This window comes from Calliopsis andreniformis, chromosome 8 (assembly GCF_051401765.1).
Source record: "Calliopsis andreniformis isolate RMS-2024a chromosome 8, iyCalAndr_principal, whole genome shotgun sequence".
Taxonomy (NCBI): Eukaryota; Metazoa; Arthropoda; class Insecta; order Hymenoptera; family Andrenidae; genus Calliopsis; species Calliopsis andreniformis.
This window is the reverse complement of record NC_135069.1, coordinates 10,880,525-11,024,703: the sequence shown is the minus strand read 5'-3', so window position 1 is coordinate 11,024,703 and position 144,179 is coordinate 10,880,525. Positions and strand designations below refer to the sequence as shown.

Below are 144,179 nucleotides of genomic sequence, written 5' to 3'. Positions count from 1 at the left end.
CATTAGTACCATTTTTTCCCGCTAGGTTAAATATTCAAAATATTTTACACCTACAATAAAAAATGTCATGTCACGTTCCCTTTGCATTCTCTAAGACTGTAAACATTTCAAATTCCCATAAATGCGTAAAAATCCTCAGTCCAGTTATGACCGCTCATTGTTCCGAGGGCGACCCAAATTGCGGGATAATAACTCGGTGTCCAGCCCCCTGATGTACAGCAGTGAAAGCTAGGTGTGGAATAAGCGGCGTGACAAATCGCGGAATTAGGTCGATCAATGTACGAGCCTCATAAGTGCGTCCACCACAGCCTCGAAATTGTAGTGTCGCGGAACACGGGCCTAGTGTTGTGTCTCCCGTGTCTTGTATCTCGTCCATCTACCCGTAGCCCCGTGTGTAGGTGTTGGAGAGCGTGTCCGTGCCCTGTTCGTACACCGGCGTGCTGCCGTCGGTGATTAATCCCTGTACGCACGCCCATAATTCGCCCCTGAATTGCCTCGTAAACGGGCCGACTGGGCGGATTAAATAAGAGCTTTTCAATATAGCTCCTGGTCTTATCTGGCTGAATCCGTGTTATTAGCCCTGACATAAATTGATGTTTTCGCGTCCTCGACTGGTTTCTGCGATCACACTTTTTGCATTGGATTTCCCTTTTTTTTTTGTCCTGCTGGTTGTTGTGGTTTCTTTTGTTGCGATAGGAGGAACTGACTGGCGAGAACGTAACAGACTTTTACCAATGTATTTCATTTTAGTACATTGCGTTCTGAGTACGATTTTGGGAAGGTGGCTTTGCAGGCGCGATGTGTTAATTCATGACAGGTGTGGTGTCAGTGGTATGAAATGATATATGGTGGGATTACTGCGATTATGTTACATGAAACGATTAATGGTGTAGTAATTCTTCAATGTTATGTTGTAAATCCTAAATGATTGGAGAGTAATTGATGTCCCTGTGTCGTTAAGATGTAAACGTGGATAGAATTTATTTGGGTATACTATATACTGTGTAGATTGACATTTTATTGTCTTAGAAGATTGAGCGTTGTTTAATACATGTAAATCAAATTTAATATAATTTTCTCTCAGAAGGTGATTCAACCTTGAGATTCATGATGACTATACATATATTGATCCAAAGATCTGACCACATTTTGGGACAACTCTATATGTGTCAGAAATCGATGGGTAATTCTACATGTCAAAATAAAAAGAAAATGGAGGATGATGAAATCACTGACTGACTTAGTTGTGTCTCACCCGACTTATTCCACTGACTTTGTTGTGTTTGACCTGATTATTGGACACTAGCAGTAGAATAGGTTTCAAATCAGACACATTTCACGCGAATTTTAAGTTTATTTGTAACAATTAATAACTCGAAAACAGACTCTCAAAGGTAATTTTGTCATTCTAAATTTTCATCCTATTTTTATATCTCGAGTCACTTCTTAAAATTTCTGACACCTGTTGTTGAACACCTTTATAGCTGCTCTGCATTCTATATGTACCTAGTTCTGTTAGGAAATCTGCCATCACAGTATCAAACCTCATATAGGCTGGGATAAATCTTTGGAAATAAGTAGGAAATATTTTATTTTTTTTTTATCTAATGTTATAGAAAAAGAAAAATGTTGTCGTCACCTGCGATTGTATTTCAGTTTATTTTAGCCTTCAGGATTCAATCCTTTAGTTCTGATTAAAATCGTCTGTTATTTTTTGTTACTGTTTTAATAATATAATTTTGAAATTAGTGGATAGTCTGCGCAGCGCCTTTAGGCTAATTGCCTTCCTTTTTGTTTCATTAGTATATGAGGAAGGAAATATGTAATCACTGCTTCGATGCTACGTGTATTTAATCATATTACAAACGTTATTGATCTTGCATTTAAATATGTACAACATAAATTATTAAACTACCTGAACTAAAATCTGACAAAGAATAAAAGACCAAAAAATTACTGTTATAAATTCACATTTAATTACTTGCAGAAATTCACATGAAAGACTCCTAACTTTTTAATCAATAAACTTCTGCAATTTGTCTATATGTACATATTTTTCATACCAAATATTAAAATTAAATAATACTCATGTATAGTATAAATACTGCAAGTACACCAAATCACTTAACTACAAGTTAATTTTATAAGAGCAATTTCAATAATATCTGAAAATTATCGGTGACCTATACAAAAAGTACAAAATACTGTATCGTATCATCGATTGCCATATGCTTCAATAAGAAGTAGCTCGTGCACGTACCTACATTTGTCAAGCTAGGCGCCTTTAGGAACGCGACTTTACCCTGAAAATGTGTTCCAACCGCAACCCTGCGATGGCCTGCACGAGTGGCGCATTGTGTTGCACATCATAGACAAAGCCGGATTATTTTTCATGGTTAGAAAGGAAGCGTGCAGTGATATTGTGCTGGTAGCTGGTAACAGGAACTAGTAACAATGGTTGTACTTTTTACCTTCGTTCTTCGTGTTACACTGGTTTGACTAGACTTCCAGAAGAGCACCCAGCGCGCAAGATGAAGAATGGCCATGGACAGTGCCGACTGTCAGATTAAACAAATTTGCATAACTTTGTCGCTCGTTGCTTATATCTTTTTTACGAGATAGAACAAACGAGCTCGTTTTTATTACTACAGTCTTGGAGTGTTATGTGGTAAAATTGATTAATACAAACTTTTTAAATAAGTGGAATGAGTTATTAGGATACCAGACACTTCAAATGAAAATCATTTTGTATTTTAAATAGTTAATTTACTGTTAATAATAGTACTTTATAAATCATGAATTATTAAACCTTTGTCTGCAACCTAGGACATTGACAACCCAAACCATTTTTGTTCCTAAAATTTGTGTTCTTTAAAAAAGATTAAGGTAACATACAGCAATTAGAAATGTTGGATGATATTCTAGAAACCTAAAGGAACATTAAAGAATTTTTGTCAATTTTTTAGAACACAAGGACATAGAAAAATCTGCATGAACCCAGTTTGCAAACAACATCAGCAAAGAATTAAGATTGCAGATGAAGAGTTAAAAATATGTTAAGGCCACAAAAGAAATTTATTAAAATCCTTAAACAATATACTGTGCGTCTATATTAACTTGTACGCTGTTATTTCTGTTCTCACAAATCCTGACGATGCAGGAAGCTCTTATAAAATAGGTGGAGGCGTGATGGGCAAATTAGATGCCTTGAAATTGTGGGTGGTGACCTTGAGTTATCACTACTGCCGCCCACCTTAATAAGAGTAGGGTGAGGCAGCTACTGAGGACACCATGGGGTGACAGATCCCAAGGGTAGCACGAACAGCTAACCCCAAGTACAAGTTCCCAGGTTTATGATGACTCTATCGCTATTGAGTCGAGACCCTAGAAATGCATATGTTCGTAATAATCGTAAAACACTGAAGTGATTTCTATTGTCCCTAATATTGACGTGAAACTAATTAGCATTCTGAATTATGTGTCCTCAAAAATAGCAAGTTTTGTTCGTCCATATCGTAAACCTGGTCTTGCCAGATGTCTTTACATAATACGTAAATAAAATTGTAACCAAAATCCATTAAAGAAAAATATAGATGAAGTTCATATTTTATTTGAATAATAATATTTAATTTAACTATCATATTTTGTTGTTATTTTTACTGTTCAAAGTCATAAGTTTTTTTGTAGCACTGAGATTTGCTGCAAGACTTGACAAAAGAGAATGATGACGTCCATGACGAATGCTTGTTGCTGTGCATCGGTGTATGTAAAAAGATGCATCCAGATTGCACCTGTTGCGACGTTATTAATTCATTCGTGACGCCAGTCGTGACGAACACCATAATCTACTGCTGGTGAACCGCCTCATTGCCATTAAGCGACGCTAACAAGACCCTCGAGCGACCATGAAATAGTATTTAACTTCATCCCTTAAATTTTTCATACGTGATTAAGTGAAAATAATTTTAAGTTTAATTTATCTGATTAATGGGCGTTACTTTTCAGTGTCAAAACATATTTTATGTCTCATATTGTATTCCTTTATTAGAGTATCAATATCATCTTCTATTGATTCGACTGTTCCTGTTTAGAAAAATTACAAAGAATTACAAATATTAAGTTTAATTGATCAGACTTTAAACATTGCATTTCGAAAAGCAGTTTAAAATTTGTTTAAAAATTTTGAAGAACGTTAAACTTAGTTGAGTATTAATGTCTAAATAGCCCTTTTTTAATTTGAGCTGGTACAACAAATTAAGTTGTACTTAGAATTCAGTAGAAATATTGATAAATGAGAACCAATTTAATCAATTTCGTTTCGTGGGGGAACAAGGATTTCTACATCTAGGATATCACACCTGCTTTCGATTCACCATGAAGCGAGCAAAAAATCCAGTGACTCAGCTCTGCAAAGAGAAATCAAGCGACAAATCGATCGACGGTCTTGATTCTACAAGTTCGTACACCTGCTTCTGCAAGAAGAATAGCTATTTTCTATTCTGTAAACTGTTGAATTTACAAACATTTTTCGATCAGTTTACTATACAAATTAAGAAACAATAAATATTTTCGTTATAATTTACAGTAACAATCTTCCTAAAATTGTAATTAGTTAAAATTTAAAAATAACAATTTCAATAAAGGTAAGAGTGGTGTTTAGGATTACAGAAATTTAAAGATAAGCAACTTTGTATGTAACTAATTCTAGGAAATTGAATATTGGTATAACAGATGTTCGATAAAGAGATAAATGTAAATACGTAATTACTTCTTTGCACAGAAATGTAACAACTTGGGTGGCTAAAAGCAAAACAAATTTATAAATTCTACGGTGTGTTTTTTCCAATAGATGATCCAGGACTTTTTATATCGATTAGACAGGACCATGCCGAATTTCGTCTTCCTGCCTGACCACGTTAAATTAACTCGGTAAAATTCCTGATACCCCTACGACATTACGCGTTTTAATGCTTTCCTTTCACTTCTAAATCTCTCTATATTGTTATATAATATATTATGTAATCCGTTATCCAACGTCTACAAGTTATGAATGTTAATCATCGATGGCTCATTTGCGGAATTAAATTATGCACCAAAATGATCCTGTAATTATACGTGTAAGATGAATAGCAAAATTACACCTCATTTTTACGAGGCATCGTTACTTCATTTAAGAAACATAATTCTTTTTGAAAGTTTGAAATACACGAGGTTTATATTATATTTAGTGTAAATTATTTTATGGTATATCGAAATAGAATTCTATGCAGCATTCTATGTATATCATTAGGAAAATACAAGTATAGAAAGTCAATAAATCCTAAACAGATGAAATATAAGAGAAATTAATTCAATACTATGACATTTTGACTAAATGACTCAGTGTGACCACCAAGGGTTAAAGTGAATGGAAAAATAGATTATTATATAGCTGCTTTTAAAAGTAAAATCACCGTAACTAACATTGGAAGAACATAGCATAGCAACCTAAGCATTAAAAGATCTACATTCTTACAAATTGAATTATCTACATCCAGAATTAAATTTAAATTTTTACTGCCCTAGGCTATCATATTTTTACTGTCCTATAATAAAGGAAGAACTGATAATACTAAAGAAAATACTAGATTCCTAAATATTCGTTATAAGCATTTATCATTTCTTATTTAAAATTTTGTAATATCTTTTATTTATTATTTTAATTTTTCTTCCACTTAAATTTCGCGAAAGTACTTATTAAATAATTAAAATGAATATAACCTAAAACTTCGTATTCTATATTTATATATATTCTATAGTCGTGCCAACACATTTAATCTCTCTTGACTTATTTTTGTACATATATAATTTTTTATATACTGTGAAATTGAAAATAACCTTTCGAAGTTTTCCCCAAAATTCTCCGTCCCCTAAAAGCTGCGCTATAGAATGCAATCTATGTAGCTTATATTTAAAACCGCCTCTGTCAACATTCTAATACAACTTTCTTATACCTAAAGTACTTTTCCACAGTAGGACAAAAGCGTAATCGAAGAGCGGTCCGTTAATTAAATCAATTAAACACTATCATATCTTAATCTCCATAGAACATAATCAGCAACACGCATCTAAGAAAAATGAAACTCAAGAGCAAAAGGCTACCGAGTTAAGGCGTTCCTCAAGATCTATTTCCGGGGCCACGTTTATAGTACCTACGTCGTGGTCAAGAAACTCACCGTACGGAACAGACGAAAAAAGAAGAGAACCGAGAAGGAAGAAAGGAGGAAGAAAAGAAAGGAAAAAAGATGGGCACAAAATCGGCGCACGGGTACGTCGATAGACAGGGTCAACCTGGCCGAGAAAAAGAATGGCAGTATTTAAAGGGAGCTTAAAGTCATCGCGGACGTAATCAGCCCTGTCGATCTTCGGTGGCCCTCTCCAGTGCCATAATCCCGAGCGGAGAACACGTTCCTCCATTCAGCAGGTCCTCCAGCCGGTTGGCATTGATCATTGTATCTCACACGATCGGCTCATAATGGGCCATGTCGTTTCCATCGTTCCCTGTTCCTGATACGAGAATAAAGAGTCGATCAAACTCGACTTCATTCTCGTCCCTTTGCTTCCTCCTCGCTCCCTTTCGCTTTGTGCCCTGCCTGGCGATCGTGGATCGCCGCCAGTGTGCGAACGTGGAACGCGACGACTCTCCAAAGCGCGTTTACTCGTCATCTCGTACTTGTGACGTGGATCGGGGGTGTCTGATAAGATCGTGATCGATGGTACGCGGGGTCGATATTTTGTCTGTCTTCTGTCGATGGATTCGTTCGGTGAAATAACCAGCTTGTGCCTTTGAGGCATCACGCCATCTTTGGAGACTGAGTTTGACAAAAGACAATGTTCTTGATGGGATTGGTGCTGTGGGTACTCGAGCTTCTATGGGTATTGCGAATCTCTAGAGGTGGGAATAATTTCGGAGGAAAGGAATTTTGGAGAAAGTTAGTAGAGTGGCTGGTTATAGTTTAATTGTGTAACCAAAATACTTAAGATGATGTTACCCAAATAGCATATGATGTCTTGAAGACGTCCATTTTATATTCGTTTCATGTCTGAATATTTTACGACATAGTTTGGTACGTCTTAAAAACATCCAATAGCATACGTCTTAAAGACTTCCGAAATTTAGACCCATAAGACATCTTGAAGACACACTACATGGATATCTTAATGACTTACGCATTTAGACGCCTTAAAGACGTTTATTTTTTGTCTGAATACCTTATAGGAGTAGTTTGAACATCTTTAAGATGTTTTATACATGTCTTTTAAGACGATCTAAAGACATACTGATTTGTAATTTCAGATGTTTCAAAGACGTCTTTTGGACATTTTTAGGACTTTACTTTAGGACTTTAGGACTTTACTTTAAGACAGTTTTAAGACGCCTGAGTGCTATACAGGGTAATCAGTTTATCTGGAAACCCTCCGAGTATTGGCAGCATTTATTTTAAATGTTGTTAGCATTGTAAATACTGTCAACATCCATTAGAGGGTTTCCAGTTAAACTGATTACCTTGTATGGGATAAGAAAATCCCATGAAGTAAAATTTAGATATTAACCCGTTCGATGGTAATTTTTATTTCAATCCAAGTATCCTTATTTTTATAACGACATGTATACTAACATGTGACATTTTTAAAAAAGTTGAAAATTAAAGACCTTTTTTGTTTAAAATTGACACTTTTTAAAAATCGTTCGAAAATTTAAATAAGCAGTGTAAGGGTTAAATTTGGTACAGATTTATATTTATAAAGCCTATATTGAAAGAGATCTCATCACTATTCATATAAATTCTTAGAATTCAGACCTTTATCATTAGATACTATTCTTCTTGCCATTTGATATGTACATGTAAGGTAAATGATCGACTAGCTGACCATACCAAAGTACCTGGACACTATCCCTAATTTTATTTAATATTAAGCTTAAATTCTAATTTACCTAATAAAAAATAATAAAAAACAAAAAATAGGTAGTATAATAAGGTGGTATATTCAGCTATAATAAATAGTATAATAAAACAGTATCTTCAGTTATAATAAGTAGTACAATAAAATAATATATTCAGTATATTCAGGAATGCAATTTAGGTATCAGCAGATGTATGTTTAAATTGTCCACTTATTGGATCATGTGATGTCTTGAACGTCCAGGTATTGGATCAGTTAACTTACCTACATTTATTTAAATCTGTAAATCGAATTTCCTTTAAAAAAATAGCAATAATGAAACGTTTCTTTTACAAATAATTCGCCAATTCTGTTCACCGTGTGCTTATCATTAGCGTATATACTGCCCAACTATGGAGAAAAGCAGTATCCACAAAAATATTTTACTACTATTTTGCACAAAAACAAATCGCAAAATGTTTTAAATTATCCAAAAATGCAAGATATTTAATTTTATATTTTCTGTAGTTACTGTCTTTTTTCATAGTTGGGTAGTATAGTAGTCAACACAAAAATGTACGTAGAATTTCGTAACAAATAATTTCCCTATATTTCCTGAAACCCTCTTATCAAGACCTGTATCTTTCATTTATTCCAACACTGATACCCTTCCCTTTACAACACATTATTTAAAAATTGCTTAATTCCATACGCTCTTCTTTCCCTCATAATGCAACATCAGTTATCGCCCATGCATCGCCAGCAACAAATCAAGATTTTATAATATACAAACTCTCGAAGCTAAAACAACGCGAGAACGAGTATTGTGCGATTATCTTCCGCGATAAAATTACCAAAGATTTCACCACGGGTGATTTCAGCCTGTTCACAACAAACTGTTGGTTTGCACAACATCTCCGCGAAGGACTCTCGGAGTCCAGGTCTGGGAAAACGGAAAATGCAGGGTGCGCACCGTCCGATTAACGTCACTGTCGCAATCGGACGGGGGCTGAATCTAGGAAAAGCTGCACGCAAAAGAAGACGCCGCAGGATGTCAGGATAATACACATTATAGGCCCGCCATTATTACGCAGAAGCTCTGCCTCCTTCTACGTGCGCAACGTGAGCCGGAAGGCCGATTCCTGTGTGTCTGCTTTTCCTGCATGAATGAAATGTAATTTAAGCTTACTCAAGTACCCATGTTTCCATTCATCCCACATTAACGTGCACGAGACTCCTACGTACGTCTGATCGCACCAAGGAGTCGCCATAGGGGACACATTGACGGGAAGCTATACACGTAAGCGATTCACAATGATTTTTCTTTGTTACTACCTACGGAGGGACTTGAACTCTCTTGTGCACTATAATGATTCATCTTAGGTGAAGATAGAGTTCAAACTACTGGTATAATGGATTGAACTTGACCGATTTGGCGAGCAGAGGCAAGGTGCTGAAGAAAGGTGTAAGTATAAGTCTGTGGTTGTAAGGTAAGACGATCTATGTCATACTGTTTTTGTTTTCGAGGTACTGGCGTTTAAAGTTTCAGTTTCAAGCTTCAGTGCTGTCTTATGTACTTGTGTCTTCTTGAATCTTGATTTTTGATAGGAAATTTCTTTTAATACTCCTGAGGCGAATAATACAAACTGACTCCAACTAATTCAGCTCTCAATTATTTTATTGTCACACTCATGTGAAATATACAGGAATCTGTAGACGTGCCTACTCGGTTGCTCCGGACTAAGTGCCCCGCGCTTCGAAAATTCCGCCCTTAAATCCTACACGAAAATAAAGATAGTGATAGTAGAAAGAACGAAGAAAGAAAACGGAAAGGAGAGAAAACCGGAGAGAAAGTTGAAAGAAAAGAAACAGTCCTTAAGGTCGCCCTGGTCTGGTCACCAAATGTGCTTGATGATGACCAGGCCAGGACGAACCCTTGAGAGCGAAGAAATCGAAAGAATAGACAGGAAATCGTAAACACGTCAGGAAAAGTAGAAAAGAGAAAGCTACGAAGACTAAAGACAAAAATACACACTAACAATGAATTCATCACAGCAAGGGCGAGTTGGCCGTTACACACGCCACACTCCTTTTTCTTTTTGGAAATATAAATTCTATATTTTAGATGCCAAGTAAGGCCTTAATTTGAATTTTTTGAAATTATGACATAGGTTGCTTTGCCTTACAATGACAAAAATAGGAAAGGTAGGTGATCTCAATGTCGCCAGTGCTCTTAACTTCTTCCTCTCAATTCATTTTGGATAAAATGTAGATAAAGACAATAGTTACACTTTTCACTGTGAATGAATCATCCATGATGATTATCCAGCGTGAAAAGTCTAAATTCGTCTTAAACATTTTCTACCTTTCTACATAGTTCTAGGCTAAATTTAGTGCTTTAATATGTGTAATTCATGTAATAGTATAGGTGAACATGTGTTTGACTTTGCTAACATTAGTACCAGTGTTCATGTACCAGACTCAATGATATCGACTGATGAGACAAGTCTCGAGCCTGAAGCTCGAGAAGACTCGTATTTGGAGCTATCAAGTTACTGTCGTTCACAATCATGTAAAAATTGTCACCCAGGTAAAATGAAAGATAGTTTTGAAGACCTAATTCTGAGGATTCCATAGTTAATCTGATTTTGATATTCCTATTTATTTAAAATAAAAACGTAGAAATTATTAATTTACATAAATGCTTCTATTTTTAAAAGCAGAAATAAAAAATACAAAAAACGAAGCAAATATCGATTGTATGTTCTTGTAAAATTTTTACAATAAGTATTACAATAAGACTTAGTATATGCAATTGTAAAACAAAACGACATAAGTCGTTAATGTGACTTTTATTGTTTTCTTTTTTAGTCACAGCTGTAAGAATATAAAATGTTTCATAGTACACTCTCTAAAGAGACTTATATATAGCTTTTCTGTATACAATACTTAAATTAAATTCATGGTTTGGTGTAAAACCATGTTTAACACGTTCACTGATTAGACCTCTAGCGTAGAGCGTGGCACAATAGATACGAACATACATACACACAAGGTAATAAGATAGCAACATTGCAAAACGCCTAGCTCTATTATTTGCACGAATGTCAGTGAAATTCTTTAGAAATGTGTTTTTAAGACCTCAAACTATAGAAAAATGATTTTGAAATGTAATTTTTTGAAGTTTTACATTACTCTTAAAACTTTAAGCCACATATAATATATTCAAACAAGTAGATATAAAGTCTGTAGTTCACAGTATTCAAAGATGCATCTACTTATTTGTTTATTTATTGACCTCCATTCAATGTACAGGAACTATAACAATTGAAAAACATTTAAGAAAACTGAACACAAACGAATTCATTCCTATTTAGACAATTCTTTAGGAACTGAATAATTTAAAAAGAAATAATTTCCACGTTTGTAGAAAATAATTTTTCGAAAAAAAATTCGAGAATTTAAATATGTATAGCTTTTATAAATATTACGATACTTTAGCCACTTATATTTATACTTTTTCAATCATAAAAGAAAAGTGTTTCCAGTAGAAATTTCTGCTTTGTATAATATAATATTAGAAAAAAATGGCCGAAACTTTTTAAAATTATAGTATCCATTAAATATGAAAATAAAAAATATTTGCAACATATATAGATTCACTAATTAACTCCTTCTAGCAAGTGAACAACACTTCTTTTATTATACAATATGAAGTTATCAGAAATTACAGCAGAACCTGGATTAACTGACTTAACACTGGATTCAATTTTAAATTCTGAATTCAATTTTTTCTAGGGACTAATTTATTACTTTCTACAGATCATTATTAAACCATGATTTGAATTTCAGTCACGATTCTACTACACATTCATCATTTACATATCGAAGAACTGAGGACCTAAATATCAAAGATCGTCGGTAATTATGACTCGTTTAACCAAGGTCCTATTCTACTCAAAACAATTTTATCATATTATTACTCTAGTTTATAAGAATTAGTGTACAGGTATATCACTATTCCAGTTCAATACATATTCATTATATTATGCTTTATAAAAAAGCGTTAATATTAATCAACAGCATTAATATTTCTCACGTACTTCACAATACTATACACTGTTACACATTAAATATACAGCAGGCGAAGCAGGTTTGTGCATGGTTTGCATTTTACTCTACCCCACTCATTTTTATTCATGCAATACACCTGTCAAGTAAACTTGTCCTTGGACGTCCTTTAGACTAATATACATTACTGGTCGAAAGTTTGGAATCACTTTTTAAATTAAGAAATCAAAAGCTCTGATACTAAACACATCATTCAAGTAACAATAAATAGTCGTATGAATTTTTCCCATTGTACTGAGATCAAGAATATTGTAAACCATTACTAAAAACATTAACTTCATTTCAAAAATACTTTACTATGTACCGTAATTTTAATCAGAATTTGTAAGTGATTCCAGACTTTGACTTGTCCTATTTCCCAAATAATACTTCAAAATCTGAAGCAAATAATTTGAACATTAGAAAAAGTGTTTTAATTCAGAAGTGAAGAATAATTTTGTCTACTCGAAAAGGAGACACTGTCCATTGCCAGAGGAAAAGTACATTGGATCAAAGAGATGTCTCAAAGCTTCACTGTAAACTGTATCGTCGGTGAAAGTGGGCGTCCTTTGCGAAATACGAATTCTGGAAACCTCTGCCAGGCTTTAATCGTGAGCCATCGGGCCGACGTTTCAATGGGGGAGTATGATTCAGGGGGCAGGAAGGGGGTAAAAATCGGTGAAGAGGAATCATGGCTGGATGCACTCCCTCCCTATGTTCACGCACTTTTACCATCGGCCAGCATCGGCACTGCTTCTACATTTTTCGAGGGGAAACCAACGACCTGTTGAGCCCATTGTCCCATCGGGAAGAATCGCGTGAATCACTCACGGAGCTACATATTTCGAAATATTTTGGATGCACGACTGTTCAGGAACATTTACGTGCAACCTTTCAAAGGTCTAAACGAGTGTCCAATCCATCAGTATTTATTACCCATGCTTTAAAGTTTTTAGTATTAATAAGTGTGAGAAGGTCAAGTGATAGATGTTAAACTGATTGGAAAATAGATTGAAATTGAAGAAATTAGACTGGTTGAATATTTTTATGTAGAATAAAATAAATTGTATAATCTTTATGGAAGATGAATAATTACTTAACCCAGACCTCGATTATTCAAAGTAAGTATCAGGAAATTTAATCCTGAAGCTAGCCTTATTTTCTTCAACAAACCACTATTATTTCTCTGTTTAAATCTTAATTGAAGTTCTACTATACTTTTATTGTTATTACAATCAATATACGCAACACTGAATAACAGAAATTTTATTATAGGTATTCGAAATTCAGTTAATTAAGGTTCAGTTGTACACAATACTAAAAAAATAAAGTATAGAACAATACATAGGTGATTTGTTTATATAATTTACGTATAATAAGGATTATATAATGAATAAGATCGGAAATGGAGAAGCTTTTTACGTATTTAGTAGCAAGGAAAACACAATGAAATATTTACATAATAGTAATGTAAATATTTATAGCGATCACCTGCACATTTTACAAGCTCATAACAATGATAGTTCATTTAAGTCTAACTTATATAGTATCTACACTAAAATCCAAATTAGATCCTGTATCTAATGAATTATACGTATTATAAGTACTAAAACAACTTTTGAAATGCTGCAGAAAAGCCTTCAAGTTTTCATTTTTTCCCTAAATTACATTTAAAAAGTATTTTATCTCTCAACGTTCAATACTCTAAGTAGAAAAAATAATTCATGTTTCCAAAGATATCTATGCTTAGTAAAAATATTTACCGATAAAATCTACCTATTTCTTCTTTAAAAAGTTAATGAAAAATCTATTCTACGGACACAAAAGATGAAATATAGATCTAATTTCAATTTTCCAGTATAAAATATTCAATATCTTCTAAAATCCAATTCTAAACGTAAATTACAACTGCAATCTCCTCGCATAAAAATTCCAATATGCACGAAAATCTATTTTAAAACGTAGGTGGTTGCATCCGCGCTTTCACATCGTTCTAATTTTCCCTAACAGAAAGGCTCCTTCCACAGTGTCTGTAGAGAAGAACGTGAAAATCAAAGTAACCCGCGGAACAATATACTTTCTTGCGGTGCGTCACGCTGCTCCACTTTCCCTTCTGTCTTTTCCTTTTAATGACAGCCATCAGATTCATTCGTAATAATCGGTGCTGGCCGTACGACAAATTACACTTTACATAATGTCTCTATTGAATGACAGTCAAGGGAGTAGTAGCCATCGTATAAAAAGACAAAATCGAATGATAGGCGACCGCCAGTTTCACCCGATGGGCTGTCCAAGGATGGCAAAACTCACAACGATCGCGATCGTCCTTCTAGCTTGCAGTACCTCGCGCTCTGAGGAGATCTACCGCAAGAATGATCCATGGAGATCGATCGAGAGGAAGGCTCGAGCGGCAGGTGAATGAAACATTACTAGAAAAACGATAGATACAATTCTTGGTAACACGTAATATTCGTATTTCTTAATATTTTCTACTTGAAAATACCTTGAAATATAATTGTCTTTTGTATTAAAAACCGGAACTGTGATACGATAAGTAACATCAGTTATTATACAATTATAACTGTGCGTTGTATGCAGGTATTAATAGTTCTGTTTTATTTGTTAAATAGGACAACAGGATGTAGTAGTATGTTATTAAATAAATTTAATACACAGAGGTATTTATTAAAAATGAAGTTCAGTATACTACTAGGTAAAATGAAAGCATAATTTAATTCTTACAGTTTGTTATTTAGCTAATAAGATATATGATATAGGTAAATAATATTTTAGAACTTTATTGTAGTCTAACAATCAATTTCTTATAATCTGCAAATGGTACAGAGAATAAAAAACAATCTACTATGAAAAAGTGTGACTAAAAATGAAACTTGTTTAATACTTATGTGAAATTAACCAGTTTCAAATTACCATAACTGCGCTTTTATTCAGATAACTGAAATAAACTTGAGCACGAACTAGAGAAACGAAGAGTATACTCTAATATTTACTTTTTTAACTGAAGAGTGAATTTTACTGAAAATTCAATTTCAATTATTTATTTTCGATCGATTCCAAAAATTGTTATAAAACATTAAGACAAAGACAAATCACTGTAGCGATAATTTTGAAACAATCATTTATTGTCTTAGGTGTAGCAGACGAGGCCATCAGAAAAATTTTTCGTGTTATCGCAAATGGGACGTCGAGCGAAGAAGACGACGAGAAGTTGGTGAATCTCATTAAACAGGAAATTGTGAGAACAGCGCAAAGTATCAAAACACCAACTGGTTCACTCGAGGCTGCTGCTAGAAGAGCTCAAAGGCTAGTCACCGAATTAACAGCTGCCTACACGACTGCTATTTACAAATCAGAGACCAGCCAGGAAGCCAAGCTGAACTTCGCACGCTTCCAGCACACTGTGCAAGAGATTGTAGATTTTATTAAAAATGGTCGGGCTCTGATTTAAATATCGATTGTGTTAAAAATAAAAGTGAATTTTCAAAGAATTTAAAAATATGTTCATTTTTCTGCGTTATGGATAAAATATTATTCAAAAATTTAAATGAAATTTGTATGCTAAAAACAAAGGAGTATAATAAAATGAAATAGTTATTTTACATGAACATTATTTGGAATTATTCAGTGAGATTCAAATAAATTTAGGATATACCTAAGTAAAACATAAATCTCATTTTAAAACAGTATATAATGATAGATTTCTTCTTAATTGTCCGAATGAATAAGAAAATATAAATACATATGTAAATCTGCTAATAAAATACATACTTCCTAATGTTGATTTTCACATATTTTGACAAAGTATATAAATATTAAGAACAGAAGTAAAAATGAAGAAAATTGAGTATAATTTAGCTAACGACTTGTGGATCTCTGATATAACAGTTTTTCAGTAAATTTAACTAAACAGATTACGCCCTTTTCATGTATTACACTATACAGTATTGTCTTTTCTTTGAAGCCTCAAATGATTTGGTATATTAAGGTTTATTATCATCATCATTATTTTCGCGTTTAATTTCGTTATGTGAAGAATATACAATAATATCTCTATCTCAAATAATATCTCTAATCATAATAAAAGTTAATATCTCTAACCTCATTATTAGGTAAATAATTTTGTGTCATTGAACTGAAATTAATTTTTATATCAACCTCATCATAATTCAACTAATTAGAATCTTGATTAACCAGTTTACAACAAGATTCACGCCAGAAGCAGCCTTCTAATGCTCAATTTTATTATTTTTAGGAGAGACTAACATTAAATCGTAGCTAAAATTTCAAATACTATTCTATTGTGCTTTTATTATTCTATTATACCAAATAACAGCAACCCTGAATAAAAGAGGCTAGGAATAATTGACAGCTAGTTAACCGAGGTTTTACTATAATTACTAGATTGCAGATTTTAATGCATTTACACAAAATTTTAATATGCAAAAGGTACAGAATCCATATAATTTGCAAAAATGTACAAGATATGGAAAGTTGCATACAGTACAATGTCTAGAGAAAATTAGCCAGTTTGAAATGATCTCATAACTATATTTGGACTCCAGAGCCAAAGTACATTAACATTAACAAAATTACACAGAAAACAAGTAGACTTAGTACACTCTGGCTCTAGAGTCCAAATAATTCGAAATGTGCTTTTTGGACTTGCACTGTTCTTCAAGTCATCAATTCAATTAGCTTTTATTTTCCTAACTGTGTTTATAAAAATAGGAATTTGCAAAAACGTCCACAGTCTAGTAATTACTACATACAAATTTCATCATTCAAGTTCCATACAAAATACTTTTTGCATCACCACAATTAGGATCATCCTGTATAGGAGATACCTCGATTCAGTTAGTAGTTATAATTATTTTGGCCAATAATACTTTACAGTCAAAAGTGTGTGTGAAATTAGGCGATTCTACTACTGTAACCATGTGAATTCACATTTTTTTGGATGCAACTTTACCAGCTCTGTACAGTACATGCATGCCACTGTGTGTCACGAGTCAGAATAAGAATCTTTGACCCTATGATCAACCAGAAACAATCGATGATCAGCGCCGATACACTCGTTGAGCATTTATATAGTCACGTGTTCCATTGGGAGTAAAAACTGACAAAGAAACAGAATATCCAAAATCCCAAAAGGGAGACAACCGTTCCCAAAAAAATTTGTAGAAACGTGGAAGTAATCATGGGAATCGACATAACTGTGTTATAAACTTGTACACTACTGTGGATAAGTATTTGGACACTGACATTATTTCAAACGCATGAAATACCTACATTTTTTTATTTATACTAACTGATATCACATGTTATTTCCATCAATATTTGTAAACCTTATATAATCATATAAAATGAGATTTCTAACCAAAACTAAACTATAGAATTTTAATTGGTGTATTTCCACATTTCAATAACGTGAAAGTATCCAAATACTTATACACTACCGTGTATATCACAAGTTGAACGAATTAGAATTTTACAAGATCATCTTTTCTAATTGTTACATTCGTGACGAGTCATGGTGTCACGAATCAAATAAAAAGAAATTCGCTACAAGAGAGATTCGAAAACCCCAGCTAATCCTCAAAAAATATGTAAATCACTAACCCATGAAAGATAGCAATCAAATGCCGAACACGTGCCAAGGTTTGTCGCCCTAGAGGATCGTAGGATGTGTTTTTTCCCCGATAACGAGTGTAGCAACAGAATTATTCCCGCTGACGTTTGAGCCAGGCAGACGATCCATTGTAAATGCGGCATGGGCTCATAATCTGGCGATGTAGGATCTCCAGGCCGAGCTGACCGGAACTGCGCCTATGCTCTCTCGCCGGAAGTGCCGCTGCCACATGTAGTAATATAAATTATAATGCCCTTACGGTTTTTCCTTTCGCAAATTTGCATTTAAAACGCCGGAATAGCATTGTCGTTAAAATCGGCGTGCACGATTTTCATGGAAATAAGAAAACCGCTGGGCGAACGCGACTTCTGCCCCCTCCCTGCTCCTCGCTGGCCACAGCGGATAAAACCCAGGGGAGAACGCGCGCTGATTTCCATCGAATCGTGCCAAGGCTAATCGGAGATCAAATCTGGAAACAGCTCGCTTTCACCAACTCGGACAATGGACTCCAGAGCTTTTCTAATTCTTCTTTTTCTTATTTTTTATTCGTCTCTGCTGAAGATCGTGCACGGTGAGGATGCGTGAGATATGCTGGAGTTTCCTTAATCAGCAGATATGTTAATTGCGACAATGCAGACGTACAAAAGAGTAATTAAAAATCTGTAGTCTATAAAACTTGGTGAGAATCTCTGCGTAGTTTCTTCTCTAATATCTAGATGAAGTTTTTCTCTCCTTCGAAGTTTGAAAGGTTGTAGATGGGCGGTGGTAGCGAGGACATCTTCAGAATGCATTGATTGTTCCTCCAGTGTTGCAATATGAGTGTTTTCTTTTATTTTAATAAATTTTTGAAAGAGATTTTGTATAGGAGCCAGGTCTTCACGATACCAAAAATATTTTTAAAAAATATCGTGTTGTTTTTTAAGCTATGTCGAAGTGGAAGATGTTATTTGTATCTATTCATTGTCTAGAAATGCTAATTGTTCGTTTCTACACATCTGTATTCTACGACAATTTCAGTCAATGATTTTTCAATTGAAGGTTATAAAAAAGGAATGAAGAGTGTGATTTCAAAACTACCTAGACAGGATGTTTCAGAAATACATGTCTGTACTTTGGAAGCTAAATATATACGCTAAAACAAGTAAGAAATGTTATATGAACATATGTCCTACGTATCTTACTTTTCGAGTTATGGATGATTAAAGAAAATATTCGAAAGTGTCCTTCACTCACTCGATTTTTACCTTTGGATCCATTTAAGATTTATTAAGTATTCAACGTAAGTGAGTAATGTGTACGAATTGCAACAAAGGATATAAAATAGATTTGAGACTGCTAGAAGAACATCTGATATTTTCGAGTCAGTGTGAAACTCGATGCTAATTGTGAGACGTGCAGTAGCCAGTGTTAAAGTAGGAGTGTTCTTTTAATTATCCATAACTCGAGTAGTAAGGTATGTAGAGCATACGTTCAAATGACATTTTTTGCTTATTTTAGTACCCAGATTTAGCTTCTGAAATATTGACATTTATTTCTGAAACACTCTGTAGACATCCAAAACAATTTTGAGATATTTATGGATTTTTCAATAATTCTGATTATTCCTACGGATAATTCCAGTTTTCAATCTATATTTTCGACAGCTTTAAGTGATGTTGCAGAATAATCCTTGAAACAAACAAGAAACAAAACAAATTGCAATAAATATCTCAATATTTTAAAAAAAATGGACTTACCACTATACTTCTCAAATATAACAAATCAATAATTATTGTTTTTTTACAGAAGAGGAAGTTTAAAGTTTAAAATGTCCTTAGCAATCCCATATTACCAGAACTGTAGTTTTATTCGCTATGAGGATGAAATATGCATTTTTGCTTCCTGCATAAGAATTTTAAAGAGATTAATTGCCATTATAATAATTATACTCTTGTTTTTCTACAACAATCTCCGAATTTATCACTTTCTTCTGTGTTAATAATTTTCTTTAAGTAATCAATTGCGTTTAACACGTTTAGAGCCATATACCGTTTTTGTTCTTTCTAGACTTTCTCGTTTATAAGTATAGCCATACATTATAAGAAATATATTTCGCAATTCGATGCTACACTCATTTTAGATGATTTCTAATGCTACGATTGCTGCAAAAAGTTGAAGTTTAATTGTACTAAATATTCTAAAAAAAAATATTGCAAGTGGAAAGTGATTGCCATCGATGACCACTATGTCAATGAACATATTAAATAGTTATTTAACGTTTTTCATTATTTATAAAAACCTTTCTAATGAGTAACTCTATTTTGTATATGATTTAGTTGTTTAATTGACTCAACTAAAAAATTTCAATTACAATACTCAATGCATGTTATTAAACTAAACAGCACAATATTCAGTACATAATTTTGAGCATTTTGAGAAATTATTGTTTCATTATGTACCTATATATTCTTAAAAGGTTTAAGTCTTGAAATCTAATAGGTTCTTCTTCTTTTGAATATATATATAATATTAACGAATTTTAGATAGCAAATACCATAAAAATCAAAAATAATTATTTACATTAGAGATGACCACACCGATTTCGATAATCTTAAAATATGTTGTCAAGGTCAACATTTTAAACAACTTTTAGGCTTTAGTTTTTGAGTTAGACATAAAAATATTTGCAATACTATGTATTTGTTTTATGATGCTTTAAGTAAGGTTTCGAATCAGAAAATGTGATTGAACCAAAAGATGTGATTCCACATATGGAGTAGATCCAGAAGCTTAAATACCTAAAAATTGCTTTATTTTTGTAAAAACTTGAAGTCAATTGAATCCATTCCATTATTATGGAAAGGGGTGGCAGCCTTTCCTCGCTAAAAAGATCTAGCCCAGACTATCTCCAATCACCTTTTTTAATTCGAAAGCTAACTTAAAACATTATGAAGCAAATGTTCAATATGAATTGTAATTATCCTATTATTTAATACCTAACCTAAACCAGATGTAACCTAGATCAAAACTACTGTATAAAGTTTAGGTTGGACTACATAACGTGTGCGTCTGTTATCAGGCTGCCTACGCCAGAATGAAGTACAATCGCAACATAACTTTAACTGAATTAGAAAACCGAGGGTTTTGTATAATTCCCTTACTGTGTCGTAAATATGTGGGGTAAAGTTTCACAGAGATGTGAATCAATCTTCCAGGTCTCACCCTTTGCTGACAGAGGAGAAAAAAGTGTAACATAATTTTTTTTTATTACGTTAAAACCCCTTACGCGGTTATTAGCAAAGATTTACATAAATTTAGATAAGCATATTAGACATACATGAAATTTGAAGTATACATATAAAGATATCGTACATAGAACAGGTGCCAAACTTAGTAGTTACTTATTGTACGATAGATACAACGAGATTACAAATAGAGATTGCGTTTTTTCAGGAATTTAAATATAATCATCACAGGTGATATAAGTGATTGAAAAAGGAAAGCATGAATTTTGTAAGAAGGGCAATAAACTTTGAAGAATACTTGATTAATCATGTTGAGTCTGCAAGGATCATATAAAAAACATTGATACATAATATGATTGAGATCCTGCTCTGAATAATTACATTGATATCTTGCGTCTGGTGCAAGGTTACTTCTAAAAAGTATATAACATGATTTATAATTAAACATAGTGGGACTAATATATTACACAAGATAGAGTCAGACCTTGATAACTCGAAAACCTCTGTAAGACTGCTCTGCTGTGAAAACTTCTATCAATCGAAATAAAACTTATTCTACCTCAAATTATTTACCAGATATTTAAACACATTCTTCACCCCTATAACTCCAATATAGAATAACCAGACCTCTCCAAGTCGAAGTTTACCTCTATAAGTCAGACTTTTATCGTCGCTACGTCTATAACTCGAACTTATAACCATGTGTCCTAATTTGTGAAACAAATGAACTCTGAAAAACATAAGATAATACATGCCGTGTCTATGTACCTCCAGCTATGCATATCCATGCAAGCTCATCGCTTGTCATAAATCGAACGCATAATTCCCATGATCGTCTTAAATTATTGCCTTCGCGTTTACGTTGAGTGAAATTCTGAGTAAAATGAATTCCAAGAGAAAACCTAAAACAGTAACATTTCCTAAGTTGAAACTGAATTTTTCTCTATCTAAGTTATTACAATCAGCAAATTATTATGTAATACTACACATGGCAATTAATTTTCGATCACGCGATTAAATTACTTAAAAATATTTTAGTTTTTGAAAATATAAATTACTACCGTACCAAAACCTATCTAATAGTCTCATATATTTTATATCCACACAATAATATTTTACATTTCAAAAACTACAGTATTTTTTAGTAACTCCATACTGTTACGTTTCTTTTTTAAAATCTTTTTGCTAGGAGTAGTACAAACCCTCTGGAAGTCGAACTTTCTTTTATTCGAAAATTTCAATAAGTCGAAGCCTCTATAACTCAAGGACTTTAGCTCTTGACATTCGAGTTATCGATGTTCGACTATATTAAATAGACAAATAGGCAAGAACACGCGATTCCTAAATTCTGAAATATATTTTCCTGAAATAGTTTCCCCGAGGCTGCAGGAACTGTAGGCTACTAAGGACATCCTTGAGCAGCAACGTCGTGCCTCCTCTGAAGTTACGACGGAATAGCGGCGTCCATGGATTTTATATGGGAAACTGATTCGACCACGAAGCGGAGGAGAATATAACACCGGGGCATTTTGTTTTGTTGCGCAAGAAGATAATAAACATCGTTCGGGCCTGCTACCGTACCGACTAGATAGCTACGACGATGAAACAATGCGGCATTGTCCCGGCAGCCTCAGCCGCCAAAGCACAGCCGAACCCAAGCACCGTGTTAAGTCATGAACGGCATTACACACGGGCTTAGAAATGTCGAGCTGCGCTGGATAACCGAGATCTGACCCACGAAAATATGGCTTACTCGGAAAAGGTTCATTCAGTGAACCTGTAAACTTCCCCGCTGAGTCCTACGTACATGCTCGTATTTTTAAGAAATGAAAAGCTGCTTTTACGTCTGTGGTTGATACTTGAGCTACTTTTCATGAAACAGGTGAGGATCTTTGAAATTTTGTTTCTCTGAAATGGAATGCGAATTTAAAGAATTTTTAAATATGTGCTTAGGGTGCGAACATGTCACTGTCACGTCACATATTATAGCAAATTTGTTTCATGTTATAGCAAAATAGGTCTGAAACAATGGAAAAATCTTGGATTAAACTATGTATTTACTGTAGTATGTAACGTGATAATACTGTGTTTGTATCCTTAGTCAAAAAAGTCTGTAAACATACGATATAGGTATTATAAAGAAGTTTACTTAAGTTTGTATAATAGATTATGGTATATGACAGCCACAGTTTCTTAAATCCAATATCATTTTAAGGAGATAAAAACAATACTTAAAGTTCCAGTGTTCTTTTCTTCTTTCTTTAAATATAACTTTATAATTCTGCAAGATACAGCAAACCTTTTTTTTTATAAAAATACATCTAATTTTTTGTGCTCATGAATAAAAGAAAACATGAAAAAATCTTGAAACTTTGAGGGTTGATTTCACCCTCTAAATAAGGTTTTATTAACAAAAAAAATCTTCCATAACGTATTTTACTCTATATGCACACGAATTTTCATCAAAATCAGAATTTTCAAGTTAGGTAAGCTTCATTGTAATATATGTTGTCTATGTAGACTTTTGTGACTGACGTTTCAAGTAGATCTACTACGATATGATTATTCTATGAGAAAAAATTGAATGATGATTAAATGTAAGCATTCTGCAATAAGATAGGATACATAGTTAATTTCCTGTTCTTAATATTGTAACTGAAGCATTAACAACTTTCTAAACTATTGTTCAAGCCTGCATTTGGCAAAACCATTAAGTATACAAAACAAAAATGTTTATATTCATTGCAAATGTAAAAGGTTAAGCATCATTTAAATGCTTTGACAAAAAATTTTAAACAATTCAAAACGTTAAGATAATCACTTTAGCCTATAAATGCAGGCATAGCCTATAATCCAGGACTATTGTCTTACAGTAAAAACTGGAAATTTTATATTTCTAAACTTAAATTCACTATTTTCTGTATTTAGGAGAATTATCATAATCGAATAATATACTTTACATGTGTCTAGTCAGTAATGATCGAAAGCTAAGCCTTTATATAAAATTCGAGCTACATATAAGTTTCTTCGGACGATGCATATCCTATTCTACTTCTACAATTATTTTTAAATAGATAATAATTAAAAATGCAAAATTTAACAAATCATAGTCGAAAGATAAGCCTACAAATAAAATTCAATTACAAATAATATAAAGCTGTCCCTATAATACATGTCCTATTCTACTTCTACTGTTTCTTACGAATAGACAATAATTCAGATTGCAAAGTTCGCGTGATTTATCAAGCAACAGTCGAAAGCTAAGTCCACAGATAAAACCCGATCTACACATAAAGTTGTCTGTAGAATACACATCCTATTCTACTTCTACTGTTCTTTTCGAATAAGTAGCAATTCAAATGGCGGCCGATTAAGGGCACAGAGGGAGGCGAAGCTAAGCACAGCAAGCGGTGAAACTGCGTTTAGCTGCGACACCAAAAGAAGCAGGAGCAGCAACATTCCGCAGGGCATAACTTAAGCGAGCCCTGAGCTCACGAAGAGAAGAGACGGGTCACGACGCCATGTGTGCGGCCTACCAACCACACCCACCACCTATTTATTTATGTCTACCTCACGGCTTTTTGTTCGTACCATCGAGCTTTCATTGCGCTGTTCTACCGTGAACAATCGGGGAGCCGGCTGCCCTCCAGGAAAAATCTCTTCTCGAAGGAATCGTCCTTCGAGCCTCTCTGTTTCGAATTATTTCTAAGAGGACTTTCACTTGTCGAAGAAACAGGTGAACGTGCCTCGTGCACATGGAATAATGAAATATCGACGCGGTCTTCCTCATTAACCCTGTGTTACCTTCGTTGAGCACAAGATATAGTGGTACAATTAACTAATTGAAGAAAATACTAGGTAGGATGTTGCAAAATATTACATATTCATTCGTTAAAGCTTTATATGCTTCTTTTCTGTTTCTATTTCTATTCACCTATTTTTTTCACTCTTCTATTTGAATTGAATAATGAGAACAGTGGACTACCTTGCTATCAATAGAAACATAGTCTTTCATTTTTATTTATTCAATGTACAAGGGGTAAACCTTTAATGTACAAAAAAATATAGTCTCGTAGTAAACTGTACAAAAAGGAAAGAACAAAAGAAAAAGGGTACTACATAAAAAAATACACATAATATATAAAACTAATCTGGCGGCGATACTTGAAGTGTTGGACGCTTGAAAATATAAAATGAGAAGAAAATGGCTAATGATTTATAATAATTATTAACCGTTGTAAATAATCTCTTGAGTTCTTTTTTCTCCATAAAGAGTGACATGGTATTCCCGCTGTAAGATAAGACGATGCCTGATGGCTGCAGAGGATGTGTTTAGATGGAATAAAGTCAACAATTCAGGACATAGATCGTTTTTAAGACTTCATATGCACTATTGTTCAGAATATTTGTCAGAACATTATTGTCGATCATATTTTTTTATTCTTATCTTTGACTTATTTTTTAATTGAACATCAGCTGTTTTGGCTTTTAAAAGACAACAATGAACTGCACTGACATTTACATGAGTTCCTTCAAATGTTGAATGTATACATGTTTTTAGCAATTTGTACGGTATCTTTTTCAAGTTTAAACTCAGAAAAAAATTCGCTCAATACCTTCATTATTTATGATGGTAATTGTACACACAATTTGGGGCAAAGTTAAATCTGACAATATTAACAGGATACATTGTTAATTACAATCAATATAGCAAGTTTAATTAGTTAGTACTATCTTATAGCAAGATTAAATTCATAAGCATAAATAAAAGTATTGCAATGATCATCTTCTGCAAATTAGTCAATTTAACTCTATATAACACCGTGTGACTTTGAAGTCACATATCGATATATAGATCTTCCTTTTTTGTAAAATTAAATTGTATATGCATAGCTATATATGTATACATGTATTATCCCGCTGCAAAGCTATAAACTTTGTTTTTTATAATAAAAAATTTAAATTTTACAAATTGATTCATATCTGGAAGTCAATATTAGCTAATTTCATATAAAATAAGTTTTGTTTACTGATTAGAAAAAATTCTAATGAGTAAGAATTATAGAGGATTAATCGCGGATAATCATTTTGAATATTTACTAAAGTACAAAAAAAAAACACAATTATGTTAAATTATTAATACATTTATTTCAATCACCTTTTAAACATTTCCCTGCAAGTTTGACCTTGAATGACCTTCTGTAGATAGTTTTCAAATTCATCTTAAAGTAAGCTACAATACTAGCAAAAAATAAAAATATGCTTCCATTTGAAAAAATGCTCGTGACCTTCACCTCACCTTTGCTCGTCCACCGAGAAAAATAAGTCCCACCACATGATATTTCCCTCGGTGTTGAACAACTTTCACCTTAATGATTTTTGCGTATAATCAATATCTTGGAGATACTCGTCTGTAACGCTTTATAAATTCCACCCTGTACAATATTGTCATTAATATGTCTTCTAATAAGAATATTACGGACACCTAACAACACTTCTTGAATTATGCTGATAGAAACTTATAATTAAAGAAGCTGTAAGTAAAAATAATTCAAATAGGACACTACTTTGCTCAATTTTTTAAATATAATTATATATTTTCAGAATTATGGAGTGATTAAGGCTTCTTCAGATGATGAGAACATCATGTTCCTTCCGAAAGTAACGAATCTATAAAAATGCACCACACGCATCTGTTGCAGTCGTGAGGACGATGTCGGTAAGATAAGCTTTGAACGAAACGCAGACTAGCTTTATAAACACAAACGCGGAAGTTGCAGACACAAGGCATCTGTACTGATACCATTCGTTGATGATCTGAATCCCTTTTGTCCTCTGGACCCCAACCTCTTCGCTGGACTTATCTTCGTGGGAATTGTTTGGTATCCTCCGCCCTCAAAGTGAAACAGTAGTCTCTTCCAAGGATCTCAATTGAAAATAACGTTCACGGTAATTTGAGTAGAATGAACTGCTGCTAAATTTTTTCTTTACGCTCTCCACAAAATTTTTATTTATTGTCACGTAATTTTACCTATTTAGCACGCAGAAGTTCCAAAAACGTCTTAAAAATATCCAGTAAAGCCTTAAAAATGTCCAACAGACGTCTTTGAAACATCTGAAGTTAAGAAATCTGTAGGACTTCCTAAACAACATTCTTAAGACGTCTTACAGACGTCCACATTGTGCCTATAATCATATCAGATTTGTTGTTACGAGTGTAATACTGAGTTTAAAGTTATAAAACATAGTTAGGTACAATAGTGTAAAAAATGAAAAAACCAAAAATTGTATACGAAAATTAAAAATACTTCTTGAAGAATAAAAATCTCCACAGAAGACCACAATCATTCACAAAAAAGAAAAACTAACTTACTACCGTCACTGATCAAGTCTGTCAACGTATTCATGAGAGTAGTCAATGGTTGCATTTCCTGAATTTTCCTTCTCACTTTTTCCATCTGCTTTGTTAAGTTTGTAATAAAAGTAAATTAGAAACATATATATATATAATAGTTATATGACTTACTTCATAGTCATGGAACACTTAATTAGTAGTGAATTACTTCTCTTTCAACTACGAAGTCTGACCCTAGGATACCCTAATCACCTCACACCTAAACAGGCAACTTCAACAATTGGACACTGTAAGTTTTTGCAAAATTAAGAAAATGAAGCATATCTGATGTTCCACAGTTTCATCATAGTAATCTCTACAATATAATTACAAACACGTTTCAAAACACACGATTTCTACGTGTGAGTTTAATTATATATTTGAAGGAAGTATACACAAAATATAAAACCACTAAAATTCATCACAACGGTTCAAGAAGCATCCGTTATATTATAAATTACAGTTGAATAGAAGACGCGCTTCGTAAACTGTCTGAATAATTTATACGATGGTGCCAACATTGCTGTTTTTGTGCAACTAGGCAGAAAGATATGCCACGAAAATTTTACAGTACATCAAGTACCGATCCAAATTTTAATTGCAAGGATGGTTAAGAAGTTTTTCCACCGGTTAATAGGTGAGAAATATATGAGCGTTCTTAGTCGAATACATTACATTTTGCAATTAATGATTTCCGTTTGAGAAGGAAAATCATCCAAAGACTATCTTAATTACATAAAATAGTTATTAATACTAAAGAGAATATAGACAGTTGTATTGAATTTCATGCTCACTATGTTCGCGTGCAAGAAAGAAATACGAGAAAGAGAAAATATAACTAAACTTGTTGCACTGATCATTTTTATGGTATATGCCTTACAATTGACAGTAACCAGTAATATTGTACGAAGTGTCTGAAATTTTCAATATTCGCTACATTGTAACATCGTATCTCTAAACAGACTAGAAAATCAAGTATTACGCCTGGAATTTTTTTCATTTATAAATACAATAACTTTTAAGTATTGGCGTAACAAATGATTTTCCTCTGAAACAAAAAAAAAAGGGAATTACACTTGTGTATTTAATTTAACTCAGAAATATAATTTACACTTAAAATATTAATACTGAAAGAGTGTTTAATTGATAAACAGTAAAATTGAATAGTTTATTTATCTTAGTAGTTTACAAGATGCTGAAATTTTCGCAGTTGATATCGCATACACTGATTGATACCCTTTATTTTATATGTAATGGCAAAGAAAGTACTATTTACTATTGTATAGTATTCTAAAATTTAATAAAATTCGCATTTATCACTTACTAATATTTAAAAATCTTATTTAATAAATACGGAAATACGAAAAGTTGTATGACAAATAAAATGATTTTTAATAGATATATTGTAACAGTGCTTTAAGTAAATAAATAAGTTCTGCTTTCAAGAGTAGTATATGGACACGATAGAAAATGTCATAACAAATATATAACACTGTCTTTCAGACTTTGCATTCTAAAACCTGACTTTCTTGAAAGACTAAACCACTTTAGTTGCTCTTAATACTGCTTGAAACTCTTTGAGTTATTAACCAAATTGCACGTTACAAAAATTGTATGCTTCTTTTTAAACACAAATGTGCTAAAGTAAATATTGAAATATTTACTGCTTTTTATCTTCCTGGGTTGACCTGGGAATAAATACTCGCATACAAAGTCAAAATTGTAACTCCAATCTTTCTTTCTATCATTAACGATGATTACTACTGTACATTGTTAAACAAAACATACTTTTATGATTATCTTGAGTCATACAAATAACATTTTTTATATTAATTAAGATATGAATTAAATTTTTTAGACTCATTTTTTATCTCGTCCAAAATATGTACGTTGTTTAATGTCTTGAATTCCTTAAAACTTGAAAGTACAATAATTTCAAAGTCAATAGCTTTAAGCTCAATACTTACTTGTACAGAAGAACACGTAATATATTAAATAATGTATTTAGAAGAATAAAATACGATATAAAAGAACAATTGCAATTAGATTTTTTAGAGTTTAGATGCATCAATGCATACAAATGCATAAAATTAATATCAACACATGTTCTTCTAAACCATTTAACTTTGTTTTATGATACCTTTTTCTGATTACAATAGTGTTAAAGATACAGCTAGCCTTCATTACGTGTATATGGATACATCCTATGTATATAAAAAGTTCGGTGACACATGTCAGAAATTTTAGGGGGCAATTTTACACGCTAAAATAAAACGAAAATCAGAAGTAACGAAAGGCTTCATCTCTGAGTTGTTAATTGTTGAGAAAACGCTTAAAATTCACATGAAACGTGTTTGACTTGGAACTTACTCTACTGCCGACATGCACTAGCCAGATCAGGTACAGTGAAATCAGTGGAATAAATCCTTAGTCAGACACATATTGCACAAATTTTAAGCATTTTCTTAACAATTAGTAACTCTGAAACGAAGACTTAAACACAATTTTGTCATTCTCGATTTTCATCCTATTTTGGCATGTAGAAGTACCTCTTAAAAATTCTGACACCTGTCGTCAGACACTCTGTATACAATAAGACAGAGAGTAAACCTCAAACTCAAGCTGACAATCTACCGAAATTCAGAAAATCGAGCATCAAAAGGACAGTTCATTATCGACTTCGATCTTAAACCGATTAATCAAGATCCTCTTCCACGCGATTCTGTTCGACGTACCTCCTCCATCCACAGCGAAATCCCTCAACCCCCTAATCTCCCTCAATTTATCTGCGCGTTTAATTCCTCAATTACGGGAAACTTCCATTGCATATGATAATTACGATCCCGCTTGTTAATTAAACCCCATTAATCTCTTATTACGAAGCTGCTGCTGAATCATCCCCGTATTACGGTAAAAAAGAAAAAAAAAATCAAATTAATAAAGGAATCACGTCCTTATCTCGAGTGTCCAACAGCGAGAGCCGACCGCCGCGCCGCCGTATTCGTTTGAAACCTCTAAAGCGGAACAATGGCCTGCCGGATAATGAAAAAGAGAAGAAGACGGGAAAAGGATGATGGCTCAGGGGGAAAAGGGAGGGAAAAAGGAAAGACTCGGTGAAACTGCCTATGGTAACGCGACAGAGTTACGATCGTACAACGAAGGCGCACGACCAGGCGAACAATCTTCCTTTTTCTACCTTCTTTTTTTCCCTCTCGTTTCTTCCCTTCTATCCTGCGCCGCGATTAATTCGCGTTGGCGTGCGCGCGCGTCCTTATATCGCGACTCGATCGCCGCGGAGGAGGCGGCAGCGCTTTTTAAATAACTATAATGAGGGCAATTATCGTGTGCGCCGGCAAGCAGAGTGTGACGAGTCGTTGTTACACATTGCGGCACGGTGGATGATCGCTCGAGCTAGATGAAGGAATAGCACGGAGAACGAGGTGTTGGGGAAGGGTGATCGCTGCGGAAAGTAGGAGACCTAGAGGCAGAGGGGAGGACCTAAAGGGGACGGAGAGGAAAAGCGTTTCTGAGTGGATGAAAATTGGCTGTGGAAGGGAAATAGAGGTCTGGAAGAGGCGTCCATGGTGGAAAAAGGCTCCAGTAATTACGACATCGATGATTGATAATCACGAAACAGAAGGAAGCGATTCATAAGAATGGGTGATAAGAAATGGGTGAGATTAGGTCAGCCACGCACTGGCGATCCCATTTGTGTAACTATTTAGCTAGGTGCTTTAAAATACGTGGTTTCTAATGGAAGAGTAACTTCTTGGAGAATCTAATATGTAGTTACCTAGAGCTGCCATTGCTCTATCTAAGCTTCTTATAGTTTAGTAGCGCAGAATGGTCATAAAGGTACGTAATTCTATTGTGTTTACACTTTAGCATCCGCTTGAATTACGCTCGACGTTTAGAGCACTCTCCAGTGCTTCTCTGCGTTATCTTCAGTTTAGGTGATACATAATTACACGCTGTATTGTCGCAGCGTTACTAGCACGTATCCTGGTTATACTAAATACGTGATGCAGCTTGGCGTGAGGAAAATTTAGCAATTTTATCGTTCAATCATCATCGTTGTTAATGTGTCTGTTGGTGTTGTTTAAGAGTCAAAGAGAAATGTTCATAAAAATGTTTTATTGTTAATGGCTTTGGATTTTCCTTGCACAGTCCTAAATATAAAACTTTGCATTGTATTCTCTGTATTTATGTAAGAAAACTTATTAAAATTTTTATGAATTTTGCTTCATATCTGGAAATATAATAAATAATTATAAGTGGACTGTATTATTATTAAATATGATCAAATTGTTAGCATCAAATGACAGAAAATAAAACTAAAAGTAAGTAACATGACACGATAATAATTTCATTGCAGTACTGTTGGAGTCTTTATAGAAGACATATTCTAAACTGAAGGAATATTGGCAACATGGAATAATACTGGCAGTTATAAGTTCATACATTTTTTGAGACTAATATGTATAATTTTTGAAGATTTTAATATTAGAAACTTCGAAAACTTAAACATTTGAAGCTTTAATGATACAATTTCAGTGTTTAATGTGTCTTTATTGGGGTTGTAGAACTTATGCATTAGGGAGCGATCACGCTCAACCATCACCACCGATCGTCACCTACCGACCAAATTTCAAATATAGAAATAACAGATGCAATATAGTACGATAATTACAATAATTACAATTAATTAACATTTCATTTTTTGTATTAGATATATAGAAAAATGTTACTAAAAGTTACAAATGTTCCCCCAATTTAAGGTATACTCGCGAACACAATAATAAATCCTCAAATATTACGTCCTCACAAAAATCGTCTTTAACAAACATGCAACCGAAATCGCTCGTTTTCTCCTACACCTTCCTCCATTAACTCAATACTTCACGCGGTACCGTATATTTTTCGTTCTCCCCGAAAAAAGACGATCATTAAACGAAAGTGGCTATCAAGAAGCAGAGCCATCGCAGGATAAAGTATCAGTGGAGAACCTATTGTAATGGACGCGAGAGCGAGAAAAATGCTGAATTGAATAACCAGAGAAAAAGAATATTAGAAAGAATGGAAGAGCGTGGGGAGGCGAGAGGAGGAAGCGTCGGTGGCGGAGAGGCAGGAGGTGAATCAGAGGAGAGAGGAGAGACAGGCAGCGCGTGGCAAGCCTCTCCCCCTTCCGACCCTCTCCTCCTCCAACAACTAATGCCTTCATCCGTGCAACCACCTCCGCCAGCCGAGGCCTTAACTACTTTCTTATTCGCTCGTTTCAGGCCGGCCTTACGGGCCCCGGGCATAATGCCCCAGCGCTCCTTACGCATGCTGAACGCCAAACACACCCCTTCCTCCGCTTCGCCCCTCGCACCATCTTCCTCCTCCTCCGCGTCTGGCTCCCCGGAAGACTGTACCGCAAGAGGAACTGCGGGTCAGAGACTGCGAGGCATATTCGACGCAGACTCGTGGCTCGTGCCTAGATCCATTGGCGTCCAACTCAAACAAAAATTTTCAAGACAGAAATATACCTGCTCACTTGCGAGAGAGAATACTTCGCCCTCCTCTGCGTATAGATTTCACTTATTGTTAGGTTTTTGATCAAGGGAAAGAGGTTTCAGGAGATATAACCATGTTGAATTTTCCTGAAAAAAAGAATATTCTTCTTTTCTATGCTTTGGAGTCTTTGTTTTTGGTAGTACCCATAGGATAGAATTCAAAGATTATTTCATGAGAGATGCTCCAGCGAGTGTATTTTTTGAAAAAGGTTAGGCAAAGTTCTTGTTTAAGTTCTATAGAGTACTTTTAGAGATGGTATTGTTATTGCTTAGCTTTGTGCTTTGGCTTAGACAATAATTTCAGAATCTCTTCAACGTTAGATGTGTAAGAAAAATTGTAAATGAGGAAATACTATATGTCCAGTTTTCCATTTTACAAATAACTAATCCTATGCGAATTTTTACCATTTTTGAAAGTCTTTCATTGAATCTACTTTATTATTTTCATTTTTAAAAAATGGATATACTACCGAGGTTTGAGAATCCACTGAAGATGAGCGAAAAGCGATTCCCCGTCTTTATTCGGGCGACGCCGATGCGCTAATATAATAAGAAACGTGGTGGCTATTGCGCCGAGCGTACGGGAGCGAAGTAGCCTCGCTTATGGTCCGGTGGTGCCCGAGGAGCATAACAACTCGCGGAGCATAACGCCACGAGCCATCATATCCTCCTTCCAGAAACCCTCCCCTGTCCTCCATCGTCCTAGCTCGAGCTCCCCCCGTCGTCGCGAGAGAGTACGAGTCTTTCTGATTGTGAGTGTACGCGTCACGCGTGTCCATAGCACACGACTACGTGGGGGTATTTGAATACGCGCGCCTCTTCGTTGCACTTGCTCCGGGAGGTGGAAATGCGCGTGTAAACAATGGCGGGACGAAATTTTTTAAATAAATTCACGACGATGGAACTGCACGAGCAGTTTTGAAACCTTGGTTATGTTATTTGGAAATACTGTATAGGGTGTTCGAAGAAGAGGGTGAGAAGTTTTAAGGGGCGATTGTAGACGCTAGAATAAAACGAAAATGTGTTTGAGACTCCATTTCAGAATTCACAAGCTCAAATATCATACTGATTCAAGTTCATGAAACAAAAAATAGAGGATAGTGACGGTTTGATAAATAATGTATTTTGCAATTAAATTTAGCTTAAAATAGATAAAGGAATTTACTATAGCGAATTGGTTATGAGATAAATGATTTTGTATTTGAAATATTGAATTTTTATGAAAGAACTTAAAATTCAGCAAAATGGTTTCAGAAGTATGTTAAATATTATTTATCATAGATAGTTTTATTATTTTATGATAGTAGATGTAACTATACAGGTAAATTCTTTCAATTTTTGAAAAGTTGACTATTTGTCATGACTCTTGGTGATAAAAATACAATTTTTACAAAAAATGAACTTGCTCAGTTTGGTAGCTGAAACGTCTAGAATTCACATAAAATGTGTCTGACGTGAGACTTATTCTACTTCCCTCAAGTACTAGTCAGATCAGACACAGCAAAATCACTGGAATAAGCCGTAAATCAGACACGTTTCAGGTGTATTCTAGGTTTTCTCATAACTAATTTTAGTATACAATAAAACAATAATTAATGAGACTAGTCATAGTCACTTACAAAAATGATTAGAAACAGTAGTTGAAGAACACACAAAACCACAAGACAGTAAGTTTTTTGAAAACTCCAAACGCCATTATCTCGAAAACAAACACATGTGACTTAGCACATGTTGCTTTACAACCACAGAACCTAGAACTTCATCAACCATTCTGTCTTTCAGTGAAATATGCACAAGTTCCAAACTTCTTGCAAAATCAAACCATCTTAAAAGAATATTTTAAATAACCTTAACTTTCAATCCTCAAGCGTCGTATAGACTCTTCATTTCGACATTTAGCGATTGAAAAATCGAACACTAACAGCAAAATGAAGCTTGAAATAGCAGAGTAATTCGATCGAGGGGAACACTATGTCCTGATAGCAGAGTCGAAGAGGAGAGAACGAGCAGGAACGAATTGCAAGCACACGTACAGGATGCTTATGGTCGAGGGTGTATGCGTGTTGGCGAACGCCGAGCGCGTGCACGTACGTTTATGCACAGGTATTGCTGGCTTCCGCGAACTAGATCGGCCGAACAGATATTAGGAGCGCGTCTGCCATTGCGGCAAGTGCTGGTCATTGTCCACCAGCGGGCACAGGAAGTCCACGGCGATCGGCGAGGGGGCGGAAAAAGAAAGACAGAGATTTTCGGTAGGATAATCCAGGAGACATTACGAACTATAGATTGTCGTGTTGATCTTGGTGACAGTGCGCGACGAAAGATCTCGGGTCATGAACATTTAATCTCGTTTAATGTCGTTAAGAGCGACTTACTAGATAAAATGAAGATAATATTGTGGAAATTTTAAGTATCGACAAAAAATCATTTAAATAAAAATTACTGGGGATTTTATGAACTGACTGGCAACGAGAAGCTTTATAAAAGTTACTTAGCCATAAGCCTCGTTTAAATTAGTCAAGTTACTTAAATTCAAGCCACATGTATTCAAGTAGCTTAATGTTAAGTTTACGTTCAGACAGTTTGGATTCAAACGTAACTTGAATTCAAGCTGTTATACAGCAGTAATAAAAATAATGTCGGAAGAGGTGGTGCAGGCTGGTTACTTGATTAGGTATGCACTTCTGACAGCTTCCTTGACGTTCACATGGTTGTTGATTTGCTTGAAATTTGCTCTGTATTGTATAGTACCATTCAAACTTCATTTGAAGCTTGAAAAGATGTTTCAAGTCAAGTGAAATAACACGTTCACGTGGGTCAAATTGCCTCAAACCACTTAAATTCAGCTAACTTAATTAATTTGAATGTGCCTCGACGAAATAGAAACTTCAAAAGATACTTCAAGCCAAATAAAATGACATGACCACATTTGTCAAATTGCCTCAAATCACTTACATTTAAGCAGCTTGAATTCCAGTAACTAGACTAATCTGAACACAGCTACAGGGACTGCAAATCTGAGATATAGCTGCCAAGTCAGATATGAAGAAAATAGAAAATTGTCAGTCTATTGTTACAAGATCTGTTTTGAATAAGTTATGGTACATTGGAAATATATAAGAAAAATACAACGAAAGGAATTACTAATTTTTTCGAATATAATTTCCTTCATCAATAAGATATTCTAAAGCACACTAAAATAGAACAAAGAATCACGCAAGTAAACTCTCTTACTAAAAATTACAACTCATTGTTAAGCCTCCCTAGAAGACTCAAAAATAAAAGACATTATAGACATTTCTTCATACTTAATCATTAATATCACAATTACTAGTATTACGAAGAACTCTAGCAATTTCCGCCACTGATTGTCAATGACTGTGTAGAAATTTGCACAGTACTCCAATTAATCTTCGTAAAAGAATTTAATCAATTATACCTAACAATTGTAAGAAGTAGTTTATTCATTAAAACATATGTCCTCAAGGTACCTATTATTAAGCCTCGACATTCTTCTCAAAGAAATAACGAATGTCTTCAATAAAAAGATTCATTGTTATAGTTTTCCTTATTTTTCTTTACAGTATGTAAAGTACTAAACAATAATGTTACGACTATCTGTGGGTGAAAGAACCTTAACTTCGAAGAAAAGTGATATTATAATCGAACTACTTCCATCGCCGTATTCGAGTGACATAAATCACAACATATAACCACCAACGTGGAAAGCTACAGCCACCTTTCCTGTTACTTTTTTCTTCTTCTACAGAATTTACGGTATAGTTGCGACAAATAATCGCTGTCCGCCGCAGACAGGAAGTTGACGAGGAGATTGGCTACCAAGAGATTTTCGGTACGATAATCGTAGGGAAACTCCGGACGCCTATTATGACAATGGCCTCCCGAGGCAGCGTGATAATTACACTGGTAATAACATGGTAAATAGAAAAAAAGCGCTTTCTATCTTCATCCTGACGTTAACTATCAAATGTTCCTTTGCTGACCGCTAAAATTAATTCACTTCCGGCTGTCAACCACCTTTTATTGCCTAAATATATAGAATCTGTTTAAACGTATTAAATCCAATTCACACTTTCACTGAATCTGCAGAGTTATGTAAAGGCTTATTATATAAAATAAAAATCTCAGAGACAGGACATTGGTTGATTGTACTAATAATTCTGTGGTTATAAATTAAAATGACCTAAGTTTTTGCTTTCAAGATACTAGCACTTGAAATTTCAACGTCAGTACTATCTTATGGACTTGTGTCTTATTGAACTCTTCTTTTGAAGTGAAAAAAACTCTTCTAATGTTCTTTTCCCTTCCTGAAAATATAAATTCCATTTTTCAGATCTAATTTCAGACTTAACCTCAAATTTTTTTTAAATATGACCCACGTCATTTTGCCTTACAGCCACAGAGACACAAAAGTATTTTAAGTTACAAATCTAAAAAAAATTGATAAATTCAACGTTTTACATTTTTTACTTTTAGACCATTTTCATAATTAAGCAAAATTGTATTTCATGGTCTTGGTTTAAAAGGGGTGAATATTCTGTTTCCCCCTATTTTTTTCTCTTTATTGCCGGACATAGAGGACGTCCCGAGAGTAACAGATAAAGGGGAGGGAAATGCAAGGAGGGTAAAAATAAGTGAATGAGTAAATCCAAATGAAAGTTGGAAGGAGAAGGATCGTCAGGGCAACACCTGACCGGAAAGCGTTACAGTCAACGCATTCAGCCTCGTTCCTTCCTTTCCCTCCTCCTTGGACATCGCCAACCTTCTCCACCGGCTCCTGCAACGAAGGGTTGTTCCGTGCCCTTCTAGCTGACAGCCTGACAGTGTCGGTTCTCCTATGTAGACGAAATAAGAATTTTCAAATACCCTTGAGTCACGTTTAAGAGTTTTATACATGTGTATAGTCAACATTTAATACGTTTTTGAGAATGCAATTGCGTAAGGATAAATGTTTATTAAGAGATGGAGTAAGCTAGAAAGCAAAGAGAGATGTGAAAGCAATTTTATTTTGCAATAAGGAAATAAAATTTATTTTTCAGCCTCATTGGCTTAGAAAAAGCAACATGGCTGTACAGAAATTTTTCTACTTTAGCTTCCACTGTCTCATCCACACCCTCTCATAAAAACGATAACTTTCTATTTTTCTATTATTCTATTTTTATCTTATATTGTATTTTATATTTATGTATACGTATATTCTATTCTAGTCTATTATATAAAAAACTACTATACTATATTATAGTTTATTATATAATATATTCTAAATCTTAAAAACCTTTTTTCTTGATACAATTCCTATTGTTTTTATTCTGACTACTTCATCCTTTTTTTGCTTCTCTTTCCACTTTTCTTAACCATTTTATTATCTTCTCACTACTTTTCTCTTCTAGTACCCTTCCTATCCCATATTCCACTCTTTCAATCTTTGTGCAATTTTCTCTTAAATGTTTTAGACTTAGCCCCACCTCACATAGACTACATCTTTCTTCTTCTTCTGAAAGGCATTTCACACATCTCGATGCCTTTCCCTAAATGTTCCAACTGCATTAAACATTTATTTCTACTGAAATAATCTAATATCACGAATTTGTATAACACTCTCGAGCATCAAGATGCATTGTTGCTTCTTCCTGCGTTACAAGAAAAACTAACGATCAAAATAAAGTAATTACACTTACGCTAATTAGAGTAATTAGGTTAATTAATCGTTGTTTTTCACCCGCATTTGAATTTCATATAAGAAAAAAAGCAATTCATCGTTATGCGTCTAAGGCACGTACAAATTCGAACACGTAACGAACGTTAATTTATAAAAGTACAATGACGATCGTCAGTTGCTCTATGAAGAGATGAAGTGAAGAAGAAGAGAGGGGAGGAGGGAGGAGAAAAAAGGATGGAACGGGTAGGTAAGGACACATAATAGCAGGATGTTACAACGCCCGTGTCCGGTACATAAGTATCTGGTTTCATAAATGAAAGTGTCTTCATTCATAGATACATATTTCCATACAATTGCCGCTATTGGTTCGTATCTTATGATATCGCCATTATGTGTGGGCTGGCACATTACATATGTACATAGCACTATTATATACAAATTCTTAGTAATGCGGCGCTACTGCTGCATTAATGATAAAGTTGTTTCGATATTGTGATATTACGAGAACATCTGCGTTTTGTTACATGGAAAGCAGCGAAAAGTATCGATGCCGTCATGTAAAGTAGCAATCGCCTTGTTATGTGTATATACTATGCACCTACAAGTAAGAACAAAAGTTATATGCTAAAAGCGACACAACTCAGAAAACGTGAATTTCGAATTGTAGCTATAAATGAGTTTGGTAACTGTACTTCTATTTATTATGAAAAATATACTAGTTAAAGATCAAAATTAAAGAATTTATTTAAAGAACTCTTCAAATGGAAATTATAAATTATATAAATAATAACAATAAAATTATTTAATACTAGTAACATAAGTATTTTTTAGACTGGTTATTCGAATAAGATAACTTTCATTAAGTAAAACGACTCTTTATGTCAATATTACGTATTTAATACATTATTTTCTCCTAAACTCATACATAATCCTTTGCTTCACCTGAAAAACATACTCTTTTGTTTTGCGTTTTTTAAATATCAAATGATTATCAAATTTTATAAATATAAAATACTCAGTCTGACAAAATATCGAATTTTACTGAAACGAAAGACAGAAAAAGATTTATTCTTCTTGAGTTTTTGCCACTATTCTGTGTTCTCTTTTTCTTCGTCGATGATAAACCATCCAAATTTTTAGATTTTAAGAACTTTAAAGAATTTATAAAATTTTATGGAATTGAGGGTTGCAAATCTGTTATATTTGTATTTAAAAGAACCATTAGTTAGCTGATTTTACTTTGCAGTATCATACGTTAGATAAAAAAATTATACTATACATTTCAGACTTGAGACATTTCACATTTCTTCATGTCTTTTTAGTCACTATTTCTTCTAGTAAGTTTTCATTACTGTAATCTGTTTCTTCATGTTTCTGTTCTGAAAAGGAATCCCAAAGACTAAGTTAATATTGTTATCGTTACTATTTCTCCACTAGAGAAATATTTATACCACTAGAACGCTAGTCTTTTCTAAGTCACAGACATTTTTTGTGAATCTTTTCATTTAGCGGGCACTCACATAAAATCTGTTCTTATAAAATATTTTTTTGGTACCTTAATGAGTTAAGTATTAGGTCATCCCATAAATAACTCAGCTCCCTGTTCTATATTTCGATTAAAAAAAATTAAGAATCTCTCAAAGAAGAGACTAAAAAAGTATCCAATAGGTAGAAAATGGTAGTAAAATATAATATTCGACGGTACTCTGTCTAAAAATAACAATAAGCGTTCGTTTCTTTACAAGCAAAATGATTTTCTGGCGCATTATTTATGAGATGACCTAATAAATCAAAAATAATCCAAAATTATCATGTAGATGTGGTTTGAAGGGTCCATAGAACGCAGGATTCTTGTTATGTATTTCCTTGTTATATCGAATAAATCTAGCTCGATGACGCCACCGCGCACGATGGACGCGCCCTGTGCGCTAGGTAGGAAGTCATCCTTCCTAGCATCCAGAGTCCACACAGGAAATCTCAGACGCACCCACCGAAACAACCCGCCCTCTCCGTCGGAGTCGATTTAATGTTTCGTTTCCTCTGTGACGATAAGGGGCTACCATTTTATAGAACCAGCCGCCCTGCGCGCCAACTTCACGAAAATAAAAGGAAGGCTGTGCGTACGGTTCACAATTAGACCCTCCTCAATTATCTACTCCCGGCGGATGCAGATAGACAGCCCTTTGAAAAGCTGGACAGTCGAATTTTGTCTGAATAACGGTGACAGCGCTAGAAATGTGAACAAATGCCCGGAAAAACTCTTTTGTTTTTTATTTATTAAGCTGTTAACCCTGTACAGGACTATAAGCAATACACATCAAGCATATTAGAATTAGAATTACATTGAGGTTATGAGCAAATTAATGAGTAACAGTACACCTAGCTCAAACGAATCTTGCCGTGTCGATATTCTCTATTTCTTTTTTAAAAGGGAGCCATTGAGTAAGAGAAAGAGAAATAAAAAATGTCAATTCGGTCAGAATTGTTGGAGTTGACCGTACAAGTAAAAATTAGTAAGAATAGTACATAATACAAAAAAATGTATGCAATAGTTATAACTGCAAATTATGCTTCTTAAGAAACTTAAAAATAATTATTAACGGTGATATTTACGGTTTAGAAAGAAATACATCTATCGTATACGATGGAGAGAAACTACATGAACACAGGTTCTTAATCATATCGCTTCTGCCAAATTTAAATAATGGGCAGTGCCAAATAATGTGGTTCAGCTCCTGTATCGGATAATGACATTGACATTTTGGATGAGAAACAAGACTGATTTTGAAAAGAAAGAAGGCTAGCTGAATATTGTTAGCACGCATTCTATTAATTGAGGTCAAGAATCTTGTAGGCAGACGTTTGCAAAAAAATCATGAGGTATGGATAAAATTGTAGAACGTACTCGAATAGTTTTCTTTTAGTTTCTTTTTTAGCAAATTCCCGAAAACTCTGAGTGAAATCAGTGTAAGGAACCAGAATAACTTTGGTAAGTTATTACTACCCTGCATAAGTATTTAAACACTTTCACAATATTGCAATATGTAAAATACAACATTGTGTATTTTATTTACGTTTTAATATGAAATAATAAAATATTAGAATGTCTTAACTGAAACAATATACGACAATATTAGAATGTCTTGAAAATAGAATCCGAAATCTTTCAAGATTTCGAAACTCTTCAGACTATTTTATTTCAAAAACTGGTATCAACAAAATGTTTGCATAAATTCTTATTGACTCTAGTTAAACCAACCACAGACAAAACTATGATAATATACGAAACTATCTAATCTAAAGATCCTCGTTTAAGAAAACTAATTATCCGAACTCTTCCTGGATCTAATTTACTTCTTCCTTTAATTGGTTATACATCCGAATGTGCTGGAGAGTCTTCCAGAAAATATCTTTGACGGTTGCGTGGTTATAATATATTTCTTTGATATTTTTTAAAAATTTCAATACATTTTTCTTCTGGGATGTAAGAATTTTAAAATTGTCTTTTAAAGATTTGGAAGTCTCAACATTTTCTTGAGTTTCAAGTTTCAAGCGATTTCGAGGTTTCGACTACATTTTGAGAAACCCATCATTAGACTTGACAGTGTTATCTGTTGATGAAGCATGAAGTCACCTATGTTATTCATTTGTTTCTAAATTAATAGCAGGAATATTACAACACTGTAAATACGTTAGCACATGTCTGTAAAAAAATATTGAAGGAAACTCAAAATTGCAAGAAATGAAAAATATTCAATATTAGTTGCAGCCTCATGAGAAAACTATCACACGTTGAAAGAAATTCGTGAAAAGAGGGAAAACAAAATGTCTATTTATAAAATTGCAATTAATTGCTTAATTACAGCATTATGAAACATATCTTAGCTAATATTTTAGTATTAAAAAAATCTATTCTTTGAAATTGGAAATTATCGCAAATCTGTACATTAGAAAATACTGCACGCGATTAAACGAAGAATGAAAATTTATATAAAACCCATTTAGTCACACAATAAAAACCAAACTATTTAATTACCATTTCTTGTTTCGAAATGAATTTTATGAATACAGGATGTATAAAACTAAATAAATGAAAGAGAAAGTTGGTAAGAAGAAAGGAAATTCCAAAGCCTTCTACTCTTCTAGAAACAAAAAAGGGAAACCCCCCTAACCAAAGTCTTCCAGTCGCGTCAATTCGTGGAGTGGAAATGCATCTGTCGCGATTTCTTGCTAACGTGAATACTCCTCTCGGTGAGCCCAGCTAGGAATGGAGGACAGAAAAGCACATAATACCTAACCACGATAGTAAATTTTATAAAATAATACCTTCTCCGGGACTGCATATTCATTTTTCCGGAGGGTCCCTACAGTTCCCGCTGTCCGGGGCGAGTTGCCTACATATGTATGAGCTTCTGGTGGACTCGGTGGTCATGCCTCGGCGAATCGAGCTTTCTGCCCTTTATTTTTGCTGCCAGCCTTACCCCCTTTCCATAGAGTTAAATAAACAAGAGGACTGACCCGAAAAAAAGGGTGGGTAAACCGGATGATTAGCACTCCTCACCTTCCTTCCTTTCTCCCTTCTTTCTCTGTACAACCTGCATAACGATGTTAGAATTTTTATTATTTTATGTCTTTGTTTACTAAATATCTCCCGATGAAAATGCTTACGTAAATTATTGTGTAGACTTATGTAAAATAAATATGCTTACAAATAATTTCTTGTATAACTGTAATATGATCTTCAAAAATTATTGGAGTTTTAATGATCAATTTATTATAACAAGTAACATTTAAATTCTCTTCACTACAAATTAAATTTTTGTAAATCACCTTCGGAAACATGTACATTGAATCACCATCTTTCAGTACTTCGGGATATATATATTGAACTAGTTACAAGAATTGTACATACGAAGTATAAACTAATAAAAAATATTGTAAGAAGCCATTATGAAATTTAATCGATAAAAAATTGTATTTAATAATAACGAAAATTCTTCTTATATCACACGAAATACTAGTACTTTATCTGTCAAATTTAATAATTGAGGAGATTAATAGAAGAGAAGCACAAGCCACAATTTTATGAATCTAGAAGACAGCAAACTAAAGAAAAACATTATCTTCCTAAAAAATACACAATATAATAATAATTATTTTAAATGAATTAGACGATAAATAAAAACTACTATTAAATTTTAACTACGAAATTCATTTTATTGCGACGCTTTTTATTATAGTTTATATTATTTATATTATAAATATTTATAGATATTTTGAAACAGAATAACATATTATATTCGTAAATATAAATAAATTCTATAATAATGATCGATATAACAAGTTTTTATTGAATCTAAATTTTCGTTGACATAGTCAAATACTTGTTCTTCTTCACTTTAATTACGACTTAATGTGTAAAATGAAACAAATGAAAATATAAACTGTATGAGACTGGATGTTCCTAAATTTAGGATTTTATGTATTTTGCAAATAACATGGTTCCCTTTTCCATTGCGAATTTGACTGTCCTCAATGTGAAGGAGTTTAAACACGATTCTGTTTAGTAGAATCTACTAGAAGATAATGGAATAGACACTAAATTGTAGGAATTAATTAATGGTACAGAAAATAGAAATATCTAGACATATGGCACGTGTGGTTTCCACTGGGCCTCTCAATTATTCAAATTTTACCTTTAGGTATGAAATAATAAAAACATAATTTACCAGTATTATTAGAATTGAAAAATGGAAATCTAACAACTGAAGCACTCTCAGCAATAAGGACCCTAGCCACAGTTTAAGAAAAATCGAGACACCTAAACAAAAACATTCTCCAAGATGATCACAAATCACTAAACAAGAATTGTTAGAAAACAATGAAAATTAACAACACTGTACTTAAAAATCCTTATTTTCCAATTAAAGTATTTACATCTTTTTGAGTCAACGAAGTCGAAAGCCATACACAATTTAACATAACAGATAAGCAAGAATCTTACCTTACACAAAAGCGATATAAAAATGTATCACATAACACAACTTTAACAAATTTCTATCTGATTTCAGGATTTAATAAAAACTTAAAAAATAGAATTCAATTTCCTCAATGCATATCAGCCAAATATAGCTTGTGTTCTCGCTGCTTTCAACGTTCCAACTGATCAAAGTCTAGGCCTAGATCCATGCTCGAAATTCGAAATAAATTTCAAAAATGTCATAAATCCCACGCGTTCCGTTTCTTTCATCGTCCACGGCGATAGCCAGTTTTCTTCATCGTCTAAGGAAAACAACGCGCTCGCTCGCTTACATTAAAGAGCAATTAGCCGCGGCTCGCGAGCACGCTGATGCCCGGAAGCGATAGAAGCAGACCGCGCGTGCCACCCTTACCTTTTCTTCATCTACTACGAGCACATACGCGTGCCTATTCATATTCCCATACATCCACGCGCCTCACTGATGCATCTTACCTCGAGACTCGCCTCGAAAGTACCACAGCTTATGCTCCCTCGTCTAGCTCTTAGAGTTATTCTACAATATATTGCCTCGCGTATGCGAGAAAAGAAGGAACACTTTCTATGGGACAATTCTACTGATTTTAGTTAAGAGTAACGCTCAGAAAAGTGCATTAACAGTCATATTTATAACATTACCTCGTTATAGACTCATGCTTCAGTGACGATAGGTTTATAACGGGTGACACGTATCTAAGGTCGATTCGTAGGATGCCAGATCACTTTTGTGTTCTCAGAAATGAAGGTGACAGGGTAGGAAAATAAAATTCATTTGCTCGAAGATGTTCTAAGATCTTGTACTAAACCTGATAATAAATTTTTAACCAAACACGTCAATGTGAAGTTATTTAACCCTTGGAAGGCGAATAGTTAAACGTATGTGGGAGGCCAATGGAGGGTCATTTTGATTCATAATAGAATTTCTATTCTAAACTAATTTTGGGAAGGAGTTATAAAAAAACTCATTTTGAACAACCTTACTTCTTTTTAGTTTTCTGTACACCTGATACATGAAACAAATGTATGTTTTGTATAATTCTTAAGGTGCGGCTCCACTGAGGCAACAACGAGCAGCATGTTCTTGTCTTTTCGTGTTTGTTGAAAAATAATTTTTTCATGTTTCTGTTATTGATGTCGCCGCTTGTTGCATGTTTCCATACGAAACTATTCGAAACTACAAATTAGTATTTCTTTAGCCTGTAGGCAACAAATGTAGCCTACAAAATGCAAATGTTCCTTGGATTTTGTTGGTCCAGTGTGGATACAAAGATACTTTAAGTCACAGTTGACTAGAAGCCTTTTGAAACGCGCAACAACAAGAGGCGACAAAATGTTGCTCGTTGTTGCTTCAATGGAACCGCACATTTACAAATAAATTTATTATACTTTTGACATCTTGTACTGTACTTAGGGTCAAATACGAAGGTTAAAAATATTATACTTTCAAAAATGTAAACTGCTATCGTATGAATATAAAACATATGGGAAAATTAGATGGCTTTGGTATAGTAGTATTTTATATTCTGAAAAACTACAATATTTTTAAATAACTTCATATTCTTGCAATTGGCCGAGAACTTTTTGCTAGGGGTAGTCGATACAATGAACTTCACAAGTAGTCACAATCACAGTCATCACAAGCAGTGATGGCAACTGAAATACTTCGACTCACTTGGAATTTGTATACAAGGTGTAACGAATATAGCCTTCGATATTTTAAGGGGTGATAAAAGATTCAAATTGAAACACAAAATATCCTGTGACATAGGGTCTGATTTGTTTTCATTTTACAATACTAATGCTTTAAAATTAATATACCTATATTCTAAACTACTAATCAGAGAATTCTGTAATTTTGCAGGTACATTCAGGGGCAGAAATAGAGCAAAAAAGTCTTAACATATTTTGTTGTATTTCTCACGACTTATTTTTTAAAAAGCTTTAAAAATCTCTTCCTTCGTAATTTTTCAAGCATTTCTTTGTAATCATGAAATAATTCAGAAAAGAACGAATTAAGATAAAATATTCACAATTTATCGCAGTCAGACAACTGTTTTCAAACACTATTCTCTTGATTTCATGAAATTATCTATCATCTTCCTTCTCTTTCACCTTTGATAAGAGAAAGACGAGTCGTCAACTCTCTTAAACTGCTCTCAAGCAGTCACCTTTTATTCTTTATAATCTATAACCTTGTTGCCTTTACCTATTTAGTTACAAGCTCACATTAAATGAACATATACACGATCTTGTATTTTCTGGAGCCAAAATGTCTTTCTACTAAAGATAAAGCAGGAATCTTGAAATCCGAGTAAAATCTTATAAATTTGTTCCACACTGTCACTACCAAAATATGAAGCAGCGTTCATTCTTTTTTATTCTTCGCCTTCTCTTTCTCCACATTATACTTTACACGATGGCGTAACAACTTGCTCAATTACTGTCGCAGATAATCATTATCGCGGAAACTGTATCGCCAGGCCTCATTGCCCCAATCCTTAATTAACCAGCGGCCAGACGGTAATTGGTATGAGTCGGTGTACGACACTCGATCCGTTGACGAGGATGAAGGGCACGTGGTGAATAACATGTGTGTCTAGATACAAGCCCGAGTCTACTAACTTCTTGTACATTTTTCCTATTAACAACTGTAATGACGCAATTTTGAGTAACTCGATGGCATAATATGAAACCGATGATTCACTTTTGTATTATATATGCTGTATTATATTGCATTATGCGGTACTGTATTTGTATAATAATGTGTAATCAAAGTGACGCTTTCTAGGAATCAATTTTTATTCTACGAAGTTGAGGATGAATGTAAAACTGTTAATTTTTCTATAAACAGGTATAATATTTTATTAGGGAAATTATTTTGGAAATAATATTTATATTATTTTATAGCTTAAAATTCTTTAAAAGTTTTCTTAATATGTAGAGCTACATATCCTTAACTCATATAGCACACAGACATCTTAAAAACGTCTTAAAGATATCAAGTCCTAAAAATGTCCAGAAAACGTCTTCGAGACTTCCAAAGTTACAAATAATTAGAACGTCTTATAGTCGTAAATTTTGGAAGTCTTTTAATCGTATGGTATTGGATATTTTTAAGACGTTCAAATTATGTCGTAAGACATTTGGCATAAAATGGACATAAAATAGACGTCTTCAAAACGTTGTGTGCTATCAGAGAACACTAGAACTACCAAAGAAGTCCGAATGACCTATAGCATTTTATTTTATAAGGACACTGTACTTTTTTTTCATTAATGTTCATCATGTTAATTTTCATTAATGTAAAACCAAAGACGTATACAGGGTGTTTGACGAAAAGTGTCAGAAATTTAAAGAGGTAATTCTATGTAGGTACTACAATAAGATAAAAATGACGATAGACGAAATTGCGTTTCAGGCTTCGTTTCTGAATAACTAACTGTTGAGATTATACTTAAAATATACTTGAAACGTGTCTGACTTGGGATTAATTCTACTGACTTCGCCTTACCTGGCCTGGTTAGTGTACATGGGCAGTAGAATAAGTCTCAAGTCAGTGAATTTCAAACGTTTTTGCAGAAATTAATAATCCTGAAGCCTCAAATGCAATTTTGTCGTTCATAACTTTCATCGTATCTTGATATCCCTTAAATTTTCTAGCACCTGCTATCGAACACCCTGTATAACTGTAAATTGCTCCTGTGAATTATGTATTTTGTCAGACCTATAATTTTGACACTGCCATAGAATTATATCTACATATCGCACAGCCGCGAGAAAAGTGACGTAACTAAAAAAAAAAGCTTTTCAGGAGAAAAGAAAAACCATTTATGAGCATCAAACAAAATTAAATACTAGACAAAATTATTTAAAAAATTAAATTTTAGGAAAGAATGATTAAATTCGTTATCAATATTTTTTATTTATCCCCTTTGACAATCGTTCCTTGTTAGTATTGGACGATTTTTAACATTTTTTAATGCACGTAAAACAAAATGCTTTCAATTTTTTGTTGTTGTTTCCGAAGATCAGATACTAAAATTCTTAGAAATATGTTCAGCAAACCTCTTCGGGATTTTAGCTCAAAAATAGAATTTTTTAAGTTGTGTTAATTTCCTCGTGGATGTGCCAGATATATTAACTTTGGTAGTTTTAATGTTAATATTGAATGCTCAGAATAATATTCTTATTTTATTTAAAGAATCTACATATTTTTCAATATATATATAATTCTTTGCACACGCTCTTCAAATGACTAACACTAAATAACTTCAGCTTCCTCGAAAGAAATCCAATAAATCAGTCTAATTATCGAAAACTTTAAAGCTCAATAATAGCAGCACAATTTTCAATACTGACTTCGTTTTTATTAGAACATCAATTCCGTAAATTGCATCTTTTAAGCTTTCCTTTTACAAAAGTTCCGCGTTACTGGAGGCTTTATAATATGCAAATAGCAACGTAATGATCGCTAGACAACATAATTATTAGGCTGTAAATATCATCAAATATAAAAAATAAAAATCGTTAAGAGATTCATGCAAGTAATAGGTCGCATTTCTAACGTTTTCGTCCCGATAAAATGCAGGATCAATTTAATACCGTAACTTGCACGTGCGTGTTGCTCACGCAACAGCACGCATGCTACGGTTAATTGTAATTTATGCCCAGACGACTTGAGCCTACATCTTGCACGGTTACTTCATTTGTATACCCCTTACTTTTTGTCTCTTGGGTCCTTGATTAATTCTGTAAAATAATCTCCTTAATTAATCGTCAACTAACTTATAAGACGCGTATTCTATTGCTTATATTATACACAGTTCTTTGAGATACTAGTCAAAGGCTTATCTGTGTGCTTTCTTTTTAATATCTTGACTTTAGTTCGCAACCAAATGATTAGTCGGATTAAGTTAATAATCCTGTAGAAGTTTAACGATTACACATGTAGAAATTAAGATTTTTATGGTGAAGAACTTAAGCGTAACACAGTTATAAATGTCTTATAATTAAACAAATTAATTTTATTTGTAGAAGTTCATATTACCTTGTATCATTTTCATAACACTTCTAGAGATTTTTTGCACAGAATTTGTGAAGATCTTAAGTTCTCGAAATGAAACTCATAAACTCGAATTATTATTTAATATTACGAAGTATTGTGTTGAAACTCATTTTCTTAATTCCATAAGACTGTTTAGATCTTACCTAAATCAAGAATAAGTTACTTAACAATTATTAATGTCGATGAGTATTATTTTGTGACTTAACTATGTAGTATTATAACACAAGTAATTTTTATAAAAATTCGAGGGAAAAAATAAAAAAGCTTCTTATAGAATTATATTTCTATTATTTTATTTTGTAATTAATAAAGAAGGTTTTATTTATTACACAATATAGAATTATAATTCTCTTGTGCCACCTAATGAAGAAGTATTGAAATTGTGTATGTGCAGAATTTTAAGCATTTAGACAAATAATATCGAAAATGTCTCGACAAGAAATTTGATTTGGAAAAAATTAAACTTAAAGTCCAAATATTAACAATCATTACATTCAATAGATATACCTTACAATTTAGATAGAGACAAAATTAAATAAACATCCACCTATTCTAGATAAAAGTATTGTAATTTAATCAATTTTTTTAGTTAACTTTGTAATTTCTTACTTTTCATTAAAGTTTACATCGTTATTGATATGACAGATGTTTAACAACAATTATCAGAAGTTTTAAGGGATGATTCTACATGCTAAAATGACATGAAAATCGAGAATGCCGAAACTGTATATCAGAGCTCGTTTCCAAGTTATTTTTTAAAGAGTGGAAATAAAAAAAGCTGTAAGTGCCATTAAAAAAGTTATTTCCGTTTCATAAAAAAGATATTTATATGAAAGCCAATGTCAGTAAATTGTTTTCCTCACATATTTAATTTTGGCACTTTCTTATTTCCATTTTTTCAAGTCGTATTTTCAGTCAAATATGACGAAAAGCTTAATATTTCACATTTCCACTACTGTAAATCGAGTAATATGTTAATAAAAATATCATGTAATATGTGTTTCGAATTCGTCTCGATATCCTCTACTATGGTAATAGAAACTAATTTATATTATATAAAAATTATAGAGAATACTCTAATATGGTAAAAGAAAATATGTGTTCCTATTTGTAAAACCCAAGGTGATCTTGATTTCGACATAAAAACAAACTGTTTCCAAAATTTTTTACTGCCATCTATTGTACACCCCATACCCTGTAACTTTTGTTCCAAACTTTTTTTTGTCAAGTGGCTGCAAGTAGATGAAAAATAGAGGTAACACCCTGTATAAGATATCTTTGTGCTATCTGGGTTAATTAGGCACTAACTAAAATTTCATTCGTATAAACAGAGTTCTACTATCCATTACTGTTAAAGCATCTACAATCCTTTCATTTTCCTCAACGTCGAGAACAAGGTTTTGGTACCTATTTTCCTACGTTTACGACTCTGTTTCGAGGGATGCTCAAGGAAAGATCATCCTGATCGGACTGTGTCAGAACATGCCTGGTAAGGATACCTACGAGCCGACGATTATTGAGCGGCCAAAGATAAAAGGTCGGTTTGGCTCCCATAAAGCAAAGTGCACGCGGCTCCATTTTATGCTGATCGATTTGTGGTGATTTTATAACTCTGCCTATCCATAGTTGTTCTCGTAGGGATGCTGCGGTTCAAACGGACCGCGATATTTTATATCTGCCGCGTGAACGCGAAACGGAGCTTTACATATTTCGACAGAAAGGGTTGGGAATTTTTCTAGAAGTCTCTTTGTGCCACGTTTGACCATTCTTCGCCACTTCGAAAGACGTAACTCATGTTAGAAATGGCGCGTTTAGACCAAGCGGACGAATACTCGTTCTTCTTCCACTCAACTACATTCTTCCACTACAAATTCAAGTGACACGAGTATTTGTTCCTATTCGTTTAGTTCAAACGATTTTCGGGCAATCTGTTCATAAACTCACCCGAATGCTGTATGAATGCTTACAGCGAATATAAACGAATGTTTGTGGCAGTGACGGATTCTACATTCTAGATGCTCGTCCTAAGTTCTACGAATATTTGTTCCTGTTCTAAACATTCATAAAGCATTCGTAAAGTACATATTTATAGACCACTTGGACACATTTGACTTCCGATCTCGCGAGCAATCGGTAAATGAACGAACAAATACTCGTGTCACTCGAATTTTGTTGTAGTGGTGAAAGAACGAGCATTCGTTTACTTGGTCTAAATGCACCAATAAATTTTCGAAGAACCATTATTTTATTTATGAAAATATGCATTTTTCTTACTTCTACTCTTACTTGTACTTTTGTTTAATTCTTAAAGTGTATTGGATATAATTTACTGAAAATTATATAATTTATTTGTAATTCTTTTACATTGTATAAATAATATTATACAATAGACGACTTTTGTTGTAATCAACATTGCAAGCTTCGAGGAAATATTTTCGAAATATACATAAAAATAAATATTATATTTTCTTGAAATGTAGTAGTGCCCTCAAATTAATCCATGAACTAATATTCGTATTTTTGTATTAAATGATTCATTTATCTTTTTTTTATCATTTTATCTTTTTTTGCTAATACGCATATTATGTAAAATAAGTCATCTACTAAAGAAACTTTTCATGTTATATCTTTTTATATATTCATAAGCATTTAATAAGTGTTTGATATGAAAGTTTTACAAATAAAGTGAATCAAAATACAACCTTGTTGGAGTTATTTTTAATGTATACATAATATACACACAATTTTTAAAATTTAATGAGTTGAATTATGTACACATACCATACCCCTAATGACATTATGTTTGACAGAATTGGATTTATTATAAACACGACAAGATCAATTCGAAGACACTATCATATTTCATCTATAATTATTTCTTCAATAAAGAAACTATATATCAGAAATGTACATTACTAAATAGTCATAATGTTGTTATAAATGGTATCTGCTATGATTCTACACTCAATCATTAAAAAACATTCTTTATCCTTACATTACTTTTAAAGTCTACTTTACAATAGTAATAGAGATCAAAACGCGATAGAATAGTTTTATATAATAAACTCAAATATATATTTTGTAATATTCATATAAAAATATTAGGAAGACTTTAAATAGGGCACTTCGATTCTGTCGAACATTCTGGTTCCGTGGAAAGATCTTCAGCTGCCAGAGCAAGAACTTCTTCACAGACTCGTTTATAAACCCATGCATCACCTTTTAATCTTTTTCTTCGAATCCCAACTAATAATTTATCACTCGTAACACCATCTAACAAACACACTTCTAACTCGAAAGAACAAGTATTCCTAGTCGAAAATGGTCGTGTCGTATCTTTTTCGTCTTCTGTACAATCTTCTGTTTCCCCTTGAAGTATAAACCTACAAAAATATCTTGATTATAAAAATAATGTTCATATATATATTGATTCCACAATATTCTAAATAATTTTTAATGTTACCCTTTTTGATGGCACATAATTCCTTTTCGTCGAAGCGCCCTGCGTAATTGTGAGAGAACGTATTTCGGATCATCACTATTTGTCGATGATACATTGCACAAACCCTTAAAAAGTAATATTAAATTAAACGATTTGTATTCAAATTATTGACAATATTAGTAACGCGTGTAACGAAGTACAAACTTTGCCAGAAAATACGTTGGGTTGATCAGGATCAATATTTTCATTTTTCATGCGTCGTTTTGGAGTAAGTACGCAACGTACACGATTCAACCCACGTTCTATTCCCATTATTACTTTCCTTGCACTTCCTGGAGTAGATGATTGTGTTCCTCTATAAATTATTTTCGTCCTTAATAGTACTTCAAACTTAAATTATATTAACTCATTCTTTTTCTTGCTACTGTTAAACATGCTTACTTTGAATCTGGTATTGGAGTACTAGTTGGAGTAGAAATGACTTTATCTTTTTCTGCCACTCGTTTTACAGGAACTGTAATAAATTTTTGGAATATTCTTGGAAAAAATTATATAACAGTATTAATAAGCAAAAGTTAAAAGGAACTGTCAGAAAAAGGAATACTAAAAAGGTATTATACCTTGAAGAAAGGGTTGGGATAAAGAGTTCTTACATAGAGCTATTTGTAACTCCAAATTGTGTTTGTTCACAAGTCGTTGCTCTTCTCTGACTAATTATCTGCTTTTCACACAACTACAGTAATTTAAGGCACTTGGAAACTTTCATTAAAGTTTCTAATTAGGTGGTTAGCATCACCTAATTAGAAATAAACTTAGGAAAATATATTATAAAAGTACCACAACTACAATACAACATAAATACATCTAACAAACTCTTTAATGAAAAGGAATAGTTACTAAAAATAAAAGTTTTATATATATAAAATATTTTTCAAAAACGGTAAAGAGAAATATAACAATTTGAAACTAATTGAGCCCTTCCATAAAAATTATAAAACCAATAATAAAAATACTATTGCAATATTAAATAACATACCAGGAGAACATACATCATCAGTCTCTTTACTTCGAAGTCGTTTCCTTCCAGGTAAATGTGGTTCCATAAAATTACTAACTGTGAAAGAACAAAGAAGGAAAGAAAAATTAAGTAATAGAATATTTATCCCTTTTTCAACCAATGTGTAAGGAATAGTAACTTACCATTTTCAGGTGTTTTAGGAAGTGGATTATACACAGTGTTTGACACTGGTGACCTTTTAGTAGATTTGCTTCTTGGAGAATAATCAAGTTTACTTATAATGCTATTGGCTTCACTTTCACACTATGAGTAATAATAAAAAAGACCAAATTAATATTAAATTATTTCTAAAGATATAATTTATATACAATAATACCTCTGACTTAAAATGAGACTTTGCAGAATGTGATATTCGCAGTGAAAGTCCACGAAGTTTCCTGTCTAACAGTAAAAGATATGTAGCAGTTTTGTAATCAGTTCGATCGCTTTTTACAAGTTTCTTCCATATCTCCAGAGCATGTTCACCACATATTGCAGACATAGTACTTAAAACATCATCGTCTTTTTCAAACTGCAAATATATAATTCTTAAGTCTTGAAAAAGATATAGTTTAATGAAAACGTAAAGTCTTCTTACATTGGTCTTATGGACAAATGAAACAGGATTAAGAAATTCTGCAGTAATCCATGGGTGATTGCACAGTTCTTGTATAGTAATTCTTTTCTTTGGGTCTATTTGTAACATTGCTCGTATCAGCTTTTTACTACTATTTGATAACCAGCTTGGTTCATCATATTTACCACTCTAAAATAGAACTGAAATTAATCACTGGTATATAAAAAGAAATGACTAATAGGAACTTACAAGAATTTTTCTATACAAACTCTCTATACTGTTATCATCGAAAGGCAAAAAACCACAAAGTAGCGCATATAAAAGAACTCCCATACTCCAAATATCCACTTCTGAACCTATACAAAAATACTTAAAAATTATTTCTTGTTATAAAAATATAATATTCTAATTCATTGAAAACTGTATAATACCTAGATATTTTTTCCCTAATATGAGTTCTGGTGCAGCGTACGTTGGAGAGCCACATGATGTTTGTAAATGTGATTCTATTCCATTTTTAGGTTTTGCACATAATCCAAAGTCTATAAGCTTCAAATTTTCTTCTTTGTCTAAGAGAACATTCTCCTAAGTGTAATAGAATATTTAGTCTCTATTTATACATAATACCTGATCATAATAAATATTTAACTTACTGGTTTCAAATCACGATGAGCATATCCTAAACTATGTAAATACGCCACAGCAGAGACAATTTGACGAAAGAATTTTCGTGACTCTGTTTCTGAAAGTCTGTTTTTCTCAACTATAAATGAAAATAGAAATACAGTCTTCTAGCAAATTTTCAAGTTTCGAGTATTCAAAGAAAACTACAAAATATCAAATTATAGTGTATAATATTACCTATATGATCAAATAATTCTCCACCTGAACAATATTCTATTACCATAAAATAATGACTCTCTGTTTCTATTACTTGGTATAATCTACAAATGTGTTGGTGCAATAAAGTTTTCAGTGCTTCAACTTCTAGCTTAACTCTCGGTAAGTCAACCTAATAATTCAAATATATAATACAATGAACTTCTACGTGTTTATCGAATGTTAAATACCACTTACACCCAGTGCTGTTTTGTCCATTATTTTTATAGCAACTTTTTCACCAGTTGCAATGTGTGTAGCAAGTTTAACTTTCGCAAAACCTCCGCTTCCAATGGTCTTTTCCAAATCATATAAACCTTTAAGCGCAGCATATCGCACCATCGTGACAAATTCGTAAAAAACTCAATTATACCTCTATAATTATCCGCTGTCAATCACATCACTTTTGAACTCACAATTTCTAACGTAAACAATTTTCGAAAGCCAATCAAGGCGTAGCATTATACGTGACTAACTTCTGATTATTAATATTACCAACATAAAAGCATAAGCAGAAATTATCATAAGGATATACAGGGTGTTCCAGAATTGCTAATGAAGGTGGAAAGATTCTACACGAAAAAATAAGTCGAGAATATAAAAGGAAATGCATTAATATTAAGCTTCGTTATCTGAAAAACCATATTTGATTTTTAGTCAACTGTATCTGCACCGAACACTATTTTAAGAACTTGAAGAGTATGCGAGATAATGAACATTTTTACCTTAATTTTTAGTAGAGACAGTGGTCAGACTGTGAGTATTCCCTTTTACTTATTTCTAAATTTCTATCCCTCAAGCGCTTAAAATTGTTTGCATATTTCGGATATATTTCATCCGCGACATTAAATTATTTACGAAGTAGGTGATTCTGCTACAAAAATTATAACCTAAAACTTAAAAGAAATAGAAAAACGCTAAAAATTAAACAACTTTGAAAATTAAAAAATTCAAATCACTCGGGATTAGAAAACAAAAGAAATTGCGCGGCATTTAATTCGAAGTAAAAATGGAAATTATATCTAATTACCACAGCTATTACGAAACACCTCTGCAAAATTATTTTAAGTAACGATCCTTGTAACAAAAATGCTTGTGACTAGAATATTTCAATACATTTAAATATTTCGAAAGAAATAATTTGAGTTAATAAAATTGTTACATTTAACTCAATTCGGTAAAAGAGATATGATTTAGTTCGAATATCGAATGGTTGAATAATTATAGTAATTAATAATTTTCTGCTTACCTTTATGTAAATTTAAATAATATAACTTCTTTCTTCAGTATGTACATATAAAAAAACTTCACATTGTCAATGTGAACAAGCACGCTACATATACTTTCCAAATTTGCAATTTTATTGCAAATATGAGAATCACTTATTTTTAAATTATTATTTTTATTCAAAAATTGAATTAATCGGTCTAATGGTTACAAGTAATATATCAAGCTTAACAAGTAATCTGTGAAAGGGAAATTCTAATCAGAATTGTATTCTTCTGAACATAAACTCTTCTAAACTGGAGTGTATTAAAAATAATACAATGAGCATAAAAGGGTTAACTCAAACATATGTAACTCTGCAATGCGTTCATAAGATTACAATAAAATATTTTTTCCATTGTTTCCATTCATCAATAAACTTGTGTACAAAATGATTATATGTACACAAAATAGTATTGTTATTGTACTTAATGTAAAAGTATTTCTAATTCACAATAGAATGCTGTACGGACAAAGACATGTTTTAACATTTACTTTAACATCTTAGAGCTTATATGTGTTAGGAGTTTCACATAATTAAATGTTAAAGAATTATGCTTGTAAATATGTATATAATGTTGTATACACTGCACAGAAATATAATAAAATTATTGTATACAAAAAAATGGTTGTAATTGCAAATCAAAATTTACATTTAAACACGAATATTAATATTTAATTTATTACAAATATAAAGCAAATTCATTATACATAAATTCAATTGTACTAAAAGAAATTGAATTTAGATGTAAAACTTCAAAATATGATATAAGTGATGGAATTTACGTCATAAATTATATTTTTCTCATATTATATAGACAAACAATAAGAGAACAAAATATTTAATCTTTGGAGTGTTGACTACTAGAGCTACTTGAACGTGAGCGACGCTTGAATTTTGGTTGATTATTGGAGTCTGATGCATTATCACTCTTTCTTCGGTTTTTGTCGTAACGCGATGAATTGATATCAGTGTCGTAATTCGAATTAGAATTGTTTGCTCTTCTATAATCATTGCGTCTATCATAATATCTGTAATTGTCTCTGCCTGGTCTGTTCATCCTGTAAGAATCTCGTCTGCGCGGGTAATAATTCCTTCTATTTCTTCTTTCACGACTATTTCTACGATCATAATCTCGATCTCGAGATCTTCGACGATCGCGCGATCTCGAACGACCACTTCCGCGTCTCCTACTTCTATCTCGTGAATCACGTCGCGAAGATCTATCACCATATGATCGATGTACGTCACGTTTCATTCCTTTTTCATTTTTATGTTTTCCATCTAGTTTATCTTTTGGTATAGTATCGTTTACATCTGAACTAGTATTTAAATTATCTTGGTCCTGTTCCTCATTCTTATTGTCGTTTTTATCATCTGCTTGATTGTTTTCTTTATTTTCTAATTCCTCAGACATGCGAGCACCAGCTTCAAATTTATCCATTACTGGATTGTCTTCATCAGGATTTTCGGCAAACTTTTTAATCCTATCAGCTTCCCGCTTTTTCAATTCTTCTTCTTTCTTCAAACGTTCCTTTTCTAATTTCTGCGATACAATTTTAGCACATAAAATATTGAGTATATTGTTACCGAATTATTATAATGTGTAGTTCCATCAACTTATAATTAGCTACCTGAAATTCGTGTAATTTGATAGTACGATTCTGAGCTTGCTTCCAGTGAGGCGGGGTAACACTTCTCGAACGGCTACGTGAAGGTGTATGATATCGCTGAAAAGTTGTGTGTGTGTGTACTTATTCATGAATATACAAAAGAAATTGTCACATTTAAAAAGTTAAGCACGATACATCAAAACATGAAACGACATTTAAAGGAAATATACATACCGTAAACTGTATAATAATAGCGGACAAATGTTTGAAACCTCTAAGTCGAAAAATTGACAATTTTTGATTTGTTATAACTTCATAAAAAGAAATCATACAGCCTTCTGAAAGTTATTTTAAAGAGTTAGCCCTCTATTTTTATATTTCTAAGGTGAATTTCTTCGAAAATGTTTCTATACAAGTAAGCGATTGAAAACGCGACGATTGTTTTTCTGTAAAAGATAATAAAGTTCAAACGGTTACAGTTTTCTTAAACAATTTTTTTCACAACCCAAATCAGCATGAATTTCGAGATGGAAGTCTTCTCTTTTCAGTAACCTCTCTAAAAGTTTATTTATGATTTTCTGTCATTGTTGACATACTGGAGTGTATCGTTGACATTGAAATTCTACATCAATTCCTAAGGAATTCATTGTAAGGACGAGGCTTCAATCTATAAATACATGATGATTTGGATCGCGAAAATAATTTTTTATGAAAACTGGAACTGTTTGAATTTTTACAACTTTTTAAAGAAAAAGCATTTTCTTCTTCCTACTCGCATCCTATCCTACAAGCATCTTTGAAGAAATTTAATTTAGAACTATAAAAGTAAAGGATACATCCTTTGAAATGACCCTAGAAAAGTTCTACGATTTTTTTTCATGAAGTTATAGTAATTCAGAGATTGACAATGCTTCAGCCTAATGGTCTTAAACTTTTGTTCGCTACTGTACACTATGTACAAATACTTACAAATATTCCTCTTCCTTTAAATATTCGACCAGTTCTTCTATGTGATCGTACCCGATCTCTTCCGTAATGTTGCCTAAATTCTTTCTGATTTGCATTATTAGTAGGCCCTGCTCTGTATAAAAATTTATTTGCTGGTACTTCAGGAATTTCATCTGGATCAATTTTTGTCACTGACACAAGTGGATGAGGTTTTCCAACATCATCTTCGTTCGAATCGTGAATCTCGCCATCTTCTGATCTTGCTCTTTTTTTACTGTAACATTATTAAATTATTATTGTGCTATGTTTGTATTATTCTTAAAGATTCAAGGATAAATTATGAAATAAGTTATACTTTTTCTTAGCCTTTTTTTTCTTTTTAGATTTTTCCACGTATGAATCAGAATCCGATTCAGACGAACTACTTTCTTTTGTTTCGCGTTTTTTGGCTGTAAAAACAAATTAAATATTAATATAATGATTCTTTATGAATCAATAATTAATAATGCAACTTATACATACATTTACTTTTTACTTTCAATACAAGTTCTCCACAATTTACAACCTTAGCATCTTGCAACGGGCGGGACATACGGTCTACTGGCAGTCCCTCAATATGTGAAACAATTTCCTGGCCAGACACTACTTCTCCAAAAACCACATGGACACTAGAAGTTTTGAAATTTATGTATAAAAATATGGTTCACAAAATATAGTATTGTATCTATTGATAATTTACTATTTAGTTGTTACTTACTTGTCGAGGTGAGGCGCTGGTTGTGTTGTACTACAACAACAAAATATGATTAAGGGGATGAGAGATGAACAGAAAGAGCCAGCTTTCATTGGTCATTGTGTTGTAGTAGTGGTGTGCAGACCCTTCCCTCATGACTACACAGAAATATAGCTAAGTTATTCATTCCTCCAATGATATTCTTACTTCTATGCTTCTTAATATTCTCCACTTTTACATAACTTGTACAAATTATTGAATACTGAATGATTTTATTTGATATAGTAACACTGTTACTTAAAAGTGAATAAGCAGAGGTACTGTTAAAATCAACACACCCAATTTTCTTTACATTCTATTAATATATTGTTCGTTATTTATTTAGGGCACATTTAAAAACATACTCATCTAAAAGACTAGTAACACATGAGAATGAATATGTATTGAATTCCTATTACCTTTACCTTTGAAGTTGACAAAGAATACATCTGTCAGCAGAGAAAAATAATTTTGAGCCAGTAGAAATATTAAAAAAATAAAAACTACATACATAAAATGTTTCATTTGCCATGATCATTAACTTTTAATAAGCGAATAACTTCTGTTAATAATAACATGCAAAACACATTTTTAGTAAAATAATATAATGCACGAATGTCGTAACATCCTATGAATAATACATATTATAAATTTATCACACCATCCTAAACGTTTTCGTTCATAAAAAAAACTAGTTAATTATTTTTTATTATTTAAAATATACTTCTGTATAAATATAGATAACTATTTACTAACAAATACTCACATAAAAAACTGTGAACCATTTGTATCTCTCCCACGATTTGCCATTGATAATAAAAATGGTTTATTATGTTTTATAGTAAAATTTTCATCTAGAAAAATATTCTTACGTATAATTTGTATTTCTTGCTATACCACAACATACAGTAAATCTTTACAAATTTACCTGCAAATGTTCCCCCATAAATTGATTCACCTCCTGTTCCATTGCCAACTGAAAAATCTCCACCTTGAATCATAAAATCTTTAACTACTCTATGAAAAACGATTCCTTTATAATGCAAAGGTTTGTTAGTTGTTTTTCCAATTCCATTTTCTCCAGTACATAATGCACGGAAGTTTTCACAAGTTATCGGACAAACATCCGCAAAAAGTTCAAAGACTATGCGACCCATTGGTAGCCCGCCCACCTCTATATCAAAGAATACTCGTGGATTGACGTTAACCATCTTGAATTCTTTTGTATATTCCTGAAAATACCTATAATGATAAACAAAAACCACTTAAGTAAATACTACTTTGGAAAGTTACTTAAAAATTGTATATTTTAAATTTATATTGAATTATTTAACTCTGGTGTACTGTTCAAATACTGGAGTTGTTTGAGCCAAATTCACTTACACTGGAAAAATATAATATTCAAGTATATCTCAATTTTTGGTTTTCTTTCACATAAAATAATACAAAATTTATGTATTACACTTATATAGGTAATGAAAAATTCTTTTATGTTAAGATTTTATTTGTTTTACTTTTATATTAGAAATTACAAATATTTTGATCTCATAGCAGGCTTAAATTGAATCATATTATTAATTTCAGTTACAGCAAATATAAACTTTTGCACAAAAAATGAAATATTCTTTATATGTTTACATGATTTTTATATGAAAAGCAAACTATACTTGTCTTATTTGTTCTGTATGACCTACCACCAACAAAATTATTATCATTTACATCTTACTGCCGATTCTGCAGGTATAAGTAATATATAACAAATTCATAAATAGATCATAAATTTCAACAAAATTCATTTGTTATTAATGTTTCTACTATATATGTATGATTTTACCAAATCTTGGTCTAATTCATTTAGGAGTAATCAACATTTATATAACTATATAAAGGGTGTTCTAAAACTGGTGATATAAACATAAAATCAATAATTCTACATGAAGAAATAAGTCAAAAATGTAGAATAAATTTTTTTAATATCGTGCTTTGTTGTTTAGAAAATTGAGCTTTAATTATGATTGGGTACAAGTTCAAGGAAGTACAGTTTTGGGTGCTTAAAGTGTATACAAGATAAAGGGAATGCTCTTGGTCTGACCACTGACTATCTCTATAGTAAACTAGAAGCATTCTTCTTTTTTTGTTTATCCTTCAAATGCCTAAACTTATACTTTAGTACACTTATACTAAATTAAAATTCAAAGTCAATTTGCTCGAAAACAAAGCAAAAAATTTTATTCTACATTTTCATTTTATTTGTTCATGTAGAACCATCCTCTTCCTGCTTGTACCACCAATTCTGGCACACCCTGTATTATTCCAACAGAGATTTATTTTAAACTATACAATACATGCCACAAAAACAAATATATGTTGATAGCACTTTTAGTAAAACTGTTATGTGTAATTATTTCTGGTCTTAAGTCCATTCTATCAGAAAGCTTTAAAAAACTTCTACTGCAAAATTGAAATCACATGTAATATTTGTTTTGTGTATTGAATTTGGCTACGTGGTTAGTGATAATATTTTAATTTGGTACTATCTCCAAATAAGGTTTGTTTTACACTTGAATTATAAATAACTAGTAAGAAATTTCTTAACCCATTTTATCAAAAAGCAGTAAAAATATCTGTTTAAATCAAATTGCTCCGTATAGCACTAGAATAGCAAGTATGTGTATGCTATACAAAACAGTACCAAATGGACTATGCCTGATATATTTTTCAAATAGTATTGATAAAAATCATTAAATAGTATAAATCAGATACTTCAACAACGATAAAGTTCGATTTCGGAGCAAATTAATCCAAATAGTACACAAGGGACTATGAATGTCATAATTAAAAGAAAAATTATTTTTCGAATCCCTATTACTAATAATCTAACGTATCATGAGAAAGATAATAGTAAAAAATAAATTGTTACCGTATCAGAGGACAAATGCGTCCGTAAACTCCAAAAACGAAATTTCTAGATGTAGGTTAGAATTACTTTATATAACCGCTCCGTTTACTTAATAAATTGTGTATGCATTACAATGCGTACAGCACATTTATCATTTTCTCTCACGTTTATACACCTTTGTTGTAACTTTACATCAATACCAACACAACATTCGGCCAACGTAATTCAGCAGTCAATCACGAGAACGATCACCCGGTGCCATATTGTTGAATCCACGCGAGTATTATTAATTCGTTATGTAGCACGTAGCACGTATGGTTACCAACAAAAAAAGTACATGCTTTTCTTCTTTGGATTAACAACACATATACACAATTGATTTATCATTACCGAATTATATATGTGCGTATGCGTGTACGTATACACTGCTCTTATACCTAAATTATTTTATTCGATTGAAGTATATCGCATACGTTTTGTATGGATGGAAATCGAATTATGTTTTCAAGAAAACGACAAAAAAATTGAATTACAATAAGTAGCTGTTAGCATTTTAATTTATAGATCAATTAAATTATTTACGATCGGTAAATATTGAAATTTTTAAGTACATTAAATAATTTTTTTATCATTAAATTAATTGCTTGTATTGCGTCTTTTTTTGATGATATGCATATTTACAAAATATCGTGCGAATGATAAAGTGATTTTTAATACCGTATAAAACCTTTGTGAGAAGATAAACAGTTTATTCACAACAGTAAACTAGGGAAAGACGAGGTACTGCATACGTTTCAACACGTTTGATTTGTTTGCTCTCCCCATCGTCAATGTTGGTAAATGTATAGCAATATATGACGAATACTATAAGGAATTGTTTCGTTAAAAGGATCAACAGTGCAATATTTAATCGAAGAAACCTATGATACGAACTTGTGACTATAAAAGCTTGTAATAGCTGTCGTATAATTAATTAAGCAGCTATCACGACTGATTAAAGAGTCAAAGTTGTTTGACAACATGATTGGACATTTTTATACACGAACTATAAGATTAGAGTGGTTATGATTTTTTAAATCTTTATCCAGAAAAGCACTAGTATTTCTTTCTACGTTTGTTTAAATTAATTACTGTAATACTATTGTGAAATTTGATGATACGCAATTTTCACCTTAGTTTCTATAATTCTTGAAGCACTCAATTTTTAAGGTAAGTTATTTTAGATATATTTATGGTTATTAATATTCAAAGAATACAGATGTTACAATATTGGAGTACAAAAAATTACTTTTGTTTCCTTTGTTTAACGAAAATTTGAATATTTAAAATTAATCTAATTATAGTATAAAATAAATACTTGAAATGTATATTTAGATAAATGTTTGTGATATTAGAAAGAAATAGATACCTTTATTACGAATTGAAACAAGATGTAATTAAAAATTCTAATATATGTAATATATAATATTTTAGGTGCATGGACCACACAAATTTAGACAAATATAATGCAGTCCCAGTTAGCAGCAACCCCTCGAAAATTACCTGTGTTTGTATTCCCTCAAAGCATCACCTTTTTTTTGGACGATCAATCAACTCACAAACAAGTTCTAACTTTGTATAATCCATATGATTTTCCCATAAGATTTAAAGGTACATTTAAAGATAATTACAAAGGTTGAGTTCTAAAAAGTAATTCTAATACAATTTATTATTATAGTATTATGCACTGCGCCAAATAAATATAAAGTTGTTGATCCAGAAGGAACTATAAAAGCAAGATGTTGTGTCGACATTGTTGTAAGACATACATCACTTTTGTTAAGCAATTGCAATGTTATTGATAAATTTAGAATACAGATGCAAGAGCATCCAACCAAGCAGGTAATTAAACAATAAAGTCATTGTATTTAAAAATAAAAGAATATAACTATATCATCAAAATAATATAATTTAAGATTCTTGGAAAATTAATAGGCAATAGGAAAACGAGATGTTGAAGCTAAATTACTTCCTGGCACAACAGATACAGCTGGAAGATCTACTCCAGATCCAGAAATGTTTCAACAGCTTCCTATAAATGAAACTAGACAACAACAATCTTACGCACTTATAGCTCAAAATAAAACAATTGATAGTAAGTACAGATTTTACTGGTCAGATAACAGATATTTTAAGATATAAAATGTAGGTGTTAGTTGCTTTTTGATTTAATAGCAGTAGCTAAACATTTTATGCTTATACACAAAGCAAAATTGTTGCTTACAATTACAGAATGTACACCCAAAACATTTAAAAACCTGTCAAAGTTACAATATCATTTATTACATGGAAGTATTCAAGATAAAAGTACAAAAATGTTCCTGTCTTCAGACATGAAAAATGCCAATTATGTTATTGTGGATAAAGGTTAATATGTTAGTATTTCTTATAATTCTTAGATTCATATGTATATATAGCTGTTTTGAAAGCAGAGCATTCTATCTTTTTAATACTATCTACATATGATGGATATGTTGAGTGTACATTGCCTACATACATCTTGGATTTCTAAAATTTTAGAATAATTAAACCATAAGAGATACAATAAAATGTATTAAGACTTTTACTCCATTTTTGTCCTTAGCTTAACGTATAGGTATGTTAAGTTTAAGGCATTATTACTAAAAGATGAAGGCAGATCGGACATTTTGTGTTCTATTTAAGCTCGCCTACCGCCCTTTAAATTATTACTATATTTATTGTTTACACTCTGTACATCACATTTAAGTCTAAACATACAGATGTACTTTTAACTGAGCCTTTCAGGAGCCAACCTGATCAACTCTTTATGCAAATTTCATTTTTATCGTCAAATTCATGACTAATAGTCAACTTTTCACAAACTAAAAAATTTATTTGCATAATTATATTTATTATCATAACATAACAAAGCTATATATGGTTACTAAATAGCATTGAACATATTTTCAAAACCATTTTGACAAATTTTAAGCTCTGTGTTAAGAATAAAACCAATCACCTCTTAAACAATTCATTATAGTAAATTACTTTAGAGGTTTATTTCAAGTAGAATTTTGAAATATATTATTTACTATATCATCACTTTTATCTGATTTTTGTCTTATGATTAGTCTGACATCTAAGTGACTCAATTGTCAACAGAACATTATTTGATATGGCAGACTGTATTTATTACAGATTATACAATGTATATATTTTTAACATCATTAATATCTGTATTTGCATAAAAAGGGATATTAAAGAATAAAATGTGTAATTTATAGGAGGAACAAATTATGTAGCATTGGTTGCAGGAATTATATGTATAGTTGGATTACTTCTACCTACAGAAGGCGAACAGAACAATAGAGTGCCTGATTATCTTCATCTTTCCATAAATTTTAAATTAATATTTTCATTTGTATTAGGTAAGTATAACTTTTGGTTAATTTTTATTTAAAAAAAGTCTTTTTTGTAAGCTATTTATTAACCCTACTTTTTCATCAATTACAGGTATGGTTACAATTATTATTTTAAGGCTGTAATTTTCGGCTTTATTTACATAAAAAAACTATACAATGGTCAGAAGCATGGGATAAAAGCACAATTAATACAAGATTTCATTAATACAAAGTCCCACTTTTTTGTTACTGGATATACTTGGCTCTAGTCTATAAAGAATAAGCTGTCACGTAATACTGTGAATAATACTAATATTTATTGATATTTAAAAAACCTTTTATTCTTTTAATATATGTTATTATACATACTTATTCAAGTTTGTGCTTTATCGCCGTATGTATGCATAAAGAAATTTGTACATATTAAAATTTTGACGAAACTACTCTCTTTATATGCATATACATTAAATTAAAATACAAAAGTAGATAAATATTTATATTGAAATTAAAAGATCGTTTCAGTTAAAATGCTTTTTGCATAGGAGCGTCGTGTATAAAATTTCATCGATATACTCATGCATTCTAAAGAAATATGATCTCATGTACAAATGTATAAATATTTTATGTAAAATGGGTTTCAATTTTCAAATACCCTTAAATAAACATATTTAAAATATGTTAAGGGTTTTTAATATTATAATTAAACACTTCATCATATGTACAGTATAATATAAAAATTATGGTAATATTAACAGTTGTAAGAGTACCTATGTATTTCAGAAATTTTTTTATTAACATGTATTTATTATTTACATAAGTTACAATGGGACACTTGTGAATAAAATATGTTATCAAATGAAGTTGTTTATTCAAATTCTTTAGTTGTAAAGTATTTTTCTCCTAAGACATCATTTTTCCACAAGTATCAAATGGCTATATTTTAAAATATATGAATAACATTATTTTATATAGCAAAAATTTGGTAACAAATATGGAAAAATAAATACTTTTTATGGTTTACCTTAAAAGCCACCATGAAGAACTCAAACTTTTGAATGAACATCTCATGCTTTTAGAGTCGATGAACATTTTTTAAACTTTCATTATGAGTCTTGTATTCCATAGAGGCACTAGCTGGAAGATGTAATACTCTCCTTAATGTATCTCTAATCCGCGCTGTAGTTGCATAATCAGATGCAGTCTTATTCCATACACATATTATGTCTTCCTACAAATGTATTAATGCTCTGTGAGCTATTTATTGATACATAACTTCTACTTTAAAATATGAAAATTTAGCTTACTTGAAACCTTATGGATACAACAGCTCCACATATTTCTTCCCCAACCATGAATTGCTCCCCTAACATAGCTAATATAAGATTTTCCCAACATCTAGATACTAAACCTTTTCGTAACCGTACTATCCATTTACCACCTTTTTGGTTTGCCTCATCCTGAAATAAAAAACATAGTATTACTAAAAACAATATAACTCAAGTTATAACTCAAAGATTTAGTATATGATACTCATAAAATATGAAAAGTCAAATGTTTTAAACCACGTACCTCCCACATTGGCTTTATCCCAACTTTGAAAAGGTGAAAATCTGTATGTGTTGTTAATTCTGATGGTCGAACTAAATGACTATAGAGACTCCAAAATTGTTCCACACTTGCAAACCTACCAACCAATTTTAAATTTTGGTCATAACTTTGTATGCTTGGTTGTTTACCAGGACTTCGTTGACTATACCATAATGCATATGCATATTGTAATTTGTGTTCGTTTGGACTAATTTCTATAGGAGGCTACAACAATTACATACTATTTAATAAATAGGTTACTCGCATGTAAAACACTGTCAATTAAAATATAATAAACATAAAGGATTTTTACTTACTAGCGAATCTTTGTCAACTTTTTGATTCTCTCTTGATTGTGTTTCATCATCCCCACTGTCTTCACTACTTTTTAACCTGCAAATACTGCTATGATTTACAAAATGAACTTCTACAAGAATTGTAAAAACTAATATTTAATTATTTTTAAGATTTTTTGCCAGATTACAAAATATAGTACAAAATAGTTCAAAAGTTTTATGAAATACTACTTTACACTTTTCAGTAGGGATTTTTTCAAATAATTACATATAAAGTAGAGAAAGGTGATTACATTTTGTTACATTCACTTTAAAATAATTGCAGAACAAAAATATGTAACAATTAAAACCAATGCACATGGATAAATATTTGATTTCTGACAAACGTCAGATCGTATCACGTGTTTTGTTAAGTGAAATTTCCTATACAGAAGTTGAGATGAATTAATTCGAAATTATCTAATGTATTAAATGAATAAATGAAAGTGTGACAAACGTAGTACGAGGCAAATATGTCAGTTTTGTTTTCCATTCAAAACAAGTCTAACCTCTATTTAGATCACTGAAACAGGCACAACGAAATAAGAACGCTAGTTTCACTTACGTTTCGAATTTATTGGACATGTTTGAGCTGTGATACAAATATATATAGAATATTGATTAAATGCTATAAACGATATATTTCAACAACTATAAATAAAAGTATAAAGGCTTCTGGTTCTCTGTTTCCCTTTCACGCAATCTCATATGCGTGTTTTCAATAAATTGTTGATCTCCCTACTACACTCTTTTATCAATCTGTTATCAGAGATTTTACATTTAAATGTTGGTCATACTCTGAACCGATGCGACAAAGTATTCTTACAGAGATGAAACTCTTGTCGGAATACTCGAAACCTCGGGGATGTTTGTATTTCCGAAATTTATACTATTTCGTACACTCTATAGGAACAGTGTTGCCAATTCTTTACTGAAATAATAAAGATATGTACACAAAGTTCCATTGATTCTGTCAAAACTAGATCTAGGGGTTGCAGGGAATTTCGAATAAACGTATGCCAACTTGCTAGAAACATAGTTCTGGAAACCTCGCTCAGGCGCCGTGTCTAAATCCACGGCTGGCGGGGATTATTTCAACGTAGATTCTACTTTAATCCTGTAGCTCAGCCATTGTAAAATCAACAGATTTCTAATGTTTTTAACTAATTTTTTATGAATAAATATTATTTTCCTTATTTATTTGGTACAAGTATATATAAATATTTCCACTTTAATAAATTTATGTTACAGAATATGTAATGCAGACATGCAATAGAAAGTAGTTTACTGATACAGAATAAAAAATATACTTTAAAAGTGATATAATTCCATTCTTACGGTTTATTGTTTCAGATACAAATGTAGAAAGTGTAAACATTAGTTAAAAACATTAGAAATCTGTTGATTTTACTGATTTTACTTTTCTGTAGTTGAGCTACAGAATTAAAGTAGAATCTAAGTTGAAATAGAATGTCGGTATGTCAATTTATACGTCAAATAAACGGGGCCGCCAGTCGTGAATTTAAATAATGGCAGTGCCTGAGCGAGATTTTCAGAACTGTTTCTAGCAAGTCGATATACGCTTATTCGAAATTCCCTGCATCTCTTAGATCAAGTTTTGACAGAATCAATGGAACTTTATGTACACCATAGCCACGTATGTACATTAAAAACTGGAACCTGAAAAACAAGTGATAAATTTCAAATTAAAAAAGTGTCTTTAATATTCTACAATAAAATTAACAATTATATTACATAAATTCTACATAATATCTACATAATTACTATAATTAATATAAATTTAATCATATTTTGTCTTTGATTCTTGATTATAAAGATAGAAGTATCAGGAGCAACATCTTCCCGTGGTTGAATCAGGAACCCCACTACTATTACTTTATCAATTTTGCTTAGTGGAATATGTTTCTGCATCAATTTCGTTGCAGCAGGTAATCCTTCTGAAAATTGCAGGTTAGACAATTCTATATATTTCTATTTAATAGTATTCCTATTACCATCGTACAAAACTGTTTTGTCGCTTACTGCATTTTTGACTAATTTGATCATATGCCATGCATCGAGGAAAATAAATATTTTTTCCTTTGTAACTTCATTCATTTCTTCGCAGGCAAACTATAAATTAAGGAATATGCAATGGGCACTTTTAATAAACAATTTAGAACAACAGCCACAAACACTAAACCATTTTTTGCTTGTTTTGCATTGTTGGAGTCTTGGTCCAAATTTATATCAAGATTTGTTATCTCATAAAATCTCCCACTACAGTACAAAATTTGCTTTTGCAATGAATAACATCACTATCACTGTCTGTCCTCCATTTGACAGCAGTCAAAGCTTCATCCATAAATCTTGCACTGCCACCCACTACTACCATTTTTTTATTGTGTCAGGATGTGGTAGTATATTTTTCCACACGCTTCGCACATAGTCGTACGCCTTTGGTGAGTAAAAACTAAGCGTCACCGCAAAGCTGCGTAACACTGGCGAAAATTTCTGTTTTTTTGCTTCATTCATATTCCTTAGCAAAAGTTCCTTTAAAGAAGTTGGTAGTCCTTCCTACAATAAATCACGTTATGCTTCCTATAGAAAGTGATCAGTTTAACTGAAATCCTTCCAAGTGTTGGCAGCATTTACAATGCTAACAGCTTAACAATAAATGCTGCCAACATACATTAGAGGGTTTTCAATTAAACTAATCGCCCTGTATAATACTGCACTATTGAAGAACATATCAAAGAACATTCAAACATATTGAAGAACATTCATAATGTACATAATATTAATTATACAACTATTACAGTACCGTTAATGCAGTTGTAGTATCTTTCGCTGATACGTTTTGTTTCTTCAAGTCGGTAACTAAATCTTCTAATTTATTTAGACGGTTCTTTAATCTTCGAATTTGTTGCTGTGCCAGTTTCAATTGGAGTGATTTTTTATTAAACTTCTCTTGAATCATACGTATAGTCCTTTGTGCACATTGAGGCGATTGTATGTGCGAAGAGGTTAGATCACCAACGTATCGAGGTTCTGCATACTTTCTTCGCTTTGGTATAATTGATGCATTTGTTTCAGCATCATGGTCACACGCGAGTTTGATCTCTTTTTCAATATTAATAAATTCTGTCCTTTCGTCAACATTATCCACTTCAGTGCCTTCTACTAAAAATGTACAAACTTATTAGATATGTACATTCAACTGCTTCAACTATTTTAATTATCATATAATACAATTATTGTTATATAAATACATAAATGGGAAAAATATACTTACCTGATAAATTTGTATCATTGTCATGTTCGAGATTGGTCTTTTCTTCAACATTAACAAATTCTGTATTTTCCTCAACATTATCTACTTTAATGTCTTCTACTGAAAATGTATAATACAAACTTATTAGATATGTACATTCAAATGATTCAACTATTTCAATTATCATGTAATACAATTATTAGTGTATAAATACACAGATAGGAAGAATGAATTTACTTGTTAAATTTGTATCATTGTCACACTCGAGATCAGGTTCTTGTTTAACTTCAACAAATTCTATCCTGTGATCATCGCCTACTTCAGTATCTTCTATTGAAAATGTAGAAACTTTTGGATTTGTACATTCAACTGATTCTCCTGTATCAAATATCATATAAACATACAATTATTAGTGTATAAATACATAAATGGGAAGAATAAATTTACCTGTTAAATTTACATCATTGTCACGCTCAAGATTAGGCTCTTGTTTAACATTAACAAATTCTATTCTTCTCTCAGCATTGTCCATTTCAGTATCTACTGCTGAAAATGTAGAAACTTTTGACTTTATACATTTAACTTGTTCTACTATGTCAACACTAGACTCATAAGGATCAATATGTTATTGAATTTTTGTACATGTACCACAAAGACATTTATCGTGTTTACACATACTAATAATGTAAATTAATGTAATTAAAACTAAAAATGTAAAAGCTTTAAACTTACTTTGTAATATATGCTTTGCAACACCATGTATCTCCTTTACAGGTTTAAATATACAGGGAATTGCACCTGCTTTTAAAGCCATGCGACCTCCCAACTGTTTGGCGTCCCACCTAACAATATCTTCTTTCTTAAAATGCAAACTACATATCATTATTCTAGAGGCATCGTCTTCTACTCTGAATTTACAGAACATTTTCCATTCCTCTAACATTTTCGTGTCTTTTGGAAACCTACCACATAATAAAATAGGTTATATCACGTATTTTTTCAAGTTACGATTTATTAAATATAACTGTGATCTTACTCACTTATGCAGTGCATAAGATGCATTTGCTTGTTGCTTTCTTCCACATAAGTAACATTTTCGACCGTTTCTTGCCATTTTTATCTTTACATGTAGAACTGAAATTGAGAAAGCTAATCGCTAAAAATTATGTGATGTGTATCTGTATGTATACATCAAGGTATACAGGGTGTCCTATAGTTTTCTTATCAAACAGCGATGGTATGACTTGTCTAGTGACGTCACGAGGTAGAAAGGGAAGGAGGGGCAACCCCCATTCTATTCGAAAAATCCCTTTCTACCTTGTGACGTCACTGGACAGCAAGTTTATACAATCCCTAGTTCAAATTTCCTTAATAGTAGCGTGTTCTATAGATAATTTCAAACAAATCGAACGTGTTAAATTTGATTGCATTAAAATTTTATAAATATTAGATACAATTCAAAAGTTTCCTTTAGTTTATTCAAAACTTTGTGCATTCGATGTTTCAAATTTTTTAATACTCCTCAGTTGTATGGTATGTAATATGGTCAATTTAACGAAACGACGTACAGGGGGTAAACAAATACCTTATAGCACATGGAGGGGACAAGGACAGGGATAGTCGACACAAGACACGGGACAAGAACACACGTCTACGTTTAGTGACTCGTCTGAATTTTGAATGAACTAGTGACTTAAATTACAAAAGAAATAAGTGCGTATGTATAAAGACGCAAATACAGCATTCTGTTATCATAAACACCCTACATAATATAAATCGTTTTAATATAAAAATTCCATGTAAAAAATGCGATACATCGGATCCATAAATTTGTAATTAAAAGAGTTAACTTTATATCTGAAGATATAAATCACCAAAATTGAATTGTAAAATATCCGAAATAAATATTACTAAATAATATTTGTATTTTATTATAAAAATTACATTCAAAATATACTATACATAATAAACACTGTTCAATGAATCATTGTAAGCTTTAATTATTTTTAACTTTAGCCACTTCAAATTCTAATTTCAATCTTTTCATGATTTCTTCTCGTTGATACATAACTTCTCTATAGCATAACATCGAGAATGCGATCGGGCATTCATATTGCACTGTTTCGATACACCTTGTGTCGTTAGTTCCGTCTCGATCGAATCTGAATTGCGAGATGGACTCCACTGAAACGTGAATCGAAATTTCAAATTAGTCGTTTAAAAGTCTTGTCGGTTTATCGGATACTGTGGATCGAGTCTCGTAACAAAACGTTCACTTTAATAGAGAATAAACTTACAACAGCCGAATTTGGGAAAAAAGCATGTATGATGCTTGGAAGTGACCAAATAACCATTATTCTCTTGTCTTATGGCATAATGTCCATGCGCCGTGTTTCGAATAATTGGTACGTGACTTAAATGTTCTGTATATTCGACCGAATATTTCCAATGATCATAATTTCCGCTTTCCGCGATAACATTAAAATCCTCTCTAAAAGTTGTTAATTAAAACAGGGTAGTTTGACTTGAGTACATTTCACGATAAAAATAAAATAATTATAAATGTTTACTTTACATACATTGTCGGGTTTAATTTTTTCATATTATTAAAATCAGCTACGAATTCCCATACGTGCATGGGATTCGTGTTGTGTATCACACCTTCAATCATTGCTTGATGCTTTTTTTTATAAATAAAAAGTACGTAAAAGAAAATTGACGTTAGAGTGGTGTATAAGACATTTCTCGTTTTCCATTTCATTGGATTGATACCCATTTCTAAAAATTATACTTTTATTATTAATTTTATTTTTATGAAAACAAAGGAGAATACACTTACGATACTCCAAATAGAAATAACTATTTAAATATTTTATATCATAAATTGCATTAGTTTGTTTCAAGTTAAAACAAAGAAATTAGTTTTCACTTACTTGTATCGAATATTGAAACTCGAAGGAAAAGATTTCTTTACTTTTATTGAATGTTCATAAATTAATTGAATTTTTTTTATCACGCTGTATCTTCTACTTCATTTCCCTTTCGAGGAATTTGTGTTGGTGCCATAAACTTCCGCTGATGATAAATCGTAACAGAGATACTGCTTCGGTTGAAATATCAAGCCAAAGACTGTGGATGTTTTACACTCGTCGCTCTACGCTTTCCTGCGAAGCGTTTCATTTCCCTCCACTACTCCGTTTATGTCATGATACTTTTTGGGATTGTATATACAATATACATATGATCCCCACTATGTCGACTATAGTTGCTTCGCTACCACTTTTCGTATACGATCGCACGTTTATACACATACACATTCATGATGTAACTTAGTGTTGAAGCCACGTGATTTAAGGCGGGAAATGAAGCGTAACAGGTTATGTGCATTTTATATGAAAATTAAATTAAGATGCATATGTATTTTAACTTTACACTTAACACATAATATGCTTATCTGTTAAAATTTACATGAATTAATCTGGTACGTTAATATATGTGTATTTAACTAGACGTGAAACAACATATATATATAAATAAATATGTCACATATATATATATGTACACATTTAACTGCACGTAAAATATTACACGTGTGTGCATTTAAGAAATCTGTAATTTTTATTTTAATGGAATTTGACAATTTTAAAATACATTTTCAATAGTATTATGTAACAATATCAAATACTGGCCAAAAGAATATCACTTTAATTAGTTATATTAATAAAATTATAGTACTGTATAGCACTATACAATTTTCAAATATTCGAACTTATTTTTATCGAGGTGTATGTCATCATATAGTATTCGATATTCGATTTCGATATTGTAAATAAAATGTAGATGAAAAAGCCAATTTCAAATATCGATAAATCTAGATTTATACGCTTTCTAAACGTATTCATTGAGCTATTTTGAAATATTTTATAACATAACTGAATTTATTTGTTTCAGTGCAGATTATTTAAAATATATAGTACTTAGAGTATTACAAATTTCATTAATTTTAAATGTTTAAAATTTTTTCATTACAAAATACATACATTAAAAGAAAAGAAAATTATTTTGGTTACATGAATTTTATACATCTTGATTTGAATATATTGAAATAATTTTATGTTAATGTTTAATAAAAAATGTTACTGCATAAATTAGATTAATTTTGGGGTATAAATATGTAAAGTGTAAGTTTGAAAAGTAAAACTTAAAAGTTGAAAATGTTTTATTTAAACTTAAAATTATAATCTAAATAATTTCTATATTTTTTATTGAGAGGTAAATTTAAATTATAGTACGTTTAGCATTGTGAAAATCTTTATTCATTATTGTGATTTAACAATTATTCTCATGCTTTCTAAAATATTCCTAACTACAAATGTGTACATATTATACAAAATACGCATAATATACGTTATTTTTTCAAATAGTTTACACTATGTAAAGAAAATCTATACTAAACATATTTAATGAAATTGAATAAAATTTAAATATTTTTTAATACATACATAACAATAACCTTTATACAATTATTGGTATTTCAGTCTTTGTAAAATATCAGCCTAGTACGTATAAAATTATAAAAAAATAACATCAGATTACCAATAACTGCTATTAATTTTAGCAAGCTTGAGTTTAGAAAAGTACGAATTACAATTTCAGATATTAACTACTTTTTTCTGTTTTGGCTTCTGTTTTCTTAAGCATACGTTCAATGTGTTGGGGTAAACACATTTTTAATTCACATGACGCAGACATATAATTGAAATTTAATAATCTTACTAAACCATTTTGATACGCTGATGCAAGCCACAAGTAACTCCACACATTAGGGTTCCAAGACATCTAGAAGTGATTGTTATACATTGATATTATGCGAAACTAAAATATTGGAGGCAAAATGGTAATCGCAATACTTACCCTATTTATGGACATAAACGGATATTCTTCAATTGGAACTGGTGTTAATTTTTCTGCGTGTAATGTTCCCTGTTGCGCGTTACGTTCAATATTCTTCAAATAGGATACAATTTAAAATGTAAATTTAACCACAACATAAATTTTATTATAAAGAAGCAAAAGAAAATTACACATACTTACTTTTAGACTATCACAAAAAATAATACCGAAACGATCTTTGCATTCATTGTATGTTCCTGGCATGTAGCAATAGTCTTTTGAGCTATTTTCATCCTTTGTGTCATTTTTATCACTATTTTCTGAGAAATCCACTATTTTAACAGCTGAACTCAACTAAAAATATAATTTATTTACATTTTATATGAAATGATTTGAAATATCATCAATATGCACTGAATATATAAAACGACATATGGGCAAAAATACCTTTCGTTTCTTTTGCAATGCCTTGTCAAGATCTCTGCTATATATAAGTTGATGAGGAAAAATTGTTATTATTTCTCCTGCTAATGTACCATGTGCAATACCATTTGCATAATCAGAAATTGTTAAAGCCTAAAAAGTTCGTAAATAAATACACAAATATCTGAATTAAAAAAAAAAGATTAATATGACTACAAAGTTACTTACGTAAGTAGGAGAATTTGTTGCTAAAATGGGAAAGTATTTATATTCGTGTTCTCTCAATGGGATTATGTAAGAGTTGGTATGTTTATATCTAGAATAGAATAATGTTATATTAGTATTGAATTTTATTGTTAAATGTATCTTTTATATAAATTCTTACCCAAGAGCATCATCAAAACTGATAATAGCACATGGCCAATTAGTCATCCATGAACCATTTACTATAATACCTTTTTGTGCACAACTCTGAGGAGAACTTGTATTTTCTAAATCCCAAATTTTGTATGATCTGTCTAAACTACCTGAAGCTAGAAATCTTGCTCCATTATATGGAATTAGTGCTACCACTGCCAAAATAATTAAATTTTTATTTATATTATTCTAAGCTTCATATCTTCAAAAATTATTCATAACAAAAATCATACTTACTAGTCACAGCATTACCATGAGCATAAAAATGTTCAAAGGCATTTATGAAGTATGTATTTTGTCTTTTTTCCATTAATAATGGAGACTTGAATGTGAGATCCCATAGAGCGATATACCCATTTGAAAATCCTGCAGCAATGATACTAAAAAGAGATTTTACAATGTTACCATTGAACAAGTATGTAGAAAATGCAGAAATGCGATTAAAAGATCTTACTTGTGTCCATGTTCTTTGCTCCATGATAATTTAGTACATTGCCAATTTTGATTGTTTTTGTCATGTATTGCAGTATTTACAACTAAAGTCATTATTGGGTCAGTGTAATATATAGGCCACCTACAATAGTAATAAATATTTATTTTTAATGAGTAGCGTAAACATTAGAAAAATTCGGTACTAATTAATTTTAATACATTTATTACTCACTCATTTTCTGTTGTTTTTTCAAATTTAAGTTCCTCTGGGAAAGGAAGCGAATAAATGTGTACAGCGCCATCCGAAGAAGCTGCTGCGAGCATTCCCATTCGTTTTAGATTAGATTGTGTTTCGTTGTTCATTTTATAATTGTTCAAACTTTCTTCTTGATAACATCCAGATGGACACCATTCTAAACACCATATAGTACCAGCATTATGTGCAATTGCATATGATAAGAAAGGCGTTTCTTTTTTATTGTCCTTCCTACAAAATATATGTTAAATACTTTTTATGACCTTTTACAAATTAGCTTAATCTCTTTCTTCTTTTTTTCTAAATACTGACTCATGATCTAGTGGTCCTACATTCCAAATTTGTATTATATTGGGCCCAGAATATGATTTTCTTACAGTATATTCAGCCTCCATAGTTGGATGAGTACTAATTGCAACATATTGAGAAGGGTTTTTGGAGTACATTGGCGATGGAATAGGCAACCAAGCTAATGCCCATATCGGTCCACCAACAAAAAATGTTGCAGTATCTGTAAGAATATTCTAGGTATAATGTGTAAAATACTATTTTATTACAACATTTATTACCTTCATCAAATCCACCTTCAAATCTTTTCCATTGCTTCCATGAAATTTCTGTATTGGATAATTTCACAGAGTCTGCATCTTGCTTCTTTGTACGTATAGAAATTTCTAATTCTGGTAAATATTTAGTAGCATCAACGTTGTTTAGTAATGTAAAATGATTTGGAACATAATCATTGAACAAATGAAGATCATAATTCTTTTCTTCACTGTAAGAACATACGATATAATTTATTATATCTATGCATTGTTTATTATACATTTTTAAATATTAAATTACAAAAGATAATATTTACAATTCCATAGTCCAGCGGATGGCAGGAAAATAAGGTTCTCCCCACCGAATTTTTAACATTTGCTCTTTTTCAAGAAATTTCATTGTATAATTACCTTCTAAAAATGAATATTGTTAACGAATTTGCATTATTTAACATTTATTTTTATTTAAAGAAGCACTTACTTTTATTTTCATCTGAACTATAACTCTCCGCTTCAAAATCTGAATATTTACTGCTTTCTTCCGTTTTTGCATGATTTTCTGTAACATGCTTTATCATATCTGCATCCGAGGTACTTGAAAATTTGCATATTTTGCATATAAAACACTAATAAAAAAAAAAAAAAATAATCGATAAGGTTTTAAACGGATGTTATTAATATAATTTCATTAATATTGTGATGAATTATACCTCTTCAGGGGTAAAAGTACATTCAGGAACATGTTTGCAAATATCTTCGTATGAAGAGCAAGTATAAGTACAACCGATTTGACGACAAGTTGCTGTTCCTTGTGAAGACAATTCCTTCCTCCATATGGTTTTCCATGCTGATGGTATTGTCTTTTTCTGTTTAGGTGATTTTATTATATTTCTCTATAACATTAGTTTGATATAAACATACATATAGGTTTGATAAACAAAATTGTCTTTAAAATATAATACAATTACAATAAATAACGCACCAAAAATGAAGATGTAACTTTAGTTTCATCGGAAGGTAAATTATCCTTAACAAGTTCTGTAAACTCCAAAATTTTCGATACTGCTCTGAAATTCAAGAAAGAATGATTAATATTTTATTTTATTAAAACTCTACCATACGATATTTACTTTTCGGCAGCCTTGCGTTTCACTTTCTCAGTCTCTGGAGTATATGATTGGAGTTTTTTTGTTGTGATTTGTGCCGACAGTCTATGAGTTCGTTCGTGTATTTCTAGAGAAGACGGCATCATAACAGCTCCACAAACTGGGCATGTTGCCATTAAAGCTCTTCTTTCCTAAAATACAAAAGAATTAAATTATTTTTATATTAAACTTTTTTTACCATGTAATTCTTTTACGAACTTCATCAGATTTCCCACAGAATTGCATATGAGATATGAAACCGTTTACACTCCGTTTTTTAGTGGCACATTTCTCACAACATAATTGACCCTTTTTTTTTTTAAGAGCATCCATTAGTACTCTTTTCCATAATTTAATATCATTTTCAAAATCCTAAAACATTAAATAAATATAGAATTTATAAAGTTATGAATACAATATTGTACTTACCAAAGGTTCATCATCTTTTTTCCAGCTCATATTGTTATGTTTAAGTAAATTATGTGAATTCCATTGCTTTCTTGATACTTCTTGTTCACATTTAGCACATATTACTACGTCAACCTAAATTAAAAACACGTAATCAAGCGAAGATTTGCAAACTTAGTTTAAAAATAATGTGAGGTATTAAAATTGTATAAAACCTACATTTAGTTGAGAAGTGTCAGTTGTTTCCGTTGAACTTCCTTCTTCTGTGTTATCTGTATTTGGTCCCTTTAATTTCGGCTTATACTCTATATCTAATGTAGTTTGTGATGATCCTCTACCTTTACCTCTACCTCTGCCTCTGCCTCTACCAGATGTACCTGGTGGTCTACCTCGTTTTCTAATAATGGGTAAACTTGAAGTGTTACTTTCAATACTGCTATCATCACTTAAGTCATTATTACTAGTATTGTATGATTTTTCACTATGTCTCTTAGTATTAATAACTGTATCTGCAATAGAAATGTTATCTATTTTCTGTGTAGCTTCTGAATCTTTTCCTACTTCATTCGAAGTGTTTAGAACTTGTTGTATAGGATATTTTCTAGGTCTTCCTCTTTTTCTTACTGGCGGTGTAGTTACAGAAATGCAATCAGTATGTATTTGACTTGAATTAACACTTAAATTGTCTTGTTTTAATAAGTCTGGTGTTACAATGGATGGTCCGTCTATTTTGTTCATAGTAGTATCATCATGAGTACTATTTTTATTTTTTGAATTCAAAGGTCCACTTATACTTTTATTACACAAACTTTCTGTTACATTTAACTCAGAATTTATTTCTAAATGTTTTCGTTTTGTAATAGTATTTTTAAGTAAAGTACTCTTTGATCCCATGTATGTTTTAGTATCATTTTCATCACTCTGTTCTATTATATCATCATCATTTGACGCCATATGTATGTTACTTACTACATCTTTAGAATCCTTAATCATTAAATTATTTTCATTGGTTTCAGCATTAGAGTGATCTTCAGAAACGCTATTTATATTTAAAGGCAGTGATTTCCTGGTTACAACTGGTGTGCCAGAATTAGATTCCACATATGAATCAATTGTGTCTCCACTTTTTTTATTTTGTGTACTTTGAAGCACCTCTTTTATAGACTTTCTATCGTTAGTTATATTATTTATTTCATTATCTGATAACGTATTGAGATGTACTTGTTTTTGCTCTTTGTAAGGAGTATGTTTTCCTTTCTGATTTGGAGGTGTACTTTCTGTTTTAAGTGATTCGTTTTTATATGTTACAATATAGTCTTCAAAATTAGTCTGTTTGCGAATACGTTTAGATCTACTAAATTTAATTTCATCAATTTTAGTTTTACTTTTCACTTTCGTCAGCTTTTTTAAATTTACATTACTCTCGCTTTGCTCATCTTCTGTTTCTGTTTCCTGAGAATTTTCTGTATCAATAGAAGTAGTTTCATCACTTTTTACATTATCAATTTTACATGTTGCTTTTTGTAATCCTCTTTGATTGATTGAAGAACCTGTTCTAGAGTCATCAATTTTTTTGTTGTTCTTTTGTTTACTTACTAGAAAAATCTCTTTTTTACAACTTTTTCTACGTTTTGTGTCATTTATTTTAGATATTAGCTTTTCTTCATTCTTATTAACTTGAGGCACTTTTGTCACATCTTTTGAGATTGCATCATCTGTATGAGTGGTGGGTTTCATTTTTGATCTCACTTGCTCTATTTGCGAAGTACTATTTTTCTTCATAAGCCCTACGCTAGATATAATGCTCTCATCTGCAATAAATTTTAAATGAAATAATATTTATGTAATAACTAGTCAAATAAAATATTAAAATTAAAATTTCTTCTTACTAAAAATTTAATAATTAATAAACTTACCTTGCATCATAGAATCACTAATATGAATATTTTGTAATAAATTTGGAGGTAGAATAAACATTTTTGTATTTTCATTTAATGACTTAGTTGATTTAGTAACAGATAGGTTTTTATTATCGGGAGAAGATCCAGAATCCATAGTTTTATCAGTCATTATTGTTAAAATCTAAATAAACATAACAAATTTCAAGCATTTTCTTATATTTCTTTCTGTAAGCTATTATGTACTCTATTATGTAAATCAATCATTTTGCGCGTCATTTTTAAATATTACGCTAAATTTGAAGTCTCATATATATTGTATTACTCTCGTAACATATTTTGTAAGAAAAAAAGATTTTTATCATCTAGTAAAAAGAAATTGTCGTGTTCAGGATTCGAACTTGAAACATGTGATGAAAAAGCAAGGTGTCTACGATCTACTACGATCCAAACCGAAAGTAGGCAAAAAATTTACTGTTTCCTTAAAAGTCAATAAGAAAAAAAATGTGTATTAGTAATCTATTGATATGTAATAAATATTTGTTCCTTCTAAGCAGAATTAATTTTAATCATTTGTTTTTTCGACTAAACAATAAGGTTAGGTGTGCATTGCATAGCATACATGTGATAAAGTACGTTCTTTTATATGAAATTTAATATTTAGTTATTTGATACTTTTTATGCGGTATACTTACCAGAAATTACTGTAAATTTTATTTTGAAATAGAAAGTAATATTTGATTGAGAATAAAAAGTATTCAATTTAAACTTTCAGAAGCAAGATTTGAACTGGTAAACTTCACCTTTGCACACTATTCTTACGATTATACATATATTGTATATAATAAAATACATACATACGTAATCGGAACATGATTCGACACACTCGTAGCGCATGCGTTTATGTGTATATAGCTACACACGTTTTCACATTTAAGCAAACAATGTATGCACTTGTAATTTCTCTATGTATCGCTCGTATGTGTAATACTGCAGATATACTTTATTGATTGAAATAGTAACAGAAAAAAAATATATTTAATATATACTGTATAGTTATTATATGTATGTATATATTGAATATATTTTTATTTTTTAAATAAATATTTGAAATTATTTGTATAAAAGTATAAAATATATAAATATTAGATATATATATATACAATACATACACGCATGTGTAAAATTTGTATATTTTGTATCTTTTAATGTTTTATATGACCTTGAAACAAGTATATCATAACTACGCAAAATTGCATACAAATGCAATTTCAAGAATTGACTATATACACATGTTTATATTAAATAATATTTCATGATAAAGTATGGATAAAATATAACACAAAATAATATATTCTATTTAAACTTTTATTTGTCAAAATTGTTATAAATTTAAACCATTCGTCTGAGAAGTTCATTGATCTTATCTTCTCTGTTTCCAAAATCACCACCTTCAACATAGTGATTTGTTTTCTTACGCCATCCACCGTTAGGTGTGTTAAGCTACAAATAAAATCATAAAAATTAATGTTTTTTGAAATACTGGAATATATAGTCAACAATTGATGAAATGTTTGAGTTCGACTAAGTCATGCAACAGTACATGCATGTCATGAAGAGAAACTCATGTTACTCTACGACATAGTAGGAGGTCAGTAGAACAATGTATATTTCTACCACCATGCCTATGTCGCAAATAAAGAGTTTAGAAATTAGTTTACCTTGAATGGCCACAAGAAATTGCTGGCATATTTGAATTTTGGTCCAACAGTGAATATCTCATGAATTAAGTCTTCCATACAGATGATACCAGAGCGGCCTGTAATAAATTTGTAAAATATTACTTTAGATGTCATTTTAACCAAAAGATTAAGTGTTTAATATGACTGCAAATTGTATGAATTACTGATAACCTAAATGTCAAATATACATAAAGGTTTTTAGAGCATTCTGTTACTTTTAGACAAGTTGGAAGGGAGCATTAAAGTAACTAAATAAAACTCCCATGGACTTGTCAATACATTAAGATGATACAACATAATTGTCTAATAATGAAAAAATAATAAAAAATAAATAATACTAACCAAGTTTTTTCTCAATGATAGCGTTGCTGGTAATAGGAATACGTTGTTTATTTATTTTGGCAAATCCTCTCTTATAAACCAATTCACGAACTGATTTGAGATTTGGATAACCCCATGTAATGTAAGGTTCCACAATACGAAGCATGTTAATTGTTGCCTTGTTCAGTTTTACAAATACACCATTGTTAATCTGTTTCAAGCGGAATAACTGAAGTACTTTACGTACTTTTGGAGCCACTTGATTCACACTGAAATTATTAAATTCAATCACATATTTGAAATAAATTTCAATTACAAATTATTCTTAAGGAATAAACATATTTACCCCCGAATACGGATAACAAATGCAAGACGTGCTTCTCCAGGGATATAATAATTTCCACGATTTTTAGCTTGTCTCATTAACCTAATTTCATCCCTTTCTTTTGTCCTGTACTCTCTGACATATTTTTCTGCCCTCTTGAAGATTTCCTTCCTCTTCTTATAGCGAAGTGCGCGTTGCTAAAAGTTCAATGCAATAATATTAATAATTGCTTTTACAGAGAGGCACAAGAGATACATGACTGTGTGAAGCATAAAATATGGTAAAAAAATTGTGTAAAATGATAAAAATGTACCTTAATAGATATTTGTAGACGTGCAGCTTTAACAGCTTCACGGGTTTTTCTTCTTTTAAGTACCGATTCCGGTACTGCTGGCAGCTTTTTAGCCGGAGGTGCAGTTTCCTTCTTCCTGTAAATAAGTTGAATCATATTAAAAGCGATGCTTTTGCATTATGTATAAATAAAGATATTTAAGTCGCGTGGTATACAAAACTAGATTAGGTTAGATCTTCTAATCAACATTAAAATATGTATAACATTCATCTGAAGTAATGTATATTGAATTTAGATTTAATAAGAAAATAAAATCAGTGTTTTATTATTCAATTAATATAATTTTGAATAACAAAGTACTAATTATATCATATTCTCGTGTTGATCAGTAGTATGACAGAACAGAAACAATTTTTCATTTTCATCGAAAGTACAAAAACTATGATACGTATACGAGAGATAAGTAAAAATGGATGTGTAATAATATATTTTTAAGTTATTATAGTCATGTTAATCGACGATGTTTTCAGATTTCTTTTTGAGAGTGGACCAACACTTACGCGTCCGCCATTCTTCCGCTGGGTAAAGAAATTCTCAACTGTTGAGCACTTCAAAGCATTGATCGTTTGCTCTAAAGTTAGCTACACATCGCTAACTGAGATTCAATGGCGGGAAATTTAAAATACATTTGTGTTTTTATGTGGTATTCCAAATTGAGTAGATTGCTTTTTTAATCAATTTTTAAGATCTCATATCTCACTTCAATAATAATTATATTCCATGAAAAACCAAGTTTGGAACAAATTGATAGAAGACCCTAACAAAAAATGTCGAAATATAAATAATGACCTCGATATTTTTTTAAAAATTAATAATCCACGCATTTGGTAGGTTATAATCGCATTTTATTAGTTTCTTAAACTAAATACAGTTAGTATCTTAAGCTTTTAAATTCCTTATGCATTTTTTTACTTTCTCGCATGTATTGTATATGTTTGTAATAGATGGGAAATAGTAGATCCTGAGTAAGCGAGATTCGATACTATCAGAATTCGAGAAATATTGAATTCTCGAAGTTGCGTGCGCAGTCCACTTCGAATGAAGATTATGGAATGTACGATTCACCGCAAAGGTAAATTTTTTGCAATTTATTTTAGTATTATTACACAATTTGTCAGATTTTTTGTTTGTTGAAAGTGTATAACATATTCTCGTCTTAAGATGCAATAAAATTAGATATATAATTACACGTATCTTTCAATTTAAAATTACACAAAACACTGAGGTCAGGTGTCGAATGAAAAGAACGCTAATGTGCATAATATAAAGAATATTAAAATTGCATTGAAAAATACTTTAAGCGAATATCATTATTCTAGAGTTACTTTTATAATTTTTTATCGTTTCTGTTTCTACTCACCTCGTGTATTGTAAATATTCAAAATACGGTTTTTATTAATCTTGCAAACATTCAAAGTAAATATAAAAGAATATTATAAATATAAATATAATATAAATTACAGTGCTAACTGACACTCGTCGCATTCGTTGCTGGATTTCTGAATTCGTTCGAATTATCTATCAACTGCTAACTGCCAATTGCCAATAGACGACATCCATCGATAGTTCCAAACAGCAGTCAACGTAACCTGAGCAACTATAGCAAAAATTGATGCAGATAATGCAGTCCAGCTATGCTCTTCATATTTAGCATAATGTAAGTGCGAACTTTTGCCTTCTCTATAAATAAGGAGCGGTCTCGTTAATGTTACATATTACTTGAATGAATAAGTTTAAGGAACTGAGAAGTACGTAAGACTACTCGACGAAATAGCGAATACACTCCGATGTAGACGTAGATTAGTTTCAGATTAATTAAATATATTTATGGTAGCTTGTGATGCGGTTGCCGATATGGGAAATTAGAATAAAAGCCTCTTATAATTAATACGAACCATGTAAAACATGTATAGTGGGTGTAGAACTAAGAAAAATTTGTAGACTAGGCCGAAACACTGTCAATCTTTAAGATTGACTTAATTGATTGATTATAGATATTCTTTAAAAAATTGTAAAAATTCACGGATCCAGTTTCCTTACAAATTTTTATTTGCAATTGACATCATCATCTATTTAAAGATTGAAGTCTCGTATTTGCAAAAATTTGGTAGAAGTTGGTGTGTGATTTTTTGTATTATTGAATTATTCCACTTGGATTCCAAAATACCAATCAAATCCTTCATAAACTGTTGCAAGTTTTGCCTTTGACCGTCTTTTGAAATTTAAGTATCGAGTATAAACTCGTTGAGAGCACCAGTTAGCTAGTCAGCTTAAGTAGTGCTCCACAGGACGTAAAACCTGTGAGAACCTTAGTGGAAGCGAGAAGAAGAGATAACGTTGTAAGTCTCCTAATGTCGAAACATTGGGGTCCTTCTTTCTCATAAACTAAGTGTTTCCTCATAATTTAAGATAAAATAATTATTGTAAACAATTATTAACTATATGTACTATCTCCGAAAAGAGATAGATTGTAATTAAACTATAGATATTATCTCCGAAAATTCCAAGGATCTCCTAATCACGAATACTCCAACGATCCCAAGGAAAACAGATATTTGTCTAAATCTCTTATTATTACTGTTATTTATCTACTAAGGGAATTAATTTTCTCAATGATTCATGTTAAGTATGGATTTGAAACCCGACGTGTAGTCATTTTTGCAATAATTCATTAGATATTATAGTCTATATTTATACTACATTAGAGTACATAGCACCACATCACGTCATATGACATTACACTATGACACTACAGCTAAAAATATTAATTTTTCACAAACTATACTTTGTTCGATTAATCTCGTAATCTCAATCAGTCGTTCCTCGTCTTCTGATCGAGACAATATATAAGTATAATATATACTTCAGGAGAACAGGTCGTCATCAGTCGTTATTTTATCGGTGGTTATCAGAGAATTCAGATGTTTTACAAATTTGTCAACGCTACGGTAAGTATGTGACTCACTATTTATCAACCGTAGTTAACTGTTAACAATTGAAAAGCTTATAATAAAAATTGGCTTCGTTAAATTTTATTATCTTTTTTGAGTGAGAACATATTTTAATGGTAAATTTTGAGAGTCAAAGGCTCATAGAACTTTGACGGTACGTCACCCTTAATTAGTGATCAATCAATGCCGCGAGATACAACATCCATCGAGGGACGTCATCAAGTGCCTTAAACTTAAGAATTCTAGTCACAGTAAGTGTTAAATTTAAATCTTCAACGTTAAATTTAAAACAAAACTGTCATGTAAACGTTTTTAGAATTTCTTTTGTTTGTTTTGCTCACGTTCCTTTCTCATCTTTGATGAAGCGATTATATGGTCTTTAATGTGGATCAGGGGAGGGTAACCTTGGAATCGACTGAGGACAGCTACGATTCGCGTATTTCGAAATCTCAGGAGTGACTAGGTGCTCCAGTCGTGCAGGGTATTTATGCCTCCTTCAAAATTTTTTCAGTGACGTCATAAAGTGGAAGAGCGTGACTACCACAAGCAATGCAGTCAAATACAGTTTGGTACCCGCACTTTTCTATTTTATGACGTTTATGACGACTTTATGACGAAATATTTGAAATCTCTAAAGTTATTTGTATATATTGAGTAATCTATGTTTGTTCCTACAAAAATGAGAAAATGAAATGTAAAAGGGGAGGAAAATCAATTTGTTTTCTTTATAATTATTCATTTATTCTTTAATATTATTCACACTAGTATATTATTTACAATTAGCAGATAAAAGTGGCACTTAAACAGATTGGAATTGGTCCAAAGATTCATTCTTCATTCCTTATAATTCACTGACATCATTAGTTTCCCTAATGGTCTAGATAGCAACAGGCAGTATCATTTGTTGCATGTACATCTTTATCATTTTACATATCTATTTAACAAGAGTTGGTAATGATTCATTACCATAAAACATTTTAAGGTAATGAAACATAAATTAACGCAACAATTCTGACAATTAATCTTCGAAAACATACCTAATGTACGTGGACCAAAGATGAATATTCGTATGTAAGACCACTGTCAAAATTATTAAGTGTGATATGCGTATATAGTTACATTAAAAAATGTAAAAGTAAGAGAACAGATATAAATACTTGTCTGCGATAATGTACCACTAACATTCCTTAAATTATAATAATTTATACATATTGATTAATTATTAATAATAATATAGTATGTAGTAATAGCAAAGACTCTGGCTTTGATCTTGCAATCAGAGGTTTGATACAATACAAAGTGGTTTCAATATAATATAATATTCATTACGAAGCAATACAATTGAAGATAATAAATAAAGTGTTGCAATACAGGGTGTTCGATGACAGGTGTCATAAATTGTAAGAAGTGATTCTACAAGCTAAGATAAGATGAAGATCAAGAATGACAAAATTGTGTTTCAGAACTATTAATTGTTGGCAAAACGCCTAAAATTCGCGTGAAATGTGTCTGACTTGGAACTTTATACTGACATCATTATGCCTAACCTGGTAGTGCACGTTAGCAATAGAATAAATCTAAAGTCAGACACATTGTGGCTGAATTTTAATCGTTTTCAAGCTTCAAACGCATTTTCCTCATTTTTGATTTTCGTTTTATTTTAAGATATAGAATCGCCCTTTAAACTTTCTGACTCCCGCCATCGAACACCCCGTATAATAGTAGGTAATTAAATTTTCTATAACAGTACGAAATTCTCTAAGACATGATAACTAGATGAAACGTGGGGTACTATAATTCAAGCTACCTACACGTATTTCTCCCCATCGTCCATATTATCAATACTTAAACTGTACGAACTATTTTCATTTGACAGAGGTCTAGATTTCTTCTCGGAACATCGACAGATTTGGTCCACGTTTACATGTACATAGAACGTGTCACGACAGCATCGTCTTTAATTTTCATTCGATCGTGCTCATGGAATTTACGGACGACTTTAACGTAGCATAGTGCAAGATATATTTTTATTAATCGGCTAACAAAACATGCTGCTCATCGATGCTGTGCAAAACGACAGGTTTCATCGTCGTCCTTGTTGAATTGTCAAGCCTCTGAATGGGGCGTTCGTTCCGGACGAACGATGTTCACTAGTCGTACATAAAAGAAATCGGAGCAACAAGAACGCACGTTTGCGCAGCAGCAGCCACGAGTCTGTACTGGCATTTCTCGTATTTCCTAGCTTTTCTTTCACTCTAATTTTCACGCTTGCTTTGTATGCGTCGTGGACGCCGTTGGCTCCGACCGGAAGCATGACAAAAGGAAACCAGTATACATAGCAAATAGGACGGTTATGGCGATCAGCATGTACATGTAGATATTCAGCTCTGGTTGACGGTACCTGTTCTTACGTAACCATTCTAGCACATCTTGTTCCTTGTGTACGTCACCTGTTACCCGAAAACAAATCATTGGTTTTAATGTAGATAATCTGGGGAGACTATGATTTTGATTACAGTAATCGATCAAATTATTAGGAATAGATAGAAGGCTTTATGTTTTTGGTGATATGATTTAAATAATAGTGATATATATGTATCCTTCTTTTTGTTTTTAACATTGTAGATAGACAATTTATTTACAGTCGAACCTCGAGAACTCAAAACCCTTTTAATTCGAAAACCTCTACAAGATGAAAGTTTTGTTCACTTCCTTTCGTTCCGCTGTAAAAACCTCTGTAAATTGAAATGAAACTTACTTTAACTCGAATTATTTACCACACATTTAGGTGGACTTTTTACCCCTAGAACTCGAATTTAGAATAACTAAACTTCTATAAGTCGAAGTTTACCTCTGTAAGTCAAACTTTTATCGTTCAGTACCTGTATAACTCAAACTTATAGATATATGTACTAATTTTTCAAACAAATGAATGCTGGAAAGCATAAGATGACACATGCAGTGTCTCTACCCCTCCATCCATGCATATCCATGCAAGCTGGTCTTTTGTCATAAATCGAATACATAATTCCAATCATCGTCTTAAACTGGCGCCTTCGGGTTTACGTTGAGTAAAATGAGTTTTAAGAGGAAACCTAAGACACTTTCCAAGTTGAAATTGAATTTTTCTCTGTTTAAGTTATTATAATCAGCAAATTATTAACTCTAGTACAAACCCTCATCACATGTATATCTTTAAAAAAATTTCAGAGGTTTTATAATTGTTGTCAGGTGATATTAATGTACAACAATATGTTTTGTAAGAAGAAAATTTATCATTTGAAGTTCTATTCTTGCTAAAACTTCAAATATGTAAGAGATAATTTCGAAGTGTTCATAATAATTTGATCATCCACTGTATAAAGTAATTATTCGCAGTAGGAAGCTCTTACCTCGATAAATACTTGGGAACCTCTTCCGAAAGTAGACAATGGCAGGAAGCTTTGTAACACCCCATTTTCTAGCGTATCTTGGATCAGCCATTTTCACGAACGTGATGTCTAAATTGTCTGTTTCTCCATCAATATTTTCCAACTTTTCATGCACTTCTTCGCTTTCTCTACTGTCATGTTCATCTGAAAAATATTTGATTAAATTAGTTCAAATTTATTTATTACAATTATATCGATAATTTGAGGTTAGTTTAACAATTATTTACAAAAGAAGACTGCCAGGAATTCATTCTCGTCCAGCAACTTGTCCAACATCTTCTTGTTGACTTCCTCGATCTCGTTCTTTATTTCAAAGACGTCTTGAGAAGTAAGCCACTGAAGAATTTTATCTTCTTGGGTTAGATCGCCATCGTAAATTAACGGTGTCTTTTTGCGGAAATAAACGAGCGACGGGATATTATGAATTTCGAATTTTTCAGCAGCTTCGGGGCTAGAAACCTTTACGAAGTCGATGCCAAATAAGTCTGCCTCACCGTCGATCTTCTCCAAAGCTTCCATGATCTCGTCGCATTCAGGACAGTCTTCATCATCTATATGATATAAAACGGCGACCTTTAGTAATTCTTATACAATTCAGAACTCTAATTAAAGTGTACTAATATCTGAAGACCCACAGAAAAAGACAGCTAGGAATGGAGATTGGTCGAGAAGTCTCTCCAACATTCTATTATTAACCGATTCGATTTCGTCTGCTAACTCTCGATTATCGTCGTCGATCAACCACTCAAGGACTGACTCTTCGTTTTGTAGATCACCTATTAGATGGAACAAATAAAATGAATGAAATTAGTATTGTATTACTTGGATTGAAAATCATCGACTAGGACTAGCTCTCATTTTTGACTGGAAGACAGTAACGTTTTTTGGATTTGAACAACCGAGTTTGGTCAAGCTTGTTAGAGAAATGAGACTAAATAATATCTTTTGAGAGTATAACACATTCGAGATCAGTGTATTTTGCACAGATTGTCCTCTACAGTCGACAATAGTCTTCTAATAAAGGGAAAGCATAGTTGTGGAAATCGCTTTTGGAATAGTACTATGTGTAGAAGTTGTAGTACACATAGTGTACCAAAAACCTCGTAGAATTTTTCAGATTCTTTCTTCCTTACTTTCTTTTTACCAATCTTTATTGTAGAAATATACCTACTTATTATGTATTATACATTACCTTACATAAACTTTAAAGTTTAGAAATGCTGGTAGAAATAGTCTGCAATCTTTGATTGAGGGTTAAAAGCGATCTTCAATGTTCTGTGGACAAAAATTTAACGCATACCTTCAAATAAGAGGGGATTGCCGTTTCTGAAGTAAACGAGAGCAGGGAACGTTTTGATCGAGTAACGCTTCGCCAGTTGAGGATCTTGTATTTTGACCAAATGGATGCCAAATACGTCGCACTCATCATCAATTCTTTCCAATCCTTCCAAAATTTCGTCACATATGTGACAATTTTGCTTGTCTACGATATAAAACAAGATTCTATTTTTCTTTATATACATTTAAACGAACGTTCGCAATATAGAAAATCTGTATCTTACAGAAGTAAACAGCAAGGTATTGGGTTTCTTCTACCGATGTCTCCAACATCACTCTGGTTATCAACTCGATTCGATCCTCGGTTCTTTGAGTTATTAGCCATTGCAGCACTTCCTCCTCTACCGACAGATCACCTACACACAAGAATATATAAAATGTTTTCTTACGAGAAATGCCTACTGACAGCATATTTTGTTAAACTGTTAAGGATGTCACCAACCTTCAAACACATTGGGTATTTGTTTCTCGAAATATATTAATACAGGAAAGTCAGTGACCCCATAATCTTCTGCGACGTTGAAGTCCTAAGAAACGAAGAATCAGTGAGTTGTAATTTAATATGCAAAAAAGGGTAGAATCCATATGGTTTTGCGAAAATGTATAAAATATAGAAAGTTGCATATAGCACAATATCTAGAGGGCAAAACAAATTTCTAACAGAATCGATGAGTAGAAGAATAGTACAAGTCTAAAATTAATCATTTTCAAATACCTCGAAACTATATCTAGACTCCAGAGCCAAAATAATCATTGGAGTCATACAAAAAACAGGTGAATTGACTAGGAATGAGACTAAGTTCCAGATATTTAAAAATGCACAGAACTACACGTTAGGATCAAATATCTCAGAAAATGGTTTCTCAACTTCCACTGTTCTTCAACCATCAATTTATATTTGGTGAACAACTTTTACACTTACTTGTGTTTTAATGAATGTAATACCATGTCTATCGCAGTCATCGTCAATGTTCTCCAGTTCCTCCAAAATGCCCACGCACTGGTCGCAGTCTACGGCGTCTAAAGAGAAACTATATCGTTATAAAATTCACTGATAGTTAAAAAAAGTTTCTATCTGAAAAACAGCAGTCTATCACAGTGAAGGTAGAAGAGGTATGAAATAAAAGGGACTAAGGCGCTCAAATCCGTGGATTATGATGATCTACGAAAGCACTTTGTTGTCCTACCTAAGAAAGCGAATTCTATTAAAAAATAAAACGATTAGAAAGAAATTTGTTCTGTACATGAACGTGCACGATAATACAAACGTGGGAAAACAAAGAATACGGCATGCTCATCAGCAAGGATTCTAGGGCACTATGGTTCTGCTGCTTGGCTTTATGGCACATGCTCTTTAATCGTGCAGGCACTCCTGTGTAAGAGTGTAATGATGTGTCATATTCGAGAAAAATAATGTCCTCGGTACTTTTCACTTGACCTGAAAAAACAGTTTCCACAAAAATCATTTAGGATCAAAATTGGGAGTATTGTGTCTTCTCTGGCGGAAGAGTCTCTAAAAATGGCACTTGACTTCTGTAATTGTAAATATTAAAAATAATTTGTGTCTCTGCTTCTCAACAAAACTTTGTGGTAAAAAATTGAGAGTAATGTGTCTTCTGTTGCAAAAAAGTCTGTGAATGTGGGTGTTAAACTTTGTAATTGCATTAAAAATAGTGTGAGCCTCTTCTTCTTATGAAAAATAGCTCTATGTATCGTTATCAACACGTGTGGTGCATTTAAAACTGGATCTAAATATTTCTACACCAAAAGAAGCTAGAGATCAAGTTTGTACACATAAAAAGCAAACATAATTATAAAAATATCAGAAAAATATCCATATTGGTGTTCGTGTCGCAAACATGTGAGACTTATGTTCTAAGTGTACACACAGATGAATTTTGGACAAACTATCTGGAACATATTCTAAAGTGTCGGTAAAGAAAAACTGGGTCGAAAAATCAATTTCTTTCTGTGTTCACGTGTACCATCGACTCCCTCGGTCGTCTCGTGGTCGACGTTCCTGCGGTCCGGCTTGTGGCGGGTCTGCTTGCGCTGATTTTTTGCCTGACACAAGTCACAAAGCGTTCTGTTCCCTGCAGCATTAGCAGACAACGTGTACAGCTTCGGTAATATAGACAATCATGAAGAAACGTGTATATACATATATTGAGAGATAAACAGGACAACGGACAACGAGAAAGTAAATCTTGTTAATCATTGCGGCATTAAGCTCGAGAATTAAGCGCAATCGCAGACAAGACAACGTATCACGAATATGTACATATGTAGCTTAGTTCCATACGAGAACGCGCGTACTTATTGTTTGAGCTCGACACCGTTGCTTCCAGAGCAGGAATTAATATACTCAAACGAGTTGCTGGCTGCGGTTAGCAGTTATTCTTTCCAGCAAGTAAAGGCAAATAGTCAAACAAGTGTAGCATGAAAGGATCAAAGAAAATAGGAATAAGGAAAATCCGCTCTCATTTTAAAATAGAGCTGTTGTAAGAGGCAACAGAAATTAAATTGCCAACTTTTTGGAACAATTCATTTCATTATAAATACCACTAAAAGAAAAGGACGATATATGGCTAAAATACTTTCATATTTAAATAATATCTAAAACCAAACTTATATGAGATTGATGAATAGAAAGAGTGGAATGGATCACGGAGTGTCAAAAAGTATAGAATAGAAAGTAATAATAATGCCACGCAACAGGCTAGTTATACATTCCTGCTTGGCAGTTGCCCGCGCCTGTAGAACTGTGAGACTTACAGAAGTAGACTGCCAATGAGTCTGATTCTCTTATTAAATTCAAAAGGTCCTCTCCTTCTAAGTCTTCGATTACCTCTCCCGAGGGATCTTTCTGCGTCATTAACCATTGTAGAATTTGTTCTTCATCATATAGGTCACCTTTAATATTGAAGTAATTTAATTAGAGTGCGAACGTAACGATGTGTATTAAGCTGGGTCTACACCAGCGAACAGTTCGCGAACACGGTTTACAAACAATATTTGCAAACAGTTCGTAAACTTTTATCACCCTTACTTAATCTTTCTGCGAATATTAAGAACAGTATGTGAATAGATATGGGAGCAGACGATTTCTAGGAAATTTAATTTCCATACTGGTCGTGAACAGTTCGCGAACGCTGGTGTATTCGCATCTTTAGAATTACGACAAACTAATGAAACTATATTATGTTCAACGAGAACAGGCAGTAAAGTTGTCTCTGTTATGCGTGTTGTGCCGACCTGAGTTGTCACACGAATTCTTTCCTTGGGTATAGTGGAGAAACTTGAAAGGTGAGGGAAGAAATAATGAGTATCCTATTGGTATATGCTCGGGTTGATAAAACGAGTCAGCAAAGAAGCACAAAATTTTTCACAAAAACCCCTGCATTTATTTACATCTGCTGACTCGTCTCGTTGACTCGACCATAGATTGGGTGTAAGCCCTAAACTCGAGCAAGGCCTCAGCCACATAATACAATAGGACACCCCTTATTTCTTCTTTCCTCTTCCAATTACTTCACTATACTTAAGAAGGGAATCCGTGCAGCAACTCTGATGTCGATTGCCTCTTCTTTGTCCCACCCATGTGTCCTTATATAGTACAGTTATGGTACAATATAATTTTGTTTATGTATTTAAAAATGAAATTATTTTTGTTTGAGTATAGTATAGTTTTGGTACCTGCATAAATGACTGGTTCTTTTGAAGACATTTTAAAGAACAAAATAGCGGGTAATGCGAAGACGCCATACTGCTTGGCCAATTGTTTGTCGTCGATTTTTACAAACTTTATTCCTGCTCCATCGGCTTCATCGTCGATGTGCTCAATTTCCGCCAACACCCTGCCACACTGTTTGCAGTCGTTGCTGTCTAAACATATACGTGCCATTGCATTCGTCATGTTTCAGCATCTATTTTAGTTTCTATGTTTTGTACGATGTTCTATTTATGAAATTTGAATCTTTCAAATATTTATTATTAAAGATTTTATACGTAAGGGTTGATTCTGCAATTTACGTGATAAAACAAGACGAAAATGAAGATAAACGAAACTGTGTCTAAGCTTTATATTCGAGTTATTAATTGTTGAAGAAATGCCTAAAATTCCCATGAAATATGTAACACGAAATATTTAACGCGAATTTTAATAAATAAATAATTCTAAACGAGGTCTTAAATACAATTTCGTTAGGAAAGTAAGAGTCCTGAAAGTAGAAGCTCTGACCATTACTTTTTTACACCCTTTACGTATGTATACTGTATTGTAGTTTTTGTTGTGCTATTTTTGTATAATTTTATTGAATACTGCATGCTAAAAAGGCAACTTTCCCCGTGAATAAAGTAATAATAATATGTACTTCATTTTGCTTATAAAATATAACTACATTAGTTTACGAAAATTTGAATGCCTAAATCTTCATTTTTGTGAAATATTTAAAAGTATTTCTGACGCAATAATAATAATAAGTAAACAGATCGAAAATGTCATTACTAGAACTGTGTCATAATGGAATGAATTATTTAGATTTTAGTGCTTTAGAGTACATAAAATTAGGATAATGAATATAGAAAAATTAGAGTAAAGAATACGCTAATTCTATCTTGCATCGATGTGTTAATATTTACATAAGCAATGCAAGTTCAGAATTGTTTTTCAATCAAACGTAAATTAAGATTACTCGAAACATAACTTTATTATAATTTATTTATTTCTATACCGAATGCTAGATTTTTTTATTAGATTCATTACTCACAGAAAAATACAGCAAGATAGTCAGTCGTCTGTCGTATCTTGTGAAACATCTTTTTATTGATGCGTTCGATGTGATCAGTTAGCTCCATGTTCTCTGGGTTAGTTAACCAATCGAGGATTTCTTCTTCGTCATCGATGTCCCCATCGTAGTTGATATTCTTGCCTTTACGGAAATACGTGATGCCCGGCGGATTTCGGAAACCGTATTTCTTAGCCATTAGCCGATCTTTCATTCTGCAGATCTTTATGCCGTACTCTCCAGCCTCATCGTCGATCAACTCGACGTGCCTGAGCACTCTAGGGCTTTCTGGATCTTCCTCCTTGTCTACGAAAGTCAGATTTCTTTTTTCGCTTCGTAGTAATGGGTTAATAATTCCTTATGTGGTGAAGCATATGAATCTCAAAATGTTGCACTCAATTGTTATTGGATTACGAGGTGAATTGAATTTTACGACGTAATTAATAGTAATAATTAGAAGAAATTTTACGTAGTATACGAGTAAATGAAGAAATATAATAATAGATGTAAAGTTAGATAGGGTTATAGAATTCATTTTGATATTATTTGATGAGACGCTTATCGTTGGTATTTGCTACGCAATCGATATTACTTATCTCAATAATTATCATTAGTTTAATTTTGATATTATTTAAGTGAAATTTCAGATACATACGTGCCAGTAATTATGAAAACGGTAATTGTATTATTTAAGTAGAGCACTATTCATGTTTATTTTAAGAATTTAATTAATTCGCATTATGATAAAGTTAAAAAAATTAAACGAAGCAATGGGTGTCATGACTAGAATTTTGTTAATTTTGTATGTATATTTAAACTTTACTTTATAAAATAAAAAAAGTAGAAATGTTATAAGAAATCAGGAAGAAGAATTGAAAAATTGATAAGAATATTTATCACCACAGAATGTGAATAGATATGTTTGTTTGCAAATCTTATTTTACTAAATTTAATATTTTTTGTCAGGAGTCAATAGTTATTATGTGCAAAATGGATTTTGAAAATAATAAAAATAATTCGAGGCATAAAAAGTCATAATTTTTATAAAGTATATGTAAAATTTTGCAGCCATATGAAAGATTTATATTATAATAGTAATTCTTTAAAAGCGTTCTTTCTTTCTTAAATAGAAATATCTCAGAATGAAGAATACATGTCCATTTTTATAATTACTGACCGATATAAAAAATGGTAATAACAAATCGTGAAACTTTACCAAACTTACAAATGTCGCGTTATAATTTTAGCAAAATAGTGAATTATGTCTTACAGAAAATAACAGCCAGGAATTCTTTGGTCTCGATATACTTAGTGAGGGTGTCACGATCGATCTCTTCTATGCTTTCATCCGTCTTCTGCTTCACCATCCAGTCAAGAACTTCGCTCTCATCGAGCAGATTACCTAAGTTATTATAAGGTTGCTCGAATGTATTTTAACTTTCTTCGAATCCATTTCATTCTTATGAGATATCACCTCATAAGTTCATTGCAAGTAAGTATTAATCAAGCTTATCGTTACAAACGTTTGTTAGTACTACTTATTAAATAAGACTCATTCATCAATGATCTGGAATGGCTATACATTTCGATCTTGATATAAAATAACATACGGAGATTTCTGGATTTTAAGTAAAACTTACCCTGTTTATCGAAGTGTATCGTGCAGTAATCCAAGTAACAGGAAGGAAAAGTTTATAACGTTTCTTTGAATCGTCATTTGTCTGCTCGCAGGTAAACTATACATTACTGATGCTACGATATAGATCGTAGAAAACATATTGCGCTCTTAGAATTGAAAGAGCGAATCTCGAGAATACTCTTCGTCATTTTAATTATGTAAAAGCGTTTGATTGTTGATATTCTTTTTTCGGTATGGCTGTGTAATCTGAATGTCGGAAGATGTGTTGTTCTAAGTGCAGGGGATTTCTGACAACAAATACCAATGTACATCTCTAATCAAATTCTAATAAGCTTGATTCAGTATTGAACAACGCCATTGAAGTATGCCAATAATGGGAGGTGATTTTTATTAGTGGACTAGTACTATGGAACATGACTTTTATTGTCGACTTTTGCGGTTGGTGAAATGAAATGGCAATATGTACAAGGGGATTCTACGTCTACCATTAGCAGTAATGGGCGAAGCAAGTACAAAGGATACTAATTGATACTAGGAAACATATTTATTATCGAGTTTATTATCGTACATGTTGCTCTTATGCAATTAACGAGGATACCGTTCGGCGGCTTATGTCGGCAAAAGTGCGCAAACGTTTACGATCAATAATAATTCATGCCTGATATTTCTGATCACAGACACAGCGCGATAATTAAGTTTCTTCGTTTAACAAACTCGTTCGTGATATTGCCAATATGTACTTTCCAACAAATTTTATCGAAATATCCTTATATTTAAAATCTACATCTTATTCCTAGGTGTTGCTAATAGCGGTACGTTTTATTCAATAATTGTAAAATAATTACCGCGCCTAGATCTCGGTGATCGTGGCACGAGTGCAGTGCCAACGCGAAATGAATTTGTACAAACGTCGTTTTTGTACGGATTATCGGCATTCAGTGGTAAAACGATATAGTAAGTACAGAAATCAACAAATAAAGTATTCTTATAAATAAATAAATAAATAAATAAATAAATAAATAGGTGGTGTTTCTGTCCTCTTTGTCGTGGCCCACTTAGACTGTGGACCTCTCGAAAAGAAGAAAAAGAACAAGAATTTTCGATCGTTTTGTTTTTAGTGCTGGCTCGTCAGGCCCAGTAAGCGTTAAAGCAATTAGTGATAGCTAGCGTGATAAGAAACACACATGTTCCTCGACGTTTTGCTGTTGAGGAATTGAGGGTATGTTTATGTCGTTGCCACGATGAAAGTAGCAGTAGGAAGAAGACAGCGTTGTGTATTGATACTGTCGTACGTTTCGTGTCATGTTCGGATGAATTATTTTGTCTGAAGATCAAAGTGCTGTGCTGTATATTTGATCAAGTACAAATTGAACCTTCAGTGCTAGATGCATTCGTATTCTCGGTAATACACATACATGTTCTGAAATAAAGCAAACGTTGAGCATTTCAATTCGAACGTTTTGGACAAAATTAAGAAACATTTATTCCAATTACTAAGATCGTTGCGATCACCAACTGATTACAAATCTACTTTACTCGCGCTGAGCTTGACATAAACATACTCTGAGAGATCTGCAGATTGGTTAAGGAATTATAGACAAGAACTCATCTGTTTTAACCCTGGAATCGGATTTCATAGTTTGAATTTAGTGTTATCGAGTGGACCACGTGGCCTTACAATTGTACAAGATTTAATTTCTAGGAGTTACTCCTATACTGTTCCAGAGTTAAAACCAGCAATTGAAAGTAAATAAACTCTTCAAAAATATCCGTCGCTACAACCTATACCGCGAAATCTAGGTAGAACACTACAAAACTTTCGGTAACAGCGAATGGTTCGTCCATCCTCTCATTGTCAGCAAATAATCTTCTCGAAAAGTCCTACCACGGAAAGTTCTCTCCCGCGCGTTACCGATAAAATGCAATGAAACAGCGGTATCTTGTCGTCGCGACGTTAACAGTAAAAAGTTAACGGTGCACAAATTAAGTCGACGAACGATTTCAAATCATCGACCGACTGCATTCTTTGATTCACGCGCACTCGTGATCTGAAATGCATGTGATCTGATTCTATACTTCAAATTATTTTGCGGCTAATTGACACACCAAACTTGCCGTCAATGTCATCCTTCTTCAATTAAAATATTCTTGCTGGTCAAATTTAAATTTCGAACTTAAGTTGCGACAATAATTAAATTTGCAAGTTCGTTATTTTCTGTCTCACGCAAGTCCTTAAGAAGAATTTAACTCGTTTCCAGATGACATTATTTGAAGCATGTTTAATTTAGATTAAAGAAAAGAAAAGAGAGAAGTTTGTATTACAGAGACGTTACATGATAGAGGATAGGGGCGCTCGATTTGAAATGATCCGCATTAAATATGGATTCGCGATGAAATTATATTTCGTGACGATGAACGTGAAGGAGAAATATGATGGTATGTCGATGATGATGACGCTTCGATATCAATGGCAATAAATAACGATGACAAAGTGACTTCAGGAACATGATCGTTCGGCGGGCGAAACTTTTACAAATTTTTATTAGTTCTTCATCTCGTTGATCTATCACTCGACAGGCGATTTCATTGGGTGATTCTGCCTTGATTATCTGTTTTTGCTCTTCCTCACTTCGATTTATTGGTTTCACTATTCTTCCTTTTCGTCCTTCGCCTCCAGTTCATGTGGCTTCCGCTTGGTCATTAGACTTTCATGATGTACGGTAGCCCGGCCACAACTGCAACAGGCCACAACCCCGACCCAATTCTCAGTAGGAGATAGAAACATTCTATTGTCTCACAATCCTTTTTCATCGCGGTTTCTTTTTACATCGTTAGTTACATTCTTCACATCCACGGTACTTTTTCCCTTCTCTTCAAAGCGGACGGTATAGTTCGATGAATCGCGTCGTGCAACGTTAATTATTAACGAATTCGATCGACGATTACAAGGTTCTTGTATAGACACACACATAGTGACAGGACGTGGGAGGGGAACTGACAGACATTCTGACGGAGCTATACAATGTCTTGAATCTTCTTAAATAAAAAAGTCCTTCGGTTCCCATAGAGAATCTTTAGAAGAAGTCTCTTAGCAAGTTAAAATATTTTAGCTTGTATAATACCTAGTTCATGAAAACAATTGCTTTTATCGTTTCCCCAAAAGAATTTCGAAGTTAAAAAATTTGCGATTTTCACAGTTATAACTCCGTCAATTTAACAGTTATAATATTTCCGACGCGAACGTTCGATCACATTTACAATGGTTGACCGAACGTGTTAAAAGCTAGTGTTTCGCGAAATTGTTATTCCGACGATTCCGAGGAATCCGAGGACCCAGCCACCGGTTTCCATAGCACGTGTCTTGGATCGTCTTGCTCATCCAGAACTTGTGGCGTGTGATTCTCTTCATGGACCGCGAGACACACCTGTATTCGAGATACGAAGACGATTTTACGAAGCCGGCCGAATTGTTATTCATCTTTTTTCCAGCCCCTCTTGACATTGGGTGTCACTGGCTCTATAACTATTCCTCTATGGCTTCCCTACGATGCTGATTAAACCACTGCCCACTCGTGTGAACACGCTACCTGTACATCGATTACTCGTCACCATTATTCATTCTTCCACTAAATTTTCTAATTAACCTCTCAACGCGGGAGCATTGTATGCCAAAGTCGTCTCCAGATGCGAGAGAAACTCAATTGGTCGAAATTTAGCGTCGTTCTTCGAGGCGTTACTTCAGCCCAGACCCTTTTACTGCAGAGGACAATAAACTGGGGTACTGACCTGTGTCTTGACGCCATTTTCTTGCAACAGTTACTAATACAGCGGGATTTCTGAAGAATATCTGAAAAGTGCTCACCATGCCTCTATTTGCAGTGTCTTGAAATATATTGACTACGCCTTTGCTCCAAGTCCTTTGACAATCCCTGCCGATTATTCCGCGTTGAGGGGTTAACAGAGACTCGGCTTCCTTATGTTGACAATATTTTTTAGATTTAAAAATGATCGGAAAAGATTTGTTCAACAGTTTACGTTTAATGATTATCTTCCAATCGATGTGTTACGAGGAACCGAGATTAGCTCCATTTAGATCCTTCGTTGAGTCCCCCAAGGATTGATTCCCTTTGGTGGCCCATGTCGTTCGTGGGCAGTGATTTAACTCTGCAATTACCACAGCCAGGTGAAATATTTACCGCTTCCAAAGAATCCTCTCTTAGCCTTCTGGTCGCTGCCGGTTTTACTAACTCCTGATGATATCGTCGCAGCCTTTCTGCTGTCCTTCGCCGTGAGCTTGTTTATTGGCTTCAGGGCCGGCAGTCCCAACTTGTCCGACTTCTCAGTGCCATAGACTTTGCCCTTGTCCTTGCTCACCGGACTGACTTTCGTGGCCTTGGCGACCTTGGTACCGTGAGCGACCTTGGCAGGACAGCACTGGTAGGGCTCATAGGAGGGAATCTTGGGTTTCGCGCTTTTACCTCCCATGCCGATGTAGAAACAGCCGTCGCCTGCAGTAAGCAAATATACAACGAGTCAGATATTGAGAGATTCAGACAGAGACAGAGAGAAATTTGAAAGTCAGAGTTGACTAGCCTACGGCTGATTGATATTCATCTTTTCACGAGTCAATGGAGGTGCGGACGGTTCGAAATCAAAAAGAAAAAAAATAAAGAGAGTGTGAAAGAGACAAGAGAGATATTGTAGAGGGGATAATGGATGGAAACAAAGAAACAGAGAGAGATATATGAAGAGATTTTAAGAGAGACAAAAAGAAATTGAAAAAACAGTAAGAAACAGATGGAGAGAGAAAAGAGAAACATTGAGTTCGAAAAGAGGAAAAAGACAAAGATATATTGACTCGTGAGATTTTGACGTTACTAGTGCAGAGAGATTGTTTCACTCCAACTCCAATTGCGTAGCAAAAGCCAAACGTGCATGTTTTTAATAGACGAGAATATCTCACGGCGAGTCGACGACTCTTTTAGGGTAGCCATTTTAGCGTGGACCAGCCTCCACTGAAATCTTTATCGTATCTCGTCGAAGGTAAGACAAAAATTATTGTAATGATAAATAGTTACCTTTCCTAAATCCTAGTTAAGTTAAGTTAATTCAACTTGTCTTCATATACTTCAATAAACTTTAATTGAAACTTTAATTGGAATTATGCAAACCGCAATTTGTTGATACGTTTTATATATCGATATATGTGATATATCGAACGAACCCCTCCCGATACTTCCTCCCTTTTTCAAGCGGAGGCTAGTCCGATTCTCTTCGACTCGGAGCTCGCTGCAGACGACAGCTGTCAACTACGGACAGAAACCATCGGCTCGCTTTGGAGAAAACGTTGTTATTTGGGTAAAAGTGCGATCGAGATCTCTTGGAGCTACGTACCGTTTTCAGTATTGTCATTCGGTCAAAATCGAAAGGAAACGAAACGGCCATATACAAATTCTACTTACCTCCGTATCAAACAAAAAAGAAAAAAAGAGAAGGTTGAATCGTGATCACCGAAAAAAGCCGTATCGATGAATGTTCGTATGTACATGTACGAGTCAAATGATAAATAGCATTCTTGGATCATGACAAGTTGGTTACGTAGCTCCATCGAGGGAGGGATGTCACATGGCTGGCATGCAAACTGTGAGAATAGGATGAGTTTCAAAATTTTAGAGGTACGCGGGGGGTGAAGGGGATCCACGATAATAGGAGGGGGAGCCAGGCAGAGTATATTGCATTTTGTAAGTCGGAAAACAAAGAAAAAACGATTAATTGTCATGCAGGTACGCCCTTCGGCCTTCAGCTCGACCGTGAGTGGTGAATGGACAGCCATGTTTCATTTGGATTATTTACTAATTAATCCGAATCGTTCTACTGGTATACACATCTCTACTTTTGTTTCTGCGGGGATATCATCGTGGTATTACTGCTTTGTTTTTTCTTTCGCGCAACACAAAGCCCGTCACACTTCGATTTCTCACGTGAACTCCTCTTCGGCCTCCTGGGTTGTTGTTGGACCTTTACCTTTGTTCAGAATATTCTTCAGGGCTTTGTTCAAATTCGTATTTCTCTCTTCGTTGTTATCATTATCATCATCATCTTCGTCGTCGTCGTCATCGTTGTCATCGTCGTCGTCATCATCTTCATCATCATCGTCGTCGTCATCGTCGTCGTCATCATCATCATCATTACCGTTGCTATCGTCATCGTCTTCGTCGTCGCCGTTATCGTCATCGTCTTCATCGTCATCGTCATCGTGGTCGTCATCATCATCATCATCATTATTATCGTCGTCGTCGTCGTCGTCGTCGTCATTATCATCATCATCATCATCATCATCATCATCATCATCATCATCATCATCGTCATCATCATCTTCATCATCATTATCATCATCATCATCATCATCATCATCATCATCATCATCATCATCATCATTACCTGCGTATTAACAGGGTCATCGGTAACATTCAACGCGACCGGAAAAGAGAGCGTGTACCTACGTTTTTTGTGATCGATACGGCCTCGGTCGAAAGGGTGGCATGCGTTTACTTTATCGAATGGACGTATTATTGACGACACAATGAACAAGTAACGAATTATTATCGATATCGTTTTCAAATGGATAACCTCGATATGTGTATATATTCGTAGTACGTTGTGTACGGTTGAAAAAAATATATTAGCATATTTTTTTCAAGTTGTACATTTACCAAATCTGTGTTAGATTTTGGACCGTTTTGTCGCGAGCCACCGTAAGTTCAGAAAAATGAAAAGTGAAAGTGAGAACGATAATAAGTAATGATAGTAGTAATAGTTTGAGATTTGAAAATAATTAAAGGAACAGTTTTCTATGCTCATTTTGTATCTTGCTCGTGTTCAATAATAGGCTTGCGACATTACTTAAACATGAAACGTGATCAAAGAAAGATCTTGCAGCACAAAAATAGTTGAAAAGACGGCCGCAAATAAAAGAAGCTTTATCAATCACCAGTTCGTTAAAATTGTAGTAGCTATACGCTCTGCGATCCGAATTCTGTCTCCGCGTCTCACCGAATTATCATTTAAAATCGAAACACCGTATCTATTCCGACGGAAAAAATACTTTGAACTGTCAATAGAGCATTGTATTATTATTGCACTGAGGTAGCTGTATGATAGCGAGTAGTGATAGTAAAAAAGTAAGAAAAAAGAGAAATAAAAAATAAAGACGTAAAAAGAGAAAGAGAGCCAAAGAAAATGGAAGCTCGCATAGTGTGTTTTAAATGCAATGTGAACGGGTCAGTAGCCAGAGCTATATTGCGCGCGCATATTAGAAGCTAAATCATGAACGTTTTTCACCGAGCTTTGTGAGATCTTTCTTTTTCTAGTTTTCTGTCATGTGTTTGAAATCGAGCAACCTTTCGTTTGATTTTTCATTCACCTCCGATCCTCTTTTAATCTATTGCAATTTAACGACTACTACTCTAACGCAATACTACGAAGAAAAGAAATTTCAGCCAGAAGGGAGATTCGATTTTCTTTCGTTTCAGACACGATCACGGGGATCGCGATTGTGGCAGAGTGATCGGGGTGATCACCACGGCGCGAGTAGTGTACTCGTAGCCCGGTGGTATTGTCACGACCGAGATTAACGTCACAAAGAACAGTACACCAGTAATAATAATCATCATCCTAGAAATCTCCTTACTTTTCTGTTCGATTAGCCATTCCAGAACTCTCTCCTCGTTCTTAAGATTACCTACAAAAGGCACACACGCATATCAGGATCAGCTCAATTGTTCGGTGTACCAAGAAGTTCGGGTGTTAGATTTTTGGGGTGCGCCAGGTTTTTGGTGGCAAGGTTCCTCTGGGAAAGGTGGCCACTTGTTCTTCCTTTTAACTTACTATTTTACATATTCTTGAAGACGTTTGTACACATGAAACTTGCATGTATGATATAAACGTCTGAAGTATGTGACATGAATTTCGAATGAAAATAGCATAATGTTCTGGGTGCAATGAAAGTGTTTCTTTGGAACTAGTCTTTGTTAGTTTACTAATTCACTGAGTTTCGTTCTGGTTTGTCAACCGTTTGCACAATAAATTCTGAAGTTAATTTAGCATGGTCGAATTTTTGACTAAAGAAGAACAATGTAGAAAGGAACATTACTGAAAGGAATGTAAAATAGATATCCGTACAGTCTTTGTTTCTTCCGATGAATAGTGTGAAGTTAAGAAATATGTGAACAAGTTCTGGTGGGAGGAAACAAAGACGCTTTATCCAAGGGAACGCAGGTCTTGATCGCGATAGAACAAACCAAGAATGAAGCATTTGAGACTTACCGTCGTACATGATGGGGACGCCAGTCTCGTAATAAACGAGAGCCGGAAATGAGAACACACCGATTTCGGCAGCTAATTTTGCATCGTTTGATTTAACAAATTGAATACCGTGTTTGTCAGTGTCGTCATCAATAGTTTCTAGTTCTTCAAGAATTTCTGGACAAACTTCGCATTTATCATCGTCTGTTAAGGAATATGATCATGAGTTTCTTTTAATCGTTTTTTGTTAGCACGCTAAAGATGGAAATATATTAAAATATGACATATTCGATTTCGTTTGACGTTAGACTCATGGAGGTGAACTTACAAAAGAATACAGCAAGGTGTTCGACGTCGTTGATAAGCACCTGTAGCGTCTTCCTGTCCACGCTTTCGATCACGTCTGGAGTTTGGGTGCGAAGCTCTAGAATCCATTCCAAAATGGCTTCTTCGTGCATCATATCACCTTTGTACACCTGGCGGAATTTGTGTCTATAGAACGCTAAAGCTGGCAGATCAGGAAGGTCGTATTCTTTCTCAATTCCTTCGTCTGAAATCTTCACGAAATCGATGTCCTTTTCTTCGCATTCGTCGTCAATGTTTTCGAGCTCTTGCAGAATCTTGTGACTCTTCTTGTCACCTTCTTTATCTGTAACCAAAAACATTGGAGTAAACTAATGGTAAGAATAGTAATCTCTAGAGAAACGACTGATGTTTATTCTTGGTGCAATATTTACCCATTATAAGTTAAAAATATGCAGCAAAAAATGAGCTCATAAGGAAGACTATCTTTGTTTGAGGATAATTTATATATTGAGAAATTAAGAAAATGAGAAAGTAATGTTGCAAAGTGGAGAATATAGCAGCGACTAGATTGACAATTTGATACTTGATATCTATAGGTAATCTATTTAGTCTCTGTTCTTTATTTAATAATATCATATCAACTGCAGGTTTATGCAGTCATTATATTAACTTTGTTCACAAAAAAGTAAATAAAATAAAATAGGATGTGAGTTATTTATTGCTAATATAAAATATATTTTTGACTTCATCAAACTGTTTCATCTGTATTTTAAAACTTGATTCTACGTTGTTACAATAAATATTGTCATTGTCATGTGAAAACTAATTTTTGAAGATGTACAAGAATGAAGACGAAAATAATTTTAGACATTGTGAAGAGTAAAAATTCATTTTTCAGCTATCTATACGATAATCATCTCTTTAAAAATGATTTTTTATCTCACCTTTAGCATTTCAGTCGACAATAAATATCAATTATCTAAAAACTTTCTTGCACCTAACGATTAATTATGCAACAAATACTCACAGAAGAAGACAACGATGTAATCGTTCTCTTCAAGTATGTTTTCCAACATTTTGCCATTGACTTCCTCAATTTTTCCAGGAATTTCGAGAGTATTTTCATCCGTGATCCACGAAAGTACTTCATCTTCGTCTTCAAGATCGCCTTTGAAAATCAAAGGTTCCTTGTTCCTAAAGAAAGCCAAGGTAGGGAAGCTTTTAATTCCGTGTTTCTTTGCAAATCCAGTATCTTCTGTCGTAACGAAAATGATCCCTGTTTCATCCAGCTCGTCGTCAATATTCTCAAGCTCGCGTAGAACTTTCTCGCATTCATCTCCATCATCGCAGTCTCCGCCTGGTAGATAAAATTATAAGCAATCAATACAACATAAAAATATATATTTAACAGGTGTTGAATTTTAATTAGTGAGTCTACATGTCAAAATAGGGCAAGAATTAAGAATCTTCAAATTGTATTTGAAGCTTCGTTTTGAACAGGATTTAGTAAGTTTAAATACTGCCTAACTATGAAGGAACGCAGTATCTATTAAAAATATTTGCCGCTGTTTTGCACTAAAACAAGATGAAAAATGTTCAAAATTATCTAGAGATGCAGGAAGCTCAATTTCACATTTTTCTGTAGTTACTGCCTTTTTCTAGGTTGGGCAAAATCTGTCCAATTTGGGGGCTTATTCTACTGCTGCTGTCTTGTGTGATCTAGTTGACGGCAATAGAATAGGTTTTCGCATCAGACGCATCTTAGGTATATTTTTAACAATGAATAACTCGGAAGCAAAGCTTCAAATACAATTTTAGTTTGGTATGTAGGATAACTCTGGAAAATTTTTGACACTTGTTGCTGAACAGTTGGAACATATAGAGTCCTCCAGGCTCGGTGTTAATAGCAAAAATGTAGTAATCCTACATGATAAAATAAATTGGTAGTGTATGTATAATATGATTTGTAAATATCTTGTTCTGTTTTCAGAAATATTAAGTTTGTATGGTAGCAAAGTATGAATATACGAAAGTATAGTTTGAGATACTGAAGGGTATATTGAGTAAGAGTAAGAGGAACACTCATTGTTAGTCTGACCATTGACTTTATCTACTGTGAACTACAAGAACAGCATAACAGTCAGTAGAACTTCGACTAACTAGATCTTAATTATTCATAGTCTCTTTTATTTTGGGTTATTTGGTGGTATGCTAACAAGGGTACAGTGAAACCTCGAGTGAGATGTGGTCTATGATTCAAAATAACAATAAACTACAAAAAAATAAAATTAGCCATTCAATTCTTTTTTCCTCACATAGCCATTTGCATACGTATTAATCGAAATAAAAATTTTATTTAACTTCTTTATTTGCCAATGGTAATTGTAAGAAATTGCAATGAATCCAACGAAGCCTTGAATGTTTTGAAAATATTAGAATAATTTCATGAAGCACATATTTGATATACAAAGTGCTCCAAATATAAATATTTCTTTCTAATTATTTTATTAGTTAATTTTTTATTAGTTAAATAATTTAGGAAAGAATGGATAAAGTTGATTAATCGAGGTCCTACCGTACTTCAATGAATGTGTACTTAATTAAAATTCAAATCCAATCTTCTCGAAAATGGAGCGTCAAAATAATTTCAAGAAATTTCATTCTGTATTCCCGACTTATTTTTCACATAAAATCACCACATTTTCGTTTATACCACCAACCCATTTTAAGATATCCTCTACAAGCAAAGTTTTGTTTCTAAATTTGGTACTAGAGCAGACAATCTTTTTAGTTTGTCTAGTAAACTCTGAAAAAGAATTCTCTTAGATCAAGTTAGAAAACCTTTCCTTTACAATATGACAAAAGTGAATACCCTGAGTATGGCAATTTCGCCAGTTGCAGGCTTTTACTATTTTATTCTAAACCATGATTAAAAATTCCTTTCATGGATGATAATTTATTGTAAATGTCAGATAAGACACCTTAGTAGGCGAAATTGGGGTCACCTATTTTAAATTTAAAAGAATACTTACTAAAGAAGGCGACAACATATTCGTGTTCCTCTATTAGGTCGCTCAAAATCTCATCAGTAACTTCCTCGATGGTGGCGGTGTTCTTTTGTTCAATGAGCCATTCGAGAACTTCGTCTTCGTTTAGAAGGTCCCCTTCGTAAATGGCTGGAATCTTGTTCTCAAAGTACACCAAGGTTGGAAGGTGATCAATGCCGTACTCCTTCGCCTCGGCATCGTTGTCCATTCGAATGATGACAATGCCCTCCTTCTCCAATTCGTCATCAATGTTTTCCAGTTCGTTCAGGATACGCATGTCCTGCTTGTCATCCTTGTCGTCTACGGGAAGAAATCAATTCGTGTCTCGTTTTCGCTCGCGATCGGTCAACAGCACCTACCTAACCAGTAACAGTGGAAGAATGTTAAAAGGAGGTAGAAAGACGAATCGATCGCTTACAAAACAGGACTGCCAAGTACGGTGAGGTCTCAATCAGCTTCTCCATCATCTCGTCCGTCACTTCCGGTATTTCGGTGTGCTTCTTCTGATGCAGTAGCCAACCTAGCAGCTGATCCTCGTTCATCAGGTCTCCTGTGGAAGCAACTCTTGTCAGTTCAACTTATTTAAACAATTTTCTAGTCAAATTTCGTTTAACTGTTAAGCTCAATAGAGTTGGAATAGTCTGGAAAAATTGCTTTGCATAAAATAACTTTATTCTAAATAGGTGGTCAACTAGGTGTTAGTACAAAGATCATTTTTTAATGTCGAAAGTCGTTTCTTTTACTGTCGTGTTCTCACTCGTTAACTCCGATTTTCCCCTTTTACGATTTAATTTTCACTCTCGAATTTGAAGCTGAGGTAGAGTAGCCGAAAATATTTAACACGTATTGTTTCATGAGTAAGAGAAAGAATCGTAAATATTAAGTGACAAGCTTATATTTTTTATGGAACTATCTATAATAATTGTTGGTTGAGCAATCTTTTACCGTTAAAAAAAAGCAGAAAAGGGGAGGAAAGAAAGATGTTCGAATTTTCGGAAGAAGCATACATAAATAAGAATTGCTAATTAATTTAAAAGGAGGATTTCATGATCCTAACAAAATTTCACGACTCAGCTATTTTATAAGGTGTTACGTCATGCATAACAGTTGAATGAAAAAAAGTATATATTTAACCATTAGTAAAATATGTGCCTGCTTCTTTAATAATAATAAAAATAGAAATTTGTTACTTTGTATCAGTATAATATAGTATTCAAATTTTAAAAATATTTGATTAATATTAACCGTTTGAGTGCCAAGGAGCGATTTTGCGCTTCTTCTCTGTCGCTCGAACAGTGCCAGCTATCTGGGCTGCGAATTCGACGATCACAACACGCCCGATTTTTGTCGATACGTGTCTTACTGTTACCATTCAGTTTTAGATAATTTAAAACAAAATTGGAGTAATATTACAGTTTGTAGACGTACTTGTTTTTTTCTTATAAACAATCATGACTATAATAATATAATAAATTTAATAATGTAAAATAGAGTATAACAGAATATGACACGCGCTATCGCGTCGCGTGGCAATTATCGATTGGGAAATAATAATGACTAGTGGCACTCAAACGGTTAATGTATAATAATATAAGCAAACAATATAGTTAAATTCATTGAATCTAGTTTCTTTTATACGTAGTGAACCAAAATATCAAAACATAGTTTTCTCAACAGTGGTGGTCTATAGTATTCTTCGTATTCGCCTTTATTCTTCGTGTGTAAATGAAGCGTTTAAATAATAAATACCTTCGTACACGTGCGGTATTCTTCTTTCGAAGAGTACCAGTGTCGGGAAGCTATCGATGCCGTATTCCTTGGCTTCCTCCGGGTCGTGGATTTTCACAAATGCTATGTTGTGCTGGTCGCAATCATCGTCAATGTTCTCTAGCTCGGATAAAACCTTCTGACTCTTTTTCTGATCCTTATCGTCTACCGAAGAGAAAATAACACAGTTAATCTAACGCAACGAAAATTCAAGCCTCTATGTGATACAATTTTCATAAATGAAGAGTAAGTCAATCACTGACAAAAGAGAACAGCGACGTGCGGCATTTTTTCGATGACCATATCAAGCATCTCGTCCGTGATATCTTCGATGTGGTCACTTTTCTGTTGCTGTTCCAACCACTTCAGGACTTTCTCTTCATCTTCCAGATTTCCCTCGTATAAAGTCGGAATTCCTTTTTCGAAGTACAGCATGCCGGGCATCTTCTCGATACCATATTCCTTGGCTTCTTCCGCATTGTCGATCTTCACGAAAATCACTCCAAGCTGATCGCATTCGTCATCAATGTTTTCCAATTCATTTAGAACCTTCTGAGACTTCCGATCGTTATTATCGTCTAAGGAATTTGTGGTAAAGATTTTACTTGTAATTTTCTGTAATATCTTTATTTAACTATAATCTGTGAAAGTAGAGGGACTTACAAAACAGTACGGCAAGGGTTTTTCCATCCTTGATCAGGCGATCCAACATTTCATCAGTGACATCCTCGATCTCATCCTTCTCTAATTGTGACAGTAACCATTCTAGGATTTCATCCTCGTTCTCGACGTCTCCTGCAATGATAAGATTTTATTTTATTTTATTTTATTTTATTTTTAACAGTATATGGAACGACTCAAACTCTATGATAAATTAAAATTGTCGTTTCAACTTGGCTGAAATTGAGTTTACACAGACAGCTTTGGTTAGCTTCATTGTGATCACTTCAGTTACTCAACAAAAAGTTGCCTAATGTAAACATAGTTTAATTATCAGTGGTCCTGGGATGTACTGATACCATGAAAATTCAGAAGCATACAGTTGACATCCAGAAACCTCAACTTAAACCTTCTTTTGCATTTTCCCCCAAAATGCTTGACCCACCTACCCACCATCATAAACATTTGGGATTTGCTTCTCAAAGTAGACGATTGTAGGGACCGAATCGATTCCAAACTCTTTCGCGCTTTTTTCATCATCAATCTTTACAAACTGGATTCCATGTTTATCACAGTCGTCGTCGATCTTCTCTAGCTCGTTCAGTACTTGCATCGAGTCCTCGTCCCCATGGTCGTCTAAAACAATCATTCACAATTGTTTATAAAATCAGGAAAATAAGGAACCATTTGAGTAAAAGCTACGTACAAAAGAGGACGACCAAATTGTCAACATTTCCGATTAAAGTTTGGAGAGTCTTCGAAGTGACATCCTCGATTACGTCGTCTTCGTCTCCTGTACTCTTGTTCGCTATTAGCCATTCCAGGACATCTTCTTCTCTGCTAAGCTCGTCTACGTGAAGTTTTATTTAATAATAGATGTGATTTCAATTGATTTTTTAGTTTTTGATTTTAATGTTACATGGTTTCCCGAAAATGTGAGATATTAAAAAGAAAAAAAAAAAAAATAACAAGGTATCATCTCAAGATTTTAAATCGAGAACTGTGATTTTCACTTTGAGATAATGTTTGTCTTATGACAAATATGTTTTACTGTACTTTCACGTTTCTGTAGAAGACAGCTGCGTTAACTTGCACTATTATATGTTCTACTCGAGTTATACTTTATAGATTGAAACAGTGTTAGTAACTTAGCTCTAAAAATTACGTACTCCTTTAAGTACTTTAATGAGTACTTAATGAATGGATTAAGCGTAATGTTAGCTTTTAGGTTTTCTCAATTAATTAAATTGATCTCTTCACACATTTCACACTGTACAGACTTATCTTACTTCTGCTAATGCTTACGCTCATAAATGATAGGAATTTGGTGTCTGTAGTAGACCAGTACTGGAAGAGGGCCTAGATTGTATTCATCCGCTAGCTCTTCATCTGCGATTTTTACAAAACCGATACCCAATTGGTCTGCTTCGTCATCGATGTTCTCCAGTTCTTGAAGAGCCTTAAGACACTTTTTGCAGTCTGGTTTGTCTGTCCCATTTAAAATAAAAAGTAATATTACTAAGATATCTTTCTTGAAGATGGCTCTAAAAGATTGACTTGGGTAATTTCGAGCCAAATTGGGTTAACTTTCCAGAACGATTTACTTCCTCTTTTATATCTCCTCGAAAATATTATATTTTTTCCATAAAACTTCATACGAATGTGTAGCAAAATTGCAGATAGGTAAATCAAAAATTCAAATCATAGAAGCGCTTTGAAATTTCCTTGTTAAATATTTTATGCACGATTAAACAGATTGGTATAACAATTTAGTTACCCATAAATGAAATACTACTATTTGATACTTCTACGTGTTTTCGATCTATAACAAAGATTTTGAAGCCTACACAAGAAAACGGTTCAGATTAGTATGCAAAATTTCTATCAGTTTTAGTGCACAGTCATTCTATTCTAGGCAAGATGCACAATAATGCATGTTCTACTAACTACGTCATGATATATTCCACTGCACACACGATACTGAATTAGTAATTAAATATTTTGCCTTTCTGTTCAATATTTCTAATTAGATAACGTAGACTTTTCCTCGAGCTCAATAATTTCTTATTAATACATTTTATTCATTTTCTTGCTTGGTTGCTCTACGTTACCGCGTTAGAGCTCATTAACAGGCATTCAAAATTATTTTAATTACTAACTCAATTGAAAATGCTAGCTAACACGTTCCATACAAATTCCATGGGAATCCATCATAAATATAAAATCGATGAATATAAATACGCGAAATTCTTGCTTCCTTGTCACCTTTTTCCCCCTGGATTCTGATTCCCTCTATTATGGCAGACAGAAACAGAGACAACTGCTGCAAGCGACGCAATGTGCTCAGGTGTCAATAAAACAGGTACTGGTCGATTGTTAAGAATGTGTACTGGGAAGGTACATATGTATAAGGGAACATACAGCTGTGTATTCACGCACGAACCAGATTGCATGTTCAAGAAAATTAAAAGAAGAATTTGTGTATCGTATTTCGTACGTGTATTTCAAAACTGATATAAATAAACAATCGTGATTTTTTTATTACGATCGTGAAACAGTATAGTAAATACATATCTCTAAGCTCGATTTATTAGAAAAATTTTATAAATTAAATTCCAAAGAGTTCTGTTCAAAATCAAAGTTCTTCTGAAAATCAGAGTCTGTTAAAAAATACTCTGCAAATAAGTAATTCAAATTAATTCAAATAATGTGAACAAAATCGCTAATTGCAAGAAGTACCTTCTTCAAACAAGGTACATAAATAAGATCAGTTTAGCTAAACAATTCTATTTTTTTTAAATTTTATTTACACAATCTATAATTCTTATCCAAGTTTACAAATAGTTTTTGCTTTTCCTGGGAAACACATTTTTTTATTTATGTTATTTTCGAAATACATGTGCTACAAGTAAATAATGAAAATATTGAACGTTTTTCTAATTACCACACAGTCAAATATTGACTCTCGTTATTTTCTTTATTTTTGTAGATATCTAAATCTAGTTACATCTTAGAAATGACAATTAAAATGATGTACTTGCTTTTATTTTCTTGCTCTTTTTAAATATCCTGGCCCGTGCGTAATGGTACGTGTACAAGCATTGGAAATAAAAGCTGTGTGACATTTATAACATTGATGTTTCTTAAAAGTGTACTTACTAGAGCCAGTGCCAGCACATCGTTGCGTATCCGGACCTATCCATACCAACACACACAAGAACGTTTCACATATATGTATTATTTACAAGTATGTTGTAAGTGACCGAATCGCAAAGTGAGGAAAGTATATTGATGATAATTCAAAATTACTTATTTCAGTGAAAAAATTACGAATATTTTCCCATGTTGCATTTTACATTTGTAAAGTAAAATTTCAATTTCTCGATAATTTTATCTACTTTGCGATGGGTTGATTTTCCACAACGGACAACGACAAATTTTTACAGACAATAAAAAGACCTGAAGACTGACAAGACAATAGATAGGAATTGATGGAAGAATTATGGACGAAGAAAAATTTTCAAATTGTAAATTGGAATTTTTATGTATTGTGTAGGGATTTATCGTTTGCTTTATTATAGAAAAGAAAATGTTTCTTCGTGTTCAAAGTAATGTGGAGTGCTAAGGATGGACTGGATGCACGAAGGATATGCAGTTTGTGAACGTAGAATTGAAGAAAGATCAAAATACATATTTACAATAATCGAAGAAATGAATTTTTTCCATGAAAGAGCTTTTTTAATAAATACACGGTGAAACCACTTAACATTGTAACTTGGTATCGTTTTCCTCATTTACATATAATTGTCTTCATTAAATCCGTGAAGTTATGTCCTAAGAAGGTAGATCCATTGAAATTTTTACTTGTCTAACAAGACGATTAGTAAACAAGATATGATGATGATACAGAACAGAAAATAATTCAGGAAACATTTTTTATTTCGTATAGTCTGTAGTTACGAGAGCAACAATTGAGCACAATAGTTACCTTGTAAAATGATATTCTAAATAAAATCGTATTTAAACTTGTATTTATCAAAACATTGTTAGCAATTTATTAATAATTTTTATGTTAAAGTTGATCACAAGTATACACATTTAAGACGTGAGTAAATACAGACGAATGATTTAGATGATTAAGAAATAAGAAAAGAAAAGGTCAAACAAGTAACACCGAATTAGTCTATAATTACATACTTGTTTTAAATCTTCTAATTAGCTTCTTGATTTTATTTCTACTGCACAGATTCGTAATTTTAATACTGCGTCCTTCAATTTTTCTTACTTAGTTGAAGTTAGCGGAGATTATAGTAATTATAGTGAATGCAAAATATTATACTCGGTAATGTAGTATAGTATTTTATAAAAACGTCTAAAAATTATCTATAATGTATTCCAACAATGATTTAAGAGGAAATATCGTAATATTTAAAAAACAGCCAATTCTGTTTGATGTTTGAATGCATTGTAATAGACGCAATGTACGAATTAATTTCTTTCAATATTTATTTCATTGATTTGTTCTATTTTACGATGTAAGGAAACATAAAAAAGTAAATTAAAGTAACAATATTAAGTGGTTCATCGTGTATAATATAGTATCGTATTAATAATTCCTTTTATCATTGAAAATGCTAATGCGCACTGTAGCGAATATAAGTAAAAATAAAAACAAATTATTAAAACCAAATCTGTTAATATACTTGAATTTGTTGCAAATTTTGTAAAGCCCTGTTAATTTTATGTACATCAACAATGTTAAATATCTCTCGGCTTTACACAGAGACGTTAGTGAAACGACAAAATAATAATAAAAATATGCGTATTTGTACTATTTACACGAACTGAACGAGTAAGAATATTCTTTAGACTTTAATGAATGATACACGTTATATACAGAGTAGTTAACAACAGGTGTCAGAAATTTTAAGGTGTGATTTATTATATTAAAATAGAACGAAAATAAAAAATAACCAAATTGAGTTTGGCGCTTCGTTTCAGAGTTATTAATTGTTAGAAAAAACGCCAAAAATAAACGAGATATGTGTCTGACTTGGGACTTATTCTACTGACAGCGTGCATTACCACAGCGAATTCAGTAGAATAAGTCCTGGGTCAGACATATTCAGGCGTTTTCTTAACATTAATGAGTCGAAAACAAAGCTTCAAGTGGAATTTCGTCTGTCCTCATTTTCGTCTTATTTTAGCATGTAGAATCACTCCTTAAGATTTTTGATACCTGTCATCGAGCGCTCTGTATATGTATGCACAGTGGTTCAAAGTATTGTGCCATACTACATTCTCTGCATTGTCAACTTCAAGATTGTATACAGACAATTGGTCAATTAGTAACGTCTGACGCAATATCGCTGAATCAAATAACTATACACAGTTGAAATAACTCCTCGTGTAGTTTATAACATCATCCTTTTATAAATACTAGAACCACTAAAACAATTCAATTGATTGGTCTGTCAGTTTTAAATTACTCAATTTTCTAACATCTTATTTTCTGAAATTTTTCTAACTTTTGACGTAATGTATTTATGCTGAATATTGCTAGCTTATTTATGGTTCATGTTTAAAAAAATTGTACATATTTTATACTTTAGCATATCTTGATAAATTATAAAATAGACATAGATATATAGGTATACATTAATCATTGGTACTAATAGTGTTAATATCATACTTATTCTACTATTTTCGTCAAGAAGAGTGTGCACATAAATTCAACAACGATTTGTATAACCAATATTAGTATCAGTTTCATATATTGTTTACACTCTTCCTGATGAAAGTAATTTACATTGTGGTGTAAAATCGTAAATACCACAGGAAAGAGAACTCACAGAAAAGGACGGCCACATATTCCGTGTCTTCAACAATCTTTCCCAGAATCTTCGCGTTTACTTCTTCAATACGATCAGGCAAGTCCATTGCTTCTAAACTCGTTAAGAAGTCTAGTACATTTTCTTCGTCCATCAAGTCACCTGAAAGATGCAACTGTGTAATTGAAGTACAAATATTTTAAAACGATTTTTGCTGAACATTAATTTCATTATCTAGACACTAACTTACTCAACCAATCGAAATTTAAATATTTTAGGCAGTAGCTTCAAGTGGAAGGTATCCTCTGGACATTTTAGGAATTTATTTTGATTAGATCTTTTAAGAATTGCTTCTTAAATTTATATAGTACATAGAATATGTTCTGATAACTAATTCTCAAATTAGTACTCAGTGCTGCCAAGACTAGCTTTCAAATTGTAAGTAACTTTAATAATGTTATTCATTCAAAAGGTGGTCTGTATTTTTATATCGTATCAGAACCATATTCAGAATATTTCTCGTATTAATAAATAGATGTCTTTTTCGCTTGTTTTTAGTATTTAAAAAATTGGAAAGCTATTGAATCCATCTCACAGAGATCTGTGTAGACTCAAAGAGCTAATATGTATGCCTTAATTGCGACTTCCCACCGTTTCTGTTTACTATTCCGTAGCGTCAGAAATAGATTTCTATTGCGGTGCATTGCATTAGGCACAATAGAAATAGATGCAACATGTCGTTACATCACCGAACGAAAAACAGACGACCTTCCGGTAAAAGTTTATTCAAACAAATTTTCGAATCGCTCCCCTTCTACTCGCGTCAAAGTGGACAGCCATTCGAGATATTCCGCCCGTTAATAAATCTACAGTCTCGCGTTGCCAAACGTGGGCTTTGCTGATCACAATGTAGCAGGATTAATGATCACACTTGTACCTCGATCCGCTTCCGCGTTGGGTGTCCAAGTGCGCCCAAATTCTGGGTTTCTTTTCTAGAACGTGCGACGATAAGCTCCCTGAATTTCCGTCGCCTTCTCAGTTCTTTTTGATTGGCAACTCGTTTTGTTGTGTAGTTCTTGTCTTTAGCTCAATTAGAAAATTTCCTTTTTTCGTTTATAAATCTGGCGTGAATGGTTGATATACTTATATAACAGTATTTTATATTTTTATTCAAATTTAGAGTATATATTAATATTATGTAATATGATGCAGAGATACTGTTTAAAGTTATGGTGTACGGTTTTGTAGAAAATGAAATAGAGACTGATTTCTGAAGCAGGCACTTTTGCTCGATTTCTTTGACTTTTATGCGATCTTTTCGTGATGCCCGATAAAGTAATTTGATAAATCCTGGGTGCTAGATTTTGTACATAAGTATTTACGAGTGTACACTTTTTCTAAATAAATTTAATTTGAATATTATCTACATTTTTTGAAACGAATATTGTCTAATACTTATTTTCAGTTTATAATGACGACTATATTATATAGTATTTATATTATTATTACTATTTGTATTATTATAATATGTAGTACTTCCGAATTTATTTCTGATTTCTGAACTTTCTAAAATTAATTTAAATATTTCGAGACGTTAAGTGTGTATACAAACAATTATAATAGTTTACCAAGATTGAATTTTGTGAATTTTGAATCTATAAATAATATGAAATATATTAGTAAAAGATAAATATACTATTAAGGGTAAATGTACCACAAATATGACATTTGTATACTTGTTTTTTTAGAAGAAAACTTTATTCTAAGATGGTTGTTTTAAATACGAATAATATAGTTTGACAAAATGAAAAAAGCCATTAGTTTGGTAGTTTTAAAGAAAAGCATAATTCAAGGATGTAGAAAAGAATTGTTTCTAATCCATTTACAACTGAATAAATAAGATATTCTTTATTGAGTATTCAGTAAATGCAAACCGAATGAAAGCGATTCGTTTCTGCCTTTATATATTTATTTTGTTCGTACTTAAAAAATTCTAAAAGAAACGATTGATACTATTTCTCACTTTGAAATATGCAAATTTTGAGTAAAAGAAAAGAATAGTAAAATAAAAAATAAAGCCTTTCCTCGTTATTGTCTCCTGAATTGTCGTCCAGAACAAGTTTATTGCGTATGTACATATTCCATTTTTGGTATTAATTAATGCTTCAACAACTCGTGCTTCTGATTCAAATTCAATTTAATCTTTTTAGTACTCATGATTCAACATGTGAGTCTTTTTTGAGGTATTTATGCCATATGAATTCTAAGAGAATTAAGTTTAAATGGTGGAAACTTAAAAGAAAGTGGCAAGCTTGTCGGAAGGGAATATTGTATCATTCTATTCAATTTTTGAGCTGCATTAATTTTTTAGGGTTCCCATAGACCAATGCAAAATATTTATGAAGATAACGAATATTTTTCGGCAATAAATTCGCAACTGAATTATGCAGGGTGAATATGGTAACTAGACCTGAACCTAACTCTGTTCCTATAGAAAATAGAAAAAATTATAGGGGAAAATTTATGTATAGTTTACTAAGCTCTGTCATTGTGTAAGGTGGATGTCGTAATGTCTAGACACTTAAGATGTGAAATGTCCCACTAAATAAACAACTTTTTTAGCTATTTCTATGCACGCCCAGACACTTGAATTGCAAAGCAGTAGCTGAATATACTATTTTATGATACTATTTTTTGCTCATTTATTAGGTACATTAGAATTCAAGTTCAAAATTAAATAAAATTGACGTTAGTGATTTAGCACTGGAACATTGTATGGTATTGGGACATTTACCTTATTGCATTTTTTCAGCAGTGCATTGATGCAGTGCAAAATTTCCCTCCACAATTTTTTTTATTTTCAATAGAAGCAGAGTCATGGAATATGCTAGTTACTAGACTCTTCCAGTACACTGAACTCACGTTACATGCTATGGCAAATTCACAGTGTGAGCTAAGGTAAATGTCCCAGTACCTGGACACTTAAGATGTCAAATGTCCCAGTAACTGGATAACCTCTTTACCTATTTTTCCACACTTCCAGATACTTGAAATGCACCTCAGTAACTGAATATACTATTTTATGATATTATTTTTTGTTCTTTTATTAGGTGTACGAGAATTCAAACTCAAAATAAAATAAAATTAGCATTTGTGTTCAGGTACTGGGACATAGTCAGCTACTGGGACACTTACCTTAATCTTTTTCCCTTATTTTAGACTTATTTTGTTGTAATATGAAAGAAATTTGCTATAGTATGTAACGTAAGTTTATGTGATAATAGTGTGTTCGCAGTTTTATTTATACCTGCGTTCACTGTGAATATTTAATATTCCCTGCCTCTCTGAATATTTCACGTTGGTCTGAGAAAACTTTAATTTTTCCTTGTCTTACAGCATGGACCTTTCTTAACGTCCAAAAATTATACAAAGTCGTCTCGCAGGCCAATACGGCCCTGAAACGAGGGTCATGAGACGCATTTGGCGCAGTAACCTGCGAGAGTATCGCTTACACCAGTCGGTTTTTCTTCGAGTGTCTTTCGAGGTCCCTCGAATCAGATGGTATTTTACTACCTGTAGCTATCTTTTCTTCAAATCAGCAATTTTTTGAGGTCTTATCTGATTTCAGAATTGAAAATGACACTGATTCCTCGTCTTGTAGAAATATTTCTAATAATGTACAGAAATCGTTACCTAGATGCTTTTAGCTCAGAAACTACTTGACTAAGTCAATATTGTTCTTTTGAAGTATGAAACTCAAGAACCATTGTACTTAAGTGCTGGAAAAGTAATATGGACAACGACAAGAATATATATTTTTATAAATAACCTTCAGCTATAATAATAGGCACATTCAATAATGAAATGTAATAGCTAAGTATTAATTCTGTTACCCATTTACTAAAACAATTCTTTGCGAGACGATGTTTATGGTAAAATGTTTAAAAAGGGATTTGAGAAATTGAAAATTTAACGTTTCTCTGTTCCACAATTTTGATCACTGTCCGTCTAGTTCATTACAATAAAATCACATTGTAGAACGCTTCCGCTCGAAACGAATCAAAGCGTCTCTCATTCTAAATGTAGAGAGCTAGGCAGTCGGTGGCTCAATGAAATCGTATGACACAGTACATAGCTATCGCCTCGTATTATGTAATGCACATTCCTTTTGCGCTATTAGCTCTTCCTCGTTGCTAGCTGCGAACTGATAATTCAGCGAGCCTAGGCTAGGAAACTTGCAGTCCCTTAGCGTGAACTTAGCGAAAGGGAAGCTTGTATTGTCACGAAGCGGTTGTGTGTCGAACAAAAGTTGAGCACACGGTAGCTACTGTTTTACAGGCTAGCCTCACCAAATACCAAAAGTTGGGACGGCTGCCAGGGAACGAAGGTGGTCCGACTAGAGCAAAGTGTGACCACTCGCGTCCGCGAAAATCCGAGGTTTGCGATTCTTTGTGATTAATACGTTAGTCGTGTCTGATTTTGTCTCGAATCTGTTTCGACTGAACCCCAACATTTCTGTTTCAATAAAATTTGATTGTTTATGAAGATCGAAGCGATCTACTTCCTGGTTTCTTCTCTACTCAATTAGAGATTATTTTGTATTATTCTTAGAGAGCATTGTTAAAAACAGACCAGACTCTGTTCTTGAAATTTGGGAGCCATTAAGTAGTGGGTGACGCTACGAGGCATCCAGTTTGTGATAATATGTTTCAAGTTTTGCTGTTTAACGAGCAATCCTATTTGAGAGAAAGAGGAATACAGATGAAGGAAAAGTCAACCGATGTCTGACTAATGAAGCCTTTCTACTGATGATAATTTAGAAAATTCTGAAATTATGGAAAGTCGAGAAACACCAGTAATTGTTTTGCGGATTCTGGGTCAAGTACTATACCGCATCGAGTCTCGAAACTTGTTTCTCATACCTGGCAAGGTTACTGAGATTGCGGCCGAATTCCAATAAATGTCTGGCGTACTTTCAGCCATTTGGAATCATTACTATCTGCTTTTGTCCGTTGTAAATATTTAGGGGCATATAAAATTAAGAGAATACGAATGCTCTGAATCAGCAAGCGGAATTTGGTGTGTCAAAAGAGTCTCACCTTCGTAGATAATCGGTTCCCTCTCACGGAAATACGTGAGAGCTGGGAAGTTCTTGATGCCATACTGCTTGGCCAGTCGTTTATCGTTGATCTTGACGAAATCGACGCCAAAGTGGTCCGTGTCATCGTCAATCTTCTCCAGTTCGGCCAGTACTTTGTCGCAGGTCGTGCAACTTCTTGCATCTGGAAGAAGGATTATCTTAGGTCATTTAAAAAGAAGAGAATCAATTGCTGATAAAGAAGATCATATATAATGATTTATATATGAATGGATTATTTTAGTTCCTTTGGAATTGGCGAATGCTTAACATTTTGTTGGAAGTTTTAGCGATAAGAATGAATTATGATTCTACAGAAAATTGGCTATTTTGGCAACTCGAAGGTATCAGATATTCAAGCATAATCTTTAATGATTTAGTGAATAATTGAAGGCTTCAAATGAAGTTGTTCTGTTATAAATATTAAGGTTTGAAAAAAATAAATATAAAAATTAAATTGTCCTTTATCCTTTTTCTAGTTCTATATTCTGTGATAGATCAAACTTAAATAGAGTTCTACGTAAACGAATACCTAGCTTATGCTTTATACACTACGAAAGCTCAAACTTTTCAGAAAGGTTACATAACCTTTCCATTCTCTAAATTCTTCAATTCTGTTAAAGAAAATATTCCCAAAAGGAAGTCCTTTTATCTATTTTAAACATCTCGACATTTTACGATAACTTAAACTCCAAAAAAATATAATCAGTTATGAGTTATCAAACTGCTGCAAGGTCATTAAACTGCCAATACTCTACAGTCATATTCTCACCATGTACTTTCCATTTGAAAATATCGTTTCCCTGGAAAATATCTCATTCCAGTTGCTTCAATGTCAAAGATCTCGCTCATCCACGTCGATATCATTACAGACATTTTGCAAGTAGGTGCCTGATAGATTAATGATCATTCCCTGTTAATCACGTTAGTCCTTGAAACTGGCCTTACGTTACAGAAAAAGGAAAGATAATCCTTCTCACACGAGTTTTCTGCTTGTCGTCGGTGACTTGGCAGTTGCGAACGTTCTTGGCCAGCTCCGTTTCGTTCCGCTCGACGGGGCAGCGGACGGGCTATGCGGGTGTTGGGTTACAATCATTGGATATGGACAACGAGGTGCCTCTCGAATCTTTCTCGCCGATTTCCTTGCAAACTTTGGAATCTCGTATCGAAATCGCGAGACAAAGGCTGTCACACGAGGCACGTAAAATTGAGCAGATGAACAGGTGGATGTTACTGTGTTTAACTATGTCTTCCTCGATATAGAGCCATCGAGAATAGGAGAGACGAATTTGAGGGTCCCTACTCTACTTTCTTTGGTCTCATCTGTCTAACGCTTTCTTCTCTACTTTTTCCTTTTTACGACTTTTTTCTATCGTGATTCTATTCTCACGAAGCTGCTAGAACCTTTCATCTGTACTTTGTCTTTTCAACCCTTGTTTTAATTGTTTACTCTGGATTAATTACCTGCTTGCTATTTATTATTATTGTATGCATTAGTTTGCTTCATACTTTTATTGTGTTTTTTGTTTCTTGCTGCGTTTTATTTTTTTTTAAATGTATTATTCGATTTAATTCCTTCTACTAAGTAATGCCACCGAGGCAAGAACATTCGGCAGTGGACACCCCCGCACGAAATCTGGCAACACGCGTCTCGAGTATGGGGAAGAGAGGAAAAGAGATGCTCAGGGGAGGGAGAATGAACGGGCAAGTCGTTGAAAAACGTGTGCCAGTTAAATTGGACTGACTCCATTCGTTGCCTTCGTAATAGTGAAACGTCGAAAGAAATTGTGAGGTAATAGCTGATTTTCTTTTTTAGAATTGTGGACGAAATTTCTATTTTAACGTTCATTGAAAACAATATTAAACGATTTTCTAGAAGAAAACTAGAAGTTTATTTTAATAAGTATGTAATGAGGCTAAATTTCATTTTGGATTTTTTGTTTTTAAAACATAAAAATTGAATTCTTGTTTTCTTTTTGTGGAAGTTGTGATAAATATAAGTTATAGAGCGCATAATATTGATTATAATTACATTCTAATATACGAAGAGTAAAATTTATTAATTTTAATTTTGCAAAATCTTTATATTTGAAATACTGTAAGAAATTATTGTTAGCGTATTAGATATCAAATAATGTAAATTGTAAGATTTATTTAAGGGATTTCGCAACTACAACAATGTGATAAAGCATTGATTAACTTATTATTCATCGATTAGATAACATAACAGTTTAACAGACACAAAAGATGGAAGATGAACAGAACTTCTATTTCTTTTAATTTTACAAAATATTTTATCTTCGAAGTTAACAAGAAGTTTTCGTTGTTCTATTTTTAACAGCCAGACTGTACAGTAAAATAAAGTCTAAAATTTCATTCCACCTGAAATACGCGAGAGGAGTCAATGTTTTGTTATTCAACAAACATCTAACATAAAACTTGAAGATTCACAGGCTATGAAAACGATCTCAAACTGATTTTCCCGTTGGAGCCGTGACTCGCAAACAAATATAAATAGAGCGACACAAAACAATTCTATTTTTATTTTCTATCATGTCCACCCATTCGTTCCACGCCTGAAGGGATCGTCAAATTGAGAACGAAAAATTGTCGTAAGTTAACACTTAATATCGCGCATAGTTTATGGAATATTATAATTTAGCATGGCTCGCGTACTATTTTCGATATTTTTCATTACTATATCGTAGATAATGTTTTATCACTTTACTGATTTATTTTTTTTAAGAGTCAGTTCATATTAATTTCCTATTCACTGTTCATGTTTTTTAAACAATATGTTCTTCTCTGTATTTAAGTAATAAAAGATAATTATTATTAATTTTTTATGCAAAATGTCAGATAGTGAATCTTTATCAATTTTTTATCTTCAATAGTAGTAATACAAGTATAGATGAAAATATGAACTCACATTAGTGTATAGTTAGCCAAAGACACTGTATCTTACTATCATGAATATATCTCTAATCTGACTAATTGTATGCATATGTATATTCAGAAAAGAGTTGAATAATTGTTCTTAAAATGATATGAAATTATTTATTATGTCTATATGTTTTAGTATTATGTTACGAATCATTTTATTTTCTTTTTGTAAAAAGACAATGTCTTTTTTTCTACTTATGACTTCTAATAGCGTTTTCTATAAGATTTCAAGAGAGACGAAAACAATATAAATATCGAAAATATTATTTTAAATTAGTAATTAATTTCATCTCAGAAAGCACAGAGACAAAGACATCCAGTAAAGTCTTAAAAATATCCAAAAGACGTTTTTGAGACATTCCAAGCTACAAATCAGTATGTCTTTAGGACATGTTAAAAGACATTCATTAGATGTCCAAATTACATCTATTGAACGTTCTGATAAAAAGTAAACGTTTTTAAAATTTCAAAAATGTTAGGTCTTTCAGATGTCTATGCAGTGTGTCTTTAAAACGTCTTATGGCCGTAAATATCGGAAGTCTTTAAGATGTATGCTATTGGACGTTTTTAAGACGTCTAAATTATGTCGTAAGATGTTCAAACATAAAATGGATATAAAATAGACGTCTTCAAGACGTCGTGTGCTGTCTGGGTACGTGAAAGATTAAACAATAAATTGGTTTTAATAATAAGGAATTGATTTTTGAATTTATTTATCATTCGTTTTTAATGTTTTTATGTATCTTATGAGATCATAGTCAGATTAGAAGCTACGTGTATACAATTTTGTATACTATTTTCGAATATTATATACACTTTTGAAGTTGCATCTACATTCTATTTTATCATTCCATAAGAATATTACTTCTATATCCTCTCATTATTCTGTGATTAAAATTGACATCATCTTATTCAACCTAGAATTAATTGATCAATTACATGATTAGATAAAGAAGCAGTATGAAAATACAGAAATAATACAGTATATTTCACAAAAATAGTAGTATACACTCTCTCGTTATAAACTCGCTATTTCCTTTATTTCATAATTCCATTTATTATTACCTGCCACAATAATGAAATGACTCAATAACATGTCGCTGACTTGCTGGAATAAAGACTTAAGTTAGAAAATAACTGTTTGTAAATTATTAGTATGAAAAAATTGGTACTTGTATAAAATGAAATTATTGCTCACTTTGTAAGTTATGTCATTTGCAGTAAATGAGCGATACATTTTAATCCCTGAAATATTAGATTGTCCCAAAAGTTCATGCTGATTTTTAAGTAAACTATGAAGTCTTATATTTTAATGTATTACTAAAAAATCTGATTCTTTTCGAAAAACAAAATTTTCCAATTACCCCAAAGTTGACATAAGATTGTAGAAAAACAATTATGTGTATCTAATTGAATAAAAACATGAATAGAATAAGAAATTAAAATATAAAACTTCTTATACTACGTAAAAATCAGCATAAACTTCTTGGACAACCCAATATACTATAGTAGACAATAAAATTGTAACATTTGCTGAAAACACCATGTTTGTTGAAGATGAAAGTAACTATAAACGTCATCACTAAATGTACATAAATTGTCATACACATCCAAATTTCACTTAAAAAAGGGAATTCAATTTTTAGTGACAAGCCAGAGACGTCTATTTGAATAAATGAAGTAAATGAAACTTTGAACGCCTTAAAAACATCCGACAGCGTATATCTTAAAGGCTTTCAAAATTTAAGACATCCATAAGGCGTCTTAAAGCCACACTACATAGACGTCTTAAAGGTTTACCATTTTGGAAGTCTCAAAAATGTCTTAAAAACATACTGATTTACAAATCAGATGATTTATAAAACTTCAGACGTTTCAAAACGTCTTTTAGACATTTTTACAACTCTACTGTATGCTTTAAAACGATTTTAAAACATCTCTGTGCTATATTATCGAGAAATGATTATTTCTCATGTAACAGTGAAACCTGTAACATTGATTAGCAGCTTGCAAGCTGCTGCAATTTCAATTGCCACTACTGCATCTCTTCCCTACGAGAACTCCTTGCGCCACTGTCAAGATGGAGCAAGATTAGGGGCAGTTGGCCGCCACATCTCTGGCTACCTCCACTGGAGAACGCTCGGTAAAATCGGCAAGCCCACGTGCCGTTCCTCTTCGACGTTTCAAGGTAGCGGAATCAAGGCACTTACATGCGCGCGCCCAAGAAAAGGAGCCCGCTGATGTGTTTCCCTGCCGCCCGAGAGGAACAGAGACGAGGAGATCGAACGACGGCCAGTGCCTAGTTTACGAGCCACTAAAAATACGAGAACGAATGGCCTCGCCGATGCCGTCGACGACGACATTTTACTCTTCGGCGTTCCTTACGGATGTTTTCGTGAAAGATGCCTCTGTGATGTTTCGTCTGACTCAGGGGACGTACAGACGAGCTAATGGGAACGCATGAGTCGTGCGAAAGAAAGGGACCAATGAGGACAGGTAGATATGCTCCACTGTAATTTGAGCTATTCGGTTTCTGATCAAAGTAGAGACTAAGTGCAAGGACATTAAATAGTTTTGAAGATATACAAATGTCCTGTACCTGAAGAGTGTAAAAATTCGATAAAAAAGAGAGCTAAAAATATCAGAACTGTGGCTTTCAAGTTCCCAGGTTGTTTAAGTACTCTGCAATGGTGGAGAGTGCCTTGGGGTAATGAAAAGATGACAGGAAGTCGTATAATGTAATACAGTTTATAGACTCTCCTAGGCAACACTTTTCTCGAGCAAAGTTGTCTGGAGTCAATAGTTTCATTTATACCGGAAGAAACATTCAAAGCATATCTTCAGGATCCCAGTCCCGTCTCTAAAGATAGTCACTCAATCGACCGTGTTTCTTGTCTCGCGTAGACGCGTGGGTTACGTGCGCGCTCGTGTTGGTGAGCTTTAAAGCGTGAACGATTTGGGACAAGGCGTGGGTGTCCTGAGCTTGCCCTGCAGTTCAGGTAAACTCGTGCATGCTTTTTCAATCTTAACTGACGCCGTTTCAGCACGTGCGGCGATTACCTTGCTTCGATTCTGTGAACTCTATTTACGGACGTGATTAAAGCTGCTTAATGGGAAGCCTATTAGGGGGTTCATTTAGTAAGGTCAGTCTACTGTGAAAATAAAATTGGAATTGTAGGGAAAAGTGAAAAGTGGTTGGGTTACAGCTACACCTTGAATGTACTGTTTAGGTACTGACAAGGGAAGCACCCTAAATTGTCGACTCCAATTTTAATGTGCTTTTGTAGAGTGATAGTATGCAGATTGCTGACGCTATTTGTTAGCTACTAGATATAGTAATTAGATAGTTTTCAAGATATGGGCATGTAAAGTTTCGTACCTTCTTCATGTTATGAAACGGCAAACAAGTGGTTCTGAAGTAGTGTTAGGGAAGTCGACTACTCGTTTATCTGGGAATTTGCGAATCTTATGTTCAGATCCCGACTCTTCACAGTTTTTTGTTTCTTCTTTTTATTTGTATTACGATGATGCAGTAGATAATTGTTTACCACAGTTGTGCTTCGTTTTCTTTATTTTTTTCGGAAAAAGTACTTCAATTGCTCATATCTTCAAAACTATTTAATAACTATATTTAGTGTTTTATAAATAGCATTAGCAGTCTGCATACTATCATTCGTCAAAAGCACATTAATATTAGAGTCGACAACTTGGGGTACTTCTGGGGTAGTTTTTCTGAAATATGTTATCCTCTCTTTTCTGTTCTTTTTTTATTTAATCTCTTCATTCTCGGTATTGGATATACTCAACAAAAACTAAACTCATAAAAAGTGAATAATTAATATACTTAATTCTGGTGGGATTACTTATGTATATGTAACACTGGTCTTTGAATGGTACTAAACTTAAAGATTTAAGAGTATCAAATTGTATACAAAGTTTATTTAAGTTACTACCATTAATAAATAGTGAAAAACTAAAGATATCTGAACCTGAAAGGCTTAAAGTTTTAAGAATTAGATACATTTTATTAAGCTATACATATAATATTTTTGTTCGTAGTTTTTGGAGTAATTTTAATATTTGAATATACAATTTAAATTGTATATTTAAAAGTACCCAGTACTTGTATGGTATCGTTGTTTATATCTTTGGAAAATGCTAATAGTTGGTAGACATACAACCATGTTTATCATTAAATTAACAGTTTTCTCATTCTGACTTTTCCTGGCAAGTTGGTAATTAAATCACGTTTTGTCGTACACAGGTGGGTAGGCCACTAGACATATTAACATTTCTCAGTAGTAACAAATAATTTTTCTGTATTTTCTAATGTTTGAATGAAATTAATTTTTTTTTAATTTAACCAAGTATAGACAAAACAAATTTTTCTAGGTTTTTGTAAAGTAAAATATTTGCGACGCTGTGTTGCATATCATTCGATTTTTTGTGACCTTTATAATTATTGTATATTATAATGTTTTGAACATTAATTATATATCATGCTGTAGTTCATTTGTAGTTGAAATATTTACCAAATTGGCTATGTTTGAAAATGTATAAAACGATGTTTATAGTGCAAATATTTTAAATTTATTATTTTTTGTTCCCAGTCTTATTAAGTGACCAAAAATCATGTATATAAACATAAATAGTACTTCTATACTGTTTAATGAAAATACTCAAAAAACACAAACTTATTTTTCAGAAATTGCATAAATTCTCTTCTAAACTCTTGAAATATACACTTCGTTCTCTTGTAATATACTACAACGATAGTTTACATTCGAGACCGGAAATGTAAATGTGTTTTTAACTTCGTACTTGAAATAGTTATCTCAGTCAAGAATTTAAAGAACAAACAAAGATATTTCAAACACGATGAAATGTTAATTTTGACATTTCACTTAGGGTTTTGAGCTTTGCCGCAATATTACATATGGAGGCAATGAAAGTGAAACTCTAGACAGCAGTTAAGCTGGTTATACATGGTCAGAAAAGCAGAACAGTTTATTAGTGGAATGGAACATATAGCAAAGTCTTATAATCCTTAATCTAGCTAAAGACATATTTGAATTTATATTTTAAAATTAGTTTTTACCATTTTCATTTTATCATTTTAGTATAAATAATATATTTTTTGGTCCTCACAAATTGGTCATATTAATAATAAACCTTATGGTTATTAAAGTCACTGTTACTATTTAATGAAATAAATATTCGAGACAATTTTAATTAGGTACTAAAAACGAAGACATGGTGATATATGACAATCGTATTTCAAAATCTTATTGTTAGTAAACACTTTCTAAAGCTTAGACATAAAATGCATTTCAAAATAAACATCTTGAGCTCTTTATAACTCAGTTCTCCAAAGGTAATTGCTCTATTTTCACAGCGTGACAGTAATAGAGAGAGGGGTTGAAAGACGGGGAATTCTTTTCTTAATTGATGAGGAAGAAAGAGCTGATCTTGTCGAAAGCTTAAAATGAAAGGGCACATCTGGAAATATTCATTCAAGGACTCAGTTTCTCGCTAAATATACATTATCGTGCATAAATATTTGGATACTTTAACCTCATTGGAAATGCATGAAATACACTTTTGCATTTATACTAACTGATGTTAACTGTTATTATCATTAGTATTTGTAAACCTTATAAAATAATAAAATTATCTGAAATAAGGTCTCTAGTCAGAACTATGCTAGAGAATTTTAGTTGCAATGAACTTCATACATTTTTTATAATATAAAAGTGTTCAAATACTTGTGCACGGTAGTGTACTTACCAACAGTAGTAATCACTGAAATTGCACCACCTTACAAGTACTAATGCTTTTGGTTTAACTATCACATGACAAGTAATCGTACGTGTTATTGGCCATTAAAGACCTAATTTTTTGTTTTAACTTAAAATTTGGACGGGTGTAACAATTTTTATATATTTAGTCATGATTGTAATTACTCTCATATTCACCAAATATTAATCTTAGCCTTAATAAATTTTATTACACCTATAACATCTATGTATATACATGTATGTAACATTGACTTTATTTTCACTAAGATTGCTTTATGAATATAACAAATATTGTTACTTTTTTAAATATTCCCAACCTTAACTAAGAAACAATTTAGATAATACATATGTTATCATTCAGATGTTTATATTTTTTATAACTCTCAACTGATACGGTGATAGTGTTATAACAGTATGACAGCATCACTGAAAGTTCATTTTAAAAAAATGATTAATAGTAATGTGCATAAGATCTACAAATTATCAAATTCCATTAATCTCTGTAAATTATTCATAGATATTTTTCTTATAAAATATTCAAAGTTAGTATAAATATTGTAACTCCATCATATACTACACCATAAACTACAAGTGTTAGAAATTTTAAGGCATGACTCTACATGCTAAAATAAGATGAACATGAAAATAAACAAAATTGTGTTAGGAGTTCTATTTTCGAGTTATCAATTATTGAGAAAACGTCTAAAATTCGCGTGAAATGTGTCTGACTCAAGACTTGTTCTACTACAGATTTGTATTAGGTCAGACACAGCGAAGTCTGTAGAAGAAGTTTCAAGTCAGACACATTTCATATATGTTTCAGGTGTTTTTTTTCAACAATTAATAACTTCGAACCAAAGCTCCAAACTCAATTTCCTCTATCTTCATTTTTGTTTTATTTTAGCATGTAGAATCACTCCTTAAAGTGCAATTCCACTGAGACTACTAAGACCACTAACACTAGGTGACTTGTAACATGCCACATTTTTTAAGTTTATCTAAGTTAAATAGTACATACACAGTTTACAATACCTGAAAAATTATTAAGAAAACTGTGTCACGGTTCTGTTTAGGACAATTTTTCAAAACAATTTTCCAATTACTATAAAATGTGAATACAAATATTTTGGCATGCTACAAGTCGCCCAGTGTTGCCTCAGACTGCGTCTTTAAAGTTCCCGATATCTGTTATCGAACACCCTTTACAGCTCTTAGGACAGACTGTATCTATCTCAAGAGGAAGATCTACCACATTCACAATCCAATTCTAACATTAGAACCAGCAATGATTAAACGACAAGGAAAAAAGTGAACGCGAGAACAACGAGAATCGTCTCTGAAGCCTGTAACAAACGAGAAAAAGCTCTTTTCGCGCCGTCGTAAAGAAGACTCGAGGACACGACGGCTGGAAATAGGTTCGACTTGCGAGCTCGTCGTCCGGGTCTCTTCGCGCTCGATCTTCGAAATCGCGCGTTTCGCCGCGATTCGCCCCCGATTTCCCTCGAACCGAAATGAATTTTTAGGGCCAGGGGTGGCCTCAGAAGGGTCGTCCACCGACACGAGGAGCGGGACGACGAGCGGCGACGCAGGGTGGTCTAGGACAGCATGTTTTCAGGCGAGACGGTAGCGAGAGGCTTGGCGGCAAGCGCTAAAATAACTCGAACGTGTGCTAAAAGCGGCGGCTACCGGAGCGCCGGCCTTGCTAACAGCGTCTTCAAGAGGTATCGCTCTTTCCTACCGATCGACCAGATCGTACGGGCCTAAAGTTTTTCTAAAAATGCCCGAATAATAATTCATCGACGAAGAAAGAGAGGGAGAGAGGCGGACTCGTGTATCTCTGTCTTTGTACTATTTTTAAGGGAGCGAGAAAGAGCTACGAAATGCTTTTGCGAATACCATTGGTGTATTTTGAGAGTATTCGTTACGTCACGCTGCGGTACGAATACTGAAAAAAACGAAATAAAATATTGTTGCGTTAATAATAGTTTGTTCTTGTCGCTCTGAAAGCGATTCGGTGGAAAGTTTCTTTTGGCGAGTTGCTTTCGAAGTTGCAACTTTTATTGGAGCTTCAGTGGAGACTCTTGAGAAGGGAATGTTGAGAATATTTTGTGGTGTTCATTTAGTTTATTTGAAGTTAAGTGTACTTTGAAATTCAGAGAAGGTAGCAGAAATATTATCTTTATGAATAAAAAAAGAATGGACGTCAAAAGACTAAAAATTCACTAAACAAATTTTTCTTTATTTAGTAAAGAAACTAATCAATTAATTTATTTCAGTTCAAGCATGTAAAGAATTCTAAATGATATAAATCTAATGATTTCTAGAATATTTTGAAATCACATTATTCAATAGCGCTGCATGTACCCTAAAAACTTCAAGTACCTAAATTAAACGTTTTAAATACTTCTAATAAAATCATTCCCTTTTGCCTACAAAGATTATTTTTACGTTAACATAAAATTTCAGTGTTTCAATATCATGAAAAAATGAATTCCTAATGTTACGTCTTTTGTTACCTTTTTATAAATTTGTACTATTATGGACCATGACAAACAGTAGGGATTCAATACTGATAGAAGAAGAAGAAGATACATGAAAAGGGCTCAAAACCTCATAGTAGAACCTCGATTATCCGAAATACCCCAAGATTCAGGCTTAAAATACCATTATGATGACTATTTCTATTATCTTGAGCAGACTATTGTTAAATAATTCTTCAAGTTTCAATCAGTATTCTACTGTGCTCTAATTTTTATTACGCCAAATATTTGTGACTTTAACTAATAGAATCAATCATAGGTTAATCAAGGTTTCATTGTACTTTTTGATACGACTTCATTCTGCAGCTTCTCTTGGCAAGGTTGTTCGAGCAGCTTCGACAAGGGTACAATCTTGGTCATTTCGCGGTTTGCAAACGTGAGAGCTATTACATCAGATGGTATTATGAAAATGTGACTCAGATGACAATCACGAAGAGAACGTGACTTTAAAGCAAGGGGAAAACAGCTTGTCAAGCACACGTGAATTAGTTTGTGACTTTAACCCTCATTAGCTTCTATTTGCCATGCTTTCACTTTACCATCTTCTTGTTAGTGACTTTTGAAATTCAGAAACTTTAAGTGAAAAGTTCAATACTACAGTAAAAGTAACTTTTGTTTATTTATTGGAAGAAAAATATTGATCAAGATTTATGAGGAATTTGACATGAGTCTAAATATTTATCATTTGTAAGTTTATTTTCAATGAAAATAGTTTTCCTTTGAATCGTTCGAAGTTCTAAATCCTTGATAGATTCTTAGCATAAGGTTATTACTAAAATTGAAATTAAGTTGTACAGATTCAATGAATTCTACTTATAAAATACTCCATACGAACTTTATACAGTACTTTTACACAAGAATTAATTTTATTTCATATATGTCTAATCACTTGCTTTTATTTTTATTAAATGGAAGAGTTAAATGTAATTCATAAGTTAATTGGACATAGTTAAGATCAGAATGTTTATGTTCCACATTTTCCAATAAGCCCATTTTGAAATTGAGGCTTATCACAATATGAAGATATTATATTGTCATAAAATATTTTGAAACACTTATATTAAACGATTTTTATCTTCAATGCAAATAATTTTATTTTTTATAGATTCTAAAATAAGAAAAGAAAAAATATTCAACTAACACTTTGCTAAAGTTTCAATACTTCTTTTTCACAGTGAGAGCAATTTTCTCCTCACCTAATACTACTTAATTAAATTGTGTTTACATATTATAAAATACTGAAATAAAATAGGTAACAAAAGTTAATTCAACTAATACTTTTCTTGTTGTGACACAAAATTTGATAAACTGCCTTCCAAAAGTCTAAAGTCCGTGTATCGTTATGCTGTGCCAACCTGTTTCGTGTTCATGATACAATCGTTGTCGCACTTCCAGTTAGTTTGATGGGATTAAATCAACGACTGGCAATGCATCTTCATACGTCAGGATTACTACTCGTTTGCATTTGCGTGCGCCACACTGGTGACTCAGTGGCCACTGGATTTTCTCTATCAGAGCAACGAAATCTGCTGATCAGTTTCTTAAACTTTCACGCATACTAGTTTGTAATTCTATCTTCAAATTCAATGGTTCGATTGATTTTAAAGTAAAAGTTTACTTTACAAAAATACTTCGTAATATGTTCGTAGCAGCATCATTTGTAAAAGCATACGTAATTTTGAATAATTTTGTCTGATTTTATGCTTGCATTCTGCATATCAAAGTTGGAACGATTTTGTGATCGATATATTCAATATTAGATTTTTATCAGATGTATTATATTGTTTTTAGTTTCTGTATTCACATCACTTGTTTTCATTTTTTTTCATTGTAGTCAGAAATTGGGAATGATTTAATGATGAAAGCTTTACGAAACTTCTAGCGTAAATACATATAATTGTGTTTATATTTTTAAAAGAATTTGCAAGTGATATTCCAGTTTTCAGTACTTCTTCAGATTAATATCGTGTTAAATTCTTTTAGTTACATTTATATAATTAAAAATTCATATTTTATAATCACAATTGGTTACAGTCATATCTGAGTTACAGAATTAATATTTCATTTAAAAAATATTCATTACATAAAGCAATATACAGTATCTACACTTATTTCGATATTTCCATTCCCTCATTTCACAAAAAGTTGCCTTTCTGTTTCACATTCTAAACATTGAGTTCCAAAAAAATTATAATTAACCATTGTGATCAATATACTTCATCGAAAACGTCTAATAAAACTGAGACGAAATAATCACTAACAAGGGATATAATTAGTATAAATGATTACATATAAAATAATGAATTATTACACAAACAGTGACGAAACCCTGTGTCTGCTACGAGATGACCTGTCTCCCTAAGTGAACCGGCTACTTGGCAAAAGGAGAGAATTTAATACTTGTTAATTGTCATGCGAATACAATTCACGTGCATAACATTATTACAAGCCATAGTATATAGGATATAACAAATATAGCTCTCAATATTTTAAAGGGTGGTAGAGCATTCAAACTGAGACACAAAATATTCTAAAGCATAGCCTAATACGTAAACGTAATGTAAAGTTTAACATACTTAACTAAGTCACACTAAACTAACAGTTAGAGGATTTTGTAATTTTATACATGCATTGAAGGATAAAAATAGAGAAAAAGAGTCTTAATACATTTGATTATTTATTGAACCATTTTCTAGAAACATTTCAAATTTTTACAACTTTGTAGAAGTTAAATCGAGAGGAATATAGCACAATATATTAAAACTTTTTTGCTCTATTTAACCCCTTAGTGGATCTGTAAAAATACAGAATCCACTAATTGTTACTTTAGCATATAGGTATGTTAACTCTAAGGAATTATTATTGCAAAACAAAGGCAGATCGAACACTATGTTGATAGAACATTTTGTGCTTCAATTAGGATCGTCCACTACTTAAATATTGAAAACTGTACAGGGTATATCAGAAAATGTGGGACATTTTTGGAAGGCAGATTCTAAAGAAGCTTCTGAAGATATTTTAGTTATAAGCTATTTTACATTGTTTATTGTGTGATACTGTCTTTGACGTCCATGATCAGGAATATCTCTGGGCCTAGTGGAGCCTTAAACGGAATAACATACCATGCAGCCAAGAAATGTGTCAGCATTTTATGAAATATAAAAAAAAGCGTATAACTAAAAATTTATGCGATTTCAGGTATATGTGCATTTGAACATTTTCCATTGTCTTTATATCTAGAACCTATTCGTCAAAAGTGTTTCACGTTTTTCTTACTTTTTACGAGGTTTGACCCATCTTTTTACGCAACACAGGACAGCGTACAGTTAAAAAATTAGGCATTTCGAGGCATATGTTCACACGAACTTTTTCATTATCTAGGTATGTAGAATCTATCCTACAAAAATGTCCCATATTTTCTGATACACCCTGTATGTAATACACTATTTTATAGTGTACCACGCCGAGGGTTAATCTCACTTGAGGGAAAAAATCTAAATTGGGAGAGGACGTGATCCAGCGCTAAGCACTCGACATAAGCGCCTACAAGCTCTACTCGGTGCTTGTAATCGAAACAAGCGTATGAAGATGTGAAATGAATAACCTTCTTGAGAAACAGAAGCATCAATCTCCTACCGGGAGATTTATTTATAACAGACGGGCGCGCGTCTCCGTTTTGGTACATTAAATCGTTCTCATATTGACGTCTCACTTGTCGTTCCACACAAAGCGATCCCAATGACGGATCCAATTCTGTAATTCTGGCTTTCATCGACACCTACTACGGCATGGTTACGCATTATGTAATTCGGTGACGCTGTAAAGGGAAGAGAAGAGAGGAAGAAGAAGAAGCAAATGTAGAAGTAAGCTCTTGGTAGCCAAGAAAGCTGCACGGACCTGCAGTCGGGGGAAGAAGTAGATGCAATGCAGTCAGAAGCCTACACAAAGTGACTGCATTCGACTTAACGAATTCATGCTAATAAAAATAAGATTTTATTAAATTTTTTCGCTATTGCACCTGGTATGTATTAACGAGACCGAGATTGAATATTAGAAATAAGTGAAATAAGTCTAAGAATTGATTTAAAGGTGTACCTACATTGTGTTATTTAATATTCGAATAGTTTTTGAATCTTAATTTAATATAGATTTCTCTGAACACGTCCTTAAAAAAAATAGAAATTAGAAGAGTGAGCCAGAGCGTAACAGAAGTCGCTGCACTGAAAGGAATGCAAGAGTGAAAAGAGAGGGACGGGGGAGAGAAGAAAGAGACAGTATGTAGCGCGAAGTACCCCGAAGAATTCGGTGACTAAACGAGAACTAAAGGGCTTACTATAGACAAGTTACGTAAGATTGAAGCTCTGCCACGTGTCAGACGACGCGTTCATTCTACGTTAGTTGAGTTTGGTTTCGTAATATCGGTGAATTATATTTCCAAAAATTAAGGGTGCCCAACTGCCAAATCGCTTGGTTTCAGACATAATTCTCAATGAACGAATCAATTAAAATGTTCCTTCAGCTAATCCCTGACAGATATTTCTGTAAAATATTCGGATAGTAAAATTTTAAGAAAATTATTTAGTTTTAAACTTCATTTTATAATGGACTGATCAGAAGTGCGCTTTTAAAATATTTTTATTTTTTCAGTGTGATACTTTAATTATGTATCTATGGTATCGTTAGAAGCACGTGTAGAGTTACACGTGCTGCGTCACACGTGCTTATTAACTGATAATAACATTTTTTTCAAATCAGGCAAAATTTTGCTATTTTCTGAACTATCTTTAGTCCCTCATAGATCATAAGATCACTATTCGTAGGATCTCATTTTTTAAGACGAAGCTAAACAACAATCAGAGTTACAGAAAAGAGCAATACGTTCCATTACTCTCAAGACTTTACTAGCCTTCCCACTGGTGTACACCCTGAAAGTTACAATAAACAATAAACAGAATCAACAAAACAACGAGTCATCGAAACCTCCTCCTCTCGCAGGTCCCCAGAGCTACAGACCCCCAAGGGTATATTTCACATTTTCCAGCTCTAACTTCCAAGCAAATTATACTCCATGAAACAAGACAAAAGCAAGTGATCATCATCCAGTTCAACCCTCCAAAATGGGTGGTAATCTCCCTAAGAAAGCTTTCGTTAGAAAAAAGGGGAAAGCAGCACAATCTTGGGAACCACTTACACCAGTATACAGCAACAAAGTCCTTCTCGCTAAGGAGACGCTCGAGTTGCTTCGCGTTGACCTCCTCTATGACAGGCTCGGCGTCTTTGTGTCCTTTCCCGCGAGGCTCGTCCGGTTTCGTCTTCGCGTCCACGGTGCCCAGCGCGCATATCACCGCGAGTACACCGAGAAGGACGATCGTCATCGAGAGTCCTTGCATCGCTGGCCCACAGGTAGTACTCCTCCTTCTTCTCCGCCAACACCACCACCACCGGCCGAACCGCACCGCCGAAACGTCGTTCGCCGTCGACATCGCCGCACTGACTGGCACACCGGCTATTTTTGATTTTTCGGACAGCGCCGCAACCACGACGGCCACGCCACGCGTCATGATCAACGCGATCATCATCGCCGTCGCCCGTGCGAGGACGTCGTCGACGTTTCGGCTTCCTCGGGTCGACCCCTAACCACCTTGGTACATAGGAGCTGGAGTAGCTTTAGTATAATTACTACACAGGGTGTTCAAAAAAGACCATTCAATATTTATGTGGTATATAGGATACACTGTACTGAGTAAAAAAGCTTTAGTAACCATAGGTTCCTATGTACCACCTTGGTACATAGGAGCTGGAGTAGCTTTAGTATAATTACTATATACAGAGTATTCAAGAAAGACCATTCAATATTTATATCGTATATAGGATACACTGTACTGAGTAAAAAAGCTTTAGTAATCATAGGTTCCTATGTACCACCTTGGTACCACCTTGGTACATAGGAGCTGGAGTAGCTTTAGTATAATTACTATATACAGAGTGTTCAAGAAAGACCATTCAATATTTATGTGGTATATAGGATACACTGTACTGAGTAAAAAAGCTTTAGTAACCATAGGTTCCTATGTACCACCTTGGTACATAGGAGCTGGAGTAGCTTTAGTATAATTACTATATACAGAGTATTCAAGAAAGACCATTCAATATTTATATCGTATATAGGATACACTGTACTGAGTAAAAAAGCTTTAGTAATCATAGGTTCCTATGTACCACCTTGGTACCACCTTGGTACATAGGAGCTGGAGTAGCTTTAGTATAATTACTATATACAGAGTGTTCAAGAAAGACCATTCAATATTTATATGGTATATAGGATACACTGTACTGAGTAAAAAAGCTTTAGTAATCATAGGTTCCTATGTACCACCTTGGTACATGGAGCTGGAGTAGCTTTAGTATAATTACTATATACAGAGTGTTCAAGAAAGACCATTCAATATTTATATGGTATATAGGATACACCGTACTGAGTAAAAAAGCTTTAGTAATCATAGGTTCCTATGTACCACCTTGGTACATAGGAGCTGGAGTAGCTTTAGTATAATTTCTATACAGGGTGTTAAAAAAAACTATTCAATATTTATATGGTATATAGGATACACTGTACTGAGTAAAAAAGCTTTAGTAATCATAGGTCGAAAGGTCAACCGTTTCTGAGGTATAAACATTTTTGTTTGCTAGTATCATGATTGACTTACTTGCTTCTATCGCATGCGATGTTTACTTTAGTGTTTGCAAACCGCGTTCTGAATTACCTCAGTACTTGGATGATATGCCTTTGGCAGAAAGATTATCGATGTGGTACATGCATGATGGGGCACCACCTCATTTTGTGTCGTAATGTGAGAGACCACTTAAACATGGTGTTCGGTCAAAGGTGGATTGGACGTGGTGGACCAGTTGCATGGCCTCCTCGATCCCCCGATTTAAACCCTTTGGACTTCTTTTTATGGGGATATTTAAAAAGCCTAGTGTATTCCTCGGCGATAAATGATTTAGAAGAATTATGTAACCGGATCCACTATGCTTGTCAAACAATTCGACAGAAATGTGGAATTTTCGAGAGAGTTCGCGACTCTGTAAAACGAAGATGCTAAGCGTGTGTAGAAATGGAAGGTGGACACGTGGAAAATCTTCTGTAAATATCGAAAATTCAGTAGTAAGTCAATTATGATAATAACAAACAAAAATGTTTATATCTCAGAAACGGTTGACCTTTCGACCTATGTTTACTAAAGCTTTTTTACTCAGTACAATGTATCCTATATACCATATAAATATTGAATGGTTTTTTTTGTATAGTAAGCGTCAACTTTCCGCAATTTTCACAGGGCCAATTTTAAAATGTCCATCTGTTTGAAAGTTTGTCCATCAAGGAGAAGGATCAAACTATATTCTCCTTTTTTTCAGATTTTTAAAATCGTGCATCATCTTAAAAACCTGCGTTTGTTTAAAATAATTGCAAAAAAGATGATTAAAAAACAATTTTTTTTAAATAAAATAATTTTTTTTACAAACTTCAATGTTTTCTCTATAAACACCGTAAAGCTCATCTCCATCCGCTTACTAGTTCAATAGCTATAATTTTTAAAAAGAAGGTAGCACTTAACTTCAAACAGCTGTAAAATCGACAATTTTTAAAATTTTGAAAAATCCTTTGAGGTACGTTTAAATATCGTTAAAGACTACAACATATTCAAATTTGAGCAAATTACAAGAACTTGCTCCGAAAGGTGCCCGATTTCGCGTGGAATGACCCTATAGTATAGTAGATGGCGAATTATGGAGTAATTTTTATATTTCTGCGACAATGCCTAACGATGTGCTTTTGTATGAAAATTATTTATGAAAACGGAACTTTTAAATATAAACTGAAGAATTACCTTTTTTTATTCAAGTTTACTTGTTAACCAAACGCGCCACAGGTAATGGGGAGATCTCCCCATTTGGTTGGCTAAGTGTTAACATGAATGATTAAAGAAAGTATAAGATTGTCAATGCAAATTCTTTTTTTAAAAATGGTTTCGATCTGAAAGCATAGAAATGGATACAGGCACAAAAATACGAATAACTACCTTAGTGATTCCAGTGGAATGGCAGGACGCTGAGGTTTAATAAAATTGTTAACTTTCTTTTTGTGGAAGGTGAAAAAGGGGTTCGCAAGTTTTAGGATAGTACTAGAGGAGGAAAGATCTGATAGGGGAAAGTAGGGTAAAATTGGATACCAAATTAAAACCGGATACCACTGTTTTTCTTTGAAGGAAAAATAGATTACGCATCCGGTTTTACCCTACATTCCCCCACACAGAGGTTGAAAAATTAATATTTATGAAGTTATAAAAAAATTTTTGTTTTCGGTTGAGTGAATGATTTTCTCGCTTCAAGAGCTATCGTACTGTCCGAAAAATGTGGATTATCTGTCTTATCTATCCACTCTATACACGTATACACGTATCATGACATACGATTATCTTATTATAACCTTTTGTACCCAGAAAAAAAAGAAATGTTCAGGTAATCCATTGAAAATAAGAACTATATAAAAATTCTTTTTGAACCTTCACTTTAGAGTTATTAGTTGTTAGGAAAAAGGCCTGAAGTTCGCGTGAAATGTGTCTGACTCGGCGCTCATTCTACTGCTGCCGTGTATTGTCAGGCGGAGCGATGCCAGTAGAATAAACCAGTGAAATCAGTCAATCAGATACTTTTCACACAGATTGTGGCATAATCGCTATTACAGTAGATTTGGAGGAGATCCACAACATTTCACATTTTGTTTTTTGTGTTTTTGTATAATTGTTCAATGAATGTTACATTATAGGTGTGTTTAGGTCTTCTCTGTCACATTTTTGACTTTAATTCTTAC

The 144,179-nt window shown here is 32.9% G+C and overlaps 10 protein-coding genes and 1 long non-coding RNA gene across 23 annotated transcripts; 2 read left to right on the top strand and 9 right to left on the bottom strand.

Annotated features, from left to right (window-relative positions):
* Positions 1–14,314: 14,314 nt before the first annotated feature.
* On the top strand, positions 14,315–15,502 carry LOC143182086 (uncharacterized). The gene is made up of 2 exons (XM_076382827.1): positions 14,315–14,440; positions 15,200–15,502. Exons 1-2 carry the CDS (start codon positions 14,315–14,317, stop codon positions 15,500–15,502), a joined length of 429 nt encoding a protein of 142 aa, XP_076238942.1.
* Positions 15,503–52,458: 36,956 nt separating this feature from the next.
* Positions 52,459–56,033, bottom strand: LOC143182334 (maternal embryonic leucine zipper kinase). Its single transcript, XM_076383286.1, has 13 exons — positions 55,771–56,033; positions 55,555–55,705; positions 55,347–55,456; positions 55,125–55,278; positions 54,943–55,049; positions 54,715–54,882; positions 54,454–54,648; positions 54,260–54,380; positions 54,096–54,173; positions 53,501–53,573; positions 53,264–53,414; positions 53,081–53,184; positions 52,459–53,000 (listed from the first exon to the last, which is right to left on the bottom strand). Exons 1-13 carry the CDS (start codon positions 55,912–55,914, stop codon positions 52,730–52,732), a joined length of 1,827 nt encoding a protein of 608 aa, XP_076239401.1. The 5' UTR covers positions 55,915–56,033; the 3' UTR covers positions 52,459–52,729.
* A 1,459-nt stretch (positions 56,034–57,492) lies between these two features.
* Positions 57,493–63,318, bottom strand: Moca-cyp (nuclear cyclophilin protein Moca-cyp). Of its 3 annotated transcripts, XM_076383787.1 has the most exons (9): positions 63,093–63,318; positions 61,101–61,414; positions 60,939–61,026; positions 60,158–60,187; positions 59,923–60,068; positions 59,756–59,849; positions 59,422–59,674; positions 58,474–58,569; positions 57,493–58,385 (listed from the first exon to the last, which is right to left on the bottom strand). In XM_076383787.1, the coding sequence occupies exons 2-9, from the start codon at positions 61,381–61,383 to the stop codon at positions 57,681–57,683; spliced, it is 1,695 nt and encodes a 564-aa protein (XP_076239902.1). In that variant the 5' UTR covers positions 61,384–61,414; positions 63,093–63,318; the 3' UTR covers positions 57,493–57,680. The 3 variants fall into 3 exon arrangements, with proteins under 3 accessions (XP_076239902.1, XP_076239903.1, XP_076239904.1); XM_076383788.1 differs by lacking the exons at positions 61,101–61,414; positions 63,093–63,318 and having other exon boundaries at positions 60,158–60,291; positions 60,939–61,028; XM_076383789.1 differs by lacking the exons at positions 60,939–61,026; positions 61,101–61,414; positions 63,093–63,318 and adding an exon at positions 60,592–60,610 and having other exon boundaries at positions 60,158–60,291.
* A 39-nt stretch (positions 63,319–63,357) lies between these two features.
* LOC143182641 (motile sperm domain-containing protein 1) lies at positions 63,358–67,077 on the top strand. Of its 3 annotated transcripts, none has more exons than XM_076383795.1 (7): positions 63,358–63,485; positions 64,266–64,280; positions 64,545–64,721; positions 64,789–64,952; positions 65,046–65,205; positions 66,356–66,499; positions 66,585–67,056. In XM_076383795.1, exons 3-7 carry the CDS (start codon positions 64,577–64,579, stop codon positions 66,614–66,616), a joined length of 645 nt encoding a protein of 214 aa, XP_076239910.1. In that variant the 5' UTR covers positions 63,358–63,485; positions 64,266–64,280; positions 64,545–64,576; the 3' UTR covers positions 66,617–67,056. The 3 variants fall into 3 exon arrangements, with proteins under 3 accessions (XP_076239910.1, XP_076239911.1, XP_076239909.1); XM_076383796.1 differs by lacking the exon at positions 63,358–63,485 and adding an exon at positions 65,343–65,477 and having other exon boundaries at positions 63,688–64,280; positions 66,585–67,077; XM_076383794.1 differs by lacking the exon at positions 63,358–63,485 and having other exon boundaries at positions 63,700–64,280; positions 66,585–67,052.
* Positions 67,078–67,214: 137 nt separating this feature from the next.
* On the bottom strand, positions 67,215–70,069 carry LOC143182640 (eukaryotic translation initiation factor 4E type 2). 4 transcript variants are annotated; one of them, XM_076383793.1, is made up of 7 exons: positions 68,960–70,069; positions 68,377–68,461; positions 68,229–68,284; positions 68,042–68,156; positions 67,777–67,929; positions 67,494–67,700; positions 67,215–67,405 (listed from the first exon to the last, which is right to left on the bottom strand). In XM_076383793.1, exons 1-6 carry the CDS (start codon positions 68,977–68,979, stop codon positions 67,545–67,547), a joined length of 585 nt encoding a protein of 194 aa, XP_076239908.1. In that variant the 5' UTR covers positions 68,980–70,069; the 3' UTR covers positions 67,215–67,405; positions 67,494–67,544. The 4 variants fall into 4 exon arrangements, with proteins under 4 accessions (XP_076239908.1, XP_076239905.1, XP_076239906.1 ...); XM_076383790.1 differs by having other exon boundaries at positions 67,217–67,405; positions 68,042–68,284; XM_076383791.1 differs by having other exon boundaries at positions 67,217–67,405; positions 68,042–68,284; positions 68,377–68,452.
* A 98-nt stretch (positions 70,070–70,167) lies between these two features.
* LOC143182642 (uncharacterized) lies at positions 70,168–70,578 on the bottom strand. Its single transcript, XR_013002507.1, has 2 exons — positions 70,438–70,578; positions 70,168–70,352 (listed from the first exon to the last, which is right to left on the bottom strand). It is a non-coding gene; the product is annotated as an uncharacterized LOC143182642 (long non-coding RNA).
* Positions 70,579–70,777: 199 nt separating this feature from the next.
* Positions 70,778–72,867, bottom strand: LOC143182085 (uncharacterized). Its single transcript, XM_076382826.1, has 7 exons — positions 72,709–72,867; positions 72,401–72,630; positions 72,116–72,214; positions 71,906–72,046; positions 71,690–71,788; positions 71,219–71,577; positions 70,778–70,971 (listed from the first exon to the last, which is right to left on the bottom strand). The coding sequence occupies exons 1-7, from the start codon at positions 72,780–72,782 to the stop codon at positions 70,783–70,785; spliced, it is 1,191 nt and encodes a 396-aa protein (XP_076238941.1). The 5' UTR covers positions 72,783–72,867; the 3' UTR covers positions 70,778–70,782.
* A 716-nt stretch (positions 72,868–73,583) lies between these two features.
* LOC143182382 (uncharacterized) lies at positions 73,584–74,827 on the bottom strand. Its single transcript, XM_076383344.1, has 4 exons — positions 74,602–74,827; positions 74,248–74,446; positions 73,966–74,159; positions 73,584–73,852 (listed from the first exon to the last, which is right to left on the bottom strand). The coding sequence occupies exons 2-4, from the start codon at positions 74,442–74,444 to the stop codon at positions 73,665–73,667; spliced, it is 579 nt and encodes a 192-aa protein (XP_076239459.1). The 5' UTR covers positions 74,445–74,446; positions 74,602–74,827; the 3' UTR covers positions 73,584–73,664.
* Positions 74,828–76,163: 1,336 nt separating this feature from the next.
* Positions 76,164–82,875, bottom strand: LOC143182084 (uncharacterized). Its single transcript, XM_076382825.1, is given in 21 exon segments — positions 76,164–76,507; positions 76,583–76,675; positions 76,763–76,915; positions 77,009–77,137; positions 77,213–77,300; positions 77,370–77,556; positions 77,639–77,781; positions 77,856–77,975; positions 78,066–78,320; positions 78,402–78,600; positions 78,659–78,864; positions 78,952–79,043; positions 79,045–79,260; positions 79,345–79,527; positions 79,617–79,701; positions 79,765–79,931; positions 79,999–80,151; positions 80,209–80,322; positions 80,407–81,998; positions 82,104–82,269; positions 82,781–82,875. Coding segments are annotated over 20 exon segments (4,509 nt in total). The 5' UTR covers positions 82,258–82,269; positions 82,781–82,875; the 3' UTR covers positions 76,164–76,327.
* Positions 82,876–83,432: 557 nt separating this feature from the next.
* On the bottom strand, positions 83,433–84,936 carry Rpl7 (ribosomal protein L7). The gene is made up of 5 exons (XM_076382908.1): positions 84,787–84,936; positions 84,495–84,670; positions 84,170–84,417; positions 83,807–83,904; positions 83,433–83,588 (listed from the first exon to the last, which is right to left on the bottom strand). The coding sequence occupies exons 1-5, from the start codon at positions 84,919–84,921 to the stop codon at positions 83,478–83,480; spliced, it is 768 nt and encodes a 255-aa protein (XP_076239023.1). The 5' UTR covers positions 84,922–84,936; the 3' UTR covers positions 83,433–83,477.
* Positions 84,937–88,501: 3,565 nt separating this feature from the next.
* Hlk (hulk) lies at positions 88,502–140,787 on the bottom strand. 6 transcript variants are annotated; one of them, XM_076383455.1, is made up of 28 exons: positions 140,496–140,787; positions 123,986–124,168; positions 118,908–119,048; positions 116,215–116,250; positions 114,361–114,543; positions 113,762–113,905; positions 113,509–113,691; positions 113,059–113,190; positions 112,659–112,973; positions 112,378–112,560; positions 111,047–111,178; positions 110,614–110,928; positions 108,609–108,938; positions 107,604–107,924; positions 107,297–107,479; positions 98,603–98,734; positions 97,315–97,638; positions 96,242–96,430; positions 95,321–95,458; positions 94,531–94,638; positions 93,468–93,565; positions 92,988–93,072; positions 92,770–92,901; positions 92,508–92,690; positions 91,843–91,983; positions 91,435–91,758; positions 91,169–91,351; positions 88,502–90,226 (listed from the first exon to the last, which is right to left on the bottom strand). In XM_076383455.1, exons 1-28 carry the CDS (start codon positions 140,785–140,787, stop codon positions 90,039–90,041), a joined length of 5,298 nt encoding a protein of 1,765 aa, XP_076239570.1. In that variant the 3' UTR covers positions 88,502–90,038. The 6 variants fall into 6 exon arrangements, with proteins under 6 accessions (XP_076239570.1, XP_076239572.1, XP_076239573.1 ...); XM_076383457.1 differs by lacking the exon at positions 94,531–94,638 and having other exon boundaries at positions 93,468–93,567; positions 95,281–95,458; positions 140,496–140,786; XM_076383458.1 differs by lacking the exon at positions 94,531–94,638 and having other exon boundaries at positions 140,496–140,786.
* Positions 140,788–144,179: the final 3,392 nt, after the last annotated feature.

Bases quoted from the DNA above. Each gene is read 5' to 3' on its own strand.
- LOC143182086 (XM_076382827.1), top strand. From the start codon at position 14,315: ATGGGCTGTCCAAGGATGGCAAAACTCACAACGATCGCGATCGTCCTT. The intron at 14,441-15,199 runs GCGGCAGGTGAA...GTAGCAGACGAG, and splicing joins CGATCGAGAGGAAGGCTCGA to GCCATCAGAAAAATTTTTCG.
- LOC143182334 (XM_076383286.1), bottom strand. From the start codon at position 55,914: ATGGTGCGATATGCTGCGCTTAAAGGTTTATATGATTTGGAAAAGACC. The intron at 54,883-54,942 runs GTAAGTTCCTAT...GTTCTATTTTAG, and splicing joins GTTTGTATAGAAAAATTCTT to AGTGGTAAATATGATGAACC. The intron at 53,185-53,263 runs GTTTGTACTTCG...TTACTTTTTAAG, and splicing joins CCAACGTATTTTCTGGCAAA to GGTTTGTGCAATGTATCATC.
- Moca-cyp (XM_076383787.1), bottom strand. From the start codon at position 61,383: ATGGTTAACGTCAATCCACGAGTATTCTTTGATATAGAGGTGGGCGGG. The intron at 60,069-60,157 runs GTAAGTAACAAC...CAAAACTTCTAG, and splicing joins CCAGCGCCTCACCTCGACAA to TGTCCATGTGGTTTTTGGAG. The intron at 59,675-59,755 runs GTATAACTTATT...ATAATGTTACAG, and splicing joins AAAAAAAAGGCTAAGAAAAA to TAAAAAAAGAGCAAGATCAG.
- LOC143182641 (XM_076383796.1), top strand. From the start codon at position 64,577: ATGCAGTCCCAGTTAGCAGCAACCCCTCGAAAATTACCTGTGTTTGTA. The intron at 65,206-65,342 runs GTAAGTACAGAT...TTACAATTACAG, and splicing joins TCAAAATAAAACAATTGATA to AATGTACACCCAAAACATTT. The intron at 65,478-66,355 runs GTTAATATGTTA...TGTAATTTATAG, and splicing joins TTATGTTATTGTGGATAAAG to GAGGAACAAATTATGTAGCA.
- LOC143182640 (XM_076383790.1), bottom strand. From the start codon at position 68,979: ATGTCCAATAAATTCGAAAC. The intron at 68,285-68,376 runs GTAAGTAAAAAT...TAATTGTTGTAG, and splicing joins AAGTTGACAAAGATTCGCTA to CCTCCTATAGAAATTAGTCC. The intron at 67,930-68,041 runs GTACGTGGTTTA...TTTTTATTTCAG, and splicing joins GGATAAAGCCAATGTGGGAG to GATGAGGCAAACCAAAAAGG.
- LOC143182085 (XM_076382826.1), bottom strand. From the start codon at position 72,782: ATGGCAAGAAACGGTCGAAAATGTTACTTATGTGGAAGAAAGCAACAA. The intron at 71,578-71,689 runs GTAAGTATATTT...GTACATTTTTAG, and splicing joins CAATGATACAAATTTATCAG to TAGAAGGCACTGAAGTGGAT. The intron at 70,972-71,218 runs GTACTGTAATAG...GATTTATTGTAG, and splicing joins ATACTACAACTGCATTAACG to GAAGGACTACCAACTTCTTT.
- LOC143182382 (XM_076383344.1), bottom strand. From the start codon at position 74,444: ATGGGTATCAATCCAATGAAATGGAAAACGAGAAATGTCTTATACACC. The intron at 74,160-74,247 runs GTATGTAAAGTA...AACAACTTTTAG, and splicing joins AAAAAATTAAACCCGACAAT to AGAGGATTTTAATGTTATCG. The intron at 73,853-73,965 runs GTAAGTTTATTC...TTCACGTTTCAG, and splicing joins TTTTCCCAAATTCGGCTGTT to TGGAGTCCATCTCGCAATTC.
- Rpl7 (XM_076382908.1), bottom strand. From the start codon at position 84,921: ATGATTCAACTTATTTACAGGAAGAAGGAAACTGCACCTCCGGCTAAA. The intron at 84,418-84,494 runs GTAAATATGTTT...TAATAATTTCAG, and splicing joins TTTGTTATCCGTATTCGGGG to TGTGAATCAAGTGGCTCCAA. The intron at 83,589-83,806 runs GTAAACTAATTT...TTTTATTTGTAG, and splicing joins ATTTCTTGTGGCCATTCAAG to CTTAACACACCTAACGGTGG.
- Hlk (XM_076383455.1), bottom strand. From the start codon at position 140,787: ATGTCGACGGCGAACGACGTTTCGGCGGTGCGGTTCGGCCGGTGGTGG. The intron at 112,561-112,658 runs GTCAGTGATTGA...TCTCTTCGGTAG, and splicing joins GCACGTCGCTGTTCTCTTTT to ACGATAAGGATCAGAAAAAG. The intron at 94,639-95,320 runs GTAAGTCTCACA...CTAATGCTGCAG, and splicing joins CTCATTGGCAGTCTACTTCT to GGAACAGAACGCTTTGTGAC.